Genomic DNA, 125483 nt, shown 5'->3' on the forward strand with positions numbered 1-125483 from the left:
AGTTTCTTTTAACAACCAATGCATGCAAAGACCCAAACCTCGTAACAGTGACCTCATAACAGTGTCCCCAATGGCACTCCTAAACCAAACTGTATGTACATATTCTTTCTAACACAAGCTTTCACTCAAAGTACTGTTTATTGTAGGGCACAAGTTATGTTGTTTTTACATTTTTTTGACAACTGAACTTTGCATGTTATTTAAATCAGGGAAAGAGAAATTTCCCAATGTCCTTGGGTTTTGTAGAGGCAGCAAAAACTATTGTTAAAAGAACTGCTTTTTGCAGGTAAAAGCAGTTCTCTGACGTGTTTTAATAATAATTAAAAAAAAAATTAAAGAAGGATGGTTAGAGACCCAGCAGGACCCATACATAATAGACTTCTGATGTGTGCATTTGTGACCTCCAGGGTTGATTATTGTAATTTATTGTACCTAACAATGCTGCCAGGTTCTTGGGGGAAAAAACAAAACAAAACAAAACAACCTACCAACACAGCTAGTAAAAAAGTAGCAGCTTGTTTCCTCAGCAAAACAGGTCAAAAGGAACCAGTCATCTCAATCCTGTTCTGCCTGTCCAAGCTTCTTGGGGATAGATATTGTTACGTGTCTCTGCCCTCATAATGGAAGATACATCTAAGAAACCTCCTCTCCAACCATAACCACGGACTCTCACAGCAACTCTGTTTCTGTAATAGGTAAATTATGGGCAGTGATGCAGTGAGGTTTGTGGATGTGAAAGACAGCTGCTGTACAACATGGTCTCTCCTGTTTTTTAATATATTAGCATATTTACTACACTGACAACACACACTCTGGAAAAATATAAAGAAATGTAGAAATTATAGTAATGAGTGAGCAATTGCTAATCACACTGAACCTCTTGCTGTAATCAGAGATATGAGTGTAAGAGTTTGTTGCTGGCATTTGCCAGTGACTGCAGTCAAACAATGTTTGCTTTCTGTGCACTTGTGTCCTATAAGAAGGATGTTCTAGTAACAGTAACTGAGTAACAGGGTTGGTATTCAGCGTATGACAGTTTAAGATGGAATTTATTCTTGCAGTTTCTTGAGTGCATAGCAATGAACATCACACATCAGCCTCATGTAAACTAGTGCCATTTAATATATTTTAATACATTTATATACTGCAGGTATAGTGTGTCAATTTTGTCTAGGCAGAATTATTTCACTTCTCATAACCTAATAATGATTTCTGTATTAGCAACTGTATTTTATTAGTGTGAGACATCTTTTTAAGGATCAAGGCCAAAACCAGAATTATTACTTCTTCTTATCAACATTCAGCTTTCACAGGCAATTACAGCCTATGCATATTTTATAACAAGTATTTGGAGCACATGCTAATTATGTAGTACTTGCTCAATGCCTTGAAATATCCAAGAATATGTATGGCAGGATACAGTACTGCGGGATCTTACAGTATGAAAGAACCCCTTTCTCTTTAATAGCTTTCATAAGCCAGCATTTTTTTGCCTGATGACCGTGCTATATCTTTTTTGTTTCAATTATTAAAGATGAAAAAAATATTCCTGCTTGCATTTCTTATCTCTATGATGGCACTGCATCCCTTGTAAAAACAGAACTTCAGCAGAGGAACTGCCGCGTGGAAAGAGACCTGAAATTCCTCCAGTATTCCAAACATATAGCCTACCTCTGTTAAGGACCAGTTTCAGGTATTTCAGTAAAACAAGTAAGAAGTCATAGAAAAAGAAAGTCTTCACCTTGATCTTCAACAGCAAACTAGCAGCCTAGCTTTTGTTTTGTAACATGAATGCTAGTATGTCTTCAAATAGTATGGGCCCATCAAATTTATCCCACTTAATGCTCATTTTCTATATGTATATAAAAGCATATTTTTTCACCAGTGCTCAGAATGAATGCTCTCAAACTCTGAGAACAGAGGTATGTCTACAAGGTGTGCCATGTGAGACACAGTGTCTGAAATAGCTGAGGATCGTGTGGTACCAGCTGCCCTGCCATCTTTCGATTCTGACTCAGATGAGAAAAGAAAAACTAGAGTTGGGTGGCATTATTCTAATCTCCAACTTTGCCTCAGTCAAAGATTTCTCAGTGTCAGGGAGTCCACATCTGCCCCTTTAAGATTTCTTTCCATCTTCTTTGTGCTGTCTCAGCAATGTTCAACAGAAAGAACTGGAGCCAAGAACTTGGATCAAGATGTGTAATCATGTTTTGAATTCTACTACGCTTTTGGCTTTAGTAGTAACTCATGGCTGAGGGTTCCACAGCTTAATCATAGAATTTCATTGTCAGTCATCACAAAGATCAGCAACTTAATGAGATTCTAGCCAAGTCCAGGAAGCATTTAAAAAGTGTCAGTGATTTTTGGGAAGGTTTTATTTAAGAAGTAACAGCTTTTCAAGGAAAGCTTTTCAGAGCTTTCATTTATCTTTATCCAAATTCAGTTTACTGTTCTAATTTCTTCTTATGAATCTCCAGTTTAATATTAATAAAATTAAATGGGGAAACTCAGAATACAAATGAAGATGTTTTTACCATTACCTGGGCACAAAGTGGTGTTTTGCATGTTCTTTCCTGCTGCTTTCAGGGGGGCAGGGATGAAACCCTGAAGCCTCAAAGAGTGACAGCAAAGCTTTCAGGGACTTTAATGGAAGTTTCCCAAGACTTAATTTACATGACAGAGCTGTACATGAGTGACAAAAATGTTAGAGATGGGTAAATGAAGCCATTCATCTTAACACCTATGTGTGTGCAGAAATGCCATAAAACTTCATTTTTTGACATATGGCTTTCAAATTCAGTTACTCCGCAGAAGTTTATGGCAATATATTTCAGCTCATCATGTGTTCTGTAGGAGTTTTCCTACACAGTATTTTAGAACTTTTAATGTTCAGAGTCTCCTATGAAAATGCTTCTTTTAAGACTGAAGTTTACTCTCCTATCAAGGAAAGCAAGAAGTGTAGCAGATAAAATCTCCTAACTTCCTTTTTAACTCCAGAGAAATTTCCAAACACATGGGCGAGAGCTTCAAAATTTAAGCAGAAAATTTGTCTTGTCAGTTAAGTTACAATCTGCTGACTTTAACTTTTAAGGACACATCTTGAAGGAAATCAGTAACAAATACCAAATTATAGTTTTGGTTTCAAACTATAACTTTGTACTTCTTTCATACTGCACAGTGGTGTTATCACTTTATATAGGAGAGAGCTGCTGTATTAAAAAACTTCCAAAGGGCAAAATTTTTGTATTCCCATTATGCTGGTGTTCTCCTGACACATGTGGTTAATTTCACAATGAGATTATAAATTGTGGCTTTTTTTTCTAAATTGTATAGTGGCATATGTGATACAATTGAATCAACTTCCCTGTGAAAGCCAGCCATTGGAATTACAATGTGTTTGTTGCTTGCAGGATTATGCGAATGCAGTCACAGCCATTCTACTTTATCATGACAACACAGAGGTCTGGTGTGGCACACCAACAATATGCTTCAGAAACAACTTTTCTCCTCTGAAGTTCTCACCATGAAAAAGCATATACGTATTTATTAATTCATTTTCAAAGGAGCAGACAGAATCTATCAAAATTAAAGCATAACTTACAGTCTCTTGTGAATAACTGAATAACTTGGTTCAATGTTAGGTCACAGTGGAATATAGACTGTAACAGGAATATATAAAAGCTCTGAAGGGAGCAAAGAGACTGTATTCTGAAATGGTGAACATCGTTGCCAGAGTAACATAAACCTTGTGTGTTTTCACAAGGAAATGAGTCACTTGTTTCTGTTGGCTGGAACTCTGTTTTCTTTTAATTTCATATTTTAGCTGCCTAATATAGTTTGAAAGAACCCTAGGATTGCAGTCTTCAGACTAAGATACCCTGTTAATTAAAGCACAGTAGAAGGATAGCATGCTAATTGCACAGAATCAAGAAAAACCGATAGTAAATAGGACATTCTCACATGTGTGAAGGAAGCCTTTATCCTTTTCTAGGACAGTTCTGTGAACTATTTACATGGTTGTGAAAAGAAGAGTAATTTTCACATGTGTTATGTGTATACCTGTATGTGTACTTAGATCTGTGACTTGTGTTCTTTGTGAAACTAATTTGCCAGTTCCCTCCTTGCAGCTGTGAGTCTCATAGTTAACTTAAGGACATGAGCCCTTGTTGTTATCTATGAACAGACTACATTAATGTTAAAGCTGTTGGGTCAGATACATATGAACAGTGAGGCAAAATTTCCTTTCTTTGGACCAGCAACTCATAACCAGCAAGATTCTTCTCCATTTTAAGTGTTAAGGCAGCACTGAGCATTCTCACAATGTCACCCTTTCGTGCTGAGGCGTCCTCACGAGACTTAAGATCAGCACAGCTCATTCCTAAAACATTTTCTATTTTCTCCTCTTACAGCTCCAAGCTATGGAGATTGTGCCAAGCAAAATAAGTAATACAGACTGTTTGAGCAATTCTCAGCTACAGTGGATTCTCTGAAGGAACATAGCTGGCTGGTACAACGTAGACTACTTTATCCTGCATGTAATTTGGGCAGAAACTCCATATATATCTCTTCACTACTACAGCCTTAAATGGAAGTAGCAGAGAATGGGGGCCAAATATATTCAGCTGAGAATTAAAGTATACATTATGAACTTTTTTGGATGGCATAAATTTTTATGCATAAACGTTGCACACCTGTGCCTGTATATGTGATGGTTGCTACATATGTGCAATTTTAATTCCATGTTGCACATGTGCATGGGTTTAGCAGATAATAATGCGTTTATTGCATCACAAATTCCAGCAGAGCAAATCTCTGTTCCCATTGGTAAAGATTACTCAGAATGCAATGTTTTATGCTTAGATGGAAACACTTGGAGACACTGAAGAGATGCTTAATCTGTCCTATTCCAAACCCAGTATTTCCATGCATATTCCGACTCACCTGAGAATCTCAAACCCAATGTTTATTAATTAAATATTGAGCATATATTTTACAACATAATAAAAACATAAACAAATATTTTTAAATAATTTCAGTAAGGACCAAAGGAGAAATCGAGAAGCTAACTGAAACTTAAAGGTCATTGATTCTGGATGATTGATTCAGGAGAAAAAAAAGTCCTAGCCTAAACTAGGATCTTACATCAACAGTTTAGACATGGGGAGCCTGTTAGAACTTTCTGGGCATGTTCAAAGTGCTCTAAATCCCCAAAAGCACAGCAGATGATATTCAGATATGTATAAGTGTAGCTGACGTAAATTGCTGACTGCATCACTAAAACTCTTGTTAATTCTGAAATGTATTATGCAGAGTAATTAGGGATGAGTTAAAAAGAAAATGCAGAAAAGACAACTTAAAATATTTGGAATATATCAAACTCCTCTCCATTACACTGTTTTCCTCCCCCAAAAAGGTGTATAGAAATTGGTAGAGAAACAAAACAAGGAAATAAACACTTTATGTACAAGTGCTGGAGATTGGCCTTCTCTAACAAAGGGTGACCACTAATGATGTGAATGTTTAAAAGCAACGCTAGCTTGCAGTCTTTGTGAAACATGTAGCTATTAATTCCATTGTGTCTTCCATTCAATGGCTCTGACCTGCCTGATCAGTCGATACAACTAAGCGTTTTGACAGCTGCAGGTGTTATAAAGTTTTTGAGTACCTTAAAAAGAAGATAGCTGTGCTATAAATTTTAACCAGGGTTTTCACTCTTTTATCCTCCCATTCTCTTCTGTTCAGACAGATGGAGGAATATGGAAAGTGCATTGCCATTGTATGTTTACTAATCCTACTAATGAGCATTGTTATGCTGCTATTGGTATATGCCCAACATTTTTTATTCTGTGTCTTCTTGCTACAGGTTTTCACATTTGTAATGAATCTTTTCCCGTTTCTGACAGATACTTCTTCTGTGGCAATCCACAGAAATATGGAATCCATTCTTATAACATGGTCAAATGGTTCCTTTGACCATTTCAAAATAATTGGTCCAGAGGTCTTCATATATCAAGATCAGAATCTTGCATTCAGCAGGGATTCAATGCAGGAGTATTTTGCCAGATGGGTTTTCAGATTTTGAAAACATTGAACAAAAATAAATTAGAATAGTTACCATTATACAGCTACATTTAGGATCAAATACAATTTGGAAGTCTAGTTTTTTGAAGTGAAAACCCTAAAAAAGAGATCTTACAGACCTCCCTTAAAATGTCCAGTGAAGATTGTTTACCTCGGGTCACAGCTGTCCTACCTACATCTATGCAATGTTCCTTATATGTTTACATGAGTGTTGACTCATGAGCACTGAGAAGAGAAATCTGTAAGAAATTATAGCTTATCTCTTTCCACATGGCTTATATCTTTCCCCAGGTACTCATTCTGAGGATCATGAAGATATAAGATTTTTTTCCAGTATTTTTGGTGGGGTTTTGGTTTGGTTTTGTTGGTTTCGTTTTTTGTTTTGGTTTGTGTTTGTTTGTTTTTCTATTTATTAGCTTTTTGTTTTTTATTTAGTAACTGCAGTCCTAAAACAGAAGGATCATTCTAAATAGTATCTATCTGTTGGTTCTCTAGCCATTAGAAAAATAAATTAAGAAATTAGCCAAATATCAGCCCAGTGCTGGTCCCTATACAAAGCATCATGTAATCTGAATGCATTTTAGTAGAACATACTACACTAAAATAATATGAAGTATGTTACAAGCATTTACCTGCATCCAGACATCTATTTAATTAATTATTTTATTATTAATGTCATAATACTTTTACTATTTGATCACAGACTAGCTCTCCCCTTGGTAACTTCATTTTGTTATAGTCTGGCCATGTGCTCTCAGTACAATATTATCTGCTCTAGAAAGCTCATTATGCAAGTGACAGGTAGAATCACAAACAGATACAGAAAAATGTAGCAGGAAGAACTGTAACTGAGATGACAGAGGCTCCAGCACTGTCACTCATAGGTGTTTCTGATGGTGCAGGGCCGGGCTTGGAGCAAGCAGACCCAGAGCATACCGGTTAAGTCACTTTAGAATATTACAGTGCATCAGCTTTGGTTTTGGGAAATAAAATTCAGGTACTCTTGGGTTCTTTCCCATCCTGCTCTCAGTCATATTTTCATGGACCACTTCTTCTGATGTGTGTTGTTACAGTTTTCCTACTATCGGCCTATAAAACTTCAAGCTAGAACTTGATTTTGCAAGCTGGTCCCTAAAAAACATTGCCAGCTTGAAATACTCCACAGAATGAAATTCTAAGTAGCCCTGCAAAAGAAACTGATAAAACCTTGCCAGATTTTAGATACTATTGCCAGTGTCTTCTATTCCTACTAGAAATTTGAGCTTACACTGTGCAATGACTTCTGCATTGAAGTTCTTTAGGGTTTATGCTGAGAATTAGGTTTTATTCTGGTTAGTAGTACAGCTACATCAGACACTGCAATCTTGCAACATCATGCCTTGCCCTCCACAGCTTGTCCTTACTAAAAACCTGAGTAAACTCTCCAAGTACAAATTATTATTTGAATGACCTAAACTAGGAGTTTTCAATGATAAAATGATCCAGCTGACAAATAGCAGGAAAATCCACAACCTTAACTGAAGTAGACTTTAGAAAAATCAAAAAGCCTCTTTAGAGAGTTTCACTTTTTCACAGCAGGAAACTGTTTTCTAGTTTCTAAATCATATTTTTCAAGGACAGATGTGAAAAATAGGTATATACAGCTTCCAGAAGGAGCCTGGATTAAATAAGTTGTCAAAAAACTGATATGAAGAACCACAGTATGTTCCATGTAATCAGTCCTCTGAGAAGAAAAAGTAGTGCTTCCTGTATATCCCCATGTCACTTTTGCATAGAGCTAAGCAATTACTCTTAATCAACTTAAAGGCTAGTATGTGTTTGTAGAATATTTTTATGATGATTAGTCTTTTATGAGAATGAATGATGACTTGAAGGAAATCAAGGATGTGTTAAATTAATAAGGATCTCCCTTCTATGCTGACATACGAATTTTCTTCAATGTTTATAACTGTGCAGTTGGCACATATAATACTTCTGTTTTCTGAGAAAATCTGCAGTTTGATGGCCAAGTGGCAATAAGCAATGTGCATATCTTTCTTTTTTATATCAGTGATAGTTAGATTTCTGTCTTTGTAGTATGGAATGCAATGTAAGAGTAGCTATCAACTGGCATTTGAATATGAAGCCAGTATGAAGTACATGGTTTTAATTTCCACTCAGGATAAGCTACTGGATAAATTGCATCAGCTCTTAAACCAAGCCTGGATTTAGCCTGTTGTTTACATACTTAGGTCTGCAGTATTAATAAAGGGTTCCAGTGAAAATCAGGATGGAATATATATTTATCCTTTTTACTCTGTTGTGTTTTAATTTGGTAGTTTTGAAAAAAGATAAGTTTTCAAAGAAGAAAAGATATTGCTGGAAAATTTTTCAGTAAAATGAACTTATGTGAGGATGAAATGTTTTGTTTTCAGCCCCTGAGAATAGACATGGAGTAAACATGGACAATACTGAGCAAAGCCTGGTCTATGCTTACAGAACTAGGAAGAAGTTTGTTGTCTATCATATGGTAGGCCTTTCACGTAATTACAAGTTAGTCTTTAGTACGATGTCTAAGGCAAAAGAGTGCTGTGAATGAGTTTCCTAAGTCAAGAATTCATGATGTTGCACTCAGTGAAGTAACAAGATGTTGAATTATTTTAAAATAATAGCATTCCATCAGAATTTAATTCCTCATTTATGCACAGTACACTTTGTTTTCATGAAATTACACAAATATCTACTAACTAACCATTACACTTTCCCCACATAACCAGTCTTAAAGAGAAAAGTTTCTCAAGACATACAGAACACTGAAGTCCTTGGCCAAACTTTGATACAGTAAAAATGGATGTAAATCTTAGAGAAGCTGTAACTCTTTCCAAGGCATATTAATTTCATATAATAACATTTATGTTGGCTTATAAGGGTATTTCAAAAGAGGGTATTGAAACGAAAAGAAAAAAACAAATAGAAGGAATTATTTGTGTAGTACATCGTAAGACTTTAATGTTACTGTAGCTTCTATTACATGTAGTTGTAAAGCTAAAGCTAGTTTTTCACCTTCTTTTACACAGCAGTTTGAAGTGCCCTCAGGATTTATGAATCATTCAGGCCTTGAATTTTAATCTTAATTTGGAAATTCTGTGAGTAAGATGAGATGAATTGGATGTTTTACACCTCTCTTGCTGTGCATTTCTTCTTTGCCAAACTTAAGATAATTAAGCCAGCTCAGTCCAGGAAGCAGGATGGCAGGTGGTTCTGTGCCCCCTCTGGTGAGCTGTCCTGCTTTTTAATTGTATCAGTTACGGGAGAGTAGCTGATGCTTCATGCTAATTTTGCTGCCCTGTGTAGATAAACCAGCTTATATTCAGAAAGAATATAGTTGGTTTTTTCGCTTCCTACTTCATTGCATGATGAGGATGAATCTTTTTTGTCTTTCCATGCAGTATAAACGTTAGGTTTCTTTTTTCTAATGTCCTTATCCTTTTCATTTTCAATCTCTGTACAAATTTATGAGATGTTTCAAACCCTGAACTTTTTAACTTTCTGCTGGTCCCTTATACAGAGTCTTTCTACTGCATAAGGGAGAGTTATTGGCTTTTTTTCCTCATGTTGAAGTCCACAATTGTTCATTTCAGGGGTTCTTCATTGGATAATGAAGTATTAACCACTGTCTAAGAGATGGGATAGCTGGAGCACTGGACCATCAGTCTTACTTGGTGTGGCAAACCTCACATTCCACATCTGTATATTTTTCAATGTGGAAATTAATTGTTTGGTACAGTGTTCCTTTCTTATGCATATATTATTGGGTAAAAGGCTGATTTCCACTAACTTGTGGGTATGATGCAAAAGATGTTTTTGCTAATTAGTTCAGCTTATGAAATCGTCATATCATATTTTCAATGTTTGTTCCAGTTCTTGGATGGGACTGGAGTATATGTTTCTAGTCTTCTAGAACAGGACAGACTTGGGAGGTTGTCAGAAATAAAAGAAAGCAAGAACTCCAAGTGAGAACATTCTTTTTGATATAGCTTACTGGTTGGGTAAATTTGCTCAGGAGGGACTGGTTCCACAAAGAGGCTGGGCTTAAATGGGACTCAATATTTACTTTGTGGAGATGTCAAAAAAGCTGAAGAGTAGGTACTGATAGCTCCTACCCTTGCTAAGGCTTTCAGATGGAAATAGTTTTCATAAAGAGGGAAGGTATTCCCTTTTCAAACAGCCTGTAATATGTAGCTTGGCTTTATACCAGAAATTAATTTTTTCTTTTTATACAAAATGTTTTAGAAATAAATGTAAGGCAGCTTCTAATTAGATGTGTCTGAATGTGCTGTATAGTTTTGTGCTATTAGAATGCTTTCTTTTATTTTTCAAGAAGGAAGCACTAATGAAAATAAGCAGCTATAATAGTCCTTGTGTGCTTCGTAATTTCAGGAACAGTCAGAGCAACGCTGCAGTAATTTATACGGAAGTTTGTCAAGAACTACAATTCTTGGGATGCCTGCAGACCAGGCCTGCAAGGGTTTCCTGCAGGGAGGGATATTTTGAGCATTTCCGAGTCCCCGTCTGCCCCTGTGCTGGAGGGAATACAGTCCACTGGAACAAAAAAGCCAAAAGCAAATACCTGTTGCATGTCAGCCTCCAAGTCTTCTCTGCCTTCACTGATGGCATGTTATTTTAACCCAAGACCAATGGCAGTTAATGATAATACTTCTGGCTATGAACCTTGGGAATGAAGGTTCAGAATATAATTTTTACTGAGGCTAGTCTGGATGCTAACCCTGGGCAGCAGAGGAGGGGAGAAAGGAAGGCAAACTGCTGGGAAGACCCCGTACTAGTGTCTACTATCATCCCAAAGGATCACCAGAGTTTTATGAAAGGACTCTTTATTAGTCCTATTAGCAGCAATACAATTTCAGAAGCAAAACATAAGTCAGTGGTGCAATTTCTAACCAAGATTTACACAAGTATAACTATTGATCCCAGGGTACCTTATCTGACTCTGCATCAGCTTAACAGAATTAATTTATTACACTTGTTTTTCATGGAACATATTTCAAATCTTATTTATAGGACACACTGCCTTTTAATTGCTTGTAGTTTTTAGAATACATCTTCTTTTTATACCTGTATAATGTCTCATTGCCAGTGCTATGGACTTCCTTGGGAAAAGCCATATCACAAAAATCAAAGGAGACATTTAATAGCTCTTTTGATATTAGACCCGAAGAGAAATATTTTTTGTTCCCCCAGTATAGCCAGGTTTCTTTAATGGCCTGTCCTCTTTCCAAAAACTGCATTTATGTGAGAGATTATGTCATAAAAAATGTATGCAACAGCTCTGTTCTAGGAATGTGAATTCTAAATAGCAAACTACAGTACCAGAAAGCATTTTCTTAAGAAAACATTTTGTTCATTTCATGCAAGAAGCTTTTACAACTGTTCAGAAAAGAGGTCATCTACCAGGTATTTTTCTCTATCCTTTTCAAGCAACTGTTCAAGAGTAAGTGTAAGTGTTAAACATTGCTGGGTTCCTGCACTTGAAGAGCCCCCTAGGGTTAGATTCTAAAGCCCTTTCATGGCCTTTGTACTCATAAATTAGGGATTTGCTGCATTTTGAAGCATATCAGATCACAGTGAAGGTTTAAATTAGCATTCGCTCCAAGGAGAACACATTCCCGAACCCTTGTTAATGTTCACCTCTTGGGTACATGCAAAGATTGAAATGAGAAGCTTTCTGGACATTGGGCATTTTCCTCCTTTTCTCTACCCCATTTTGCTCCTTCTGAACTGCTAAACAGCTACATAAATGCTGGAGGGAGTCTGCTATATCGCTAAAAAAAAAGTTTTATGTTACTGCAGGTATACCACCTAGGTGTATTTTATCAATTTGTGTAATAACTCGATGGCAACCAACAGCAAAGCTATTCAAGTGTTCAGATCCTGTTCCCAATTACCATTGTAACAATAATCCATCCTAACAACTATTAGCAGAGTCAACGATAGGATGTACCTTTACAACCTGAGACTGAAGAAGTAATAGTTATTTCTGAATCTCCTGCTTTGAAAAATGTAGTAGCCTGGTCTCATTCTTGCAGTTTTCCTTCTGAGGATTTTATTGGTATGCAGTTGCAATAAAGTATGCAGTAGGGTGTATCCAATAAGAATATTTGGGGCTGGAATTTTCAGCGGCTGCACAGTGAGGCACACAGTGTAACACTTAGATTTGTAAATGTTTTCATCCAAACCAAATTTTCAGAATGCAATTGAAGTGACTAACGCAGCTGAGAAGATTTGCCAGCCTATGCATTTATGACTGTACAATTCAGATATTGTTTTGGAAATATTTACATTAGTGGATAAAGTACAACGAGAGTAAGAAGATAAAAGTCTTTGCAGTGCTCTGCAATCTGTGCTCCTCTGAGTACAAGCCCACCCAGACTGCAGCCAGGGGGATGCTGTGTAGGCAACTAACACAAGGTTGAGCTGCAGAGCATTAACCTAGCTGATGCTTTCTCTTCTTTTGGTGGAACGTTCTGTGGTTTTGTGTGTGGATGTCTCTCAAAGGCGGAGAGTAAATCTCTTTCTTCATAATACCTTCTAATTACTCTTCTAGGTCAATGTTTTGAATTTTTGATCTTGGTTAACCTCAGGCTCTAAACACATTCACTCCTACTCATAGGCAAGGAAATTGATAAAAGAGGAATCCATAGCAATATCTGCCTTTTTCCTGGAGGCAGAGGAAGGGCAGGATAGAAACAAGTGGTGTTATCTTACTGGTAAATGCTTCAAGGGGACCCTCTTATTGTGATACAGAGATACACAAGGACCTTAATAGATTGAGTCTTGCAGATACTGATTTCCTGTTTTGTTAATTATATTCCTGTATCTAAATATTAGCAAAGGTTTATTGACTTTTATAGCATGTTTGCTATGGCTCCCTGCAGCTGGAAATTGGAAAAGCCAAATTGTGATATGAAGCAGATTTTCATGTATCTGTCAGTGATTGGGATTTTTTTGCATAGCTCTCAAAAAAGTTGAGGCTTATCCCTTTTAAAACACTGTAAAGCTAAGGGCTTTGGGCATGACTTTCCACCTCCAGAAGTGAAAACTGTTTCTTTTGCCCCAAGATGGTAGAGAAACAGGGAAATTAGAAAATAATTATTCCAAAGTGTGTCACTGAAATAGTAACCTCCATCTGCTGCTCTGAATTTTGTTGTTGCTTTGCTTTCCTCAGTGATAAGTTTCAAATAATCCAACCTGAGTTCTCTGCTGCCGTGAAGCAAACATTACAGGCAGTCCTGATTCATTGTTGTGATAACAGAAAAATCCTATTCCTACTTAAGCTGCTGCAGTGCGGCTTCTTAATGCAGTGTTAGGAAGAAATCTCAAAGCTGATTTTTGTCCATAAAGGAGAGAAATTCCAATTCCTTTTTGCCAAAAAAAAGGTGGAAAGTGCTTCTATATGATGGTTCCTCTTCTAAGGTCTAACTAAGAAAGATGATCATTATTTAGGAAATTGAGCAATTTATAAAACATTGTTGAGAACAGTAATTTGAATGATGGACTGCTTCAAAAGAGATATTGTAACAACAACAAATGGTGAATTAAATAGAAAGTGCTTGAGGGCTGAGAGTTGGAGTTTAATCTTGGAGTATTAATTAAAATTATAAAAGTACGAGGCATTCCTAAGAAACAGCTAAGTCTATTGGAACAGACTAATTCCCATTATAACCCTGCTGAAGACACATGAGTTACACAGAATAAATTTGGCTCACTGAGTAAAATGCTGCATCACTACTATGGGAGACAGGGCTGTACCTATTGCACCAGGTGCAATTAAGGAACTCACAAGATGCCTAGTCTTACCATAATAATGAATTTTCTTTCAACACTTAAAAGGATGGAGATAGGACTGGGTAAAAGGACTTGCTTTTATATGGTATCTTGCTTTTCCATTGCAGCAGGGAAAAAATTGTGTGAAATGGCTGTTTCCTTTTAAGGCAAGTTTTACAGATTATTGGTTCAGATTGTTCATTCTTTATCCAGTCTTTTGAAGATAATTTAAAAAATAATAAATTGTACTCTTTTCATTTTGATTTTGTCATTATTTTTAAAAAACCCACAAATCATCCGCAGAAAGGACTTTGTAATCTTGAACAGCTCAGTGTTGATGCTAACACATCTCCATAGTAATCAGTCTGTCATAATTAACAATCTATTCTTTTTTACTTTTCTCTTACAATTGCCTCAAGATAAGAAGGACAAAGGAGCAGAAGTGTGGAGAGAAGCACAACCAGAATAGTTTATTAGTAGGAAATAGTCTCAGGTAAGGATTTGCATACATTTTTGCAAATCCAAAAATATTTGGCACTGTGCGGTGAATGTGTAAGGAGGAAAAAACTGTGTTCTCTGACTACTATAAAGTTAGGGGGCTAAGCTTCAAACTCTTTCTTGGAAAACTCCTCATAATATCATTCTGTCTCATCACAGGATATTTGCCACTTCATATGTGAAAGTGTGTATTCAATGGTCCCTCCCTCTGGCACATACCCAAAAATTCTATCCAGAGCCCTACTCATGGTTAGTGTAGTGTAAAATGGGTCAATTTAACAGACTTTAATTGGATCAGTTTTCAACCATGAGTAACAAATATGGGTCTCTTCTTTTTTCACTTAACTCTAATTGCTACTTGCCATATAAAACATGCCTGCATCAACTTGAATGCTGAAATACAAAGCTGTTGCTGTAAACTGAGCACCTCATTTTGAAAAGGGAAGTCTAACTGGTTTTTCAGTAGAAAGCATAGAAAAGCATTCAACAGTGAGTTACTTAGCTCATAAAAAGATTAATTTCTACTTACATTGATCTCTATAAAAACAGAATTCTCTTCTCTCAGCTACTTTTTAAAGCCTCTTGTTAATTCAAGCCTACAAAGTCCTTGGTGGTGGGAAGGGGAAATGGCTGGAAGATTGCTGATTATCTGCTTTAGGATGACTCATTCAATATGAGCAACTGTGAATCATGAACAAACTATCTACAGGCAGTATCCATAAGACTTATATCTTCCATGTTACTAGATGTTTCTAATGTTTTGCATTAGTGTTGCTTTCTTCTTAAAAGCTCGAAGGTTTACAATATTGTATTGAAGAATTACAAGTTTAAAACTTGCACAGAAATATTTATAACACTAATTCTCTACCAGTTACCATTGGATGGGCTTTAGCCAATCTTTTGAGATTTTTGTGAATGTAATCTTGAAAGTTTTTAAAATTTTTAAAATTAAAAATATCCCTGGGCAACATACTGTTATTCCCTGTACACATGGGTCATTACAAGATTGAAATTTGCAATGCATCAGCCAGCTACTTCAGCTGGCGTAGGTGGTAGCAGGGTGCTCCAGTAGATGGCAAAGGGACAATGGCAGGGTAGGAGAGTAGCTCAGTAGGATTTATGGATGTTGCTAATAAGAGAGGAATGGTGAGATTTTAAAATGTTCAGGTTCATACTGACTCCAGCATGGAGCATCCAGTAATGGGTAACAGTCAGAACGGAATACATATATGCTTGATTTCTATTGCTATTTCAACCTCTTTGATGTACTTTGACATCCAAGCAATCTACTTAATTTCTCATCCTAGCCTTCATCTTTTCCCTCCAACAGTCCTGTGTTTCCTGATATTGCTTTCTGGCACTAATCCCATCATTTCCTAGCCCTTCTGGTACTGCCTGTATAATTCCAGGCTCTTTTGCCTTACCTCTCCCCTCCTTTTCAGTTTCTTCATTCATATTTTTATTCTGGTTTCTTCACATCTTTCCTTGCTCTGGCTCACCATCTCCTGCCTTCAAGTCTCTTTTTCAGCCTTCACCTGACATTCAGCCTAGCTCACTAGTGATCTCAGTCTACTTCTCCAGTCACTCTTATCTTAATATTCTGACTGTATGTACAGGCTGAGTGGCCTGTAATCTGGCTTGTTACCAAACATGCCCGAGCTGTTCTTTTGCTTTCCTCTTCTCTTTCTTTTGTCATTTTACTTACTGAAACAATCCTATTTTGGTTGGTTCTACCTTGAGGTCATTCTCCCCCAGTCAACCGATTGCCAGGCCTTGTCTATTCTTCTTAACAACTTTTTGTCCCTGGCTCAACCAGTCTTCCTATGTATGAATTTCTATTTCCATTTATTCACCTAGTCTCAGCATCACCAGACTCCTTCCTACAGATTTTCTTCCCCCTTTACCTTCATACGCTGCCTGATATTCTGTCTCCATTTGGATCCTGCAACTTCTTGTCTACATTGTGAATGCCAACAGGACAGTCTCAGAGAAGGTAGCTCACCTCACAAAGATACAATTTCCCAAGGATCCCTCTCCTGCTGTACATGCAGCTCAAGTCATACAATTCTCAGCCCACCCCCTGAATGCACATGAGTTACCTCAAATGAAGAGGACAACCAGGAGCCAGCTCTGTGAATTTCTTGGATGACCTCTTCTCAGACAATCCTGGAGCACATAGGATTAAACTTTGGTGGAAGTGTTTGGAATGCACATGCAATAAACCTGGTATTTGTACTCTGAACGCAGGGCACACAGTAAAAGTGTCAGAATGCTTGATAGCTTGCGTGGGAGTGGCTGCTTTGCACAGGTCCCCGATATCCACAGGAGCTCGCAACACAAAGGTTGCCATAGCACTTCTGAGATACTCTATATTGTTTTAGCTAAATGACTACTTTATCTTAGGGAAACTTTAACTATGGTAAGAAATATAAGTTGAGGTTTCCTTTTATGTACCTCTTTATTTAATTAGTGAAATTATTAATTTTAAATGCCCTCATCTCTGGTTACACAGTAAACACTTTTATTAGTAGAAGTGTGTACAGAACGTGAGAAGCAAAGGAGAACACAGAGCAGACCATTAGGAAAAATAACCTCCAATGACATGCCAGAGAACCTGTGGTCTACTTCTGAAGAAAATTAATTTCCCTTCATAAATTACTAAGGCTTCCTATATTCTGTGTTCTGAACATACATTCCCTGAACATACATTCCCTAGATTAATCCTAAATGCTGTTCATGTATAGCCAAGCACTACATGATAACTAAACATTTTGTTTCTGATAGCGCCCTTTTAATGAGTTGCAGGTGCCACAAACTTCATGTTGCTTTTAGTGCTTTATTGCTTACTAGATGCAGTAAAACAGTTGGCATGCTGTAAATTATCAAGTGATAATTATATTCATGGCCTCAATACAAGAAGAATATCCTCTGTTAAGAACATATTTCTTCCAAAATGTGGTAATGAGATGTGTTGCACCTCCTAAGAAGAGCTTGCAGGGTGACTCTCTATTTAGAATACTGCAATCACAGTTCTATTTTAGGCCGGCATCTCTATGGTCAGAACGGAGAGTGACTCTGTACTCCCAAACGTGTATTTTTCATTCACTATACTCTTTAATTTTTACTCCTCCATTAATAGAAGGTGGTTCTGTGGTTAAAATTGGAAAGATGTGATATTTTTTTAACAGGAAGGTATCAATGCGAATTTTTCATATGATTTGATTTTTAAAGGTTGAGCCGTGAGCTGCAATAACCTGATGGCTTAGCCAGGCTATTCTAGTAGTTTTCCACTGTTCCAAATATCTCCTGTATGCAAAGACTCCATGACAGCCACATCTCAAATGGTAATAATGTCTCTGAATAGCATAGGATGCTTCCTATCTCTAATAAGCTGCTTTAATATACCAGTCATATAATGATGCTCATCAGTACAAATTACTACTGCAAGGTCAATGAATGTTAATATGTTTCCTTCAACAGAACCTTGAAAAATAATATAATCCCCTCCTCCTCTCTAACTAAGATAATTCCAGGCTGAGTACTGTCCTACAGCAAAATAAATTAAGGAATACTGTAGTGTGTGGTTATGCTAACTGTGATTTTATTAAAAAAAAAAATCTCATATTAGAATTCCTCTCAAGTGTTATAATAATTATTAGTTTTTAATGATTTGTATTAATCTGTGAAAATTCTGTGATAACTGTAAACAACTAGAATAATTAGGGAGTAATATTCACAGAAGATTTAATTTAAATAATTTTGGTTTTAATGTTTGGAATCTTCCTCCAGGATGAAAAGCTCTACCTAAGCAAGCAGGCACATAGGTGACATGAAATATTACTCACCATAAGAGAGCTGCAATAAATTCTGGCTCAATCATTAAAGATATTGATGTTTTAATACATTTTATTCTTGTATTTTGGTGAAGCTACTATTTTATTTTTTAAAACAAATTATCTGATTCTTGTTATTTCTTAGGTATTTTTGTTGCTTTTTTAAAAAATATAGATGTACACTGAAACTGAAGGTTAGCCATTCCATATGCAGGCACTAAGTCGTGAAAAATTTAAAGCTGTATTTTGGAGCATCCCTATTTAGGACACTATGTAAAAAATAAGAATAAGTTCCAAACAGGAGCCACAAGATGGTTAATTTTTGTATACGAAATTTTAATTCAATATTGTCACCAAAAGTTGTTTTGCAAAGAAAAAAGGTTTTCTGAATATTCTGTTCTGTTTTCTTTCACAGCTAACTTAGCCACCTGTCATATTTGTAGCAGATAATTAATTTCAGAGCATACAATTAGTCTAGCTAAGAATAGTCTTTGCAGCATACTACCTTCTTATTATTTCTTTATCATGCTTCCCAGCCCATTGACTCATTGCTTCTCAGCTACTACATTTACATTTTACTCTTGGGTGAATCCACAAAATAATAAAATGATAAGATAACAGACTGACACTGCTCATTATGTATTTTAATAACGATAATAAGAGAGATAATCATATCACGCTTATATTTCATGCATACTTCATTGCCTTAAACTCTGGCCCGTACTCACTGATGATTTGGGTTTTTTTTCTTGGTGTTTGCTAGAAGAATTTAATGTTAAAGAAAAAATACATTAAACAGTAATGGACAATTTATTTGAAAATAAACCCAGGATAAATAGCTATTTGAAAAACACTTCTAAAAATAATAACTTTACTTAAAATTATATTTCATCATTAGGATGATAGACAAATTAATAAAAGTCTGGTTTACTTCATAGCATATATTACAGATACAAAGGGACTCTCATGAGAACAAAAATGCATAAACCATAGTGTACTGCTTTTTGCCCAATACATAATTCATACATGCAAATGTTCTGCAGATATTTCACTATAAATATAATTAATTGCTGCAGATTCACAGATGAGGCTGTGTGACTGTGCATGTACACAGTGCCAGCCACACTCATTTATGCTGATTTCAGGCTAGAGACTCCTGTGACAAACATAATAGGTAAAGAGGTGAAAAAATCACCTTTTGGAGACACATATAGTCACATAATACCTATATAGACCATTCCTTACAGAAATGACAGCATCCACTAAGAAAATGATGAAAGTGGCCTGAAGTAAATAAGGAAAGGTCTCTAATACTAATAAATGCATGTTACTATGTAATATTGCATAACATCAGCGTGCTGCAGTTTAAGTTGAATTTATTCCATTGTCACTCAGCAATTATCTCTTTATGCTGCTGCTGTTTATAACCATTGGAAAAACACTGAAAAAGGGGGAAAAAAGTTGTAGTGATGATATTTATTAATAGATTTGTAAGGCAGAAGGTCTGTTGCTTCTCTTATGGAAGTTTTTGTTATCAAAACTACAGAAAAGTTTAATGATAGTCTTGCAAAATGGGGAATTCAGGTTGATAAACATAAACATAAGGGACATTTGGAAAATTCCAAGCAGGGAGGAGCTATTTGGCTTTGGAGGAGGGAAGCTAATACATGAGATAATCTAATAGGCCTTTTCTTCTCTATAATATGTGATTTCATCACTACTAAAACAAAGCAGCTGTCAGCACCAAGTAAAATAAACTATATAGTAAATAGGTTTTACAGTTATTTCATATAAACATTGTAAACAATAACATTTTTGCTAAAAAGTCAGTAAGAGCAGGCACCAAGAAAAAGATTCTTTATTTCTATCTGGATTTTCAAATTCCTATCTAACATTGTGTCAAAAAAAAAAGAAAAAAAAAAGAAAAATTAGGAGATTTCATTTAGTGATTTATTTCCTATGGCATAATCAGGTGTAAGGGATATGCTATGAAATGCATTACAATTCCATCATCAATTTATGTATCTGATTAAACTCTGAACAAGCTGTTGAGTTCATAGTCCTTAAAATCAAAATAAACACCATGATTTTTAAAAGTCTGATCACCAAAGGTTTCTGATGCCTTCGGCAGGAAATCAGTTAATCCCTTTTGAATACTAACGCATTCTCATAAATATTTAGAGATCATATATTACTATCCAGTTTCTAAAAAAACTCTAAATTTATGGCAGTGTCTAAAAATTGATGCCCTAATAGATTCCTAGAGTACCACTTTTTTGAATTTTTATGATTGCTGTTCTCTGTCTTGTCCATTTCTGTGACATAAAATTTACAAGAATTTTCAGATTTATATCTTCACTAGTTTTCTACAGTGTTTGGATAATACCCTTAGCTTTGCTTTCTATACCTTTTCTAATTAACTTAATGGCTATATTTAATTTCTTAAGATTATCTTATTCATTATACTTGTAGATAGGTTTGATAGACCAGTATAAGCTTCAGTTCCTTCTATTTTGGTATGACCCAGTAAATATTTGTTCATCACTCTTTTGATTTTTCATGGTTTATATTTGGTTCAACTTCATTTATATATTCAAGTTTTATATATTCAAGCACTTAGGTTTCTGAATCTTGGGGTTCCAACACATTAGAAAAAATCTGTCACTTCTGAAAATCCAGTTGATTTTCACATCAAATCAAGAGGATACTGGAAAAGGTGAATTTATTATGTTTACATACAAGGGCCTCCATGCCTAATGTGTTGTGCAGAAGAATGTATAAATATTTGTACATAAATGGGAATTCTGATAGATTAGAAAAGCCAAAAAGCAACTGAAGAAGAAAGAGTTACTTTAGTAAAGGTTTTCTTCAAATGCTTATGAGTATCAGTCAACTCTCATTTTGTGGTGTGACTTAGTCATTGCTCATAGCTGTTATTCACCTGGATTATCTTTGATAGGAAGAAAGAAAGCTTCTCATGTGTTTGTTTGCTTTTTGTCTTTTCTCCTTCCTGCTTTTATTTGGCCATTTTTTAAATTCTAAGATTTCGACAATGTCAGTGAAACAAAAGAGAGAAGAAACAAATAAAATTAGGTGAAATTTCTCAGTATGAATGAGAAAATAAATGGCCAACATAAAAAGTTCACAGGTTAAAATTTCCTTTCAGATGTAGTAACTTGCTATTGGCAGATAACGATGATTGACATGAGTTGATATAAGACGAAAGAGGAAGAAAAAGAAAAAATAACTATGTACCCACCCCAACCTAAGTTGGTCACAAATTGTTTTCAGTAATGAATCTGTTTTCTTTCTTCCTACAGAATTTGAAAAATCATTATTTTCTTTAGAGAATTCTCTGAGCATGGAAGTTAAACACTGGAAATGCACTGATTTTTATTGTTTTCTATGCAATATTTGTACTACTTGTGTTGTTTTGCTGGATTGTTTCTCTAGTTTATCAGGCTATTGACGCTGTCTCCATCTTTACCAGCTTAAGCAAAATTTCCCAAAATTAAACAGTATTCAGTGAATCTGCTCTGCTTACACTGATATTTCTGATACTGTATGTTTTAGAAGAAAACTCCTGTTTTTTTGTGAATTTTTACTTAGAGACAAAAAAAAATTAATCATTTCCCCATATACATCATAAATGGTACAAAAAGCATCCAAAACAAATCTCAATTTTTGTTGACAAATGAATGTAAAATTTTTGCCAGGTTCTCTTTTTCAGTCTGATTCCCTGAAAAAAACTGAAAAACAATCTTCAGAATTTTCCATGGAATAAAATCCTACCCATTATTCTTCAACACTCAAAAGCTTATTGCAAGTGAAGATGTGTGGGAACATTTTTTGTCCATCAACATCTCCATTCTTGCTATAAAAAGTTACTTACTATCATTTTTCCTTACAAATTGACATCCCACAGGCTTTTCTTGTATATCCTCTGAAAAGCTACAGTACTTGCTCTTCTACCTCTACCAAGCTCGCAGAATTTGTAGACTAGTATCCTACTCAAAAGGTTTCTTAAGAACTGCTTAATTATTCTCATCTTATTATCTATTTTTTTCAGGTCTCAAAGAAAAAAAAGATCCATCAGAAGTGTAAGTTAGAATGACCTTTCTCTTGAGAAAATGCTAGTGTTAGAAAATAATCATAACTCCACCCTGCCTTTGATTATCATTTATTCTTCTTCAGTCACTGCAGATCTCATTAAGATTCTAAGAGATCACTCATCCTTTATAAACACCATAACTAAGATACTGCAGCTAGGAATCTTAGCAAAGAGTTGAGGAGTGAGTGGACAGAAAGATAGATCTGCTTCTTTTTAAAAATAGATCTTTTTCTAATTTGGGGTTCATCAATTTGCTCTAGCAAAGAGAGTTACTGTAGAGCAACCAACGGAGACATGAAAAATTTTCCTCAGAAGCCACAAGTGCTTGCAGAACCCACAGCAAACACAAGACCAAATAGCAGATTTAGCAAAGATTCACTGATCTAAATCCTATGCAGACAGATGCTAGAACTAACTTGCTCAGAAAGTACAAATTTTTTTCAGTCTAACTTCATTAATTGAGCTTGTTGCTGGACTATGCTGAAGCCCAGCTATTCCACTGAAGTAAAATTAAGTGTGGTAAGTAGCAACAGAGGTTCATTGGTGTAAGATTGCTCTGTAGAAGAGTTGTCTTTGAATATATAAAAAATAATTCATAGTATCCCTTTTAACAAATGAGAATTTATCATGGTCTATATCATAGGTAGATTCAGTACAATCACACTTTTATTGTTCTATAATATACCTGATTTGTCATGGACCCATCACAAATTCAAAGGACAACTGAGGGGATCAGCATTGATCTCATCATTCTTGGTGTTTGGTACCAATGCTGATGAGCAACATTTTCTCTGAAGAGTCCCTACATGCCTTGAGTGTCATCAGGAAACGAAATTCTGAAGTTGCACCTTATGTGCATCCCCTAGTAATTCTTGATGCTGGTGTTGAAATTGGGGAAGATTACTTGAAATTAGGCAGAAAGGCAGAAATCTCACACGTCAAATTCCAAGAGGTTTTGTAAAAATCAGATGAGTAGAAAGAGTAGAAAGAAAGAGACACCAAGCAGTGCCCGCAGGAAGGGAGAGGCTGCATGATGAGCTCAGCAGTGATCAGTCCTGTTTAGCCTGTCACTAGTCAGTCAGCATGCCAATGCTGCCTGGCCAGTAAGCACTTCCTTGACTAGAAACCAGTGGCTGGATATGCTGCCTCTGGCCAAAGCAGCAGATGGAGGCAGAGGAGTGCTGTGGTGATAGTGTCTGAGAATGAGCAGCTGGGAACACAGTAGGAACTGGCTTTATCACAGAACTTGCGCAGCCATAAGGGACATGGGGCTGGGTAGATGGTGATGAGATATTTCCAGTGCTCAAACACACAGGTAATGAAGCATTGGTAGGTGTGCTGTTCATGAATACTTTGAATTTTATTTGGATTTTGTTCAAATACATGTAATAATAAATTACTTTGAATAATTTCTCTGTTTTGTCCTCCTTCTTTCTACCTTATCACTCTCAAATTCTTCCACTCTGCAGAAAGACATAAATTTTGTTGGTTTTCTATTCCATCTATGTAGAGGTCTTTGTGTTGAAGTTGATCTGGACTTCATGGCTTCGATTCTTCCTACATTAATGTATTTACATTTGGATTTCTCCCATATATGAAAGCATGTGTACCTACTTTCATAGTGTGGTGTATAGCTTATTCTGCTCCAGGGCCTTCAGGAAGTGCTTTACAAAGGAAACTGTCACTGCATGGTTTCTGAGTGCTATAAGCTGTTAGTAAAAAGGTAGTGAACCAAGGACAGTTATAACAGGAGAACATGTCTTTTTCAGCTTGAATGAAGAGGCAGAGGAGCTGTAATAGAGTTACACCTTCTGTGTCACTCATTGTCATTTATCTTACGTGTTCTGATGCAGACACACTAGCTTTGAGTTATTCTGGATTTTGCCTTCAATCAAAGCGAAGTCAAGTACTTTTCAGCACTGAACGCTCATATGCTCTTGAAAGAGCCCTCTACAGCTCTGAAAAGAGGTCCACACCACATAACTATGAGGTTTTTCATCATTGAAGAGCTGTTGCAAGCAAAACAGTAAGTAAAGTACCTTAGGTTTTAGCAGAAATTTCTCTTTATCCTTGACAGCATAGATGCCTTGCCCCTGTTCAGAAGGATTCTCGTTGTGGTGGATGAATCACTATACTTAATTCCTATACTTTATCATTGAATTATGCTCAAAATTTTTAGTGGGCTGGTCTGGATAACACTATGGATAATGACTGACATTTCATCCTATTCCCTCTTCACCTGCTTCTACTCCTATGAGGATGCCAGAGAACATTTTTTTGTTGAAAGAAAGTAGACCACAGAGTCAGCATTTCTCCCCTCCATCCATGGACTTCTCTCATGATCAGGTGGAGATATTAATTTTTATCTCTAACAAAATGTGATAAAAGTATTAATTTTAAATTGATGTTAGATGTAATGTATGTAGATTTGGTTTGTCTATTGTTCTCTACTTTTACCTTCCCTGCTTATCTCATCTGTTCTGTGTCTGTGTTAGTTTAGATTGTAACCCTTTTGAAGGCAGAAATAAAGCATCTTATAAAAAATGTCATCAATATGTACTGAATAATAATGATGATGTAGCTGGGAGATCAAGTACTTCCTCATTGTTATCATTCCCTCTGTGTTTCTATTAATGTTTGCCTTGTAATGTACATAATTTCAGGTTTTTTCCACTATGGCCATTTATTTAAGCAAGTTTTCTGCTAAAATATTTACAAGGCAAGTATTTCTCTGCTGTTTAACAGTTTAATGCATGACACTATTGAAATTAAGGGGAAACTACTAATTCAGGATAGACCTGTGTTTGTTTAAATTATTAAAAATCATCATAAGTTTATGCCTTCTTTATATTCAGAGTCTTCCACTTTTTTTTTTCATGTGTTTGCATGAGAATTCTTAGATTTTGCTGGCACTGGAACTGGCAGCACCAGAATACCCCGATAAGGGCGTTTGTGCAGTACTTCCTGTCTTGCCAAAGCCAGGAAGTGCTAACACCCCTGCAGAAATTTCACAAGCTTCATGGTCCAAAGCTGTTCAACAAAGCCACCAGCTTTCTGGATGCTAAATGCTAACTGACATGGAGGTTTTTTTTATATTTGCCTACCATTAGCACTGTACCTAAAATGATGCCAGTTTGTCCTCTTGAACTGTCGGCTGCCCTTGAAGACTATAACCCTTTTTTATTCTTTCAGTGGCATAACCACAGCTCACCAGCTTCCTTGCACTTTTTATCCAGTGTATCCCTATCCATTTCATGGTAAACTATGAAATAAGCATCTCAGGAAGTCACACTTAGTTTAGGCTGAGCTTGCTAACTCTTTATGCTGTGACCAAGGTAGGTCACTGGCAAGCCAGTTAGGATGAGGCACTGTAGAAAATCTTCCATAAGTGTAAAACAGAACTGTCAAACATGATGGTTTGGAAAGGAAAATATTTCTGTGCAACTCTCTTTTCCCTACTTTGTACAAATAATGTGCAACGAACTATGTTCACGTGCTGTGAGTGTACAGCTATTGAGAAAGGGCAAACATCCCAAGGAACCTTTCTTAAGGAAGAAATGGGTTGTGAGAATTCAGAAGTCCGTGGCAAATTACTGTGAACACTAGTGCTGATTATAAATGTTTATCAATAAGACTTATAAGACTCTTATTCTGAAAGAGGTTTCATGGAGTTATAGGCTATGCAAAACGCAGGACGATCCAATATTTTAGAGCACTGGTTTTTACCTTTGCATGTAAGACAAGACTTGATAGCGAGATCATTATACTGTCTATCTGAGAGTACATATTGCAACTTCTTTTTTTAACCCAATAAATTAGTGTTTCATCTCTCCACTTGAGAGAGTCAGGTCCAATTTATGTGTTTGTGAGCATGTTTAAGTGAAAAGGGAAAGAGAACATTCTTAGGTGACAAACTTGCAAGGGAAAACAGTTCTTTCTTTATAAGCTCTGCCCCCATCCCCACCTTTTTCATCTATATCAGAAACCAAACTCTGGAACCAAGAGCAAAAGAGCCTGATGGTATACTCCCTGGAGGAGGGAGTCATTACAACAACACAGGAGACTATAACATCACAGTGAATGACACAGAGGAAAGAAGACAATTTTTTCCATCCTGTGTGAGCTTAGGTGCATAAAGCAAAAGCCTACAGCTTTCTGGGATCCTGTGCTCCATCTTTATGATAGTCAGTATATTCCCAGAGGGATGGAGTCCAAAGTCTATTACATCAGCTTCCTCTTTATGAGTAAGCTCTTTATAAGTTGTCTGCTTAAGCAGATTTTCTTTATGAAAGTGCTATCTTATTCCCTCACTTTTTTCATATATAGCAAGCATCTATATTTTTAAAACCTAAACAACCTTAGCATAGGTGGCCCCATAGGTATCTCTGATCCCTCAGCCATTTAAAGTAACCTAATAGGAATGGAGTCAAAGCAAAGGATCTGAGATGGGGAGACAAACAGTAGACGAAGACAGCAGCATGGACATAGTTGTGGAAGTAAAAGTAACTGGGCAACTATTGCACCCACGAAAAGGACTATTCATAAGAACTGGATCATCAGGCACAAGGCACGGCCAAATGACCAATGTCAAAAGCTGCATAATGCTTACCTTTTAACAATAAAATAAATGTTGCTCATGAGAAGATATGATCCTTCCTAAGCAACGTTCGCAGCTTCCTGAATGTACAAAGGGAAGGAAAAATTGAGACACAAAAATTGACTTCTGGATTTGAACCATGTCATGATCAAATGGCAGACTGAAGAAAGGTCATTATGAAGGTCTTATCTCTGAGCAGCTTTATGAGCAACTGTGAATGAAGCCATGTCTTATCTTTTCCTTTGATAAACTGAAGAGGCTGAGCTCAGACGTGAAGTCAAATATCAGCTTTCTTCATGTAAACACGTAATTCCTTGTAATTTTAACTGCTCTGTTTGGAAAAAGTCTCCTCCCTCTTTTTAGGCCTTTTGATTCCACCATCTTTGACCAGACCCCCTCATTTCACTTGAAGATGTCCATGGTAATTTACGCCAACGAGAATACCCACATACATACGCAAATGTGCTAACATGCTCCCAGTTGAGTCGGTTCATAGACATATTTTTCAAAATGACTGCATTTGCTTTTTTAGGAATGTCTTCTCCTCTAGTATCCTACTGAGAAATTGGTTTAAATCTCTGTCTTAGTATGTCCTGCTAAGAATTTAGTAAAACTGGAAAGAAAGAAAAAATGGTGTTTAGAAATAAAAAAGAAATTGAAAGAACAAAGCAACCTATCCACTGATTTTAGAACCTGTATTTTAATTGGAGATTTTTTATCCTAATTTTTTAATTTTTTGATGGAAGTTTTGACTGGTAACAAGAATCTGTGCATTGTACTAAAAACTTACAACCCTGGTTAAAACCTTGTATAAATATATGAATAGATATATAATGAATTTGCTTAGTTCTGTTAAATACTTATGTAAATATATTATTGACAATTATTAATTTCAGTTATTTTAATTATTCCGTTTTTCAGTTATCTCGGATTAATTTTCTTTCCTTCATGGGTATTTTGAATACTTAATTGAATTCTGAGATAGGGAATATATTCAGGGTTGGTCAGAAAACACACAGTTAATAGTTAAAGAAAATTCTAAAATGTATGATATGCAGCACCAGTGATTAAAACAAATAATATGAAAGAAAAATATGAAAAGGTAGAAGGGATGAATAGAAATCAAATGTGTCAGTTGCTTTTCATCATGGTCTGCTGTCTCTTTAAATACGAAGAAATAAGGAACAAATTTTATTTAGAATGCAAAGATGATGTAATGTCCCTGCCCATGGCAGGGGGTTTGAAATTGGAAGAGGTTTAAGGTCCCTTCCAGCCTGAACCATTCTGTGATTCTGTCATCATGGTGGTATGTGGAAAGACCAAAATCTGGAAGGCCAAAATCTGGAAGGCTTATAGAAAACATAATTTAATGGAGCTGATAATATGTCAGGCAATGTGCAGTGCCGTGAGACCTTCAGGGTGCTCCGTACCTCCAGTGGGACATCCCAGGAGCGAGGAGCACCTGGCACTTTGCTGCACCGAAAGTTTCAGACGTCAGAATTCGAATAAAAACGGTTGAAATTGTGTTTCTCCGAGTATGTCGGTGACGGTATCGCTTGGGAGAGGGCTTTTGCCGTCGACAAGTTCCTGTGTTTCCTACATGGAACAGGCAGGTCCTTCGGCCCTGGATCCCGTCCCGCGCCCGTTCCCGTGGCTGAGCGCCAGGGGGCGCCACCGCGGCGGCTGCGGCCATGGCGGCTGCGGGCTCGTGTCCTGCGGGCCCCGTGTCCTGCCCGTGTCCTGCCCGTGTCCTGCGGGCCCGTGTCCTGCCCGTGTCCTGCCCGTGTCCTGCGGGCCCGTGTCCTGCCCGTGTCCTGCCCGTGTCCTGCCCGTGTCCTGCGGGCCCGGCGCTGTGGCAGGGCCAGGAGCCCCACCAGCGCCACCCGTGAGGCGCAGCCTTGCACCTCCCTCAATGCTTTCCCCAAGCGCACCCGCACATACGGGGAGCCGGGGGTGTCGCTGGCGCTGCGACCCCCAGTCAGGGGTTAGTCCCCACTGTCACACCTGGCCAGAGACAGCTCCTGAGGGAGGCTGTTCTTGAGGCGTCAGGAACTGGTGCTTCCCTGAGCATCCACATTGTCCGCATGTGGCTTTTTCCAAGACACTGCTGCGCCTGCCTGGCAGGGCTGACCTACGCTCAGAACCGTGTGTGACATTCCGAAAATTCTGCACTACGGCCGTTGTCACACATAGTGGTGTTTCCTAGGTTATGTAGGGAGTCCAAGGTTGTAAATGAAGTAGAAATTATAATAAACTAAAACTATAAAACCTTTGTGAATTCCTAACATATTTGATCAGCCAGTATTAAAGCATGAAAATACAAAACTATAAATCCTAAAGATGATGGTAAGGTTTAGCAGACACTTGCTAGTCTCTAAGTCCTCTGAGAAAAAATGATTAACAGTCTTCTTTGCTAGAGATGTGTTGACTACAGCTCAGACTTTGGCTTATTTATTTACAATTTTTAGGTCCCCTAGGAACATATGTTTGGAGGTTTGATATCTTTGTGTCTCCCCTAGTGAAAACAGAAGCAAAAGTGCTTTATAAACACCAAATTATAAAAAAAAAAGAGTCAAAATTCATAAAATGATGCAATAAATACTGCTAGCATCTGACAGAAATATTATCCCACAATCAGTGAGTACTTCCTTAAGTTTCTCAGTGAATTAAAGCCCCAGAGACCAGAGCTGCAAATGCAATATTTTTATTTGGATAACATTCCACCAAAATAAATACAGATTGGTTTATAAAGAGTTGTTGTGAAACACAAGATCTGGAAAGGATTTTAAATGCTAAGCACATTTTGCTGTCTGTCTGAAAGACTTTTCTGATACAACAGTGTTTCTGACAGGCATGAAATCCTAAGAAAGGGAGGAATGATATTAAAATGAGACTGATAGTTTTGGAAACAAGAAAGATACAAAACAGTTAAATCTACATGTGAGAATTCAAAGCTTTTATTGGTGTATTCTCTTATTTACATAAGGAACAACAAAATCATTAAGCTGGTCCTAACCGGAAGAACTAGCCTTGGAAACAGAAAATCCAGAGTTATTTATGGTTTTTTTTCTAATATATATTGTTATTTTATTTCTATTATTGGCAACACAATTTATGTCCTTTATAATCTTATAACAATCACATAGACCCTCCACATCCCAGTTTCATGTCTGTGAACGCACTCAAAAAATGGGTTCAGAAAAGTATTGTGCAGATAAATCAAAAAAACACTGTGACATCACAGTACAGTAGAAGGATGGGATATAAACATCCTAAATGTTTATAATTAAATGAAAAAGGGGTTGTCTTCTCTGTTACACTAGCATGTAAATTGGCATGTCTTGAAACAGCACAAAATGGACCAAGAAGAATCTCAGTTTATCATATTGACGCTTTTCCTCTATTGATTCTCAGAAATAAGAAAAAACTTTTTAATCACCTAAGAAATACACCATAACTGGGACATCTAGCTGGGCCTTGCTCTTAGTTCCACAAATTCCCATCAGCATTACCATTACTCTCTGCCAAACAGAAAAATAAATGAAGTTGCTCAACTTTGCTTTGTCAGTGTTGCATGACTTGAGGACTATTTCAGCAGGGAATGTTGGGGCTTCCACAGCAGGGTTATCAGCTAATATGAATCACCCCATCTGAACTGAGAAGCTGGTATTTCATCTAAACTGAAGAGATGGATTCAAAGCCAAGGAGAGAGCTTCCATTTTTACAGTAGATCAAGGGTGATGACACTTTAATGGTTTTTTGAATTATGCAGTAGAGACAGTCACCTATTGGCTCTGAGGATGTATTGCACTGTGTCAATTTGCATGTACCGGAAGCTGAGTGTCCAGCATTTACAAATAGTTTGTGATAAACATGATAAATTGTGAATGAAGCTCAAATACATGAACTAATTCAAAATGGCAATGTGTTCTGGTCCTTTTGTGACTAAGATGTTTTTTCTGTGTACAGAAAATCAAATAAAAAGAGCATTGATAAGAATATGTTGAGATACATACTTTAAGTGTTTGGTTCACTTGGCAAAGGATTTTTTAAAGTTTATGAAAGTGCCCTATTCTCTAGTTCCATTAAATTACAAACTTAGGACATCAAAAATGTAGAACCTAATATGGTATATTTCATTAAAGGTAAGTTGCCTATGCTCTTGGACTTATTAATGTGCTTTCTTAAGGAAATAAGGCTCGTGTAATTCTTTTGCCTACTCACCTCCTCCTTCAGCTTCCCTTACACCTTCACCCTCCCGATTGTTGAAGCCTTCAGGCAATTTCAATGAAAAGTGATGTTGGAGCAGAGAGGATGGCCCTGAAAGCTGCATGAAAATCAGCAGCTCGGAAAAGGTGAGAAAGTTGGTGTCCTGCTTGAGAGCCCGGCAGGTGAGGTTCAGCCTGGGCCATCTGGCCATCCAGCACTCGAATTACATCAACTAGCTCGTACCTGGGACTGCACAAGGGTGTGAGGCAGCTGAAGGTGTTGCTGTGGGTGATGGAAGCAGTAGGAGGAGTTTGAAACATTTGAAAGACTTATTAGACACTATATAAGCTGTAGAACTTGTCTAAAATAAAATCGTGTTTGTACTGGAAGGTTAACATCTCATGATTTGGAATAGTTTTATTAAAAAAATGGGAAAATTTAGAGGTATTTTAGAATAGAAACCTGAGGGATGTATCCTTCACTTGCTTAAGATGTGCCTAAAGACAGTGAAATATGTCCCGAAAGTCTGTAGAAATAAGATGTTTGTTCTCTAAGTTAATTAAACTTTTAAATTTTTTTTGCATGGCAGGAAAAAAAAAGAGTTTGTTTCAAATTATCTACAAATATTTAAAATCAAAGTTTGAGTTCTATCAGGACCAACCGTGGCTGGTTGGTCAAGACGGCAAAAAGACACCCAAAATTATTCTTATTTTGCTGCAGCCAAAGCAGGCTGTGCTTGGTGTTTGGAAAGAAAAGAAGGAATGACAAATACTGCCCTGAAACTGAGATGAGAAAATTAAAAGGGAATGAAAGAATTGTAGCTGATCAATATTTTATAGAGGTACAATTATTCTGCTCCTTGTTCATCTGCTTGCACAGCGAAGACTGTATTGCTAGAGACACTCCAGGGTAGTTAGGAACTGCATGGGATGGAAGTTTCTGATAAATAATTTATGAATAGAAGTGGGATTCTTAACTATCTCCACCCTAGAGTGAACACGCTCCTATAATACACCTCATTTTTGCCATTAATGAGAAGACTATTTACATAAAATGTACATGTACTAAATAGATCTATAGAACTGGACCAACAAGAGGTGCCTCACAGGTTTCACAACGAATGCTGAAAAAAAACCAATTCCTTTCAGTATGCAATCATCTCTATTAGCTGGGCATCATAGGGTAGAGTAAAGGAGAATATAGAAAACATAGAAAATGAGGTGCTTATGTGGCAAAGAATTCTCCCAGACCTATCTAAACACAAGACAAAGGTTATTGCTGGTAATCAGTGTACCCAAATTCATGGTGATGTGTGTAGCTGCAAACACAAACTGTTTTCTTGAGCAGTCCAGTGGCATTTTTTGTGAATGTCCATTGCCAATAATGGGAGCATTGCCTGGTGCACATGAAACCATGAAAGGGGAAGCCCAAATGCAGAAGCATGCTAAATGCCTGTATGTTAATGCCAGATAAATACTTCAGTTGGACAATCTTAGAATAGTTTATAGCCCTGTAGATTTTACAAAAGTGAATTACAGAGACTGCAGCTGTCAGGAGCAGCTGAGCTGGTGCAGTGCATGGCTCAGCTGTAAGAATAAACAAGGGCACACTACATTCAGCAGTGTTCCAGGGAAATGTTGTTACACCAGGAAAGCCACTGTAAAAATATAGAATTATAGTCACTCTGTTGAAATAAATATTTAAGAATTTACTGAAAGAGTTAATAGCCACTAAAGCCAGAGAGTTGATTTAATTGATGGCAACAATCAAGTGCTTTTCATCTTGGTGGCCCATTAACAATGGCCGTTTATTTAGCCTTTGTGCTTGAGTGTGGCCTAGTGCGACCTGAATTGAAGAGTCTTTCATTTGTGTTGCAAAGCAGTCAAGGCCGTATGCTGGGGCTAAGGGTGGCATTACAACAAGGAGGTTTTGCAAGTAATTGGAACAGTGTGTGTTAGGGGGCGTGGGGAAGAGCAAAGAAGTTACTGGTGGAGTACTTAAACCTAGCTGCATATCTGTAGCTCTAATATGCAGTTTGAGGATGTAAAATAGATCCGTGGCTTGTTAACATTTGTATGTGAATTAGGACGCAGTACTTGGCTTCTCCGCATCCAGAAGTGCTGCACTGCCGCTGCTTCTATTTGTTTTAGTCCTCTTACGTGAATTGCACTAGGCAGATTCCTAGCAAGTGATTTTGGTGCCCTGTGTTGCCTACAGACCAAACGCACAAGGCAGGCAAAGAACTGGGTGAATGTTTGACAGTTTGCAAATGGGAAGTAAGGCACAGGGTAGTTCAGCGACTTGCTCACCCTCTCACCCATATGCTGTGGTACATCTGGTTTTGAAGAAAGATATCCCAAGACACAAGTTAGTATCTTAACAAAAAAAAAAAAAAAGTTGTTCAAATATTCCTGACCGTGTCAAAATAATAACGATTGCAGCATAAACATGTCTGTCTCTTTCAGCTTAACCAGTGCAAAGATCCCAGCTGGTGCAGACTACAGCAGTCCACTAGGTTCCTGAAGTGAGATGGTTTAAATAGATTTCCCTCCTATTCTGCATTGCATTTGACTTTTTCTGCCTCAGGGTAGAACTCTAATGTCTAAGTTAATCTGTAAAGCATAAATGGTCTTTCTCTTCCAACACTCTTAGAGTCAGTGCATAACTAGTGATTGGCCCTAAAATTCCTCTGACATGGCAGCACATAAAGTGCTTCTCAGGCTTTTGCAGCAACAGCCTAACTGTGTTTTCGTAATATTTTAATCACTCCTGACCACAGAGAATATCTATGATAAAGAAGTAATGTAGAAAAAAGTAGCATTTAATAAAGTTCCATCAATAGTCAATGAACTCTGGCCATAAGCAAAATTATGGATTTCTGTTTTCCCTAACATTCACAAAGCCACAGTATCCACATTTGTCCTAGTGCAGTTTGTAGGAAGTCATCTTTTTACTCTGTTGAGTATCTACACGCTTTCAGAACACACTTCAGTGTACGCCTTCCTTTTTCATCCTATACTTCGTGTGGTGCATAAATGGGGGAAGCATTTTTAACCTTGTGAGTATTTAGTTATGATGACAAGAGTTAGTACCACCAGACGGCACAAACAGTTTCAGTTTAAAAGTGTTTATTTGCCCTTGCAATGAACATAGAATAAGCAATTAAAACCAAACCTTTCCATTAGTATGAAAAGTTAAGAAATTAGTCATTTGGTTTAAAGTTTCTTCTGCAATGCCATCCTGTCTGTATTGCACAACTTGCATTCATATTACTAAGTTGGCTGACTAATGAACATATTAAAAAAACAGAAGCAGAGATTGCCTTGAGTGATGCTAAATTTGATTTTTTTGGCCCAAAAATTCTTCACTGATTCCTTCGTAATACAGAAAACATCTTAAATATAATTCTAAAAAATGAAAACAAATTCTGTAACTGAGGCTCATACAAATGATTCCAATAAAATAATTACATTTTCTAACCTCATTTTAATAAAAACTCAGTATTATTTGCAAATTCTCATTAACCATCAGTGGGATCACTACACTGTAAAAGTTTGCAGTATTAAGTTCCAGGCTTATTTTTAAATTCAATGATAAATATTACACTATACATTTTGAACTTCTGTAATGACAGCTTAGCAGATATTCCAACGGAAATAGATCTTTAATCAGAAAATATTCTGGTTGAAAATGGAACCAAATCGGTGTCATCATTATGTTAACAGTGAAACAGGTTTGGTGATGAGATTAAGCTTTAGAGCAAAAGACCTTGTTTGAGAAAGTTCTAAGTCTCTGCAAGGAGAGACTGAGAAGGAACTTGGAGATCAGCTTTAGCTGTTGCAGTTGAAATCAAATACTCTCTTAGCCAGATTTCTTCTTTCATCACTTTCAGGAGCCGTTGTGGCAGAGTGTATTGCTGCTCCTCTTGCTGGCAGCCATCAGCCATTCTCAGTAACTTGACACAACTAAGCTGGAGACTGTTGCAGTTGTAAAGGCTGGAGTGATATAGGCTGCATTTCTCCTTATTTCCTAAAGATTTTTTCTTCTGGATGCTTCTCTCCTTATTCAGGATTACACAATGTACTTGTGACAACCACAGTTGCTGTTTACATGAAGAGGGATTCTAGAAAAACACTCTTCTATTTCCAGATGGCTTCAGTATAATATGTTTTCTTTCAGATCTCATTCTTTCCTTCTCCTCAGGAGAATCCTTACAAAATGCATTCATCATTTACCAGTCTTTATTTCTTCTTCTTGCTTATACTGTTTTTGTCAGAAGGAGACTAAGTGTACTGGCACCCGAAACCTGTCAGCTTATGAGAGGCCAGCACTACATTCTTTGTAGTTCAACCAAGAACTTCAGACCACAATCTGGCAGTTCTCAAAGCAGTCTATAACAGTATCCTCACGTATCTGGGCTGTAGCAACACATTTCCCCATGAAGCTCTGAAACTTCATTTCTGCTATCCTCTGACCATGCGCTACCTTGGAAATATATTACCATATTACCTCACATGGTTTAGAGATAATTGCAGCCTGTATGCTTTTTTCACTGCATAAATGCCACCAAACAGAGGACAGCTGATTTTGACCAAGGCCATTTCAGCTTCCCCAGATACACATTCTTAACCCCCTCAAATACCTGATATTTCTGTTCTGCTCAGCTTTTCTCTAAGTTTAATCTTTGTCCCTCCCACAGAAAATTACCATTGTGGGCACAAAAACGTACCAACTTGCATGCTTTCTGTGTTCATCCTTCTTTTCAAAGTCATTCTAGCCCTGTGTTAACAATAACAACCAAAAAAACCAACCAAAAAAAACCCCACACAAAACAAAAAACAGTCAAACCCCAAAATAAAACCAAAAAAACCACCTAAACCTAACCAAAATTCAAAAGCTCCCATGCCTTTCCTGAAGAAAAAGCCTTTTCCTAAAGATGCAACTAGTTTCTTATGCGTGGACCATAAAGTGCTTACAACTTTCTTCCCTGGAAAAAAAAAACTTTTAAAGCGATCTTAATGGCTGGCCAGGAGAGCTGCAATGTCATTTGCGTAATTGTCCTCTGCTCAGCTGGAATTTGGAAGAATATCTGCAGTTACCTCTCATTGCTCAGGCTGCACTAGGGATTCATGGCTGCACAAAAGCTGCCTTTGCTATCGCTCTGGGATGCTTGCACATCCTTGAGGTTTTTAATCTTTCTTTCCACTATTATCACATTTAGTTTGGCTGATACTAATAGACTCGGGAGTTTTTGTTGACCTTATGTACATGTTTTATTAATCAAACAATGCTGCAAGACAAAAATGATTGTGATTAGTGTGACAAAGAAACGGCATCTGCCTAATGCTCTGACGATCAGTTTATCTTTGGTTGAAAAGAGATGGATTTGTCAGAAGTAAACCAGTGGACTAAGTTGTTTTTTTACAAACAACAGTGGACTATAGTGTGCTGCCAGTCCCCACTTCTAATGTTTGGGAAATTAGCTTTCAGACAGAAAATATTCAAGTGAAAAAATATAACTACTATTGACTAGAACAGGGATGTTTCCTGTTTCAGAATGAAGTGTACTCAGCACCGCTGGCTAAAAAGTACAAATTTAAGAATGTGCAATGGGCCAGACAGAGAATTTGGTCTGGTTTTGTGGTTGCTGCTCTGTAAACCGATTTTAGCACTGCAGTCCCTTTTGCTCCCAGCAGATAAATGGACCCTGTACCGCCAGGCAGAACCGAAGCCAAATTTGGTTTTCCAAAACGTACTCAATTCTCCCTTCCAGCCTGCGTCCTGCACCAGTGCTCGGCAGCGAGATGCACAAAGAGCGAAGGCGATAACAAAGCACAACCCGGCTAATTAGGTCAGAGCCGAGCCGGGCGCGGTGCGGTCACTGCAGTCCTTCTCCTTCTCCAGAACGTGGAAACCCCCCGCTCCGCTCCTGCCGGGCACCGCAGCTCTCGCCGCTGCTGGAGCGGCCCTTGAGCCGAGCAGCAACCCAACCCAGCGCAGCTACCCCGACACCGGGCCGGGGCTGAGGCTCGCCCGGGGCTCCCAGAGGGGCTAAGCGCCTCCCCTCGCCCCCTCTCCCCCCGCCCCTCCGCCAGCCCTGCCCCGCCGCCCGGCACCGCCGCCGCTGCCGCGCCGGCCCCGAGCGCTCCCTGCGCCGCCGCTCCGCTGCCGCTGCTGCTCCTGCTCGGCCCGGCCGGGCGGGGACTTGGCAGGAACTCCCGGGGAGAGAGCGAGAGTGCCTGCCCCCGCCACCGCTCCGCTGTGGCTTTTTGGGTGGAGGAGGAGGAAGGTCTGGGCTCGGCCGAGGAGCAGGAGCCGCCGCCGCCACCGGAGAGGAAGAGGCAGGAGGGAGAGAGAGAGACGGAGAGGCGGCTGGAGCCCCCCAAAGTACCCCCCCATCCCTGCACTGCAGGCTACATTTCCAGCTTCATGGGCAAAGTGTGGAAACAGCAGATGTACCCCCAGTACACCACCTACTACTACCCCCAGTATCTGCAGGCGAAGGTAGGGTCCGGCACGCCGGGCGGCGCGGCGCGTCTGGGGCTGGCCCCGCTCCGGGCGGCCGGCCAGGGCCGAACCCGGGCGGGGGCTCCGCGGCTGGGGAACGGCCCGCGGGAGGCGGTCAGGTTGCACCGGGGGACGGAGACAGGAAAGAGCCGGCAGCCCCTTCCTGCCGCCCGCCGCCGCCCCGGGAAAGCCTCCGGGAGCCCCCGCCGGGCTCCCACCCCTTCCCCTCGCTCCCGACCGTGCCATCTCCGACCTGACTCCTTCCCTCTCGCCTTCCCCCTCCCGCCGGCGGTCCCTCCTCTTCCCCGGGGCTCTCCGCCTGTCTCCTCCTTCCCAACCACGTCCTCGGCTACCCCGCCACAGAGTGGAGCGCTGCGGGCCCCGCTCCCGCTGCCTTCGCCCAGTGCAGCCCCTGGAACGCAGGGAGAGGACCCGAAGTTCAGGCGGCAGGGCCCGGCTGAGTCTGCCATGGCCGTCCTTCAGCCACCCTCGGGTGGGGGTGCTGTGACATCCCGAGGGATGGCAGGGCATGCTTGCTGCTGCGATGGGGATGGCTGTAATTCCAATTAAATACGGGCACTGGGGAAGCTGCTGGACTCGGGTGGATACTCATTGTCTGTGGAGTTGGACCTTTGTGAGCTGCCACCTCGCAGTTTTCGAACTGGATTAAAAAACGCATTAAGGGTCCAGCTCCTGATGGTTAATGTTGTACGCGGGTAGGCGGTGTTTGCAGGAATATTGATGTTAGCAGTTCTTGTGGTGGTGGATCTCCACCTTTTTTTCCTTTCTCCTTCAAGTCTGTAAGGGCAGCCAGCCCCACTGCTCTAGAAGCATCATGCTGCAAACTGGCAGATGCAGAGGTGGTTGCATCAGCTGTCTGGAACATTTAGCATAAGCCTTTCCAACCACCAGTGTCACTCCTCACAAATCAAAACAGACCCATATGAGGCTTCAATGTGTGAACTTTTTTTAGAGGTTATAGCCGTGGTGTGGGGTTTGGTTGTGATTTTTTTTTTCCCCTATTAAAGCATCTTGCCTTTTTGGCAGTGACAGGACAAGAATTCCCTTCCCTTTATCTGCACACTTGATAGGCTCTTCTTTTTATTGTGTTTGTGTTACTATATTGTGAAATGTATTTTTTACTGCTTGGCTGAAAAATAAATTCAGTTTGACGGTCATGAGACGTTTTACAAGGCAGCAATGAGGAGGCTTTGAAATGCGCGTTCACATATACAGAAATTGATAGAAATGTGATGAAGGTCTTTAGGTGATTTGAAATTACTAATTTCTTAAATGTCTAATCAACATCAGGCTAAATAGTACAGACTATAGCCATTTAAAGATTGTACTGCAGAGTAATCACTTCAGTGCTGTTTCCATATATATTTTGAATGCATTTTGAAGAAAGGTAGAATGCCTAAAGGACAGCCTTTTGCATCACTTAGCTTTATAACTATATAAATATTCTCAAATGAAACAAATGTCTTTATTCAGCAGCTTTTACCTTCATGGTTTTGTGTGGCAATAGTAAGTTACGAACCAAGTATATAACGTGGAATATATACAAAGCAATGTCGTTTGGCTGTTTTGACCTGTAAATAATTAAAGAGGGAGATAAACTGTAATAGCTTACAGTAGTTACTAGAGAATGATCCTAGAAATCCATGATCCTATGAGAAAGCATGGTGGACCATCTTTTGAAAATGTTTCCTGTACAGATAATTTAATATTGATTTGTATTACAGTCAATGACATCTTCAAAGCGTCTTGTAGTCTTTGCTATAAAATTATACAGCCTGAAATTACATTGCTCTGTTTCAGCAGAGAGAACACACAGCCATTTGACGTACACACATTAAATGAAATATTTGGGATCCAGTGGAAGTTTCCTGTTTTCATAGATCTTGATTTTATAAAAGAAATAAATGAAAAAAAGGTGTCTTCTTGGTATAGATAAAAGGACCAGTAATTGTAAGTTTTGATATTCAAGTATGCAGAATCCAGTAATACAAGCAATCTTCTCCCTTTGGATCCTCTCTGAACGTGTAGAAATATTAATTTAATTCATAGTTTTCAGCTGTTCTGTTCTTTGAGCCCTAAAACAGCCTCTTGTCCACTGCATGAACTATTTCAGTAATTCTGGAGAAATCTTTGGTTTTTATTAAAGACAAATGATGATAGAATTGAATAGCCTTTGCTGAATGAATGATGGGTAATGGTACGTGATTACACTGGGGGAGGTAGGAGATTTTGAAACCAGAAGTTTTGCTTTTTATTTAAATAACGATGAAAAATCTGCTGACTAATAAACTGCAAATCAATAATTAGGAGGTGACAGGAATTGCTTGAAGATGGAGTTTTTTCTGTGGAGAGCTCAAAAATACTCATTAGAAATTGCGTACATTCCTAATGGTTCTTTAGGTTAAAATGTTGATGTGGTCAACTATTTTAATTGCTACAAATATGTTATAGATTATAAAAACAGATTTGTGTTTGACTGTTATGATCTCACAGTCTTATTTATGAAATATTCAAGCTGGTTCAATGATATATTCTGGGAGGAAATATAAACATTTGCTGTGATTCAGCACCTCCCTCCCCCTAGTCTTAGGGAGCTCAGCATCAAAAGAGATTAGTGAAACCATGGACTTAAATTAAATGAACAAAATTAACATTGGAAGAAGGTGTAAGGCTTTTAATATGAAAATGATTATGGAAATGAAAATAGTTTGAAATGGCTTTAAGTTGAAGCTTGTAAAACCTTCATTTTTGGGACTGCCACAATTTTTACTCTGGCAAATAATATGTTTGACATATCTGTAAAATTTTTGTGTCTTCTAATGAATGTATGTTTTATTACAGTTTTTATATTGCAGCATTGTATGGCTTGCCAGAGAGCATCAAAAATATTTTCCAAGTTTAATGGATGTTTCTAATGGTTTAGGTACTTTTAAAACAATATTTCTGTAACATTTGCTTTTCAAATTTCAACTCAGTTGTATTTCATTTTCGTACTTAATGTTTCACTTGTAATTGAGAGATTCTGTATTTCAACATTTTGGAAAATTATGTTGGTTAAGACTGTATGTGTTTTAGTAATGCTTAAAGGCCTGTCTGCCCAGGAGTAAAACCTGACTGTGCTACGCAGAGTAGTTTAAAGTTTAACAAGACCAAGTACACATAAACAAATACAAATGTATATAGACATCTCTAGGCCACAATTTGCTTTGGTCAAATAAGAAATAAAAGTGAATCCATGCTTTGTTTCCCTTTACCAAAATATCAAATGGAATTCAGGGTCACGATGCACACAACAGTTTACAAATAAATCGTGATAACTAGCTGTTTTACCGTTTTTTCCTTGGAGAATAAAGTGACAATATGACTAGTTTCACTAACAGGCTTCTGTATCATAAAGGAAAGTTCTTTGTATAAGAGAGAGTTAGTAGAAGATGGAAACATTTCCTATGGATAGTGTGGTTTATCTGAAGTGCAAGCTTTTAATAGTCATAGATAATACTTATGTGATACTTGAATTCTATTTATTTTGTATGGTATTAGGTAACAGCAACACAGAAGAAATGAAATCCTGGAATCTTGCTAAATTATCTTAGAGTGGACCTTGAACTTCATAATTTGAGAGCTACAAAACTGGTGCCCTGGCAGCTCTGAGAAAAGCTAATATTTCTAGAAGTTTGTGTAGGTTTGTAGGCAGGACTGTAGATTGATATAAACTGTAGTGAGCAGGCAGATTCTGCCATGTCAAAAACTGGTTTTCAGGGTGTTCAGTGCAAACTTTAAAATGGGAACACTTAATTTTTATCCAGACCTGTTGATGGTAGAGTAAGAACAAAACAGATATGAAACTTTATTATTAGGAGACACTGGATAATCTGCAGTTAAGTGTCAATGTATGAAGTTAATAGACTGATGTAGAACCTTCTGCTTTAGATGCTTCTAAAGCAGAGGAGGTTGGACCTGCTAATTGTTTGCTGCTGATGTATACCTTGGCACTGCATTCTGTACCAAGCACAGGTCTGTCACCCTTTAAAAAGTTTTACTAGCTTATGAGCTGATTTTAATCAGCATAAATGATTACTAATCAGTTTAGTTAGATTTGTTCTGTATGCACTATGACTGCAAAATCTGTACATAGTAAAAGACAAGTTTACAATAAAACAGTGCTTGTGTTTATAAGGTTGGATAGAAATAATTTGCACACTCTGTATTCTTGGAAGTCCTTAATTGTCCATAATTGTGATCTCTCTAGTTCTTGACAGGACTTAGAAATCCATTAAAAAGAAAAAAAACCCACAGATTAGCTGCAAGGAAACTTTTTGTCTCCACACAGTTACCTGATCCTGTTAGCCTCCTCAGCCTCTTGAATGTGTTCTCTCCCATTCCAGCCAGCCTGGGATTTTATTGTGCAACTACCTGAAGAATTCTTTCAAAAAAATGTACTATATTGTGGAAAGAAAAGAATTGTAAAATTTATCCATTTTAAGAAAAACTTGAGAGGCCTGGTGGTAAGGTAATCCCTCCAGCTCTATAAAATGTACATCCCAGCGGATGTAAAATAGGGAGAAATGAAGAGTGTTACCTAGAAAGAGCATTTTCTCTATTTCCGAACATTCCAGTCCAAAACTGGGAGTGTCTGTTTACATCCATCCATCAGACAGACCACTGGTCACAGTGATTGTTCTGTGTAGTTGTTCCAGCTAGCTTGTTTTGTGAGGGACATCTCTATCCTTGTCCCAGTTATAGCTACTTTTAAAGTTTGGTTCAGGTGGCTTGCTATGAACTAGAAATATGCCCTTCAGAAAGTATTTCTAGAAACTCTTGCTAGAATAATTCTTAAATATGCAAAAGCCTTTCTGGAAATGGGTTGAGCAAAGTTCATACAAAGCTCTGCAAATGTCTGTCCTCCTTGTGTGGAATTACTCCAGTTTTGAACTATTCTGTTGCAGAGCTTTCATGAGAATTAATGTCAGATTAGCCACCTGGGCAAATATGCATTAGAAGCAGGATGTAACCAGACATATTGTTAATAGTAGTGACTTCAGGAAGGCTTAAACTGAGATATTCCATCCTGGGAGCACTGCACTGTTTAGTGGTGTCAAGAAGGGTGTATGTTAATGTATCATGTACATTATGGTGGTGTCAAGAAGGATGTATGTTAATGTACAATAATGTGCATTATTGTAACTGTTTAAATAACTCTGATAAAGAAACCTGAAATGTAGAAACACTTCACAACATCATTATCTTGAAGACTGGCTTCATTGAAGTCAACATGAGTTATGCCTTTGTTTTCAGATAAGCAATATGTACTATAATGTTAATTTATGCTTGGATTATGCTGACCATGCTTAATTTGGGGGGATCTGAAATGACGTGGTGGTCATAATCTTCACTTCAGAGGAGCAAAAGTTAGGGAGTGCTTATAGATTGTGTGATCAGGGCTGGAATCAAGGAGAAGTAGCAATGGCATCCATAATGTGCTTATTTTGTATTTTTTTCCTAGGGAGTCTTTTAAAAAGAGTTATAAAAATGCCGCAACTTTCCTCCCTTAATCCAACCTCTGTAGAGAAAGCAATGGTATAAATATACATGCACTAGAGACTGATTTTGCAAATGACAGAGTATCCACCAAATTAATGGTAGAAATTACAGGTTCTTATTAGCTTTGTAATTTCTAGAAGTTTGAGACTAAACTCATCCCTAGAGTTCACTGTGCTTGATGCTTAATTTGATACTGTGTGATTGGCGTCATTTAAGAAATGTCAACAAAATCTTGGTCCCTCTCCTTGATTCTGTAGTAACTTTACTGCAGACATATGAGCAGATCCTGAGTGTGATGGTCTTAAGGGACTGACTGACTTTTACAAAAAAAGTGATAAACCAATATATGACTTGAAATAGACTTGAAACATTTATTCAGTGCTTTTTTTCTTTTGTGTTTGATTGTTAACCCCCCCAGGCTCCCGGTTTGTTCCAAAGCCATGTCTGTGAAGTTTATATCCAATAGGTAGACAACAGCTGCAAAAGCCCAGAATTACACAGTCTGTCTGATTTGTACTAGTGTATTTTCTAGCTTTACCTTCAACACAGGATCCCAAGGCACTCATGAAAGGTGTGCAATAAGTTTGTAGAGGGAGAAGTTAATTTTCTTTGAATAAAATAGTTCTTTAGGTTTGTTTTTTTTTTCAAAACTCAGGTGAAACTCTTTATAATGACTGTAGTTTTTTCTCATTCTTTTAAACCACAGTTGAGCATGATGTTTAGATTCGTAAACTTATTTGTAAAGGGAACCCTATACTTCAAAATACTTGGCTTCTAGTTAGAGTATAAACCTTTAGGTCTCAGTCTCAAGGATGAAATTTCCTGAGAGCAAATTTCTAAGCTTCCACCTAGTGTTGAAGGAACAAAGAAAAGGCAGAGAAAATTATTGACATTTGCTAATGAAGAATAATACAGTGTAGTAAAGCATTGTTTTCTAAACTTATTATTCTATAAAACAATATCTTTAAGAAACATATCTATTGAGGCTATACATCAAAAAAACCAACTTAGACATGGTTTTTCAGCTGCTTTGAAGTCCAAGCAACAGTTTGAGCTATGAATGTTGATAGCAGATGCATCACTCTTACTCAGAAAGGTGCTGCTAATCCTAATGAAGGACACTTGATTGTGGTAGTAGTAAAGAAGTTTGAACAAAGGTGTAGTAATAAATAGGAAATTATAGCTTGGTACAGATACATATTTCAGTTTCAGTCTTCCATAATCAAGAGTGAATAACAGTGGTTTCAAAAATAAATTGTTTTTCATTAAATTATGCTTTTGGTTTGAGAAGTAGTCTCTTGAAGAGATGTGCTTAGATTTAGCTAAAATTATATACTTATTTTCATTGTATTGTATAGACTTTGTGGCCTGTGCAAAGTAGCGATCACAACTATTTCTACTGGATAAACTCCTGCTTTTCTAAAAAAGTGAAAAATATTGGAGAAGCATGCTGATAAAAATCTCTTCTGCCTGAGTTTAATTCATTTCAGTCAAAACAGACACTCAACAGATTCAGGTCATATTTACTGTGGCTAATAGGTGATGATTATTATCTGACTTCCTGCATCTTCTTAGTCTTCTTCAGCTGAATATACCGAGATCTGCATTTAACTGTAATTTCAGTAAATTCTAAGCTGAATTATGTTATCTCAGAATTGAGGAAGACGAGCTTGGACCTGAGTATATCCAGGTACCGTGACTCGCTTGTTTCATGGTGGCTTTTAAGCACTGTGCTCTTGTTCATGGTCTGAGGTCATAAGAGCACATTTAGTCTCAATTGCTCTGACTTGATGAAAACATTTCAAAATATATTTAAGATAAATTTCTGAAATCTCAGCACGCATGTAAGGCCTATGAAAAGTACTTCAAAATCGTTCCAGGTAGATAAGCAGAGCTTACTGATACAAAATGGAACTCAAAATGTTTGACATGACTCTTGTGCATGGAGAGGAAAGTATTGATCTTTTGTAGGGAGATAGAGTCAACGGGCTTCACTTTGTAGATTTTACAACAGGTTAAGAACTGAATTCCCTTGCTTGTCTCTTGGCAACACACACTGACACAATTTCTACAGCAGTTTGTAGGCTGTGGTAGTATCTGTGACCTCTTCTATCCCTCAGGCCATAGCTACATAATCACTTTAATTTTACATAACTATGCGCAGCAGCCAAAAAGGACAATCTTGTCTTCCCCCATTGCTCCCAGCAACCCATTCCTCTCCCTTCCCCTGTGCTGGCACAACCATTCGTATGATCTGTCAGTGAGCTGAATCAAGAAACCAGTCTGGCTGAAAACTAACCCCAAACCCACCACCTGCAATACATTTTTACAGTGGAGCAACTAATGTGATACTTAAGGAGTTTGAGATTTGCATGGCTATAGGTAAAGTTGTCTCTGAGAGAAGTACATCCTCATAGGCCTCGCTTTTGTCCAACAAAGTGGTGTTGTGTAGCTTTTCTGAATAAAAGGTTTTCTGGGGCCTTGGCCCACAGACCTCTTAGGTTAGCAAAATCTGCTGATTTCACATATATGCTGATAACTGTTAACATAATTTTTCTATGACTTTATATTTTCTTTTACTCTTTTAAATTGTGCTAGATGTTGGTTCACTAAGTCTGCGCTAAGGGACAGACCCTTTTGAGTCTGTCTTTCATTCTTAGGACCAATGATTGTGGAAGTAAGTGTGAAATAATTTGCTGAGAGGGCTTAAGTTAGGTATAGGCCTGGGAGGAAAGAAAGAATCAAATGTAAATGGAACTTCCAGAGGCCTTGTAGCATAGTGTTACATCTAACTTTCCATTTTCAGCACAATGCAACATTGATATTTTATTTCATTCTGGGGAAAGAGGGGAAAAGGCTGGCACTTCAAATTAGCAGCAGTTGCAGAATTAAGACAAGGGTGTTAGTGACTCATTTGGAAAAGTACTAGCTAAAACATTCTGTCTCCTAGAAAAAACATTAAAGAAGGGTTTATGATACAAACTTTGAATTTCATTAATAGTGTCAGTGACCCTCTGTTTTCCTCAGGGTGGCTTTCCTGGTTAGTGACCGTTTGCATTTGACAATGGCACATTAAAGCGAGGAGAATAAACAGGGACATTTTGGAGGGGGAAACATCTCTCTTGACAGGGTCAAAGACTTCAAAATGCCTCCTTCTTCTTTTGACCCAGTCAGTTAGCCAAAAATTCAGATTCTTATTGTTTCAGGTAGGTGGAGAAAAGGGCTATACTTAGTAGTTTCTTTGATGCGTCTGAATTATTGACAAAGACTGGTCAAACTCCAGTTTCTTTGAACACAGGGATCCTAATCATAGAAGCAGTTTCTTTGTTCTCAGTCCCAAATTCCTTTCCCCAATTCACTATTCTCACTGTTCAGGCCTTTTACTGGATCGTATACTCATGTTTAGGTTGTACTCTACTCTTTCCATATCCGTATTTCAGTGACTTTTTTTCCTTTTCTGAGAAATATGTATATTTCCCTGTTTTATGCCTGGGTCCTACAAACAGCTTTATTTAGCTTTAAGAAAAAAAGCCTAAGGGAAGATCTAATTGCTCTCTAAATGTATCAAATGAGAATGTATAGGCAAGGTGGAGCCAGCCACTTACTGAAGATACACAGGGATAGGATCACAGGATAATTCAGGTTGGAAGGATCGTCAGGAGCTCTCTAATTCGGTTTTCTGCTCAAATCAGGGTCATCTAGAAGATCAGACCAGGTTGCTTAGGCCATTATTCAGTCTGGCCTTGAAAGTCCCCAAGGATGGAGATGCCCAGCCTCTCTGCAGTGTTCCAATACTAGCTATTCTAATAGTGATTTTTTTTTTCCCTTATGTCCAGTCTGAACCTCTCTTGTTTTGACTTAGACTCATTGACTTATCATCACGCCATGCAGCACTGTAAGAACCTGGCCCCTTCTCCTTGATAACCTCCTCAGAATTTTCCATTCTATAAATGGAAAGCTGCTATTAACTCCCACCAAAGCCTTCGCTTCTCCAGCCTGAACAAACCCAGCTTTTCACAGAGCATGTGATCCAGCCCCCAGCCCCACCCTCCACTGAACTTGCTCTAGCTTATCAGTGTCATTTACTGGGGGCCCAAAGCTGCATGTGGTATTCTAGATGGAGCCCTTCAAATAGGGGGATAGTCACTTCCCTCACCCAAATGCAACCCAGGAGGAACACCTTACTGCCAGAGCATGCTGCTGCCTTATGCTTGGCTTGCTGTCTCCCACAGCACCCAGGTCTGTTCCAGCAGAGCTGCTCCTCATCCTGTCAGTTCTCAGCTGACGTCATTTCAAGGGACTCTTCCTTCACAGGTGCAGCATTCACTGTTCCCTTCTTGTCTACAGAAGTAGTTGTTTTATCATAGGAGGGAATAGGCAATAGGATGCAACACAATGGACACAAGTTGTGACATGAGAAATTTGTAATTAGAAATTAAGAAATTCTTTTTTTTCACCATAAGGCTGGCCAAGAACCTGAACAAATGCTGAGAGATGTTCTGGAATCTCTTGGAGAGGGTAAAAAAACTCAACTGGACAAGGTCCCAAGCAACCTGCTGTACTTGAACCTGCTCTTGGAGGGCAGTTGGACTGGATGACCTCCAGTAATTCTTTCCAGACTAGTGTGTAATTCTGTAAGGTAGGCCCTGGTAACTGTCCATCAGCATAGGAGGCTCTGAAGAAACTGTTACTGCTCCTTTCATGTTCCGTCATTGTAAGCTGTGCTATGGAATTTGGAAAGGAAAGGTATAGAAGGAAATCCCTTTTTCTGTTTAACAGAACATGATTGTATAATGCATGTTATATATGCAAATGATATTTCAATAATCATAAATCATGCAAATTCCCTATCCCATTTTAGCAAATATCTTATTTAAGCTGCTTAAAATTTAAGGCTTTAGGTTTGTCTATTTGTTTGTTTTTCTCCTGGCAGAACATTATAGTGCTACAAAATTATGCTGTAAATTGTGACAGACTTGTAAACGTTCTCATACCAAACCACCTCTTTAGCCTGACATTTCTTGTTCCTGCATCAAATCTGAATGTGTTGATAAGTTTTTGTCTTGAACATGGATTAAAAATGAAATAAAATAATAATTAACTCCAAAATAAATCTTGTTTCTTTCTAAGCAGACATTATTTGGAGGAACAGCAGAGTACTGAGGAAGGCAGTGTTCTGACTTTCTAGGAGAACAAATGGGAAGAATTAGCATGTTCCTCTTGCTTTTCACTGGCAGTTTTGCTATATCTCACATGACTTTTCTTCCAAATTACAGTAAGTTCATCAGCTGCAGAAGCAATGGATACATGAAAGGCTTCCAAACCCACCCACCCAGCTTCTTTAGCCCACTCTGCTTTTATTAGCACTTCTTTCCAGTGTCTTTTATATACTTACTCCCCCAGATTTTCTAAGGATTTTCAATGGCAGGTATAATAATAGGAACTCACATGTTCCCAAATCCTGAAGTTAATCTTAAAGATGCTGCTTCTACTAGATCTTAAAAAAAAATAAAATCACAGCCATGGTTGTCAGCCAGATTGATGATAAGAAAAACATGTAAAACCCACCAAATGTCAGTTCATTTTTACACTGCTAACTGTAATAATCTGATCGTGGTTGTCCATTAATTCTGAAAATCAGGTTTCTTGTTAGGTGCCAGAATATATATTTAGGGACCCAGCACTGGATTAAGTTGGCCTTAAGATGACTTTCATGGCCAGGGAGTTGAAGAGACAGCAGTATTGTCAATCCAAGTTATTATCACAGAAAATAAATTGCCCAACTGAACACATCTTTATTTTCTCCTTTATCCTGGAATGTTTACCTTGGTGGTGACTGGGCTATCTGAATATAAAAAAAAAGTACAGATTTTTACAAAAATATAGAATTGGGGGAAAAAAACAAGATACATTTGTGCACTGAGAATGTTTTTGTTCTTAGGGATTTTAAATGCTATTCTTGGACTTTCGTTTCGTTGAGGGCTTGGGAGTAGGGGGTAGTGTTACCAAGCATCTAACAGTTACATGCTAAATAGCCATGCTGCTTTCTGGGAGAAATAGCAAAATACCATGGTAAAAATGAAAGAAGAATAACAGAAGTTTGCTTTGCCATGTTGCCCCCCAAAGAGTCAGAAAAGCAACTATGCATATTTTATATTTGCTACCTGTTTTCTTGTTTTAAAATTGAAAGTGGAATTCTATGTCAGATGAATAATTGAATAATGAACAAATGAGTTATAGATACCTTTTTTTACTCATATGAAATATAATGGGTCATTTTCCATGCTTACTTACACTCTATTCAGCTCTGTCAAGGTTAGTATAAATGGGTCCTCTTTACTGATATTTATATGAAGTTTAGAAACGTTTATATGCTGAACAACAGAACTCTTGGCATTTCTGTGACACACCTTTTAAGAGTAGAAATTTATCTGAGTGTTGTCTTTCAAAATGTATTCCATCTTTCTCATTGATGGAAATCGTGCTGTTTTTGTCATCCAGGGAGGATGCTGCACATCCCAATGCTCTGGTGGTAATTGTATACACACATTTTTAAAAAGTGTAGGATATATAGTCTAGTTTAGATTTACCTACCAGTTGTTAGAAAATATCCACAGTTGATTCAATTTTCTTGATTGACTAGTTAGTGTTATTCTTTGGTCTTTGAAAGTGTGGTGTCTACTCTGCAAGACAGTCTGTGCTTCAAGTAATTTGGATATTGGGCAATCTAGTGAAGTATGGATGTGTGCGTATTATTTATAAAATATTCTGGCTTGCTGTCTATATAATGAAGGCATTTATGTGTAAAATGGGCCCTAGTTGTGATTTTTTCATAAATTAAGACCTTAGTCCTTCTCTTGACACTGATACTGAGCTCCATGTGTTCTCTAATTTACATGTCCACAGAATTTAGTCTTTGCAGAAAAAATCATGCACCAGAATCTTACTTTTATGTCAAGCAATAATATTATAGTATTAATTTTAGTATTTGTTTCATTATAGCCTCCCATTTTTCAGTTTAAATGATCTGCAAAATCTTCAGACCATACCAGACAGCATATAGCTTTAAAGCAGAATTCTGGAGCCTCTAGATGCCTTGGAAACAGTGGAAAGAAGCCTTGCTGGTATCCAGGGTTGTATATAAGTTAGAGCAACTCTGGCTTGCCTAATTACTGGAGGATGTCAGGAGACTGAGCTGGGATTTCTGGGAGTAGAAAGCTGAGAGCCATGTCTAGAAATGAAAAAACATTTCACAGTTCTAGTGAGAGTCTTTTGATAATTGATACTTATAGGAGTAGCATCTGGAAAAGAGGAAAGTCGTGTCAGGATGCCATTGAGATAGCAACAGAGAAATAATCTGGGTTCTGCAATTTTATATAATATTGGATTCGCCAAAACAGCAGGCACCTTTAGAAGAACTACCTGCTGTTAGTCCTTACTCCCACATTGAGACCCAGAGCACCTGGTCTTGAGAATGGTGGGTTTGAACACAATAGAAATGGTTCCATGGGACTGATCCAGTTTGCTTTCTCTGCCCCTGAGCATTGAGCTTATCTCTGAAAGTAGGTTAAATAGGCTCTTAAAAGCTGGCTATAGACCTGTCTCTTGAGCCTTGTGCTGTCATTTGAGATAGGAAAAGAGGAAAAGGTAACTGAAAAGTACAAAGCCAGATGGAGGGAAAACTAATTTTGAAAGAGGCAAATTGCTGTAGAGAACAGATAAGGAAAAAGAATAAGTGAAAAGAGCAGAGAAGAGCAAAAGCCCAATTCAGTGGAGAGGCTGTGACATGTGTGCCAGAACATGGCACAAGAAGACACCTCCAGCTGCCAGGCCATCCATGGGGAGTTGCATCTCCAACAAAAGGAGATTGAAGGCAGTATTCTGCAAGAACTCAGTTTGGGGACTGCTAAAGTTCAGCAAGAATGAAAGGTTATTTTTACAAAAACAATGGACAGATTTGGGGAACAAACAGGACCTCTGGGAAAGGCCTTGTTTTATACAGATTGTGAGAGGACAAAAGATGCTCGTGGGGCAATTGTGGCAGTCATCTTTGCCTCTTAACTTCTGCAACCCTGTTGTGATAATGTAGATAAAGTTACAGAGGTAAACTCCTCAGAACTGAAGAGTTTGCCATTTCTTTTTACTTCCTGTAGATTGTACATCTGTTTTCTTATTACACTGAAACTAGAGTAAATGCAAGAACTTCCTGAACAGACTCTCAAGTGACGTGGTGATGTTACAATTCTTTCTGGTATTTTATTTTTATGGAATTTTCTTTTCCTGATAGGTGTGGCATGAATCTGAATCGAAGAAAATATACAATATAACAAAGAATAAATGTAGTTAGTATCCACTTAGGAGCCAGAATATCACTATACTATATCACACACTGCTCCTAGCAAAAGTGGCTAAACAGAAAAGAAACCCAGAAGGCACCCATCTCAATATGAAAAATCAAAAGAGTATGCTTGAGAAATAGAACTCAGTTGAAATTATACAGTACATCAGCTAGAATGAAACTTAGAATTTATAGTGACATATTTTCATGTCTTTAAACTTCATCCATAGAAAAATATGCTTTCTTACATTAAAGTTTTCATCATTCATTTGTGCTGTTTGTATTATGCCAGAACCCTTATGTGTCTGGTCATATGTCAGCTCAGAGGCTAAGGTCCATCCTACCAGCCTTGAGTGGATTCTGTGTTTGGACTAGAAATAAGATTCCAGTCCAATTTGGTGAGCAGAGAAGTGGGCTTTAAGGTCACTTTTAGGGAAAAGTAGGACCAAGAGCAGGTTAGAAATGATTAAGTCATCACCACAGAATAGCATTTGCAGTTCCTGTAACTGAGATAGGATGATCTGTATATTTTAATTCATATTTTTTGTGAAATGGCCAGAATCATTCTCAACTGTGCTATGGCCTTTGGAGATGGTGGAGATCGTGATACTCCAAAGGAGTAGCGCAGAGTTTGTATTTTTTTTTTTTTGTCACAGTCTACCTCTGTGGAGCAACACAGCCCAAGAAAGGTCTTCAGTTTTATGGAGAGGGAGTCACAAATAAGTCACAGTGATTTTGCACTTCCAGTATGTTGTCCTGAAGCCATAACTACATCCAAACAAGAGTAGATCCTTTTTATTTTGTTCATATTTAATGTCTCAGTTTTGTAGCTTTTGGTTTGTTTCTTTTTGTTGTTGTTGGGACTTCTTTAATCATGGGTTATATTGGTGATGTTAGCTCTCAAACATTATATAATCCCAGACTTTTGCGCATATAGTTTCATCTTGCATTTCTTTTGTTTGCAGTGATCCTCTGAGAATGGTGTTTGGCATCTAGTTCCTTTTATTCTGACAGCAGGGATCCTTGAGAGGTAACTGCAGTGCAAGCACTGGGCACAATACTACCACAGCAAGCACTGGTGGAAGGCCAGGTATAAGGATTTATTAGGTATTCTGGAATAATTATCCCCAAATAGTTTCAAGTGAGCAGAGCTTTCCTCTTGAAAAAGAGCACCCTCGTCCAAAGCAGCTTAATCCACTTTCAAAGCCAGCTAAGCAAGAAAAGGCATTCTTATTCTGCAAGGTGATTGCCTTGTCATGGCAGTTACTTGGAGATGTTTTTACATTTAAATCTGTTAATGGATGCACGAGGCTTCTGTTCCTGCTTCTTTCCAGGATGAAGCTTTAAGGGTTTGATGATACTGAAGTAAACACATTGGAGTGTTAGAGAGTAAAAGCTGTCAACGGTGCACAATATTGACGCTAACAAGATTTAGAGCTTGTATGCACTTAAAAATATAATGGAATTTATAAGGAAATACTTTTCTGGAATTACTGAGTGTGTTAAATTCCCATATAGATGTTCACATATCTACATGTCCCTATCTGAGGCTATTTCATAGTGGTTCCGGTAATTTTCCAAACATAGACAAGACTTAATTAAGCTGACTCAATGTGCTAAACTCGTGTAATCTAAAACTCTTTTAACTGTATTGTCCTCTAATTAATAATTTTAATAGTTTTAATTATATTACTAAATCCAGTAATAGCAGAAGTAAATAAATGCACAATAAATATTTATTCACTTCACTAAGTGAGCATTTTGCCTGCCTGCAGTATTCAGAACTGGGCTGCAGAGCACGTGTTAGAACACAGATGAGATTTCTCTGCATACTTTTTTCAAAGTCTCCTTTCTTGAGAATTATAAGTACTGAAATTACACAGGTATCTTGGATTTAATTTTAAATTGAAAGGTTTCTAGAATATGCAGTACTGCAAAACACAACTACACGAATGTATCATAATTATATGAACACATTAAATAGTAAGAGTTTTATAGGTAAAAAATTATGTTACACAGAAGAATGAAGTTGCTTAGCTTTATAAAAACCACATTTACAATGATGTATGCATAGACTTAATTTAATTACTTTAAGTGTTGGCATGAGAGACCAATTCAGCTCAGTTGTAGCCCTCCAATTAAAATTGGAGGGGAATAGAGTTAAATAAGTAACGCTGAGTAGAATTTGATGCTAAATACAGAAAAAACTCAGTTGTAGTGTGCAGCATGTTCTACTTTTGTGACTCTTACAGACTTCAAAGAGAATTGTATGTTTGCATCCCAGGGCAGAAATTGGCCATGTGCTTGGAAGCATGAAATCTCTCAAGGTAATACTTCATAACTATGGAATGTATCCCAGGACTGATATGTAGCTAGGAACTGAGAATCAAATTACACTTTAGAAATACTTGAAATTAAATATTTTTCTAGTTAAAGAGAGCACTATGCTGGGTAAGCAATATATGTTTTCTTTCTCTAGAGGTGCATTGGAGCATAAATATATGAAGCATTTAAATATCTGTGTATGTATTTCCTGGTCTTTATTGGATTTTAGTAAAATTTCTTCAGGGAAAAAAAGGGTTTTTTTCTTGACTTCATTTATTAGTGTTTTATGTTTGTATCTACTTTTAATTTCTTTTTACATTATTCTTTTTTTCACTCCACTTAAGTTTGAAATTTCTGATTTTAAGCAATTAATTTCCAAACATACAGACTTGTTTCATCAAGGAAAGGAGCAAATATCACTAAATATTGGCATCTGCACAGAAGCATTCAGTACAGTGCTCTCAGTGGTCTTTTATTAAAAAAAAGCTACCACGAACAAAAAATAAATTGATTATCTTTGTTGTTGGTGCATCGGAGATGGACAATAATTTCCTGACTATTCATTCTCACAGTGGCCCAGACCCTTGCAGGTGCAAACGAGCTGTTTTGTCCTCGAGTGGACATACCTTCTGTAGTATCAACTCCACTCACTTTTCCTGAATCCATTCCCAGTGCAAGCCAAAGCCCCATACTGATCAGGTTCAGTGAGGGGTATTGGACTCCATCTATCTTGTTTTCTTCCTATGATACTACTGCCCATCTAGAACGTTGTTGTGCCAGGGAAGGTGATGATCACGATTTCAGGTAAACAGCTGTCATATTTCGGGAGACCCTTCTCTGTTGACTTTGACTGTTGTAAGGAATTGCTGAGGATCCAGCTAAACCTGCAGAGAGCAAATTTTGTGGGAAACAGAAAAGGATATTTATTTGAAATAAAATAAATAGTAAAGGAAAAGCAGATTTTTGTTCTTTTACTTGATGTTCTGTTCATATGAGCCCTGGTGGTTAGGATTGTCTCTGGAAGCTGGGTTTGTGGCAGACTGGAAGGTACTTGGCAATTGATACGGCTTACTGATTATTACTCTTTATATCCTTTGAGGTACCCTGGATGTCCTCTACACAGATCAGGCATCCATTGAGATAATCCTTTGGTTTAAGATAGATTACTACTTTTTTAAAACTTTGTTGCATTCTGTGAGTTCAATATCCTGTGACTAATGGGTACTATTAGGGAAATCTCAAATGTTAAGGAGATAATGTCAGGCTCATCGGAGACCTGATAAAGAACAAAACAACACATTAATCTCAGTGTTGAAAGACCTATATATACACCTCAGCTGCAACAGAGATGTTATTTTTCACTAATACTTTATTTCTGTCAGTTTTAACAACCTTCAGCTCTACGTCACAATTCTTAAAATGCTTAATCATGGGAATATCATTTGGACCTATTAATGTAGTTAAGAGTATTCACATGGTTAAAACTTTGAAGTTCTATCTGACCCCAGCAGATCAAGTCTGAAGTTTTGCCTATCTTAATATAGCTCTGAATTGTCTAGATTCTGACAAGCACATCAGTAAAAATTAAAATGTGCTGTACTTCACATAAGTTTTTATATGTATATAGTGGGGGATTGAAGAAATACTATACTGGGTTTTGTGTTCTGGTGCAAACTAAAAGCCATTTACAAAAAAGCACATCTTGCAGTACTCATCCCCAGAAAGGGTTTTCACATGAAGACCATGTATTTGTATGAAATCTAATGGCCATTTCTTCAGTGAAATTTCACTGTCCAGCTGAAAATAAAATACAGTAGCACTTATATAAGAGAAACCTAGAACACTGTAAATTATGTCCTTTGAGCAATAAATGAACTTTCTTCCTAAATTGAACTGAAGTTTAGGAATGCAGTGTTCTTTGTCTTATAATTGTCTGCCTACACACACCCAGTCTGCACTTAGAACAACTCACCACTGAAGAAGCACACGTCCTATATTTTTGTTCTCAGATGTGTATTTTTGTAGTGGAAGATGTCTTTACATTAACAAAAATAACTTCATAATGATTATATATTAGAGTTGGTGGTGCCAGTTTCACATTATTATATGCATACATACTTGTTAGAACATGAATAATATTTTCAGAGTAACCATACATTTTGTAGAACTTTTAAATGTTTTTGGCTCCATTAAAATATTCAACAACATATTTGTTGCATATGCACTTTTTTTCTTACTAATCTAGTATTGCCATTTGTTAGGCTGTGATGAATATGTTCTCCAGACAAACTAACAAAAGACAATAGATCAGTTCTCCATCCAGGAAAACAAAATGATGTAAACAGAATATTAGACAAGGGCTCTAGAGGACAACCGTCAATTTGTAAAAGAAAAAGGTCAGCCTGGTATGATATCTCTGATGTACTTCAGAACAGGTAAATATAAAACTATAAAGAAAAGCAACTGTCATTTAAAGCTAAGTGTAAAAAGCACAAGCTTCATTATCGTGCTGATCTGGATGAACCTTAAACAATGTTTACTGTAAGGTTTGGAGAGTTGCCTAGCACTGGAGTATACACAATTAAACAACATAGCTGAACTTTTCTTTCATGTCAGCATACTGCTAAAAAGACCTTCATTGTACTCATATGATAATCATTCTTGGAACTTACAACATAAACAGGAGGAGAGAACACTGACTTGTAATTCTATCCCATGGTAGCTGAGTGCATCGAGGGGCATGACTGCATTTTCACCTGTACAGCTTAAGAAGTAAATTAGATATACAAAATAATGGTAAGGGCATAGCAAAACCTGAACTCAGCTCTGACATGTGAATGTGTACTTGAATTTGGGAGTTGCAAGTAAGGACTAATAGTTATTTAACATATTGCAAAATTAATTTTGATTGGTTTTTTGCAGCCTCATTTCTGTGACTAATCAGCATCTATATACTTATCCTTGCTTTGGTATAGTAGCCCACAAAAGGCAAACACAAATTACTGAAGGAATAAAGGAAAGTTAAAGCAACAAACCAGTTGATAGACTTTGAAAGTGGATAATCTGAATTGTAACGGCCATTTGGCATGTCATTAGTCCCAGTAATACTTGTGTTTCACATTATAACACTAGGAGTTTCCAGAATTGCCAATATGATTTTATATTTTTTCTAGTTATTTTTAATTTCTATTTTAAAAGAAATTATTTTGGATACCACTTTTGCATGGGTATACATCATAATAGTTCTTGTAGTGTTTGTAACTAATGTTATTTCATTAACTGGCCACCCTCAGTTCCTATTAAGCTGTTAATATTTATGTAGAGACTCTATACGAATGAACATTTTAATGAAAAGCTGTTAATATTAATGGCTGTTTGTAAAAATGGAAGTTAATGTAGGATATGAATTTAAATGTGTAGTATATGACTTGTTTAATATTACAACAATTAATGAGATTGTGTGCAGTTGATGACACAGCAGAAAGATGGACACTAATTAAATGGTATATGAAAAATGTTCTGAACTTTCATCAGCATCCAGAAGAGAAGAACAGTTCAAAGCTTATGAACAAATAACAAACACAAATCACAGAATGGGTCAGGTTGGAAGGGACCACGCATCTGGCCCGACCTCCCTGCTCAAGCAGGGTCATCCAAGAGCATGTGGCATAAGATTGTGTCCAGACAGTTCTTGAGTATCTTCAGTGAGGGAGACTCACAACTTCCTTTCAGATACTTATACACATTGACGAGGTCACCTCTCAGTTGTCTCTTCTTGAGTTTCAACAAGCCCAGCTCTCTCAGCCTTTTCTCGTAAGAGAGATGCTCCAGTCCTGTAATAATCTTTATAGCCCTCTAGTGGACCTGCTCCAGGAGCTCCACATATCTCTTGCACTGAGGAGCCCAGAACTGGACAGAGCCTTCCAGGTGAGGCCTTACTAGGGCTGAATAGAGGGACAGGATCACCTCCCTTGACCTGCTGGCAATGCTTTTCCTAATACACCCCAGGATACCATTGGCCTTCTTGGCCACACGGACACACTGCTGACCCATAGACAGCTTGTTGTCCACCAGGACCCCGAGGTCCTTCTCCACACAACTGCTTTCCAGCAGGTCAGCCCCCAGCCTGTGCACGGGGTTATTCCTCCACAGGTGAAGGAGCCTGCATTTGTTTCAAATAGACAACGTTTTCTTTCAAATATTCTTTTTCTTAATCAGGACCTCTTGACCTTTGCTTTCTGTAGGAATAGTACTAATCCTGTGACGTTCAGATAATCACAACGCTCACTCATCAAACATGAAAACAGATTTTTGTAGTATTTGTAGACTTGAAATTAAAATGTTTACCTGTACAGTCTTTTCACTTTCACTGAGCCATTTCTACTGCTTATAGACCAAAAATTATTCACACTTTTGTCAGAAATTGCAGTTTATTACAGTTATGATAGAGTAATTATATTCTACTCTATGCTAGAGCTGATAATAAGAGGAAAAATAATAATTTTATGTTGTCAAGACCCTCAGTCCCTCAGTGGTGAATAATTTTTTCAGTTTTAAAAAAAAGCATCTCATTTGTGTGGACAGATACTCAGCTGGAGATCAGTGATATGCCATTATTATTGCTTTAAAATTTCAGAATTTAGGAGTAGTGCATGGACTCTTGTGCAAGTAGTAGATAAACAATTTCATTAGCAATCCTATGGCATGTTTGCTAACAGCATTAGAAAGTGCTTCTTGAAGGAGCCCCATCAAGAGGTTTTTTTTGTCTGTGAATATACAGGAAATTTATTACCTTTGAAATATATTTTCTGAAAATACTGTCCTTTGAATTAGGCCTTTCTGCCAGATGCAATTGATATTATATTGCCAACTGCTGCCAATTGAAATTATATTGCCAACCTTTCCCTCATATTTTTAATACAAGAAAATTCTTTCAATATCTAATGAGTTCTTGCTTTTTAAATTAGATGGGGTTTGTATATCCTAGGAATTTAAAGAAAGGTCCTGGATTGCAAAGTCCAATGAATATTTTGGTGCTCTAGGATGGATAGTCACTGGTAGACCAAGAGCGGAATTCACCATTTGCTAAATGCACCTGGTACACAGCTTTGTGCCTGTAGGCTGGAAAGAAGCACCTGTGGGGACACCCTGGGTTTAGATGGTGACTGGTATTTAGGTGTGCAAGAACTGTAGTCTGAGCAGAGTAAAAGGAAATGCTAAACCTAAAGGCACATGGCTGCTGCACATCAGTAAAGTGAAATCTGTGTCCATTCTGGACTGGAGAGGTTTCCCTGTTACCTTCAGTGGGGAAATTACTTTGTTGCTATCTATGGGTAACTTCACACGTATTTCCACCGATTTGAATGGGCTTACGCCCAGTGAAGGGAGAGAGAAACTCTAAAAGCCATTACATTTAGTTCACTTTCAATTGCAACTGCCACGTTTTCTTTAACACTAAGAATATTGTGCTACGTTGCATGTCCTGTGGCTGTAAAGAATTCTATCTTAATAAAATTTTGATGTTTGCTGATATAAATCTACCTCCTCACTGGCAGCACAGTTTTCTTCTAGTAATACCTAATGACCTGCATTTGTAGCAACTCCCTCTGTGTACTGGTGCCAGCCATCCTGGTGCAGATACAGGTTTGTCACTGCTTCCATGATAAATTTGTATTAACTAGGTTTCGAGCTAGAGCATATTCCATTTGTTATGTTAACTCGTAAACTGGGACTTTGCTCAAAATGAATTTATAGAAAACAATTTGTACAAAATATGTTTCTCTGATTTTTTTTTATTGTAAAAAGAAGCTACCATTTTATTTGAGTGTTACTTATCTTTCAACAGTGACTTAAATTAGCTTTTCAAAGTAAATGAGAGGATGTTACCTGATATTTCAAAATGTGGGCCAAATGTCTTTATGCTATAATGATAATATGGCTAGATTAATTTTCTAAGGCATTCACTCAAACATTAGTGAAGTAAGTGCTGAAACAATAATCAAAATGTAAAATTAAATAAAATACATCTTCTGGTAGATATTTTCTGGTATATGTGTGGATCTAACTCATGTTGTTTTAAGGTGCTACAGAATGATGAGGTCCTGTTTATGTACCAAAATAGGCCTAAAATGATACATGAGAAATGCCCAAGGATTGCATTAGTTTCCTGCCCAGATCCATGAACCAGTTTCCCAACTGTTGTGATTATCTCAGTAGACCTGAAACATCCAATGCTATACAATCACATCAAGCTCACTTCAAGCTCACTTCAGCTATGCAAATCATTATTTCAGTGGAATTAATAGTCCTGTGTTGTACTCCAGAAATTCAATGATATATGTTCACTCAATCTTACTCATTGTTTCCAGGGAAAACTAAAATGCATTTGTAGAACTTTCTGTCCAACACACCCAGACATGCAGGTTTAATTTTGTGCAAGTATTCTTTATTTGCATAGTTCCTAACCACTGATGTGCTTGGTGTTAGATAAATGAGGAATCCAGATGCAAATCATACAATAGTCTTCCCTTCTAGTCATCCTCATAAAATCTTGATGCTTAACCTATAAATTGTTTGAATAGTTTTGGGTTTTCTTTTCAGATAAATTTTAAGTACAAATTGCCAGAATGTCGCTGTCATAAAGTCTTACTGAAATTTACTGAATTTCCATTTCTTCATCAATTCTTTCAGGAAGTTGTTGTTGTTTATTTTTTCATGGCACAAAAAAGCATGACAAAAAAGGCATGAGCCAGTTCAACTAGTAGACATAAAAAACCCCAACCAATCCACTATAACCCATTGAGCTAATTTTGGTATTAAAAATTGATATCTACAGACTCCATGCTTCTGTTTTTAACTTCTGCACAAGAACGAAAATGGTTGTGGCGTGCATATGAAGCAACATGAATTTGCAGTCAGAAAAAAGAGCTATTAACAATAAACCTCCATGGATGCAGTCCTGAAGGACTTTCTTTCCAAATGTGTCTCGTTGTAAAGCACTGGGATTACTCATAGTAGTAAGGATTTGTTCTGGGACTTTTTACAGGGTTGCCACCCAACCATTTTGTGGCTCCCAAGATATGCAGACCTTTTATAAAACACAGAGGAGCCAAAGAGCAAAGGGAAAGTACTTCTTTATATGTAGCATTGCCCCTTCAGAGACACCAGGATGTGCAGGCCTTATGGTGTCATCACATTTTAAGCAGAACTCTCCAGTGCTTTCACAAGCAAGTTGTACTTGAGAATTGATGGCAAGAATATGACCCCAGTGTGCTGTGTGCTTGCAGGCTGAGCGGTGGTGGGAGGCCAGCTGTGGAATGTGGGAAAGCGGCTGAACTGCTGAAGTCATGCAGGGAATGTTAAATGTGTCTCCAGCTGGCAGGGAGCTGTGGCTTAAACACAAGCTCCAGGTCCTGGGTATTGCTGAGCGTTCCCAGCACCCTCAGCTCCTGCTGCCCTCAGCATGGTGCTGATACAAGTCACAAATGGATCGAGAAGAAAATGAAATGCTTGTCGACTTTTAGGGGAGTTTTAATGGTAAATGAAGTCAGGCAGTGAAGGCTTAAACTTTCTTACTATGAACTAAGTGTTATGGTAGCCCAGTCAGTGAGAAGTATGGTCCAGAAAAGTTAATGCTGCAAAGAAAAAGGGTTCTCATATTTTTCTTTCTTATATCCTTGGGGTACGGTCCTCTTAGAGAAAATACAATTAATCCTTCTTTAACAACCCTCTAAATTAGGGGGGTGTTCTCCCACAGCTTAGCCAACACATTTAGTTTCATGGTAAAAGCACCAGAGGCAGGGACTGACACCTACCTGGTGTGGCAAAAGGAAGAGGGGGAATCAGTGATGCAGCTCTTCTTCTGGGTGGGCAATTAGAATTTCCTCATGTCTCCAGTGTTCCTCGAATAGCAGAGCAACTGCTGCAAATACCCCTAAGGGATACCCGCACGCATTTTCACATGATTTTTTTATCATGCTGATATCACTTTCTCTCAGCCCAGAGTCAAAGGGAAACCATGCTGGAGCAAATTCTGCTGAGGTGCCAGCGAGGTGACTGCTGGTCCAAGGGTTGCATTACACTGCATTACACTGCAGTGTAATTCCAGGTCTATAGGAAGAAGATATACCCTATCTGTAGATATACCGTATGTTGTCTAAAGGTATACAGAGTGACAGTATGAAGTAAAGCTGAGAGGTGGCAACCTTATTACGAATAACATAGAAGTTCAGAGAGTACCGTCTCTTAAATATGATTAAATCAACAGTAGCAAATGGCTTATTACAAACAGCAGCATTTTACTGCCAAACCATGTAAGTCCCTAGCAACAGTCCTCATCTGGAAACTCCTTGCTGCCTTCCTAACGTTAATTTTCGTAATGAGATTACAGTTTCAAATCATCAAGAGAAAGCACTGATGGGCTGTTTTTCAGCTTTAGCTTAGCTAAAGGTTCCACCCAAGTAACTCTGGTCATAAGACATTTTCTTCTGTTAGAGTCATAAGTCGGGATGTGTCACAAATGCCATTAACATTGAAACAGACATGGGCTGAGCCTCTGTATTTTTAATCCTGACCACAAACCTCTTGACTCTGGATCAGTAACAGAATGTAGAAACACGAGAAAAATGCATTCTTAAACTTTTCCTATGCAAGCAATAATTTAAAAGGGTGTAGAAGTTACCTCTGGTGAATCTTGCACAGATGTCAAACATTACTTTCCCCAGCTAACCACACTTGCCTAGCCTGTCCCTACTCACACACCTTCTCAGCAAAGGCAGCAAGGGGACACCTGCCCATGCCTCTGCTGTTCCTTTGCAGAGTTGCGCTACCACTCAAGTTTGCTTTGCTTGATCATACAGCATCATCAGCACTGCTTCTTGGAGGAAGATGTCCCACCTTGGTAACTACAGGAGGCTACCTGGGAGCAGAGAAGAAAGTTTGCTGTAGGTAGAAGGTGAGAAAGGAATATATCTGGGACAGACATGAAGCTTCATTGAAGAGAATATAGTTGGGAAAAGGGGTGAGGACATGGCAGCCAAGGGAATACAGAAGAGCAGCTACAGAAAGAGTACTTTGCAAGCACATGAAAGCTCACCTTCCAGCCTCCTTCTCAGTCTATCCTACATGAATAAAATTCTTCTCATAGTCACGAGGTGGAGTGCCTGGAAAGTAACTGTAGTGGTGCAGGAGTGTGGGGAGATGTGGGGGGAAAGGGGTGCTGAGCTACCACATGCTGTACTTGGAGCAGCTGAGGCCCAAGCATTCCCTTCTGCTCACTCTGCCATTTTTGGCAGAAGAGCAAAAAGGACACCTGGAGGCAGCAATACCTCAAATTACTAGAGGCAGGCTTGCAAATGTTCATCTGCCAAAGCCTAACTTGTAGTAAGAACATTCACTGCTCTCCAGTAGTCAACAAACAAAGTCATTGCTGTATGGTATCAATAGAAGCAGCTGGTGGAAGTAGTGGGTCTAAAGGAGATGAACAGGAGACAAACATTAAGTGCTCATAATTTGTGCTCCAAGGTCTGCAGCTCAGTTCAGATCAGTATCCTATAATACAGAAGATGCATTGTAAAACTAAAGCTGTGTTTTCAGATGTATTCTTTTGTAGCAGTACCAACTTTAAGCATCCCTCTTTGTCTCCAGCCATTCTTTCTCCCCACATTACCCCATCAACAATGCCAGCATAGCTGTTAGTAGGGCCATACAATGAAATAGATCTGGGAACGGGTCCAGGTTAAAAATAAACAGCAAAAATGAATACCAGGAACAAGCAGGATAAGGGGGGAAATGTTTATGCTAGCACTGTTGCTGAAAGAAATATAAGAACTTTTGCACTAGTGAATTCTCATTCACTGCTGGGAGAAAACGACCGATGATGCGCAAAGTAAAACATGAGATATATGTCCTGGCAGTCTGGGAAAAGCAATCACAATTGTTATTTACCTTTATATCTTACAAAAGGGATTATATTAATGTGAGCTACTATTAATTTATTACATAAATGTTATTGCCATGTAGAACATGGTCTAGTCAGGCCCTTCTGTAATCTGTAAGTAAAAAATGGGTTTCAGAAGTTAAATATTAAAAATTGCTTTTGTGCTACAGTGGAGGAAAAAGCGATTATGGGACTCAAACTAAAATTAGAGAGTTTCTGAGAAAATCCTGTGCTACAGTATTATGGTATTTCAATACTAGAATTTGTAGTCTTCAGTATAAAACAGGCCATGATAAAAGTCTAATGAAATGTATAAAAAAATGGATATTTATTTTAATCATTACAAATTGAATGAGGAAATTAATGTCAAAGTATGGCAATAGGGGGACAATGAGCTACATTTTCTGTGTAAACATTAATGACCACTGTTGTGGTCATTAAGAATAAGAAAATAATCCAATCAGTCAGTCTGTTCTTACTGATGAAATCACCATACCACAGGACATGAAATAAGTCTATAAGGTAAAAGTGGAATGAGAAAAGCATGTTATATTTGGGAAGAAATCAGATTTGCAAAGGCTAACACAATCTATCTGATGTTTTTGTAAATGAGTCTTTTGATTCATGTAAATAGGGCACAGCACACTGTAGTTCATATATGCAGTTAGTTAAAAACAAACAAGCAAATCACAGCAGCGAATGACCGGGTGTACAGATGCTGAGATACCAGCATTCCCCAGGTACACAGTGAATCAAGGTCCCACAGGCAGAGGTCTTTTCACACCCAGAGAGCTTTGCCAACCTCTTCTAACATCCCAACACCTTGAAGAAATCTATTTTGCCTTAAAGCATGGATCTGTTAATTAGTTTCAAACACAGCCATATCTTATCTGTCTGGGGTTTATGCTTTATAAAGTTTGGGGGACTATCATTTGTCTGGTAAGACAAGAGCTATCTGAGGAAATTATTTTTTGAGTTCCTTAAATTTGAAAACTGGGAGTGGAAAGCAATGCATTTTGTAGTCCACCTGCAATGGAAAATTTTTAATCCACCTGAAATGGATCATTTTTAGATTTCAGTGAAACAAGAGTTTGAGAGCACTCTGCTTCAGCCTGAGTTAAGTGTTTCTTTGCCCCAGTTAATTTTCAAGATTTTTGAAGCTCACTTAAAAGGAAGTAAAGATCATTTTGAAATGTTATATTTAATCATTTAATAAGAAAAAGATCAGAATGAAATAAAGGAGTGTACTGGCATGTTGTCAATAACTGTTGTGAAGTTTGTTGTTGTTGCTGCATGGTGCTTATCCCTGATTCTGATGGAGAGATTAGTTCAGATTTGTTGTATTTTGTCTCTGGACACTCCTTGTGTATCCATGTTCCAGATCAAATGCCTCCTTGTATATTCAAAACTCCGTCCTTATTTGCATGCCTTGATTTATGGAAGATAGAGGTGTATCTTTTATCTTTCTGGCTAATAAAAGGGTTGATTGGACTCATCGCTCTAAGACAAATAATTTTTAATCAAGTGCTGCCTCTGTGGCCTGCTCTCATTACTTTTGCTTTTCATAGATTTTCAAGTAACTTCAGCAAAAGTGATATGGTTTCTGAGAGTTCAGTTTTCACTTATTTTACATCTGGCAAATTGTCGTTTATAACGTTCGAGATTTTAGAATGTAGTTAATTTATAAAGGCATGAATGATGTTGAAGTGACTTTATTCCAGCTGATTTAAAAATTACTTATTTCTCCCAAACATACCTAATTTCCAAGCTGATATTACTGTCTAAAGTCGTAGTAGCTAGTAGAAAGGGAACAAAGTTGTCAGTGTTCAATGGCTGTTTGTTGGTGATGTGAAATGAGATGCTGGTCTCGGCCTGTGTTTGTTGTACTTACAGAGGCCACTGTCTCAGTTGTCACCCTTCCGTTAACGCTCAGCAGAGAGTTAAAAAAAAGAACTGCATAATTGTTCTTTTTGAAGCCAGACCTCCAAAAGCAGTTTTGAAGTAAATCCACAGGGAAGTTGGGGAAGCTTCCTCTCCCACTGCCCACATTGTACCTCTTTTGTGGAAAATGTGATCTTGTCATTTCCAGAGCTACTAAACCAGCTTTGAGGTTGAGAAGGAAGAGATTTGAAGTTTAACTTCAAGATGAATTTAAGTTTTAACTTTGTTTTTTAGCAGTTAAGGACTTGCTTAAATTTGGATTAAGGCATTAATCTCAAACCTTTTGAGATTTAATGTGAAAATAATGCAATGCTGGCTGAGGCACAATAACTGAGGGCCCAGGCCAGATGCAGAACACCTCTTCTGTAATCGTCTTGCCACCAGTCCCTAAGATTTCAAAGGCAATAAGTCAGATCATGTTCAGTGAAAAAAAAAAAAAAAGAAAAATTGTGTCATCAGGCAGGTTCTAAGGTCACAAAGAGGTTGGGAATAACAGTAGCAGACTTTTTCAATACTACTTGTGCCCTAGAATGATCCACTACAGTTAACTTGGGAGCTGTTATTTATTCCCTATTTAGTCAAGGAAGTTTAAGACTAAATTACATTTATATTCTGGCCCTTGTCAGTGAGGTCGAACATGGCACAGATGAGCAAAAGATTTTATTGTTAAGGTATTAAGACACTGAGTACTCAACTTGATGCTGTGTTAATGAACAGGCTTTTAAAAACCAATGCACAAATGGAGAAAAGTCTTTAAAGCTTGCTGTCTTCTGTTCACTCATGAGGATAGCTCCCTAAAATGGTTACAGATGTTCCACCATCTGTATATGAAGAATTTAGTAATAGTAGTAAACAATAATAATATATATGAATAGTAATAATAGTGTTGAGAAGCTTCATTATTTGTGGAGTTCTTCAAGAATGAAAAATGTTAAATAAATCTAATTAGCAATAAAAGTTTGTGCATGTAATAAAAAAATCTGCCAAACAACTTAGTCTGGAAAACAATTATCCAAAATTTAGCCTCTTTAGTCCATCTTTTGTGGAAAGAAGAAACCCATGATTGTTATTATGTACACTGTGAAAACTGAGTAAGAATTAATGGATATTTTATAATGCAATGACAACATATCATGTTCGTTAGTATGTAGTTATGGAACTATGATCCCATATGTGACTGTAATATATTTTAATTTTTTAAAACATTCATGTACTTGTATATTTGAATGCTGCACACAAGCACAACTTCTGTAAAGCACAACTTCTAGTTGCATGGTGAGATCTGACATTTCAAATACTCAGAAAACAAAGTGCTGTCTGACAGAGCTTACAACAGGCTTGCAGAACTTTGTACTTGAAAATAATGAATTCAGGAAATACCTTGTGCCTGACCCCAGCAACAATTTCTTCCTCCCTAAGAGTGATCTGTGCTCTGTGCTCCACAGTATTGGCAAACACTTAGGCTTAGGGCAGGGGGGGCATGGAAAAAGAATCTATAGCTAATGCGAATGTCCCCTTTTTGTATGGATCCATATGACCATTTTTGCCTACACAAGGCAAAGTTCTTCTGTCAGGAAAGCTCTGCATTCTACAACTGAAGGCACCATTTTCTTCTCGAAGAATAGGCTAATACATCCTAAAGCTGCGTAGGATAGCAGCCATGACAGGATAACATTTTAAATCCAATCTATCTCTGCTGTTCACCCACCATTTTCATATCATTATTATGCATTATTTCCATAATTCTCCTCCTCTATGACCTGAGTTCTGTGCTTTATTACTGAGCAAGGAATCTATACTTAAATCAAGAGAGTCAGCATTATTTTATGTTGTGAACTTATCTATGAAGTTGTTTGTTTTATCTCTAGGATTGGTTATATCTATTGATATACCTCTGACAGAAAAAAAGAAAAGAATACATGAACATGTGTTAAAGAAACCCCAATGATTTGTGTTGATGGACACCTCTTCCCCCTCCTTGTGAGGGCTGAACCAAGTATACAAGAAAACAAAGAATGTCCTTATTATTGCCAGCTGATGATTGCGATTTTTCTGTGTGTTCCTAACCAGGAGAGCCAGACGCTGTGACTCTTTATTGCCTTGCCCTCAAGAAAGTATTTATAGCAAAACAAAGTGGGCATAACGTGTCTGTTACCCAGAACCTTCAAATAAATCTAAATCAAATCTTCAGTAGCCTTCTAACTCTAGACTAAATGACTTCTAAGAGCATGGCGAATTCATGAGTCAGGTCCCACATCTCCCCCATCGCAGACTACCTGCTTGTCATCCACTTTCCAGTAATAGATAGCTTTGGTAGTCTGAAAATAATTGGGACAAAAGGTTGTTCCAATAATAAGCAAGACAGTAGGAAGTCTAGCAGCAGGGCCACCTCCTAGAACACTGCAATTCCTAAATTGTCCCTTTAGTTAAAACGCTTTTGTACCTTCAAAGAAATAAATCCTGACTCTGCATCTGAAGAGTGATACTGCAACTGTGTAATTCCCTATTACAGGTTAAGAAAGTTCTAATTTGCTTTCCTGATGCAAAGTTGGCCTGTCAACACAATGTCTGTTTCTCTTGTCTAAACTAAAAATTCAGATTGGTCCAGCAGTATATATAATTCTTTTTTGTTAATCAGATGCTTAGATCAAATCTAGTCCCCATTATGAATTTTTTTAGGCTACAATAGCAGAGCTTTCTCTCTGGTGACTGCCTCCATATTTTCATTTTCCATATTTCATATAGCCATTATCTATTTCATATTTGCAGTAGTCTGCCAGATCACTTCAGCAAAGTAGATGGAAAAATGTCACTTTCCCCTGTGTGCCTCTCACAGTTTCTGTTCTCTCTTGTTATTTTTCCCAGTCATAATCAGCAGCAGTTAAACATGGATAACAGATTAGTAGTATTTATATTTGCTTGTGTATTAGCCCTATATTTTTTTAGATTCTTCTGTTTACTCTTAGGTTATATTTAATTATCCAAATTTATCAGCATATCAAAGTAGAACAGTAATCAGTGTGAAGGGAACGGTACTGGCTCCGGTTCTCAACTCAGCACTGCAATGTAAGGAACTTTTCCCTGTCCCACTTGAATGTATCGTTCGTCTCCCATGTTGACTACAGAGGTTTTATGACACTACAGTAAAGATTAGGTGACAGTAATGAGTTGGAGTGCTGTGCATTGTGCCATAATCACCAGAATAGTATGGACCTGCTTTGTAGTGTTTATACCTGTTTTATCCACTGTTTCGATGTTCTTCAGTGATATTGATATTCAGACCTGAGGTCAAAAAAATAATTGAAACATTATTCCACCTAGTGGCTTTTTTGACCCTGCATAAACCAGTGCTTGTCAAACAAATATTGATTGCATGTTTCAGTAATATTTTATTTAGATGTTATTTCTTCATAGTAAATGTTCTTCTGAAGTACTGTAAATATTCTATTCTCTCTTCTATGTTATGAGGAGATCAAAAGCATTACTAGATTGAGAAGAAGACTGAATTGGATCTCCCAAGTACTGTATGACTCAACTACTTTAAAAAAGATTGGCATAAACATCAAGATTCCAAACAGGTAACATGAAACACAGATAAAACTATCAGATAGTATACTATTTGGGTCATGCTACAAGTGTAGAAGCAGCACTGCTTTAAAGTCAATATTAATAACCAATATTGGATCAAATAAAAGGTCAAAGTACAGCAAATCTTATTTAAATTCCAAGGGTAAAAAAATGTTGCTAGAAGTTTATGCAATAATAGGTTTTTTATAAATGTTCAAATATGAATGGAAAACTAACAGTAGATAAAGAGCAACTGTAGCTTTAATATCATAGTATTAATGCCTCCTTTTTCATTGATAGGTTCAAAATAGCTTTAAAGTATGATCCCGGGATTATCAGTGTATTTCACTGCAGAGAGGAATTCGCAGTGGAGGAATCATGCAGTGGTAGAAGCAGAACAGAACATATATAGCTCTCTTGCATCCTATTGTGATATGTTAAACACTAGACCCCTTTACCTTGAGTGCCCTCTTTTGCTAGGGGGCCCAAAAGCACAAACTTTAAACTATTTCTGTTTCCATCTCCCTTTTACATTGGCTTTGGAAACCTGGATATTTGTACTGTAGTCCTTTTGTTGGAAGAAAATGAGTTCAAAATTAGTGAACAGTTTAGAATCTGAGGAGTAGTAAGTTGTGATTATGTGGTAACTGATACACAATTAAATGATAAAGGGTATTCCAAAATTAGCATTCTGTTACTAAAGTTTTTAGCAAATTGGTAATAATATGGATTTCAGTGGATACAATAAAAGCATGTATTGTCAAAATTGATATGAATAGACACCAGTCTGTTGTCACAAATAGGGCCTTTTACTGCTCAAATCTATGTCTCAAGCTTTTATGCAAAGTGGTTTTCTCTTCCTTTCTTTCCTTTCTTGTAGCAACTGTATTTCCTAAGGAGAAATGTTGAATGGGCAAAGCAGAAACTTCTAGTTATGCTGTTAGTTCATTTGATAAAGGAAAAACACATCTCTTCTGCACAAACCGCACTTTGTGAAGGGGCTGTAGAACATTTTGGATGGATGGAAATAAACTGAAAAATACATCCCAGGACTGTACCCAGTTCTATAGCTTTTTTAGCTGATGTCCTGGTCCAAGAGCTGCCTCATTTCTGCAAATTGGGTGGAACCCTAGAGGCGTGGTGTGGAGAAGCATGAAGAGACCCCTCCAGTTTGGTGCATCTAGAGCTAACTCTGCCCCCACTGGATTCACAAGCAAAACATCTGATGGTTTTAGCAAAACCAGAATTTATTCCGTATTCCAGCACATCTGCCAGGGAAGCCTTGCTAGGGTAGGGTTTATGATCCGCATTCCACTTGCGTGCATGCAAGTCGATCTTCCTTTCAGACTGAGCATGTGAATATAGACAATATTTTAGGGGCAGTTTTGACTTCTACGCTAATTTTTAGTGCATTATGAACTGGTGAGTTTATATAAATACTGCGTAACAGTGATAGCCTCAAAACTTCAAGGTTCCTTTATATACTGCGATGAGTCAGTGAGGCTGTTGGCAACGGAGCGGCCGCTCTGCAGCACTGGAGGCTGTGGGCGGGCGGTGGAGTGTTCTAAATACATCACATACAAACTTTCCGAATAAGTAAAAATGTAATTTCCCTAATTGTATATACTTTTATTCTTCCTATCTCGGGGAGTTTCGGGCTCCCTCTAGCGGGTAATTTTAGCGTGAGGAGCGTTTCTCACGGGCTTGTGCGCGGTGAGTTTTACAGCGGAGAAACAAGATGGCTGCGAGAGCCTCCAGAGTTAAAACTCCTCCCGCGTTTGGCGCTGGGCGGCTGCAATGAAGTCAAGGGGAAAGTTAAGGAGAAAGTTAACACCCGCTCTGCCCGAACGCCGAGGCTCTGGCAGGGCTCGTTCCTTAGGAGCTGCCTTTGCTTCAAGCCAGCACTTGAGAGGGCACTGCCGGGCTGCGCCCGCGTCCGAGCCGGGCGGGTTTGCCGCTGCGTCCCGCGGGCGGACCAGCCGCCCCACTTCCCGCTTTCCACTCCCCGCTCCCTCACGCCCCGGGCCCCGTGGAACCCAGGGGTGTTTCCCCACTGTGGTCGGAAGCGCCGGACACGGACGATAAGGAGGTGGCCCGGGCCCGAGCCCGTCCTGTCCGGCGGTGCCGCGCCCCGCGCTCGCCCGCCCGCGGAGAGTGGCTGAGGCCGCCTATTAACGACAGATTGTAAAAGTCTTAAGTCGTATTATGATGAAACTCATTTGTTATTAAAATGGAGAGCGTTTTAGGGACCTCGCCTACTCTTGATTGCTTCAGAGAGCACGTTTAGTTGTAGAAAAGACAGTAATTGGTTTCGCTTTCCGCCACCCCCCGTTTTTTAGTCTGTTTCACTTCCTGGTTCTCTTCTCAAAGCAGGAGAGTAGGGATAAAAGTGGATTGTTACCGGGTATTCCTACTAGTGTTAAATTTTAGTTTCCTTAGTAATATTTTTTAAGGTTCGGATTTTTTTTTCTGAGACTATTTTAATACTGTTTTTAATTATGCGTTTGGGGCTTATTTGACCAGACAGTGCCCTGCTAAAGCTCGCATTGCACGGAGAGTGTGTGCTTGTCATCCGNTGTAAAACACCCAAGGAGTTCCTGCAAGGAGAAATGGACGTCTGGGCTGCTGAATGCTGAATCCTGCAGTTATCTTAGCTGCAAAAGTAATTAAATTTGATTATTTTTCTTCTCATTATACCGGCACAAAATAAGAGTGGGAAAATATTACTGAAACAATTAAAACTGGCAGTGAAAAATAAGAGGTTTTTTTCTTTCCCATACCTCCAGCATAGTTACATTTATAACTGAGTATGTGTCTCTTGTGGTCTCGATTACATCCTGTGTTTTTAGCTGGCAGCGTTTCCTTCGCAGAGGCCCTGTTCTGTATGCCAGCATACATGTCTGTGTATATTAAAAGAACAGAATCAAGATGAAATAGTAAATGAAACTGCATCCCCCACCCCCCCTCAAAAAAAAAACAAAGTGGAGTTTTGATACTAATGCTTGGCACAAAATAAGAAGAGGTATATCTACCACTATGTTTCCTTTTGTAAAAGCAATGAGTCTGCTAGCTTTGTGTTGTCAAAGAAGATTGAGCAATTTGTTTAAGTCATCAAATGTGTTAAACAGACCTCTCTCCGTTCTTTAATATTTAAATATTTGAAGACTGTATTTCTTCAGTAACATTTTCTGGAAATGGAGCTTGGCTGCGAATCCTCACCTACAGAAACATCTTTTTTTTTAGTTTGCATAGAAACATTTTTGGAACAGTGAGCTCTGCTAACAGCTGTATTCAATCTTGAGTAAAATCACTTCCTGAAAAAAGTGAAATTAAACTTAATATACAAGCTTGCTTGGAATATAATACCATGGAGTTAGGGAACTTTGTGATTATGAAACCAAATCCATTCACCCTGCTGAGGTAATTTCTTGTAAATTGTACACTATGGAAATCTTTAATCAATGTCAATGTTTTTAAAGCTAGAATTCATATGATTCAAATGTGCTTTTTATTTCCCCTCACACAGAGAGTTTGGTGGGTTTGGTATTTAAAAAAAAAAAGAATTTTCTGTATGGTTGTGTGAGGTGGGAGAGGAGTTAGAACACATAGAATGGCACTCTTACCTGGCTCAAGTGTTTGGCATCATAAGTCAGGTCATGAAAATCATGTGACTAATTAAAAAAAAGACAAGCATTTAAAAGCTATGTTTGATTTTGTAGAAAGAAAAATTGATTAGAAAATCAGACCGTTCTTCAGTTTAACACCGCAGTCTTACGCAGAAGGGGTGGGAGGTGTTCTGTATTTTTCAAGAATTTAAGACAAAATATGAGATTCTGTGTATATTTATGCTGCAATCCGAAGTTAGAATCTGAGCTCACCTGCGTACTGGTAAGCGTCACTGCCGTGGTTATAGACTGAAACCATGGAATAATGCTCAGCTCACAGCCAGACTTACGCCACTGAAGCTGAAACCCACCTTGCGGAGACTACACTGACCAGGGTTCAGGAGCTTCAAAAGGCAAAACAGAACCAAAAGCATCCATGAACTGAAGTGGTATGTTAGAATTGTTGATGTAAGTCTGTTGTTCATCTGACTTCATGATACAAGGCCTTAAAACAAGACCTAAAGAACAAGACACCAAACCCAACATTCTCAGTTGTATTTAATTTTATTTAGAGGAACAGAATATTTGAATCCCTGTAGAGGCTGAGCGGCTGAGTCAGTTATTGGGGCACTCCAATAAAGCCCTACCTTAACTGGTATCTAGTTCTGTGGGTACCTAAGGATCTAAATCTACTCTGCGTGTATTTCTGCATTCAGTAGCTTGGAAGCAGAATTTAAGAGTAAAGATTCAAATGTGGTTTTCTTATATTTGGGATGAGTGCCATAGCCACAGGTTAGAGTCTTCTTCCTTATTAGCATGTCATTATTTTACATAAAACTGTGACCATGTTGATACCAGGAATTGAAACACATCCATGCCTGAATGCTCTAAACAACAGGCACTAGGGTGGGGTGCGAGTGCTGGCTCCAAGTTGAATTTGGGGCTCCTGTTTTTCCACCTAGATGTTCCAAATGTGTGTTTCTTTTGCAGCTCCTCGCATGTATGGCTTTCTTCTGAAGCATATGTGGTTTCTCTTCCCTTTCCCTTTACTCATGGCATGAGTAACCTAAGGGCCTACCTTGGAGCAGGAAATTCCAGAAGGGGGAAGGCCACCTACTATGTGCTACAATAGCCAAGTGACTGACAAGCTGCCATTTAACTTCTCATGCTGTCAGCTTTAAAGAAAAACTCTCCTTTCAGCAGAGTTTTGCTTTAAAATCAAATCTCATTTTCTGATTTACCAGGAGACAACAGGAAAAAAACGTAATCTGAAATATTGTAGAATACTCAAAATTCTAAGAAAAATAAAATTTTGTATGAGCTCTGACCTTTTTACTCTATTTAGCTAACAGAACATGCAAAATTTCTCCTATGTGTCTTATTGTTGATTCTGAAAAGTAAAAAAGGTAAATGTTTTAACTCTTAACCAACATGCTTATGTGCACAACATTTCCCTAATGATAAATCCAGTTTTTAGTAATATTTACTATTTTTATGATTCGTCAGTCTAGAGAACTTTCACAGCAAGTTAATTATCTAGTGTGAAGTGGTATATGCATTTTTCTTTATTGTTGGATTATCTGACTTTTTCTGTGAATAATATAGGTGTAAATTGCAGTACAAGTACTTTTGTACAAAAATACCCATTGAAATTTTTCTTTCAATGCAAATAAAAATAACTGCTTTCATCCCAGCTGCGTTTGGTTATGGCACTTAGGGAAGCAGAGTATATCTGAGGGCTTTGGCTGCTTTATGGTTGGAACACCATATTTGTGTTGGCTTACTTATGAAATGTGGCTTGTATGCTCATCTGCTGGATGATAGAACCCTCTTGGGAACAAAAGTCTTTTTTTTCTTAGCATGATTCCTCTGTTTTATCCAAATTCATGTAACTAAAATTAAAATTCGGACCACCCCGACCAGTTTTTTTTTCGTTTTGCCGCTGACAAAAGAACTGAGCATTTTTTCCATTCCTAGTCCAAATTGTTAAGATCCCCCGAGGACCTTTGTTTACAGTGTCTTCTCATTCTTTTTTTCCTTGACATTTTCCCCTCCCTCCAGCAGTGAGATACTAATTAAAGAGAGGACACAGTGACCCTGGGTTGTTTAGAAGTCACAGGGGAGTGGTGGTGGCACAATGACAAAACCATCCCTGCAGGAAGTAATCAGGCTGGAGACCCAGCACAATACTTACTTCCATCACCTGAAAAACCCTTTAAATTTGGAGATCCAGCCCAGAAGCAGATTCATTTTCCCTTTAATAAAGTATCTTCATTACAAACAAAGCCTCTACATCTCTGTGTGTCAGTCTGTTTAACAGGGTTATTATACAAGTACTGGCTTTTCTTAAATGATTACTGAAAAATATTTCTCTTAACAGTTTGTAAAGTGAAAGCAATATTCATAATAGCATGTTAGCAAACATGATTGCATTTATCTTTAATTTCAAGGAAAAAGTAGTTGGTTATCATTATATAATCCGGAAGGATTATGGTCTTATCTAGCATATAGGAATTTTGAAATTTTATGATAGCTATTATTACTTAATGACTAGCTCATTGAGATTTGTGGTGCTTTACAAGCACCTAGCAACAGAGAAATCCAGGATTCATTCCAAATTAGATTTTGTAAACTGGACCAAAAAGTCACTTTGGGTTTACACCTGTGAAAATAACATTTCTGTTTGTCCAGAACTCTCCACTGCAGGGCATTTCCAGCATAAGTTGAAGGCTGGGTCCTGCAGTGTGCACTGGGGTGCTGCCTGCTCCTGTGCAGCATTCTGCTGGCAAAGCCAGGGAGACTCTGTTGGTATGTTAGTGTAGCCAATTAGATAAATCAGCAGGCTCTAGCCCTAGCACTCAATCTTCAGCGTTATCTATACAGTTTTATCTTGTACCATAGAAGAATCCAACCGATTTCAGTAGCTCTCCACTTGGGCTGGCCTGCGTAAATCAGATTGCAGCATTGAAGCTAGCAACATGATACCTATCATTCCTTTTGAATATGGGGGGGGGGGAAGAAATCCCACTGTCTGGGAGCTGGATCAGACTGCAGACAACATGCACTTTAAAATGCATAATTAAGGGATTTTTTGATTTTTATCTTTATAGATTTTTTTTTTTTTTTAGCAGTAAAGAATAAAATTAGCTAGGAGAAACATTTAGAAGAGTACTATTTGAGGTAGAGAAGAGAACACCATTGTGTCTTATTCCACAACTTGAATGAGTCAGTGTCTTAAAAGTAATCTCTTAACTAAGGTTTTGTCTGTTCGGTTTTTTTAACTAAAAATTCTTGAAGGCATGGTGATACTGGAAAAATTGTAAGTTTTAGTGTGCCCATTTCACTGAATATCCATCTCTGCAACAAGATTTACACTTTAACAATTAAACATTGTCTCTTCAGCCCAATTTAAAGTTGGAAGTGTAACTCTAGTATGGTAAACATGGATCCATTGGATCAGTCGGTTCCTTTTGCTTTCAGGTTAAGGGCTGTAAAACATGTAAGAAAAAAAAAAGTCAGCATATGTGTACTTTCAATTATTTTGTAAAATCTTTGACTATACCAGTCAAAATTATCTTGATCAAATGTAAGGATTTATGTAAGATTATTTATATTCTAGATAGCAGGCACCAGAATTTTGATAGCATTTGTACTGTTTGGATTTTTTTCATTCTTATTTTTTAATGACCTACTTATCCCTCAAAAACTAAGGCATCTGTTTATATTGGCTAGTGGCCTTGCATCTTCAGGAAGGCACTATGCCCCATCACACTAAACTGTTCTGGAAAACAGATTATATCCTTCCCTGCAGTGACTCTGTGACCCTTCACACCTACCCAGAGTGTGAACTGTCTCTGTAACTAGAGACCCACAACGTTACTACTGTCTGGGCAACAGAAGAGAGCTAATAGTATCGAATACTATCAAAACCTAATACCGTGGCCAGATCTGTGCCCTGTGGGACTGTTTGGCTGTACATACATGGCCCAGGGGTCAGGTACAAGCACCCAGGAGCTGCATTGCTGCTGCTGAGGCAGTGCACAGTGCAGGACTTATGACTGTAGAAGCAGAGCAGTACCTGGAGCCCACCTGGAACTTCTTGCAGCTTCCTGCATCAGTGCCCTTTTCTTTCTGCTTGTGATGCAGGCAGTGCATCACAGCTCTGGAGCTGGGCAGGATTTCTGGCATTACTAAAGGAACAGACTTACTGTCACTGATGCAGCAAACACTGCCCTAGGTAGAGCAGTGGTGGACTGGCATCCTCCCAGGTGTTGGCTTTTTGGGTGTTTGGACCATTTTTGGGAGGCAAAGATAGGCGTGAATGCAGTGACTGTCCAAAGGAAAGAGCCTGCTTAAAATGAGAACACAGACCTTTTGGGTACCACTAGGGACTGTGAGGTTGGAATAGAAAGTAGCTGAAAGGGACTAAAAAATGCCTCCATCTGGGTAGTCTTCAAGTTCAGAGCAGTACAGATGTTTGAGGTTATGATGAGGCATACCTGTTGCTGGACTAAAATTGTCACTTTCAAAAACTTGGAAAAAAGATGACATACAGTTTTGTTTGTAAATAATTTTTACCAAGGAGAGTCCACTAGTGCCAAGTTTTCACTGCATTGCATCGTGCAGCTTTGAATAAGCACAGAGTTTCCTTGACCTTGATTTAGTATCTCAGGGAATCACAGCATCATTGATTCCAAGAAAAAAGTGTCAGCCAGTGTTCTTATTGCACTACCCACTTGAGTGGATTGTTATTGTTCAGATTCCTTTCTGGTTTTGTAATGGCTGCATTTCACATTAAAGTTCAATGGTTTAATTAAGGAAATGACTGAATAGGAAGTTACTGTAACCATGATTTCAGCTATTGAAGAAAGATTTGCCCTACACGTGAGGAAATTTGTGAACCTAAGGTTTTTGTTAAATGTGCAACATCTCTGCTTTGTTTTTTAAACCACTGATATCCAGATGAATAAATCACATCCTTTTCCATCTCTTTGTGGAGCTCTATTAGTTTGTTTCCAAGCACATAGTATATTGCAGTGTCTTTCCCTAAATTATGGTTTTAAACAGATTATTTCTTTTGCAAGTTTAATTGAGATCTGAAGACAAAATTAAGGACAGTCTGTGTTTGTAAATGTCTCTTGAAATTAAAACATTTTATGTGCTGCTATGTAAAACCCTGAGTAGCTTCTTGCTTTCAGTTTTGGGGCTGGTCAGGGCTCTGCAGTCAGACTGCATCTTGATATTGCTGTTCCCTCGGCAATTGGGTGGGATTTAGAAGTTCTGCCTCCGTTCCCAGGTCTAGCCAAGCCTGTTATGTATTACAGCTGCTCTCTACATCAGAACACTAGGAAAAAAATATATACGTATATCTGTAGACTTAAACTGTATCAGTTTTCTTTTCCACTTCATAGCACACCCGCATAAACAGTAGATTCAGGCCAGCTAAGGAGTGTGGTAATGTCTGCTTTGAAGGGTGGAATAAGTGTCTGGGATGGATGTGGAGAGGGAATGCTATGGCGGGGAGAGACATCTCTTAAATCAGATCTGATACCAAAGAAGTAGCAAAGTCTCTGCGTGGAAAAGGAGCTCACATCTACTCAAGTAGTCCCAAGTCCCCACTCTGCCAAATGGTGTGTTTATTAGTTTGATCAGCTACCGAATAATTACAGTGGTACAGTAAATAGCATTAAGTACTATCTGTCATCTGAAGCCTGGAGTTTCTCAGCTTGAAAAGGCAGGGCTTCCCCCCACCCCTCCCAGTATGTTTACTTTATAGTTTACAATTCATGAAAGGAGCAAGGAGCAGTCTAGTAGTCCAGCACAAACTAAGATCCGTAGGTAGGTATCATAAAATAATTTCTATAGTAGGGTGAACTGCCTGCAGGCAATCGACAGTCAGTCAAGAATTAGCTGGTGGATAATGAGAGGCACATTGCTTGGCTGTTTTAGCATTTTAACAGAGGAGTTCTAGCACAGTTTTGATTCAACTCTTAGATTTTATCAGCCAAACACAACAGAAAATAAGTAATTAGACAATTTTAAGCATTTAAACCAACTGTAGCTGAGGAATCTAAAACATAGAGTATAAGGGAATGTACTATTTTAAATGGAAATGCTATGGTAATACATTCTAGAATTAACCTTTTAGTTAATTTAAAACTGCCTTTGTTTTGTTAAAAAATTAAATGTTGTCTACATTGGTGACATTTCAAAGACTGATTTTTTTAGGGGAAATAAACAGATTTTTTCTGTATTCTAAAATGACATTAGTAAAAACTACAGCAAGGAAGCTCAACATGAGTTACTTGTTTTGTGTGATTCTGCTTAAGTTGACTTGTGACCAGATATTACATATTTTTATACGAAATACGTATTTTATTGTTTAATTTTTTAATGAAGATGCAAATTGGACTTTATTTTGCAGTTTAAGTCATTTATATCTCAAAGACTTGACTTCTCCTATTTTTCTCTTCCCTTCTGTGAGAATGAAGAAAGAACAATTTGGTGAAATGTGCTGGTGAAGCCAATGTATAGCCCACTGAATATAGTCACCAAGGGATTAATGCAACTCTCTCTCTTTTTTTTCACTCTGGCCTAGTTCCTGCAAAATCATGTGCCTACATGATTTACTCCTGTGAACCATCATATTGTATGTCGTCACTAGGAAGCAGAAGTTTATTCTTTCTCAAGTTACTGAATACTGAATTAGATTTAAGAAAGCCAAAGACCTGGTAGTGTCAAAAAAAGTTAGTAGTTAGCTCCTTGCTGGTGTCAGGAGCAGTTGAAATTAGTATTAAAACATAAGGGTTTTTCTTTACTCATACCTCTTGTCAGTACACTTGTAGTTGATTTAAGAACACTCCTTTTTCTCCGGGTAATGTCACTTGACTGCATACATGTAAGTGCAGAAGTTAATGATATGCTTACACAGTCTGAGGCACTGTTGGGAACAACCCCTCTGTGGAATGAAGTAGCAACTTTAGTGGAAATATAATGAACAAGGGGATTAAAGTGGAAGCATTTAGGCATAGATTTTTAACTTTCTTTTCATGTGTTTTAAATGATGTCTGTAATTCTGATAAAAATTCTTCTTGAGTTGTGAAACAGTGGGCTCTACTCAGAAAACAGTCTGAAATTTCTTGGATGCAAAATGTATTTTTTCGCTTAGTGTAGAATGTGATTTATATAACATCTCAGCTGACGTGATCTGACATGTTTTTATGAATTCCTTTGCAAGGCAAAAGTGCCTCTAGTTGCAATTTATAGTAATGAGACTGTCTGCTGTAAAGTAACTGATTACAATGATGGTATAAGAAGTAAGCATGTTTGCCTTTCCAAGCCATTACCCTTTCCTTGCTTCTGGAGTAGCTAACCCTGTGTTCTGCAGCACTGGTATCCATAGGTGTCCAAAAGCATTCTCTTTGTCCAAACACAATTTTGTGTACTTTACCAAATATAGTTGGATGGTATTTTGGACTGGAGTTCAGCTAATTTGGTTAAATCCTGGATCTGACAGGTAAATTTTGAAAAATACAACATACAAACAAATATTCACGTGAAAACTTTTCCATGATCTTTCAAATAATGAAGGGTGTATTGTGTCTTAGAGTCAAAATATGAAAATGCCCAGTTGTCTCCATTATGTACTTCTGGATTACATTAGGGGACAACTGGACCAGGTCCTGAAGTGGACAGTTGTTTACTTGGTAGTTTTGATGGATGAGTAGCAAAAACCTGAGATGCCTGCATGGGCACATGTTCACATAAATTCATGTTAAAATACTATTGCGAAAATCATCCAAATTTGCTTCCTACTAGAAGAAGATCATCTATTTCCTCTTAGTAGGTAGTCATAGAAAGTTCCCATAGTCATTTCCTGAAATAATTTTTGTCTCATTCAGCAAACACAGCTGGGAGTTTTGCTCTTCTCAGAAATGTGTAGCAAGTTGTACTTACAAGCATGGAAACATTGTGAAGATCTGGTCCCTGGGGAGCTTAGTGCAAAATTCTTTTTGAAGATCCCAGAACGGAGAAAATTCTCTCTATGCAGAGCTTCTGACAGAAGCTGCAATAGTGGAAGATAGGGGAAGGAGTTGCCAAGGCACTGAAGAACTTCAAAGAACACTGGAGCGAGGGGCAAAAGTTCAGCCTAATTCTTGTGTTATCTGAACTCACTCACCCAACTCTGTTGCAGTACATCTGCATAAAATGGCTGGGGTCTGGCTTTAACAATAACCTCACTTTTCTGGAATATGACTGGAAATGCATTGTTAAAAAATTGATTGCCGGTCAAAATGTTTTGGGTAAAGTTCGTCAAGGGAGCCCCTAGACTGAAAGAAGCCACCCAGCCTCCTCCCATGGGAGACACACCTTCCCCACCTTGCCTTCTCCCAGCTGTGTGCTCCTATCACTTAACTTGTGATGATCTTGTTAGACATCTTGGTGACCAAGCTCAATTCCTTACAGTGGCAGAAAGAAAAGCTGCTGGGTTATTGATTTGAATCAGCAAGCAAAAGAAACATAGGACTAAGCTTGAAATCATGAAGCTCAGAGCAGGAAGGGGGAAAGGAGCAGAAGCTTTCCTCTTTTTCAGCATCCCTCAGCATTAAATGTTTTGAGGAATAAACTCAGTAATCACAAAAGCACAGTGTAAGTGCTTTCATTCTGGGTAAAATCTGGGGTCTGCTGGTAAAACTCCTATTGATCAGACCGGGGTTTAATTCCAGGTTTTATCTTTGATTTACGTGCGTTGATATTGGTGAACAAACTGGTTGTGCAGTATCTGATAGATACTTTGAATCCGACTCAAGACAATGTGTTGAAAACAACTCTAAGAATCTATTTACTTAAATAAATGTAAAACTTAATTATGATGCAATGAAATATTTTCCCACCATGATTTGTGCTGCTGCCAGCCCATGACACTTAGTATGGAACATTAGTAAATCACTCTGTGAGTTACTCCCTGAAATAAATTGTCCTAGCCATCTTGATTAATTTGCTGATTACTGAACATAAATATTCAGATCATATCTGAATTTGAAATTGCAGGAACTGAAATATTGGCAGTGAAAACACAGACTTGGGGTAACAATGCAGTTGGTTGCTAGTTGAGCTCAGAGTGGAAGTGGCAAAAAAGCCCTGTTTGCAGCTGATGTGTGTCAGAAGTGGCTTTGGTGTTCAGCTCCTGCTTTTTACCTATCTGTGGTGCATCAGCCACATACTGTACCTTCAGGTGTAGGATCCTGTAGCCCTTCAGGGGAGGGCTGCATCAGCAGGAGTTACACCCTTCTCTTACCTCAGAGAGTGGGCTCTGCCAGTTACTGAGGCATGACCTTCCACTGCTGATGCTGAGTGCCTTGCTGGTGGAGGTCTTTGCCATGCCCATGGGCTAGATGACCTTTATGAGTGCCGAATTTATGTGGGAGCAAGAATTTTCTTATTCTGAAGATATATCTGTTGATCATTTTGTTCTGTGTTATACTGATGTTGAAGAGATGCTGCAAATGTAGCAAGTACGCAATTTCAAAACTCAGAGGGGCAGATTGTGTATTTCTAGGGGGAAAATACAGTTTACAGCTTCTTTGGCAGGCATCCATGATGAAAATACAGTTTACAGGCATCCATGATGCCTGTCAGAGATGTAAGCTGTACCAGGTACTTCAGGAACAATTATATCAAGGTTTATGTGGATACTTTTATTTTAAAGATATTGAAAATGAGATAAGATTCAGATTCATTATTGAATGTTTGCTTAACTTCTGACACATGATCTTGTTTCTTCACTTTGTACTCTAAATTAGGTCATTAAAATCAGATTGTGTGTTATAAACAAGCGTCTTTCTGTTTATATGTGATTATAAAACAAACTTGGAGGGTAAAGACTGTAATTTTGAAACAGATAATATTTATATGCCCTTTTGAAATCTATATGGAAATTAGTTTCTCACACTCCAACCAAGATGATGTAAATGGACCCCAGAGAGCTGGTACAGTGTTGTCCGTGTACTCAGGGGAGTTGGAACAGTGTAAAGACATTTGGAGGTCAGAAATGAGGTTAATTGACAGGGGAGTGTGTGAGGACAAGAAAAATTTGCACAGTGCATGTCAGTGGGTAGAGCTGTCAGTTCTTCACTTGACTACTAGTATTTGCCAAACAAACATGACAAGACTTCATTCCAGGGAAAGGGAAAAAAAAACAAGAAGAGTCATCTTAGGACAACAACATTGTTTGGAAAGAGTGGTGTTTTGTGGATTTGTTCCAAGATACCCACATGTATACACCTACTGTACACAATTTCTAGTCTTGGCTTGTCGCTTCTGCCAGTGTGACTGCTGTCTGCAGCAGAGGTTTGCAGAGCAGTACCTGCTTTGGCTTTTCCTCAAGTATTCTTCAAGCCTATAGTTTGAGTGTGCAAGCCTGATTTAGCACTAGTGACAATAACTCCATCTTTTTTGATGTAGCGTATCATAAGTGATTTTCTGTCTTCCTCTTTTTCCATCAAGAGACATTTTTGATTTAGTGTATGTTGTGATTCCAGCCTGCTCCTCATGGCATTAGTACAAAATTTGCTTATAATGCAAATAGTGCATATTTCAGTCAAGGCTTCAAAGTATATGTTCCATTTTATAGACGTGTAAAGACCAGATAAGAGTGTGGGGTTTTTTTTCTATAACAGCAGAGCACTGAAAAATCTGAAGCTTTCATGGGCTTGGATACCAAGAAAACAACATGCAAAAGAACAAGATTTATGTCTGGCTGATTTTTGGTCAGACCTTCCACTCTAACTATTGTGCAGTGATTTATTTTTTCATTATTGTTAACTGTTCTCAATCTTTAAACGTATTTTAATTGTAGGAGTCTTTTAATTTCTTTTTTTTCTTATTTCTAAAATTCTTATAAAATAGTAACCATTCAAGCCTGATTCACGTGATGAATAATTTCATCCAAGAAAACCCAGCACATTAAAATTGAACATTTTTTGATTATTTCAATATTGTGGCTGGAAAGAACCTCTTTTCTGTTTAAAAATCAGCAGATATAACCCTACTTTAGAAACCCAGTAACTGAAGTTTTAGAAAAAATGTTTTTGTATTTCCAGATTTTACTTTACCTGTTATTATTTGTATTAAAATGTAAATATGTAAAAAAATATAAAAATAAAATAGCTGCATAGAATAATTGTTTGCTAGAAAATACCTCGCAAATATTTTTTCTTTCTTCTTCTATTGTTCCATAAACTTATTCTGCACAAAATGTAAAAATACACCGTCAAGAAAGCATGTCAAAAGAGTGAGCTCTTCTTCGTAGTCTCACTTAAAAAATAAATATGGTTTAATATAATGTTGAACTACTTCCTACATAGTTAATAACAAAGCAGAAAAAGCAATATGCTTTGTCATTTTGGACAGACTTTATTATTTTATTCTGCAATAAATTTGGCAACTGTTTACACGCTTTGACTGCTTTATAGTTTCAAAAAAGTGTCTGGCAACATTATCAAGCTAATGGCAGAATTGAGATCTTGAGGAGTCATTTCAGTCCATTCCACAAATGAGGATTGGATTTTGTCCTGTGTTTTTATTACGATTATGAGCAGCCTCCTTAAATTTCTGTTACATAGTAATCCTTTACAGTAAATATGTTTCATACTTGTGCTTCCCAGAATATACAAGGTATGTTTAGGAAGGGGATTTGTTACACAGTGAAAATGCTTCTATAAGAAAGTATCTTGTTGTGGCTTTCAAATAATAAATAATGCATTCCATAATATAAAATGCTGGCATGGCATTAACAAGAGATTGTGTTGCTCTCTATGTTCATATTCTTAACACTACTCATCAGTGAAGGAATGACAATAATTACTTATAATTGTGCAATTTATATTAAGTGTCTTTCCAAGAACATTAAGGAAGCATGGAAGGAATGAACTGCAAAGCTAAAATGAATGGGAGGAGTCAAAGCGTGTCATTGGAGGCGCAACCCCAGTGGCCGCAGCAGAAGCATTCTGTGAGCACTGCAGGGAGCAGAGAGCTGCTCTTTTTTTTCAAAGAGAGCTGTTGTATTTAAAGGAAAAAAACTGCAGTAGAGGTGATGGGAAAATCAGAGACAGGTTGGAGGATTCCCAGAGAGAATGAGCTGATGAGTTCAAATAAAAAAAAATATGTTACAGTGATTGTGCACAGGTATTCTATAATGAGTGATAACATGGTGGTTTTGTTTTTCGTTTTTTTTTTTTTCAATATTCTAATGTAGAGTTTAAGTAATTTGATACTTCAGTACCAGTGTTTAAAATGGTACAGCTGGAAAAGATTATTTGTCTTCCCCTTTTGGTTGTGATCATCATGGAGAGTCATTTCTTATTGTTGAATATATTCATGCGATTATTTTGAAGACTGCATTCTTAAACAACAGCTTCTCATTGTGTATGCAATACCTCACTCTTAGCAGATCATATACTTCTGCAGAAATCATTGTTTCTTAGTACTTTTGTTTTTCAAATAAAAAAGAAAATTTACAGAAGATTTTATATAGAAAGTGTTTGGCATGTTCACGGCATTACTATGTCCCATTTCTACCCACCTTTCCTCCTCATCCTGACTTAGAAAGATACAGATTTTTTTTTTCATTGCCTGTGTACTTGGAATACTTAAATAATAATAAAAACCATTAACTATGAGATTGCTTATCTCTAAAGGAGCTTCCCATGTAATAAAGTTTACTCTTTTCCTTTGGCTGTTAGAAATGCTTTCATGCTTTCAGAATCAATGAATTTAAGCTTAAAATTAAAAGTCTGCTTCTGTATGATGCTCAGCCTCCCATACTCCTTTGTTAACACTTTACAGGAAACGCTTAGTATCTCCCAAAGTTCAGCCCTGCACGCAGTTTCTTTGGCTTGCATAGGGTATTTAAAAGTATTTTTGAATAGTTGTGGCTCAGCTTCCTGCCTACTCTGGTTTCTATCTTTCTCCATGTGACTGGGTGTGATGAGAGGATGGATGCTCAAGGAAGTGAGCACTGTGGTGAAAGCCCCCAGGTTTTCTAGGTCTCCTCAAGGTGGGTCAATGAGGTGCCCACAGCCACTTTTCTACTAGTGGGTCTTCAGAAGGCCCTGAAGTGGACAGGAGAGCAGAGTTGTAAGGAAATTCAGAAGATTCAGTCTGGACTCACAGGGTTTTGCAATAAACTGTAAGTTTCCCTTTTAAAGCAGATCCAGTGCTGAGGGACCATCTGTCCTACAGAGGCACTGAATGCCCTAAGGGGAAATAGCTACTTTGTTTGAATTTTGAGATAAGTAAGAGAAGCCATGAATTTGATTTAGAACAGAAATGGTAAAGTAGCAGCTTAAATGTGTAGAACTGTTTTTAAAATAATGCTTCATTTTGCCAGCCTACTATTTGTTAAGATTGATAAACATTACTGGAAAGATTCTTGAGTACTTTCAGTTGTCTCCAGGTTTTCAGACAAATTCTTTCTTTCTGTATTTAGCTAATCTCTCTGCAAACCTAAATTTCTGAACTGTACATTAAAAAAACCAAAAGAAACTAACTAAACAGAATATGTAATTGCAACATTGTAGTTCAAAAATGCACAGAGCTGCTCACAAGTTTTCCTTTTTTTTCCTGAACAAGCAACTCTGGGTAATTTAAAGAAGCTCTGAATGATTTATAGAGGCACTCTTAGACCCCCTGGTCACCTTTTTCCCTTAGGATCAAAATGAATTGCTCATTTATAATTGCAAACAGCAAGATGCCTGGCTACCTGCAAGTCTGTTCACACCTGTTGTACACAGGCAATAACAAAGTCCTTGAAAATTGATTTAAATAGGTGTCTCAGTTTTGGGATTGCTAAGTGAGTAAGACTGAGACTGTTCTTTGCAAACAAGACATGCTTTTTGCATCCCAGAAAATATGTAGGGGAATTGTTATCAGTACTTGAACTGATACATCACTGCACAAGTACTGAAAAGTCCCGGCAATTATCTCGAGCTTTATCACCTTAATCTCAAATACAGGGTTGTACACAGAAATCATTTTGCCTATATTCTGGAATAAGAATAAAGCAGCTTTCTCGTATGAGCATAGGTTCAGATCGGAAGGGACTCTCTAGTCTAACCTCCAGCCCAAAGCAGCATCAGCAAAAAGATCAAGTAGGGTTGCTTAGGGCTATCTGTGTGCGGCCTGGTCTGGAAAATGTTTAAGGATAGAGAGTGTACAGCCTCTCAGAGCAATGTCTGGCTGTCCTGATGTCCAGTCAGAAATGCTCTTGTTTCAATTTAGGTCTGCTGTCCCCTTCTCTCCAGACACATTGCTGTAAGGAGTCTGGCTCTATATTCTTGATAACTTCATCATAGCTATTGGAAGGCAGCTATTTCCCTGTTTGAGACAAAAATGGAGACAGATTACTCAAGCCTTTTAGGAAGAACAGAAAATGTTGATAGGCATATTAACACTTAGGAAAGGACATCAAGTTTTCTTCACAGAAAATTCTGTAATGATTCTTTCTTTAACAAAAATAAATATTCAGATACCGTTTGATTGTGATCTAGTAGATATTTACATGATTATATTTGTTGATGTGTGTTTTCCTAATATGTTAGGAAAGAAAGTACTGGTAACCAAGAGAAATGTGCCACATGCTGAATCTAAGAGAAGGAAATCCACGACCAATTCATGGAAAGCCGTGGGACATGTGACAGCAGAGAGGGCAAGACAGCAGCATTTCAGATACTGCTTTGGAATATTCTTGAGAGCCTTCCCTGGTATGACAGTGACTGAGAATAGGCCCAATTGAGTATATAGTGTTTACATCCCTCCAGCCTCTTCCCTGGGGGATGGGGCAGGAAGAGGAGAGGGAAGGAAGCAAGGGATGATGGATGGGTTTTGAAAAGCTTTTCCCGGTGAGGGGAAGGTGTGGTCACTGTACGCATCTCCAGCTAACAAAGCCCTCCCGTAGCTGGAGCAGATGTAAGCTTTGTCTCCCCTTTGGGGTGACTGCAACACTGCCCAGAACAATATTGTTCTTATTTTTTGTTTAGGAATAGAGATTTTAGCAGGGGAAGTAGCCTGTCACCGTTACAGTTTGTACTGCTTTAAGACGGCGCTTCAGCACTGAGTCTGACTATGACATCTGCGACCAAGGGGCTGTAATAAGACCAGAGCACAGATTGCCTACTGTGTGTGGTACATCTTGGGAAGGCATGAGCATACAGCTACATTTCTGTCAAATTAAGCTACAGGTACATGAACATATTAAGCAAATATAATCTGATATTGCTGCCAAAACAAGCACTCATATCCGTCCTCTCGCCCCTGCCTATTTTTGCTTACATGCTACCTCCTCCATTACACTGGCACAAGCAGCAGCACAGCCACATGCTGAACCAGAAAAGGAAATGATGTGGAAGAAAATTAACCTGATCAGAGAAAAAAAAAGGTTTCACCCAGAATCGGTTGCTGAACTGTTGCTTTTTGAGCAGTGATGCCAACTGATGTTGTTGTAAAGCAGGCATGAAGCCTTAACCAGACTAGGGAGTGTGAATTTATCTTAGCATTAAGTCCATGTGGTAGCTTTATGCCAGCAGTGGGAATACAAATGTTCCATGACCCAGCATGAAGTTAGGGTAGTACAGACAGACGGTACCTGATCTGACATAAAGTCTGCTGGTACAAACTTATTCCATCAAACATTTTCAAGTGCCGGTGATCCCCACGTCCCTTCAGTGCTTTTCATCCAGTACTAGCAACCCTTAAACTTGTATTATCAAATCAAGGCCAAACTGAATGAGATCCATTTTAGGACTTGAAAGCGGGAAAAAAAGGAAAGTTATGCAGAATGTAGTTCTGCCAAGTGGCGATGCTTTCTTACTGTAAGCTGTACTCAGATGGGCTCTGATTTGTGGTGGCAATATATTAGGATACCAAAATACTTAGAGATTATTTCTAGGGAAGTGAATAACTGAAGATTGTGGCTTTTGTAAGTACCAGTGTTGTCAGATGTTGTTCAGCCTTTCAGTAATGAACTACCTGGCAATTTTCTGTTTCTTTGCAGCTGTTTCCCCTGGTCATGTTGCAGTGTGTGCAATCGGGGCCACAGTAGTATCAGAAAGAGGAAGAGAAACCAAAAGGTGCCTGATGATGCATGTTCATGATAGAAGGTCTTCTGCAGTGTCAATGATCAGAGAGTCAGTGGCCTGACAGAGCTGTAGCTCTGGACTTTCTTAGAAATTAGATTACCAACATCACTAGGTAGTGTAAATGTAGTAATCTAAACAGTGCAGAGTACTAGTGAGTGAAGTTGGAAACTCCTTCTCTCTGTGTCCCAGTCTCGCTGCCTAAGAACTGTAACGTTTCCTAGGCCCAAATTTTGAGAAGAAACTAAGAATTTCCTCCTGCTTCCCAAATGCTGCCTTGAGGCACTGGAGAGGGCTGTGACCGGATGTTCCTTCCCCCTCCCCATCCCTAGTCAAGAAAAACTTGAGAGTTAAAGCCTGCAGTATTTATCGCCCTCGGAGCCGTCAGGCCCGCGGTTCGGGGGGTACACAACACCCGGCTCTCCCCGCACCAGCCGGGGCTCTGCGGGGCGTCCCGCGGCACCTCGGGGGTCGGGACCCCGCCGGGCGCGCCCCGCGGCGGAATGCGCGGCACGCGGGCCCGCCGCCCCCCCGCGCTCCGCTCAGGCGCGACCATTGCGCGGCACGGGGGGGTTTGGGGAGGGGGGCGCGCCCTCCGCCTCGTTCCGCGCCTCCCCTGGCGCCGCGCCCCGCTCCGCGTACCCCGGCCCCGCGGAGGACGGGGCGGGGCGCGGGCACCGCGCCCGCTGCGCGCACCCACGGCGGCCCCGGCGGGCGCCCGCGCGCTCCCTCCCGCGTTCGGGGCGGTGGTTGAGGCCGGCGGGAGGTGGGGCCGACGGGGCCGGGCCGGGCCGGGCCGGGCAGGGCTGGGCTGGGCTGGGCTGGGGCAGCCGGCGGCGGTCAGCGGGGCCCGTGGATGGCAGGCGGGGCGGCTGCCGGGGGGTAGGGTCGGCGCGGAGCGGGGCCGGGCGGGGCGCGGGCCGAGCGCGGGGAGCGAGGAGCCGCAGCCGGCGGAGAAGGCACGGAGGCGGAGAGCGCCCTGCAGCCCCGCCGCGCCGCAGCCCGGCGGCCGCCAAAGTTGCTCCCCATCCCGAGGGGGAGCGGGGGATCAGGCGGGGCGATGATCTTCCCCAGCAGCAACAGCAGCGCGGCGGGCGGCAGCCGGACCCCGTATCGGAAGCAGGTAAGGGAGGCGTGTGTCTGGGTTTGTAGCTCCCCCACCTCCGCGTTCCCCCCGCAGCCCCGAGGTGCTGGGGGAGGAGTGGGGAGAGGGGTGGCGACTGGCGTGAGTTGCAGCTCTCAGCCTTTTCGCTTCTCGATTTACAAAAAGCAACTCTTTTCTCCTCCTTATATATTTTTTTTCACCCCCTCTCACAAGCCGCGCCGTGACCTTGCCGAGTGCCCGGGCGGCCGCCGCCGGGTCACCTTAGCGGGCGGCGCGGGGCGTGCGGGGCGGTGCGGGGCGGCCGCGGCCCCGCTGGGCTCGGCAACAGGTTAGAAAGGACCCGGTGTCGCAACAGCGAAACTTTAAGCTGGTTGTTTTTCGCTCGGCGTGAAGTGAAATGAGTGAAGGGGTCTGGGCGCGTTCTTTCTTTCAAACAACCCTCCAGAAAACCACCGCCGCCGCTCCTCGGGCGCGCCTCTGCTCCCCCCGGGTAGGGCACCCGGGGACCCTGTGACATTTTATGGGAAGAGGAATCGCTCTGATAAAGCTCGGAGCACTCGCATCTATGGAGCAGTACTGAAAGAGGTATTTCTTTGTTTGTTTGTTTAGTCGCTGGAAATAAAATATTTGAAATAGTTGGGTTACAACCTTGCTGGGCCGTTTCTCTTTGGCTGCGCTTTTTACACAGACAAACACACACGCAGTGTTGGTATTAATGTTACATTATTTCCTGCTTAGCGTGTTATTTTTTCATTGACTCTTTGATTAAAAAAAATAAAAAAAAAAATCTTACTTTTTAAGTTAGTGGGAAAGCGGTGCTGTATGTCTGTGCCAGAGGGTATATGGAGTAGAGGTCACTGACAAGCTCCCAGCTTGACAAAGCATACCAAAAATACTATGGCAGGCTTCTTTCCAGGTGAGGAAAAATCCTTCCGTGTCTGCTGCTCTTAGTAGTTAAAACAAGTAATTTGACAGATTCAGTCAGCAATACTGGGGAAGTTTGCCCAATTTTGTTTGGGGTTGGGATACATTAAGGGCAGAAATAGCAAATCAGATATCACTGCTGCGCATGGTGAAGGGTTTCATATAAATAATGAGGAAATGGGCTTGGAAATTTTGAATTCTTGGTGTGTTGTTGGGACGGCACATGATCTGTGTGGCAGTGAAAGTTAGACTCATATTTTCTTGAAGCTTAAACAAAAATTGTCGTTTCCTTTCTACTCCCCGTTATTTTATAGAAATAGCTTTTCAATAAGAATCACTGGTGTGTTATCTCAGCAGTGCTCTGCAGATGCTGACCAGCAGTGCATGGAGTTATCTTTGTATCTTGTACTCGAAGTGTTCAAGTCCATACATAACAAAACATGATTATTGTGTGTGCTGGTTTTGGTTTGTTGTTAATAAATGTCCTAGATACGCCCATGCTGATGATCTTGTCTGCTGCTGCTGCTCCTGCAAACTTTATAAATGAAGCTAATTTTTCAGATGCTATTTTGTGCTCTCCCTGCAAGGACCATTAGTCGATGAAGGCTCCTTAAGTGGCTATGCAGTGTGTTGGGCACTGGGCAGGGTGTTGGCAGGAGTGGAGGGCAGTGGGGCCAGGCCTCGTGCTGGCAGGGCTGTGTTTTGTGTGCGGATGTGAGTTTGCATGCTGGTCTGGAGCAGGCTGATAAGATGCTCTTCTTTTCACAGTGCACTCCTTAGATTCAAAGAGCTAAAAGGGCCGACTGAATCAGGAAAACAAACAGACCCTTTTTTCCCAATAGGCAGAGAAAGAAATGAATGCAGGGGTATTATGTGGGCTTAAGACCCTGGGTACCAAAGGTTTCTTTTGTTAGTGTGTAGCTATTCTCTGCTCAAACACTTCCTACATAAGGAGCTGGGTCTGTGCCTTTCTCCAGCTAAGTACATGGAAAACTCCTATTAACTTCATTCATGTAGACTAATGTCATTTAAAGATTGGCTTTTTGATCTCCCTTTCACTCAGACTTCACCTGCAGGGGTGAGCTGATGTCAAACAGTGCTGAAGAGTGTTGCAAGCCAAATTTTTCAACTCCTGATAGTTAGAAAAGTTCAAATTAAGTGTCTGTGTTCTCTGTGTAACCCATATTGAGACAATTGCATTGTAGTTGTGCTTTAGCCTGAGACACTAGGTACTGTTAGTGTAGGAAAAGTTGTCCGCTGGATTTCTTATGCTAACAGCATGCAGTATATGAAGCCGAAACAATTTTAACTTAAAAGTGAATTTAAAGTCTTTTGAGTTGCTTGTATGTCTCTATTGGTATTGTAATATATATATATGATATCAGAATAATATAAGAACACTTCATATTTAGCACTGTTCTGTTTAATTTTTAAGAGTCTATAGAAGATTCTGGTGAAAAGATGAGTGATTAATTGATAAAATGCAAGGTGACACTATCTTGATTTATTTTTAAGGCAATGTAATGTAATGTGGATTTCTACCTTAATTTAAAATATTGACAAAATACCATATAGCTACAGTAGGTCCAGAGTTTTACCCATACTCTTTTTATTTTCCCAAATAAGTATGTTTTGTTTTATAAACAAATCTGTGCTTATAGTATTACACTTGTTACCTGCTATGTCTACACTGTTGTAACTCAGGCATGTAGGAGCCAGTTGACATTCTCAGTTTCAGGTCAGATTTGATTGGATAGTGCCTAGTCATCTTCCCTCTTTTAGAGTACTCGTAAGAGTACTAAAATATGGTCTCTGAAGTTGTGTTTTCAAAAGGATTTCCTGTGCTACAGGCAGACAGGCATGTTAAAAATATTCCTACCAGGCTTAAAAGTTAGACACTGCTTAAATGAGTGGCAGCTCATCTGAGAATTGACTTGAAATGCAGATGCAGGCCTAGTTAAAAAATGAAAGCCACACAGTATCTGCAGTAATAACCTATCACAGCACTCACGACTATACATCCTGTCTGAAAAAGGTGGGTGTAAGGTAATATTTTTACTAACAAGGTTACTTGAGCTATGCAAAGAATGCACGTCTGCATCCGTAATGTGAAGGAAACAAAATGACATACAATATCCTACTTAATACAGGCTTTTTTTAGCTCTTGGTTTGTTGAGGACAAGATGATTCTCTGTCCCTCCTCCCTCTTTTATTATTCTCATGTAAATCAGGAGGCGCTCCTCTGGAGTAAATATTTCTCTACTCTGTAAAATTATCATAAATGGAAAATTAGACTTTCTCCTGCCATCTGCTCCTTGAATCTACAGAGCTACTGCAGCTATTTGATTAGGGCCTTTAAATCGCTTAGTGCAGAAAGGTTTCTCTGCTCTCAGGTTTCTTGGAGAGGAAGCCAGAAGCAGCTCTGGAGGCCTGGGATGGAGTCACGTATGGGGTCCTGCCACCACAGCTGGGGTGCTCAGCCCAGTGTCTGTGCCTTTTAACAGCTTTGCCCAGAAACAGTGGTTCTTGTTACATTTTGATGACCATAATGTTTATCTCACCAGGATAAGGAGATTTACATAGTTTGCTGCTTTCCAGAAGATTAACTGGGCGTAGCTGCACGTGAGGAATTTAACACGGATTTGATGTTTGGCCTGTGTAAGGAGAGACAGACAAAGGTTTTGATCAGTCTTTTCCTGCAGCTCTGTTAACATCAAGTGTCATGTCGCAGGTTGGGTTTTATTAAAAGTTGAAGGTTAAGGTGGTTTCTAGTGATGGTTAAATGAAGAAAACTTTTACCAGTCTCAGGCTAAAAATGTAGATTAGCCTTTCACTCTGTCTATAGGTTTAACCTATCAAGAAGCTACACCTGTAATTCTCCTTTATTATTTCTCCGTTGACACTGTGTGTGGTGTCTGTGTGTGTGGGAAGAGCCTCATTAAACTTACAAGAGCCGGGCATGGTCATAACTCAAAACATGCAGCTCCATGGAGCAGTGTTTGCCCAGAACGATTTGACGTGACACCTCCTGTGCGTATGGATGGTGCTGGGGGTAGGAGGGAGAGCTGAGAAGCCTAGGATTGACTGGTATCTTTGGTTACACAAATAAATGGAATTAGTGTATTTTTGTTTCTTTGTTTCAGAACTCTTGTAATTTTGTATCACTGGCTTGCTGTGACAGACTTTATTTCCCTTTACATTGTATACAATGTTAAAGGGTCTACCTGGGTTTCACAACTGGTACTATAAAGTACCAGCTATTTTAATTTTTTAAGTGCATCTATAAGATTGTTTGTGAAGTTCTGCTTTATTCTCAAGGGAGCAAAACTACTCAGTCAGTGGGTTTCTATACTTGTAACAAAATGTGAATGAAAGAAATAAAAGGAAGCACCTTATCTTGTCAGGCATGATGTTATAGATTATGAAAAGTGATATGATTGTCTTATCTTTAGCAATTTGAAGGTTTTGTTTAGTATTTCTAACAGGGTGAACAATATATTTTTATCGCTTTGTAAGTGTTATTGTTCAAAGTATGTGTCTTTGCCATTAAAATTCATATGGAAGGGAAGATAGAAGTCTGTGTCTTGAACATCTGCTGTTTTGTTTTGGGTTCATTTTTTTCCCCTGAAACTTCCAACTGTTAAAAAAAATTGCTTGAGTTAACACATTTCTGAAGGGTTAGATCCTTTAAACTAGGACTGCTGGCAGGGAGGAGAGGGGAAGGAAGGAAGGGAGGGGGAAATCCTTTCCTGAGAGCTTGAGATGGCTCCTAAAACATCCGCACAGTGCTGCAACCAAGTAAATAAAAATAATGATCATTTGACATTATAACTGTTTTGGTCTGTTCCCCCCCTTTTTTTAAAGTCGTGATTAAAATTGACCTTTGCTTGTTGCACGAGATGGTGAGTAACAAAAGAAGTCAGTGGAGAATAGGAACCTTTTTTACTGGCTTTCCCTCATGGATCTGTTTCCAGCTTCTTATGAATGCTTTTCTCTTACTCAACATCCAACTGTTTTAAAAACATCTTCCTTGCTGGACAGCGTGAAGGCTTATAAATCTGTAGTACTAACGAAGAGCGCATAGAGATGTTTTGATCCTGGATGAAGTACGTTGGTCAGAAATTTTCTAAAGCCAACAGAAGCACATTTAAAAGTTCTCAAACCTTGTTGAAGTAATAGTGAGTTATTTTGCGTATGTTTCAGAATTGTGGTGTACTGTGGTAATTATAACAACCCTGCAGAAGTCACTGTATTTGCAGCTTCCTGATGCAACAGGAAAGGGAAGGGATGAGTTAGAAATAGAGGAGAAACGTAGAGGGGAATTAGATAAGCACAAGCCTGCTAACCTAGCAACTTGGAAACGTACACACAATAAAAAAAATGTGCTATAAGGGCTGGTTACTGTGATTAGCACAGCTTTAGCTCTGTTTTCCTCAAGAGACTGCAGTTAAGGCAGTGTAGCTGCAGCTGTGTATTGACACACAAAGTAATTTTAAGCTGCAGTTGAAGTAATTGAATGCTGGTGAGGGATTGCTTTAAACAGATTCAAGATGAACTAGGTTCATGTCTTTTGAGTTAGTTTATTTCTAGCAGTTTAAATTTAGTAACTTTTATTACCGTTTGTATAAATTGATATTTAACAATACAACTTTATACCAATTTGAAGACCTAACCTGTGCATTTAGATGCACTGGCTTAAAAAATACCTGGCAAATATTTTGAAGTTTTATAAGCTCTTCAAAACAGAAATACAGTTGCAATGCTTCAAAAATGTCTTTTTTGGAATTTGTGATATAGTATAAAGATATATCAGCTTCATGGTCGATTGTAAAATAAAAGCTGATCATTACAGATATGTACAAATATATAATAGTATAATATATAATAATACCTTTTTGTTCATGTGTCCTCATAAAAGCTGTGTTGTTTGCTTACCTATAATTGTTTAGGAAATCACTGCTGTGTGTCTTATTTTTTTTAAGTATTCTACTCTAGAAAAATAATGTGACAGAGAGGGGGTGTTTAGAATTTACTTATTCAGTTGATAGAACTTTGTGAGGTTCAGTGGAAACAAATAGCATGTTGTTCTGGGGAGCCTCATTTGGGCTTCATTTTCCTTGGATGAAGAACAGCAGAAACACCAGGGCAAGGTGAATATCAATCTTAGTCTAGCTTAAGCCTTGCCTGCTTCTGAAATTACATACTTCTTTACAGCAGCTAAATATACGTAACTTTTTATTTCATCATTGATTTTTGACAGTGGCACTTTCACACTCTATTCTGGTTCATTTTTTTCTGTTTCTCTGCTTAGATGAGAAAGGAATTTATTTCTTTCCATACCATCTATTGTTTTCTGTTCATTTATATCTGAGTCTCCTCTACCATATGGTGCTTTGCTTCAAGAAAGTGGAAACATGACTCCTTAGGTTAACTGCAGCTCATATATTCTGTCATTTGGGTACTACAGCGTAACAATGTTAGAATTCAGTCCTTTGGGATATTCGAGGTATGTGTGTGGCACTTCCATTTTTAGTGTGCTCGAGTGAAATCTCAGGGTTCAGGGGTGAGTTTGGATGAGCTACAGGGAGGTTTTCTCAGCATTGTTAGTCACTGCAGGCCACTTTTCATGCCTATGGTGTTACCAGCTCCCAGGAAGGCTGCTGCAACTTAATGGAGGAGTATCCAGTTATCTTTGACAATCCAAAGCAGTGTTCATAGACGTTTGACTCCTTTGAGGTGATTCACAATCCTGTTTTAAGATTTACCTGACCCACAGAAACTTTATCAGATTGTGCCACTGCAACAATCTGAAATCACTCAAAACACCAGGCAGGTAAGGGTAAAATCAAATGCAGATCCTTGTTTACAAATCTCCAAACAAGAATATGTAATTCTTAGAACCAAGGAATGGAAAAAAACCCAAACAAAATAGTGGTACAAGACCTGAAGGTTTCCTTTACCTTGTGTGCAGCTCTGTGGTGCATGACCTCCAGTCTTCCCAGGGGGACTCTGGTTATTGTCCAATGCTGTTGCCTCGAGTCATGTTCAGAGAAGAGACTCTGATTTAAGGCTCTGTATTTCCTTTCATACTCAACCCACTCAAAGATAAGGGGCAGAGGTTTCATTTTATTTTTTTAAGTAGGTGATGCCTCTTTCACTCAGCGTTCTTTCACCAGACCATAGGTTGTTTTGACCTGCTTTGGAAGTAATGATGTCTCTTGGGCCTTGCCACGTACAATGCTGCCTGCCCAGGCTTTGGAGTTCTCTTCAGCTAAGCACTAAAGAGCTGGTTGGTGTGTTGCAGAGGAGATTTCATGCTATGAAATGATGAATGAATTTCAAGTCTTGTGGTGTTTTTCTTTCTTTTCTACCTATATGTATAATTTGCTAATAATGCTTTAAACAGAGGTGCAATAGATTTTTCGGTGGGCTACTATGGGATTGGAGGAGACTCTGTCACTCCAGCCTCTGCAGATGACTGGCAGCTGTGTGTCGTCTGTGTGCCCACCTTTGAGCATGGCCATGGTGACCCATTTGGAACTGTTTGTATTGCTACAGGCATGTGTGTGTTGTTCTGGCTTAGCTTAGCTAATCATTTAGCTAAGGTTTTAAATAACCTATTACAACATGAAACTCTTTGAAGTATGTAATGTAGAAATAACATACAGTACAACTTTGTGTTAACTTGGCCCGCTGCAGCGTGCTGTGGGAGTGGACAGACAGAGTGGGTGTGCCACACATCTATGAACACATGGCATGGCCAGGAACGTGCCTCCTGCCAGCCCTGGATAAACCTGGGCTTTTGCAGAGCTGGGCACACAGTTCCACTGATTTCTGTCCAGTATGAAAGCAACCATCAGCAGGACAAGATCCTTTGAAGTGTTTAGTGGTCTGTCTTCCAGAGTTCAAGAAGAGTTCTGAAAATATGAGTCTGAATTTTAAGACTCTTGCTTATGCCAGTGCATATTTACATACCCAGTGGTGCCACTGCATGGGGTGAGACTGCTGACATAAATAAGTGCTTATTGAGACAGAGAACCAGAAGACTTCTGAATTTCCCCCATGAGAAACCCAAGTTGAATAGGGGTTGGGCTTAAACTTATATTCAGCAGAATCAAATAGTATTTCAATTGCTTTAATATTATTCCACCTAATCTATTTGGCTTGTCTGATCCTAATTATGATAGTACTTGTGCTTATTTGAAAGTACTCTGTATAATTTGGAAAAAACATTTGAGTTAGGCTACTAACCTTTGAAACAGGGACATTTTTTGGCTTTTGTTCAGCATTCCATATCTCTGAATGCTACTTGTGAGAAAGACTTATCAAAACTGGGTTTTAGAGAAAGTATTTCTACAGTGTTTAGCTTAAACAAAAATATGAATAATAATGCTTCCAATACACATGTATATGGGTAAATATTCCAGAATTAGGGACAGTTTTTGAAATGAGAAAACCGGAAGAATCCTATAGTACTGAGGAGCTATAGAGTATGTTTGAAGGCTTCAGTAACTTTAATGGTGAAGAATACCAAGATGTAATTCACTGTATAGGATTTCAGTTGGTTAAAGGTGCTAGTTAAACTTGGTGTTGCACACTGCAACACCAGTAGAAGAATGCAGGGGCTTTTTCGTTGTTTGAAGTGCCCTAAGAGCTGCCTCCATTCCCCGTTACAATATTCTACAATCCTTTTGAGGCTAATGCAAGATGGCAATAGTTAAGGAAGTCATTGTTTCAGCATTATGTCAATATTTTAATTGCTGTAGTGACAAAATCATGTTAACTTTGGAACCAGACTTTGTCAGATTGCCAGCAAACATAGAACTGTCAGGTGTGGAGTGTCGTGGTCTCGGAAGTCACTAAGGGCTAAAGACTGGCTTAGTCATTAGAAAAGACACTCTGGCTTTTCATGTAACCATTCTTTATGTATTCTGATAAGTTGTTGGGAGTTCCCTGCTCTGAAGGTCCTGACCATTTCGTACTTTCTGGTTTAATGTTTCTGTTGCGACTTAATTATTGTTGGTTTACTATTATTTATATATGGTTCTGTATTCCAATATATAAGATGACGGAAAGAAACATCTAGCCCATCTGTGTGTTTTATGTTTCTATCAAAAGACCTTATTTTGGTGTGACATTTCTCAGTCAACTGTCTTTCAAAATGACTGAATCCATCTCCACCTTCTTCATTCCCTGAAATAAGTTCTATGTTGAGTCATTGTCCTGGGTGATAATAAAAGTCCCAGGTCAGCCACACCTATAGAGTTTATTCACAGGGATTAAGATGGTGACCTGAAGTTGAAATTGTCCTATCACCGATATTTTGGATAATCTGAGGTAAACTGTTAACGTTTGACTCTTGTCAAAAGTACTTGTTAGTAGTAGTTTCCTACCTCTCATAGATTTTGTACAGAAAGGTACTAACATCTGCAAATGATTCAGATACTACATCAATTAGAACTAAATATCTTGAAAAAAATATACACACATGTACACATACATATATAGATGTATGTGTTTAAGTCTGTCCTCTGAAGCTCCGGGTAGAGCAAATTATTCAGAATGATAAACTCTGTGTTCAAATTCTGCCTGTCACTTACTGTATAAGTAGTTTCTTTGCAATCTATGGGAATGTTCATGTGAATACTATTATTGATATTTCCAGATTATCAACAATGGCAGAGTTCATTTTGGCAAGAAACTGGACTGGTAAAACTATCTAGAACTCTAGTTTTAGAAAGGAGTAGATGTTGTTTTCCTGTTAGCATTAGTTAAGCTTATTTCTAAGCAGATGTTTGTTGTGCAAAAAGGCAGAGTCAACCATGAAAATATTACTGAAAACAGGAATAACTCCCTGAAGTTCAATGGCTTAGAATTTGCAGAATTTTAATCAAGATAGCCTTAGTGGTTTTATGGCCTTATCTTTCCTATGAAATTAATTTCCTTAGGGTTTGGGGTTTTTTCCTTTTTTTTTTTTTTTTTTGTTCCACTGAGAAGTCTTATTCTAGTATTCTGTTGTCCCATTTTAACTTTGAAATTGCATAACTTCAAAATTAAAATATTTGGTTTATTTTTTGTTTTAAGGAAATGCAATACATGGTCTTTCAACTTAATTTTATTGTGGCTGTTGTAGCAAACTAACGATGGTTTACAAGATTATTAGTGTTAAACATCCAACTGTTGGACAGATTGATAAACTTCAAAGGTAGAATTTCTTCTAAGAAAAGTGCAGATGAATATTCTTATTAAAAATGTGTTTTCTTGAAATTGGACTGTATAGGACAAACCTGAAAGCAGTTGCTTAGCATTGTGTTTGTGCAGTAAGAAGAGGCAAAGTGATTAATTCATCTTAAAATGTTAGCAATTATCTGGGCAGATTCTCTTTCACTTCAGTGTTTTAAAGTTAATTATCAATTCCAAGTGTACTTATTAAAAGTATTTTCCTTCATCTATAACTTTCTGATGTGTTCAGAAATATGATTCCTCAGCTGAATTCTTGTACTAAGAACAAGAACATGACTAATAAAGTTGTGGATGAGCTGAGCTCTGTGCCCAAATGAGCTGGTTTATTCCTGGCTGGTGTTTGACACAGTGTTTGTCATCTCTAGCCACACATAGCACCAGACGTGGTTAAAGTGACTTGACCATCCAGAGGTGGAGGCTGTCTCACACAGGTGCTGCAGTTGTATGTGCCAGCTGTGCTGATGCGTGGCCTGCTGACCACACGGGCTGCTAAATACATTGGTGACTGTAGCTGTAAGCACTACTTGTGTCACCTCTGATTTTAGCTATAACCACTTATACTCCTGAGTTAAACTATTATCTGTGCTGCCAGGGCCAGTTCTTCTTGGCAGTTAATTTCTAATATATTTAAAATGTTGTATTAGCAGTACATCTGGAAGCTTTCCTAGGTGTTACTTAATTCTTTTATTTTTTCATTTCAGAATTGACAGTGATTCATTGTGGAGTCAGACATTTACCCCAGCAGCTATTTGGATGCATCAAGGAATGGCATCCTGCATTTGCTCAGCATGCAGCTGCTAAATCTTTGTAGGTGAACTTCAGAACTAAGTTTTTGGATGTAAAAGGAATCGTTCATTATCATGCACTCTGAAGTCTCCAACATTTTAATTTTAGAATAAGTCATGTGGCTTGAGATTCAGACATCTGAATGATATTCTTAACCACTTAAAACTACTTTTCTCAGAATTCAGAATCTGTTAGAGTTAAAAAGTAGCTGCATGAGTTAAAACAGCAGTTCACAAAAAAAATGTTTATCTCTTGGTTCAAACCAAGAGTGAAGTTTCAAATTAGAAGGCAATATGTGAGGAAAATTGATGAGGGCTAAGGAAGTGAGTTAGAACAGCTCTTCTGCTTGAATGATTCAAATATAAATTACAGCTATCAAAAAGAACAGGAAATGATAAGTAAAAGTCTTAACATGGGGGATTTTTCTAATTGCATGCACAAGGATTTTGGACAAGATCATAATTTGTAAAGAGAAAATAGGATGTTTTCAGCAGTCAGAAAGTATTGGATCTAATAAGTGATAAGTGTCTACCAAAACATCATCCTTTAAAGAATGAGAAAAGACTGACTTAGGTTTGTTTCAGATAAGGTTATAACGAAAATCTGACCCTAAGGCCAGAGCAGCATTGCTGCATATGATGTCAGGATTTTACTGACTTACAGGAGACAGGTTTGTGCATGCTGTTTATTGCCTTACTTTTAAGGCTCATTTACAGACAGAGGTACCACGTGTGTTTGCTACAGTTGCTTTATTTTGTGTATGAAAAACCAATGTTGGTTTAATTCCTGGTTGTTTGACAGCCTAATAGTGTTTTGTTACCACTTTCGTGAGTCAGCACCATTGGTAAAAGAAGCAGTCTGAACTTCCTTTTTCTTTTTTTTTTTCTCTTTGTTCTTTTCATTAGCAAGGGGGAGACACCAGGAGGGAGAAAGACCAGCTGTGGGGTCAAGGCTGCTGCTTTTTGGCAGTAATGTCTGCTCAAGTTATTCCTTGAACTGCCATCTTGGTTTGTGGGTCCGCAGTTGCCTGCATCACACTTTGTTCTTCTCAGCCAAATTGTGGTAAAGGTTGGCTTGAAAGCAGAGCTGCCAGCAAGACCAGCAAAGTCATCTTTGTTCTTTATTTGGTATTGAACCAAAGCTAGTTTATCAGACCAGCAGATCTAACCACCAGTGCTAAAGCTTTTTGACTTCCTTATACCACCCTTTTCACTATCTGTACCTCTTTGATCTCAGAAAATGCTGTTTCTATGTCACAACTTCTATCAGGAGTTGACTTTCCATGTAAAAACACGCTATCAGTAATGTTGGAAAGATTTCAGCTTTCTGTGCTGTTCTTAGTTGACCTGATGCTATGCTGAGGCCATCAAAGGTCAGTGCAAGCAAATCATTCCAAACGTGCAGCTAGACGTCTACTGGGGAGCTCCATCTAAAGTTATCTGCCTTTGGAAATCTTGCTCTCATTTTTATGGATGAATCTTTGGTTTTAATCTTGCCTACCTTTGACACTTCAAGGATTTCATCCTACTGAAGGAAAACCAGTTTCCTTATTTGTAAGGAGAAGCAGACTGCTATTTATAAAAGTAGGCTCACGTGCTGCATTTTGCTATGCTGATTTTAGCAAACTCCTTGCCGTGTTTTATCAAGTCCCCAGATTTGTTGTGTTCGCAGTATTGTAGTGAATTGCCTTAATGTATGACACAACTCCTTCTCTTCTGTACACCCTTAATCCTTTGTACTTAGGAAAATTTACATTTTTAATAATTTTGCATAAAGATAATTAGATTTACTAATTGGTTAGATTCTCTTACTACTGCTACTTTTAATTTAAATGTATTGTATTCCTATTTGTTATGGCTTAAAAGTCAAGAGTTCACCCACAGATTGTCTTCAATTGGTGTTCAGGAACTTTGTGCTTTAAACAGACCTGAAGTCAAGCTCTCTGAGCCATGGATGTAGACGTGCTGCCCAAAGTGGCTTTCATTAAACAATAGAATGGTTTTGCTAGAAATAACCTGGATCTGTTAAGACTGATGCTGAGCAAATGCTAACAAGCCTGCTTGATCCAAGCTGAATGGGATTAAATAGTATTTGTACTACACTAAGAATTGTGTTCTAGGGTATCCTAGTCCCAGTTTTCCGAAATGATGCTGATGATTGCTCCATTAAGCCTTCTGGTAATGAAACAATGGACTGGTGTATTACTGTAACATCTGAAACTCTCCTTAAAGAAATAATGTTCCTTTTTTATTCTTGTGCATAAAAATTGTCTACTTGAGGAGAGAAAAAGGTGTTGGAGGACATAATCACTCAGTACTGTGAGATGCAAAAGATGTACTGACAGGAAATGTGAGAGGAAAATGCTTCTCTCTAACTTCTAGGCAGCTAAACCAAGCTACAATTGCAGATTAGGATTTTGGAGATATCTAGAAACAAAAATTATTACTTTCTTGTCTTTTCCAGGAGAAAACTGTCCAAATATCAACATTTTCCTACTACTCTTCGTATCACATGGTTTCAACATAGCAGGTCATAAAGGCTTGTGGAAGAAAAAAATAAAAAGTGTGTGACACTGTCTTAGTTCTCAGTGTTCAAACAGCCTGTAGGTTAATTCAGGATTTGAATAGATGGGTTACACAGATCTAAAGTAATATAGATAAAACTGCTTTATGTGCATATACTTGCACAAAGACACTTTCAAGAGCAAAGGGGCAAGATGATAACAAATGAGAGAAACTATGAATATTTCTTGCTGCTCATCAAGCTACACTCTCTGCTGCTAGTATTTCCTGATCAACTGGGGGCATCTGGAGTTGTCTGTACCATCTTAGCAGCATTTTCTGTAGTAATGGCAGCCACGAGATAAGTGTTGTTTGATATCTGTCTGAACCATTCATTGGCTGTGGATGAGCTTGTTTCCTTTTTTCCCAGGAGTTAAACACAGCTGCTTTTGTCATGCTAAACTGATTGTAATTTGTGCTGTGGTGCCTGTGCATGGGTAAATGTCTGTGTGCTATATAGGAAAAAGTTTTGCAAATTGTTCTGGGCATGATGGACCACTCCTTTTTTCCTGAAGAGCATAGGGTATCCTGTGTGTGAACATCATACATCTGTAGAAAGTGGACCTTTAATGTCAACTGTGCTGAATATGCTGTAGTAAACATTTGACCAAAAATGTTGGATATGGTGGGCTTTAAGTATGGCTGTCTAATGGTGCAAGATCATCTGTGAGAAATGGTGAAAGTAACATGATGTCCACTGGCCCTAAACATTTAGAAACAGTTGTCATTGGTGCTAGAGTCAGGTCTGCCTTTACACAGCTTTTTCTCAGTTCTTGCCTTAAATCACTTTTGCTGGGTATAAGGCAAACTTAAAGCATTGCAGTATTCATCGCCTTCCTGTCTGTCCTCAATGCATGTAACTGCACTGAAATTTGAAGTTGAATTAATGAAAATCATTGGTAAGTCCTACTGCTGCGTCACACCCTCACTGCGAGCGGTGCAGCCAGGCGCCTGTACCAAGGTTGGCATGGGGTTTGCTACACTCCGCTCCCGAATGGGAAAAGATGTGGGAGGCAAACGTCTTAAAAGCAATGCAGTTCAACTCCAGTTCTTTCCTAATGAGATTTCAGCTTCTAAGTTTTATTCCAGGAAGCCATGTAGAGTCTTGAGAGTAATTTAGAAGACTTTGGAAATGTCATTTGCAGTGTTATACATGCTACCCACAGTCTCGTTAAAATCCAAAGAAAGTTGGTATACATGTTGCAGCATGCAAACCAAGCAGAGTTTGCTCCCTGATACTCTGTAGAAAAGCCCTATGTTGAAAAGTTTTGCCAACATTATACACTTTTGTCTCCTGGTCTATCAATTCTATACAATGTTGAAATGTATAAAACTTGTGGACAGATGTTTCAGCTTGTCTAAATGAATATAGCACCACTGGGTGAGAGTGGAACTAGGCTGATATGTGCAAGTGCAGAAAACTGACACCTCCTTACATAAGGAGTCTGATGGTTTTAAAACTTTCTACTGATCTTGCTCTTGTTCTAAAACTGACTACTTCTGTTCAGTTTGGTGTTTTTGCTATGGAGGAGAATCACATTTATGGAGGTATGGTCACCCTGCAATACAAGGTGAAATACAAGATCAGTGTCAGACCGTGTGTGTGTGTGTGTGTGTGTGTGTGTGTGTATGTATGTATATATGCATATATAATAATCTGTGTTTATATGTATATAATGAATACACACACAACTTGCAGCAACGTTGTCTGAACTGTGGATTCCTCGAATGTCAAAATACCATGGCAAATTTAATACGAACTCTTAGTTGAAATTTAGTTGATAGTCACTTCAACCTTTGCTGAAATAGTCATACAAGTATCTTGTGCTCCCTATTTTGTGACTGTAGTGTGTAGAAGGCAGTGGGGTATGAAATTCTGAAGTTGTATTTAACACTGTTAGTGTTTCTTGAATTAGGTATGTGCTTTCGTAGTTCTAACCTGAGACTTGCTTTAACCCTTTACCAGCAATGTTGTATATGTCCTCTTTCAATGTGTTGATTGTAATGAGTTGTATCTTCTGCATTTTATCATACTGCAGAATATTAAAAACTTTTTTTTCAAGGGCACTTCTTTAAATTTCTGAAGTGAGTAGCAAAAAGATGAATGGAATTTTCAGCCCAGCACAGATCACGCTGACCTCACTTCTATGGCAAATAATATGAAGGACTATGGAAATAATTACAGTGGATTGACTAGGAAGGACAGTGATGTTCGGAGTATGCTTTTCTGTTGTTCAGCTCATGGAGGAGTCATTCATTCCCATGGAAAGTGATGTAAGATGGAACTGTTCTCACTGAAATTGATTCAACTGCAACTTGACACAGGCACATAACAAGCTGTTGAGCAACAGAATTGGACCTTCTTGATATCAGAATTGCAATTACCTTTGTGGTGCACTTGGGCAGTATATCTACAGTGTCTTCTTGTTTGCTGATACCTCTACATTAGTTAGGCCTGGAGACACAGAAATGCATTAGACACTTAGAAAATGTAAAACATTTGCAAACTGAGTAGGAGGGATAAAATATCTAAAGTGATCTCTACTGTGAAGCATAAATTGTGCAGATCAAAGAAGCCTGTTCATGGGGTCATCTAGCTTCAGTCTTGACGATGAAGTCTTACAAAACTGGCTTTTTCTACACTTTTATTTTTCTGACATGCTGCCTTTCCCAAACTGGAGATGCTGGCGGTAGTGAAGAGGGTGTGGTCTGTCAGAGAGAGAATAAGATTGAGGAATGTAGAAGAAAGGGCCAGAGCCAGCTGCCTGAACTGTTCTCTCAGTGTTGTCACAGAATGTGGCAGGAGAAGCAGGAATAGACTGGGCTACCTATTAAATACTGGTGTAACAGAAAAATGGCCTTGCCAGAAAGAGTGTACATTCTCTTCTTTAAAATAGAAAGAGGGGTTCACAGTAACAATGCTGCTGCTACGCTGGGTGCAGTATGCTGCCCGTAAGGAATCAGCAGTCATAGACAAAGGGATTTTGATAGGAACTGACTCCCTCATGCATGGTCGGGCACAAGTTCTTCAATTTATTTAACTTGAATATAAACATAAAATGACATAGCAGATCCCATGTCAGCCAAAAGAGCCATCTGTGGTCTAACCCTGTGACAAACAGTATAGCAATAATTCCAATGCCACCAACAGCGCGGAGTTTGCCAGAAAAACAGATGCTTCTTTTGACATGCATCTTCAATGTGGTGCTGTTTCTGTCCTATAATTGCTGTCTATGGAGTGAGGGTGGATAGGAATAGCCAGATGAGCAGAATAATGACATTGTAGTTTTTGGGGAAAAAGCCAAGAGTTTGGAATATAATAAAAAGGAAATAAAAAAAATAATAAAGCTGAAATAAAAACCTGCAGAATTCTCCTGTGTGCATCATGAAGCCTGTGACACTTTTTAAGTAAGAGACAATACTTGCAAGACTATATCAGAAATCTAAGATCTAATGCAATATGAAATAAGAGTAAATATAATAAGAGTAATTAATACTTTAGAAACTTCTGTGTAGAGTTTTTAACTTTTCAAAGGAAACATTTCCTTCTCTATTATTTTAAAGAACTAAAGATTAGCCAAGCATACCTTTTTTTTTTTTTCTTGTGTTGTACTACCAGTCTTTTTAATACAGATATTCAAGCATTTCTCTGAATAAGCCAAGGTAAGTATCTGTAGTGTGCTGGTTTTTAACTCATCAACAGCAGCTTTATGAGATATAGAGATTTAGCTGGACTAACCACTAATGGATGACATCCTTAATAGTTAAAAGATGGCATATTTACTACTTTATGAAATTAAAAATGTAACTACCTACACCCATAAAAAATATGCATTTTAACATCACAAATAGAAGTTCTTGAAAGCAGAAATTTTCAGTCACACTGAATATTGTCTGTGGCACCATATGTCGGCACTGGAGGTAAAGGTTCACAACAGGTAATGACAAAAAAAAGTTGAACAAATGACAGCAGAGCTGGAGATCAGCATTTTTCTCATGAAAGAGTTTGTCCTCTGAACAGAAGTAACTGCCCTGTGTGATGCAGGAACATCTTGCTGCCAGAGCTTAGTCTTGTGGGATTTACTTAGAGAAATGGTTACCTGGTGTCTCGTATTTTCCTAGAAGGGAGCCAAAAAGTATGCAGGATGAAGCCATGTCTCTCATTTTCCATACATTTAAGTCCCATTTCTTCCCATTACACTATAAATGCAGTAAGAGGATAATATGTATTATTTTTCTCAGATCTTAGTACTCTTTTTTCCAGGCTTCATGAATAAGAAAAAAATTAAGCGCCATTTTTCCTTTACTTTTTTTTATTATGGGAAATGACTAATTGTTTTTAGTTTTATTTTTCTAAAGAAAAAAAATTATAGGAACTTTCTGTTATCCTAATCAGAGCAGTATCTTTGAGATATTAGTGCACCTTCTGGTCTTCAGTCAGGTTTAGGGTAACTTCACTTCTTAAGAGGGGATAAAAACACAAAGGTTCAGAAGCATGGTGAATTTGAGGACCGAAGAGAAGGAGTAAGCAATAGGATCAATAATGCCTTTCAGTGTGCCTTTTGCTCTTATTCCTTCCCTCCCCCGTCAAGGCACACTGAGAATCTAATGAGTTTATTAGCTTGTGCTCCACTCCAGTCCACACTTCTGCTACAGAGTGCCTTAGAAATGGTCTAGGAATATTTCCTTTTTTTCTGATGGAAATATCATGTGGGATGATGTCAGAAGTCTCAGTCATAATCTCTAGATATTTACTGCTTCTACCTTATTCGCTAAGCTGGCTGCACTGGCAGTGAAAAAAAATTAGACTTTTTTATGTGATCTGTTTCTGACAGATCTATTCTGTCTGCTTTTTTTTGGTCATTTTTTCTCTGTTTCTAGATTCTCATGAGATGATTGTTCAATAATTTGTTGCAGAATATTTCGGGGAATTGAAGTTGGGCTGATTGCTGTGAAATTCCCTGAGTCTTCCTCTTACCCTTTAAAAAAAATAAAAATTGCAAGACATTTGATGGCTGACAGAGAAGAGAAACCCTTCTTGGGAATTCTGTGTGTGCCAGCTGCAGTTTGACTGGACAGTTTTTTAACATGCTGGGAATTTGACAACTTCCATGAAGTAATACAATTACCTGAATAATCTTTGATTTTTCATGTGTTTTGGGCTGACATATGGAGAGTTTTTAAATGGAGATAGTGAGTAGGAGTTTTCTGTTTAATAGACGCTAAAGCAGAATCCTGTATACAGTAAGAAGCGACCACTATGAACCTCTTAATGCTGTGAGCACTAAAATAGTCATCTGTCTGAAAATGCAAATGCTACAGTTCTCCACTTTTCCCCTTAAGCCTCATGGCTGCTGCCTTCAAGACTATAAGAAACTGTCCGCTGGTTTCATGGAGTCTACTGAAAATATGGCCTATGCCGCTATTTAGGACCTTCCTGCTAGCATATGACCCAGCGTGGTCCATCTCCCATCACACAACCTGGGACATAAAAAGGTTATGGAATAATTTTTGACTTAGACTCCGTAAGTACTGTCTTTTGAGCTGCCATTGAAGTGCTTGTGAGCTGTGTGTGATTTGCCAGCTCTAATCTGACCGTCTGTGGTCTAGTCCTAACTATTGCATGACACAGGAGTTTCTATGTTAATTGCTGTTTCAGGTGAAGCATTTCCCCTACCAACAATATCTTGAATGTTTCCTGTTGTGGAAAACATTGTAAGATTTTATACTCTGCTATTAACATATATCAACAGATGTGTAATGCAAGGGAGGAATTTTGTTATTATTTGTATTCAGTGTCGTGTTGGTCTTGCTACCTTTCAGGGGCTGGCATAAACCATTAGTATACAAGTTAAGACTCTCTGAAAATAGATGTGTTTTCTTTTATTTGTAATTTGAATCCTCAGGCTGGAACAAAAACTTTGACAGTCTAAATATTCAGTACTCTTTGCTTTCTGGATCCTGAGCAAAAGCCTTGGCTGGTTTCACTGAAGGAAATAGGCCTGTGTGTTTACTAGAGTCAAGAAGGAAGTTGGCAGTGAATTCTTTTGTGTCTATTGCTTCATGAAGGGCTAACCACAAAAACATGTACATGCTTTTTTGTCTGTCTGGTAGATCTTAGTGCCATGTTGTCTTTCTTCAGATATTTCAGCATCTTTACTTTCTTTTTAGATTCTTTTAATGTGGACTAGCTGTTGTATTGCTGCAACTTGTTCAAATTTCAGAAACTAGAACTCAAATATTTTACTTTAGATGTGTCTATAATTCAGTCATGACTAGGGCATGGGACCAATGTATTGTTTCAGGGGATTGTCCAGGAAATCCAGGTATAAAACTGAGAGGGAAGAGCGATGCTGGGATTCACGATGAACAGCTAGAAGGGAAAAGGATTCATAACTTATGCAAAGTAATAGGATGTAGCCCAGTTCAGCACTCCCCTTGCTCTCCTTTGTGATACCTTTTGTGCTTTGGTGTGGCTAGTTTTGTGTATCCAGCACCTTTTATTTGTCTTTGGACTGGGGGAATTGATAAGTGGCGCGACTTGAAAATCCCTGACAGGGGATAAAGTCGATAGAGTAGGTGAGTTCCTGGGAACTTTTGACTCTAGAAGAGCTACCTGAACCAGAAGAAGCTTCTTGCATTTGGTGCTTGCTCTGTTGTTACCACCTCTTCAGCCATCTCCAAATTAGAAAGGTATTTTATTTTAGTAATAATAATGAAAAAAACCCCACACCCTATTCTTGGAGAAAAAAATTTGTTCAGAAGCATCAGTGTGGGTTTTGTTGTATACTTCAATGTGGCCAGGATTATGCTCATACTTTTTCAAGTGTCTTCATGAAAAGGAAATAGATTTTGAGCTTTGTTTCATTACTAACAGAAGATTGCTGTTGCATTAAGCTTTAATATGTGTCATTTAAATAACATTGGTTCCATTTTCTTTAAAAAAATGAAAACGTGACATTTTGTAACAAACTGGGAAGGTTTACTTCTGTACTTTCTGTTGTTAGTAATTGTTGTTTTCTGGTGAGAACAGGTTTAGTCCTGCTACTTTACTGTAGAATCTGAGGAAAGGAAGCAAAATAGCTCAGTGGGGAGACAACTTGGGTTATAGTCAGAATAATCTAGAGGTGAAATTGTTGGGAACATTGGAGCCATGACTAAGGGCTTATGCTAGATTTTGTCTTGTTTCATTACTGACAGAGCCACTCTTCATGTTCTTTTAAAAAGTAAGCTGAGAGAAGCATCTATTCGTTCATGCATTTCTGTATTTCAAGGAAGGGCTTCTTAAGTGGCTCAAAAAAAGGACATTGACAGCTTTCTTGTATTTAGTCAGAAACATTTCTCATCTTTAATGGCAAGTTGGTTCAAATTAGTTGAAACACAATGGGTTTGTGAAGAAAGAGAATGTTAACTAAAAAAAAAGAGTGAAAATAACTTCCTCTAAATTTTATTTTCATAGAATCATGGTGATATCCAGCTATAGGTTTTATTTTCTTTTGTTTCCTTTTAGTATGGAGAGGACCATATTTAGAAAAGTAGTTTTCATAGGACTTGGCTGTAACACACAGGCAAGTAAAAGGGCATAACCCTCTATTTTTATCTTGCGAAGCTCCTCTTAAAACTTATGTGTTAAGGAATAAAATTCAAAGTGAGGCGGCTTCCCTGTTCAGTGTGATTTATTTTTTAACTTCAGTACTTAATTTTCAACCTATTTATTGCAGTCCATCATTATTGTAATTACAGCTGTAGTATTTTGGGTATAGTTCTTTCATGCCAAGATATGGAATGTTTAGACAACTTCTTTTTTGAGAAATCAGGGCTGTATCTCCAGGTGTTCCTGGGCTGTCTGTGATGTTTTGTAACAGAAAGAGTCTCTACAATGCCAGCCTCCACCTACAGGGTCCTCCATCTTCCAGAACCTAATTGCTTCTGCTTCTTGTGGCTGGAGCAGTAACACCCATCATCACCATCTAAAGGAAGATAGAATAGGCTTGGATCCTGGGTATGCAGATATCTCTGTATGATCACAGAACACAATATCCATGGTTTCAGTCTTGTGCAGTAAACCAGCCCTTGCTGGAATAGTCCTACTGACTCTTACAGTGTCACTGGGAGATCATATTCTTTACCCATACAAAGAGAAGTTAAGGTTGGTGTTTTAAAGGTGAAAAGGGGGGCAGGTCTCAGGGTTTTTCTTGCCTGGGGAGTTTTTCAACAAGAGTCTGGAGCTCCTGAGGTATTCTTTATACTGGTATCATCCTGAAAATGCTTAGAAAGCATCTAACTTACTGAATCTTCCTGTGACAAGTGCTGACAGACTGAAGAACAGCAGTTGGAGAACCTACCCTAAGGCAGGAGATGTGAATGCAGCAGCAGCAGCAATTTCGGTTTCTACTGGTTGACTCTTGTCCATTGAGAATTAGACTTGGAGAGGCCTCCAGAAATTCAGTTTTCCTTGCCATTACATTTCAGGCATGATGAGGAAAACCATGAAATAAAATAGTGCAAGACACTCAGAATGGCATCTCTGCTGCAACCGTCGGTTTGCTGGCTTAGACTCGGTGATCAAGGTTTAGTGTCTCCTTATCTAAAAAAAGGTGATAAAGCAACTGTATTCATCAGTGAACAGTCATTTCTGTTAAACACTTGAAGTTTTCTTTCTGCTAGGGACGTGATGTAGTTCCAAACAATTTTCGTTTTCCTAAGCTGTGCACGAAATGTGTCAGTGTCTTGCTTCACGAGGTATGGCATCTTTTGTTCTCCTGAGCCCTTGCTTTCATTGTACAGGTAAAGCTCTGTGTTAGGTAATTAATAAATAAATAAAACAACCCCCAATTTAATTTAAAAAAAGTCCAGATTTGTGTAATTTAATACTTTTTTATCACTGTTGAACACATTCATGAAAAAATGTATGGTAATTTTTATGTCACTGCCAGTTACTGAAGGTTCTGTTTCAAAATACTATTTAGGGAAATCAGGGAGGTTAGGCTAAGCCAGGCAGGATAAGCAGGTAGTTGTAGCTTAGTCACCTGAAAAAAGCTAGGAAAACCCTAGCGACAAGATTTTAATATTACGAGATGATGGCTAAATCTGGTAGGTAATGTATGCCGCAATTTATGGTTTGAATTTAGAGCAGATTTGCAAGAACTAACTCTGTTGTTAAAAGTCACGGTACTTTTCCCATCAGGAATTTTAGCTGAGTGAAGACACTCATAATTAAATGCCAGCATGCTCTATATGCCTGCTCTTCATACACAGTCTCTAACATGAAATTAGAGACTTAAATGGATTGCTACTATAATGATCATGCTCTGTTTTGGGACAGTTGTTATCCAAGTTATCTTCTGCTTGTTGAAATTTCCTTGGACTTCTGTAGTCTGAAGGCAGCAACGGTCAGTATCTCTCAACCCCCAGGTCAAAGGAATTTCTTGGGGTTATTCCGTTTTGGTTTGGTGTCTTTTTTTTCCTGTTGACAGCAAAGAGACTCTTCTCCTCTTTGGCAGACAAAATTCTGCTCTGACTCATTTCCAGTCCTTAAGCATAGAGTGGTTTATAAGAAAGACGGGAATGGTTCATATGAGTATATTCTCCAGTCGCTTTTCAGTACTGGCAATTAGTCCCATTTGAGTTTTATATTGAAAAGAAACCTCGGACAGACAATTCTTCTTATTTTAAGGCACTTTGTGGGGACTGTTCAAACAGTGAGCTTTTTGTTTTTCTAACAAGTACCTGTGGTTTTCCCACTGCTGCAGTGGTGCTGTGGGGAGGACTGGAGGGAAGGTCCTTCAGAGATCAGGCAAGGGTGTTGGAAGCTCCTCACAGCTGGCTCCAGAATGGGATAGAGTGATCATACAGCAGAGAGCAGATGGTATAATTATTCTGTCACTGGCCTTTTTTGCTTAGATGTTTGTTGAAGGTGACAGAAAGGAAACTGCTGTGTAGAAAGAAGGATCTCTAATTACCTTTGGGAGTGAAAACGAAGGAGGAAATGGCAAACCAGTGTGACAATGGTATTTCTTGTGAACAGGAATATTGTCACAAGAAATAATGGTCTCTTGCTTATATTTATTTCTCCTATCCTTGTGTTCAGTGTTTTAATTTAAGATGCAATGATTTAAAAGAAAAATTAATGAATGTGTTTTTGTTTATGTTACAATATTGCAAATTGTTGTGAGATCCATATGACAAAAACTTAAGAACAGCTTTTGATGTGGATTTGCAGCAGACACTACAGTTTATAAAACAAAACTTTTCAAATTTGATTTCAGCTTTTAGGCAAAGTTTTCAGTTAATGTTTGTGAAAGCTGTTTCTTAACAAATAGCCCCAAACTTTGGCCAGGTCTCCACTGCAGAACGTCTTGCCAGCGAGCACTGTATCAGCCAGGGATGTGGAAAAAAGTCGTACATCCTCACTGACATCAATATGCTGGCAAAAGCCCAGGTGTGGATGCAGCTGTGCCGGCAGAAGAGAGCTTTTATCAGCTTAGCTGGTGTTGTTTGGAGAGGTGATGCAACTACGCCAGCAGAAAAACTCTTCTCTTGGCGTGCGCTGTCAGCGTAGGAGGCTCCACTGTGACTGTGCTGCCAACCAGCCCTTTGCAGCAATAGCAACTGGAAAAATAAGCCCCTTTGAACAACAGAGGGACCTCTATAATTTAGTTTTTACAAGTAGTCATCGATGAAGAACAGAGCGGAAAGAATGATTCAGGTTTTAAAATTAAGTTTTAATGTAAAAAACATGTTTAAGTTGTATGGCTTTAAGCTGTCACTGGCCCTTTAATGGCTGTCTGTCTGTCATTGGGTTGCAGGCTTTGAGAGCTGCAGTATGCCCAGCATCTGTGTTTTGTAAAGCCTTTAAGGCTTGTAAAGGTATGAGTCTCTGTGGAAGCAGTGAAAAATCTTCTGTCTGTAAACTTAGGAAGACAACTGTGGTCCCATTTACATTCTCATCATGTTTGGATGTGACCACTAGCACTAGAACGTCTTCATGTTTAAATAAAAGCTTAAATTTCTCAGAACGGAGTGTTTATGTGTTACAGACAGACAGAGTTAGGATTCCTACTCTCTCTACACACAGACACACATTTTCCTCTCCTGCCCTTGGCCAACTGGTGACAAGATTTTACAAAACTCCAGTTCTTCATAACATAGAAAAACAAAGATTTTAAGAGAAAAACATTGTAAGAAGTAAAAACAAAACCAAACCAAAGCTACTGAAAAACTTAACTGAGGCTCTTAGCCTTCAGTTGTAATTACCAGTTTAGATGAAGATGGGTACATGTGTGTGGAGTTATATGCCAGCTGTACATGTGTGCTCGAGGCAAGTGTACATTTCGAAATCGTGAACAGAGTAGTTGTGCGTTTGATCACTGTTTGCATTTTGAGAACTCCACTGAAGGCTTTTGAAAAGAATATCATTGTACCAGACTGAGTTTGTTCTGTTTGTTGTGAAAATGTTTTGAAACTAATTGCTCTGTCGTTTTGCACTGCTTGTAACCCCAAAAGTAGTTGCCTTGTGTTAGTGGAAGCAGAGTGGTCTGACAGTCTGACTTGTGCTGCTATAGTTAAAATATGTCAATGTTTCCATTGCAATCTTGGAAGAGAGCATTTAATCTTTTCCCCTGGAAGAAATTCTAGATCAGTGCTTCAATTCCAAATATAAATATTTTGGAAGAGATTTGATGTTTCTAAAAATCTTTATTAAAACCAAATAAAATACAAAAATCTCTAACCTTATGGCAATGAAATATTGATATTCAGTTTTGAAATATTGCATGATTACGGAGTGTATTTAATTCTTTTTGGTAATTTTCAGTTCAATTAAATTAGGGAACAACAGTGTTACTACTTATTAATGTTGATTTTATAGCAAGTTTTGCAGTTGGCTGTTCCAGGCCATTATAGCTGCATAATAAACTTTGCAATATGCCAAATTGGAAGATTTTTGAAACCTTCCTAGGGAAACAAAAAAAGAAACACATAATTATCATAAAATATCTGATATAAGGCATGCCTTTGTACTTTTTTCCCCCCTCACAATTTCATTCCAGTTTCCTGAAGTTATGTCCAAAATAGTTTCACTTTTCTTTTTAAGGGTGTAGTTTCATGGGTGCTTTAAGCAGAGGTGAACTCTAATGCTTTCCTCTCTCTCTTTACATTCCTGTTCCCTGCCTTGTGACAGCCAAAGCTTTTGTATAGCACAAAGCCACATGTGGTGTACCAGATCAGGGAAGATAATTTTTTGGTTCGGTCTGTGGCTGTACAATTGTTTGTACTAATCCAAAGAAGAGGGTGGCACCAGGGCAGGAACAAGTGAGCCTATGCTGACATCTCGCTATATATTACACTTTAAATTTTCCCCCTCTACCATGCCTTTCCTCTGCAGTTCACAGGGCAGTTCTGTCTATGAGTTTCTTGAGCCATGGAAGCTCAAGCTTTTGCAGGAAAGGGGCCACATGCAGCCAGTTCAGCAGTGAAAACCATCTAGTCACAAGACGTTTACTGGCAACGGTAGTTCTCTTAGTGTTTTGTTAAAGTATTCCTCTCTTACAACACCACAGACCTGTTCATAGTACTTTCTATACAGTATCTTGCTATACTGTTGTTAATGCAAATGATTGCTCTACTGCAGATTTTCTCTAGGATGTTTTTATGTTCCGTTAGGGTCATAAGATTTTAAGAGCAATAGTATTAGATACCTTGAGGACTAGGTAGAAGTACTTATGTGCTTTTCTCCTTTTGAAACTTGAATTTTTTTAACATTATATAGAATATTTTTCTTGACAGTCTTGAAGTAATCCACAAATGTGGAGAATTGGTGGCAGTATGAAAGTTCTGCTGAGGCACTCAATTTAAAGTCTGGTCCTTAAGCTATCTGTGCTTAAGCTATCTGTACTTAAGGACTATATCTTAAAAAAAAAAACAAAACAAAACAGTATTGTGTGAAGTACTAAAAACCAGAAGAGATAGAAAAGAGGCTTCTAATTATTTTTGTATTTTTGGATAGATTAAGGAAAGAGCGTGGTCTTTGTGTCTGCCACAATTTGACATGCGAAACAATCATAGTGATATAAACTTTATACCTGCTGGAACCGAGAGGAACAATATCTCCTCTTTCATTTTCACATCAGATAACACAATAAAGAGTGATAAAATCCTATGAGTAATATTCAGTGGAGGTTATGTATAATTTGACCCTGTGTCATGCAGTAAGCATGCATTAAATAGTGGTTGGGTATATTAGAATGTGCCTGTGAATCCTGTCCCAAATGTGGTGTGAAAGCAGTTGTCTTTAAAATCCATGAGTAATTACAAACAGATTTAACACAGAGCTCCAAATGGTAAACAGGCTACTGTAGACTGAGCTGATGTGATGTGCATGCTGTGATTGCTATCTATAGTTTACTCTAACACGCTTTTTCCTTTGCAGCAGTCCATTGTACCAGCCCACCCAATGGCTCCTCCTAGTCCCAGCACCACCAGCAGTAATAACAACAGTAGTAGCAGCAGCAACTCAGGATGGGATCAATTAAGTAAAACTAACCTTTACATCAGAGCACTGCCTCCAAACACCACTGACCAGGACCTGGTAAAATTATGCCAACCGTAAGTACTATGTTTAAATGTAAATTATAATGTCATACCTTAAAAGCCTATAGTAGGTATACAAAACAAGTGTTTGGATTATGAGGGAAGAAAAACAGATTCATGAACAACCAACCTCGTGCTATGGTATGCTGGCAAGTTTCAACTTCCTTGGCAATCACAAGGAAAAGATTGTTTGGCACTTTGGAAAAGCAAAGAAAGTAGAAATACAGCGGTGAACTGAATCAAACCATTACTTTCACAAAAACTGTGATTACTGATATTGCTGCCTGATGCTGTTGAAATGAGAGATAAATTAAAATTAATATCTAGACATGAAACTTGCTTTTAAGAACCTGCAGAGAGGTTTTTCTCTATTCACTGCTAAGATAAATCTGTTGATATAAACTCCTCAAGTAATTGTTCTGCATCACTGTAAATTACAGTGTGCATTTGAAGGCTTATCCTAGTTTCAGACTAATTTTTGGCTGTACATTACTGTACAATTATTTTTATGATTTTTTGATCCATGTAAGAATCCTCCCTAGTGGCTGGAATTCTGGGTAGACTTGGCCTGGCATAAGGTTTTCAGGCAATGTTGTTAACATGAGATTTTTTTGCTTGTGTGAGTTACTGGTTTTATTTTTTAATTTTTACAGCAGCACATGCCTCTTAGTTACTTTCAAATGTGGGTCATACGTCAAGAGACTGTGCAGTTACATTGTTTATAAACTGTTTAAAATTGCCTTTCATAAATGTTTTACTGAACTTTTAAAATTCTTAGTACTTCTGAAATTCATAGTGCACTTTCTGGATTATTTTGAAATCAGAAGTAATTAGCTAAGTTTTCAATACTGTATGTAAGAAAACATCAAATTCTATCTTGAATGAGTGGACTATCATTAAAATTTTATATAACGCTACTATCTGAGATTCTTAAAATAATTATGTTCCATTTATTATGTTCCATTTAGCAGATAAATAACTAGCAACATACAAGCATACATCTCGAAGAGCACAACACAACTAAGAAAAATTGCTAGGAACGCCTAGTAAATCTTTGATTTCAGCTTATATGGAGTACCTTTGTTTTTTAATATTGCAAAATATCTGATACCTAATTTATATAGAAGAATTTTAGTTGCAAATGCATGTTTTACAGAAGTGGATTTTTCCTTCCCGTTTTTGTCATTTGAACTGATGAAGTAACCTTGGCCTGTGCACTCATGTTATGTTAGGACAGAGCTGGGAGGTTATTTTGCACTGGAGCCGCCCAGTAACTACTATTTGTGCAGTGGTTACTATAGCTCCTTAATCTTTCTGAAGACATTTTTGTTTCCACAGTCTCAGATATCATCAATGTATGAACAGCCTAGAAAAAAGTACGTTCAATACTTTGCTGTAACTGGTCCTCTTCTTCTTGGATAGCCAAAGATTATAATTTTGTTGTTGCTATTCAACATATAATTGTAGTTGGAATAGCGTGAATTGTATTAATAAAGAACAGACAAGAACTGCAGCCATGAAACTGTTAATTCTGATGTAAACTTAGTCTTGGAAGGTTATGGCATTTGTTCCTGTGAGATATTTCTCTCCTAAGAATCTTGAGAGGAAGGGAAACCCTGTCTCAAAATTCTCCATTTCTGATGAGGAACTGAGTGAGATGTCCAGAAATTTTAGTGGTGGCCAACACAGTCCCTTAGCACCTAACTTGATGCGGCAGTAAGATAGAAGTGACAGCACCCTGTTCACAGAAGCTCAGTAATCCACTTTTGTAGATCATGGAAAGTTTCAGATGCTAACTGTTCCCTTCCTACAAATCGGCCTAAACTTTTAGGACATAGAGGGCAAGATATTCTTAAAAGTGAACCTGCCATGTTCATTGTTTAAGCTGAGACAATACAAAATAAATAGAGAATAAAATCTTGGGCACGCTAAAATCAGTAAAGAAACTGGTGTTTACTCCAGGTCTCTGAAATATTTTCATTAGCTGTTTCCAAATGCCTAATATTTTACTGGGAGGCTTCAGAGTAATATTAGCTTCTTTTCCCCATATAGAGTGGATCTTGCCCATATAGAGGGTGTCTGCTGGAGTGCTTGATGCTAAGAATGGATAGAAAGGCTGCTCTGCATGTTGTAGAAATGATCTTGCTAGCTGGCAAAAAGCAGCTTTCAGTGGAGGTACAGAAAAAGGTCACTGGCTTGTTTTGTATCTTTTGACCAATGTCAGACAAGGCAGAGAAACACCTGTGGGTTGAGGAAATAATGGTTGAAAAACATCATTGTTACTGCAAATACCAGAAACATCTCATCTGCAGAGATTTTTCCCTCTGATCATCCTGGACTTGTATCATATACAAAAAGTTATTTTCAGGGATGGTTATTGTAGAGAAATATTGCTTTTGATAGAATCCATTAGAATACAAGGTAGAATAATCTACAGAATTCTTTTGGGGGGGATCATATTATACTGTGACTTTTATTTGCTTTAGTCAATATTTGCTTTAGTTCTTGCTCATGACAGCTAGCAGTGCTAATTTTGGCTATGTTTTAATTTTGTTTAATTATTTTTAGTGAATCACTAGAGAAACCTCTTATCAAGTTATGGAAGTGTTGGGCATGCTCTCCTGTTGTAGCACAGCTGTGCAGTATTTATGAACACAGTTAGCAAATGTTCATCAGCTTTGTGGAAAAGTATTTTCCTGGCAAGAGCACAGTTTGTCAGTATATGTCTCTACAAATCTGTCTCCACCTTCATCTGATTGGTTCTTTCTGTTTTTCTATTAGCTGAAGCTTTTTTCCTCTTTTCCAAGATGAAAAGAGCAGATTATGTTTTTGTTGTGAGGGCTTACTTTGAAGCATAACTATTTTTCAGACAATATTATTGGGTTTTGTGTGGGAAATGAAGCTGCCATGTTTCTGAACAGTCCACTCAAACCTAAGCCTGCTACTCCAGTTCTGTGTTGGGAAAACAAATTTCTTCATATCAGTTGTGCCAGAGGCAGAAGTGTGGGGAATAGTAAAGTAGGTATTATGTTTGTCATAAGGATGTCGTAACAGTCAACCCAGAACCAGAGGAGTGTTGGGGGGACACAAGGTGAGTCAGTCCTGGCCAAAAGAGCTTTCCATCAGGTATGTAGGAGTAGGCAAAGCAATTGATGTAATGGCCCACAGACAATGTCTTTTCTGTGGGAGGCCAGGCAAAAGCGATCAGCTAAATAGAGGGACAAGAGCAAAGGAAAGGAGCCAATGAGCATGGTTTGGGGAAGCCTGTAGGAAGCTGCCTGACTGCTGTGTGGTTTCTTTTCACAACTATATAGTGCCATTGCATGAAATCTGCTGCACTGACCAAGCCTCTGTCATGAAGAGCTGGTTTGACAGGATTGTTGAAGCAGGGGTAGTCTCAGCCATGCGTAATTGTTCTCACTTCTCCTAGTGTGGCTGTCAATACCTTATATGCTTCCTTCAGCTGTTGTGTTGGGTTTATGAATATATTATTTAGACTTTAATTGTACTTTCTTATTTTATGATTCTTGAATAGTAATTTCTTTTAACTCATTTAATATCTGCATCTGAAGATACAAGAATAAATCCATTCCAGTTATTCACTGAAATTGTTGAGCCTGCTTATCTGATTAGGGACTTAACACGATTGAGTCTTAGCAGATTCAGTCAGGAGTTTGTAACTTGCTTTGGCATGTTTTCTAGGTGCTTTCCAGACCCTCACTAAGCACTGTGCTTTGCTGAGGATGACCTTTATGCTGAAGCCACATGGTTCCAAAGCCCTGTGATTTACTTGCTAGCGTGCAGCATGGCATCTCTGTAATGCTGAATTTCTTCAGAGACCTCCTTTTGTGACATTTACATCATTAAATGAGGATGATGCAGCAGACCCTTCATCCTCCTGACAGTCCCCAGTCCCAGGGTGAGATTTCAAGCTTTGAGCCTTAACCCAGGTCTCCTTTATTCAGTTCAGCATCAATTGCCACACCAGCCCACCCTTTCATATTCTCCCTTCCTGGCTGTTTGCTCATACTGTGCTGCTTGTATCAAGCTGTTTGTAATCTATATGATATTTTTTAAATTGCTTTTTGCTCTGGACAGTTTCACTTAGTTGGTCTTCTCCCTTAAATTATCACTGTATTATTATTGGCCTCATAAGCCACCAGCGCTATCTCGTATTGGCCTCATAAGCCACCAGCGTGCCTGTAACAAATGTGGATAGAGCCTTCCCAAATCTTCACTCACGAAGCCTAGCCATGATGATTATAATGTGCATTTTTAGTGGGATTACAACCAGAAAAGCAGCTGCTTGTAAGGTAAAAAAATATAGAATTACCATGACAGACAATTGTTCTGTGCCAGGATGATCGGAAGCTTGCAGTGGCTGCCTTTGCATTGTGAAATTATGTCCTGTTTAGAGAGTATTTTAAGGGTTCTTTTCTAAATATTCAGCATTATGAACACAGGCATAGCTAAAACAACTGCCAGGCTAATGGTTTTCTTGAAACACTTGAGCCAGACGTGCTATACAGCTTTGTTTCCACAGCAGAATAACTTTTGTTTTTTGAAGTTACATACTCTGTTTCCCTGTTTTGAGGCACAATAACCTAAAAATTGTTTCAATTCCCTGCTCTTAATAAAACACATATTTTCATTAAGTCAAGTGACGTTCATTAGCATATTAATGTTTCCATGTTCTTTGCTTGCTGTGTAATTGTGACCTCTCCCCATGTTGCCATTTCCCATCTCCTTCAAAAGCACTCAGGTCTGAAAAGTGGTGAACTGCAGCTCAAACATTTACTGTAGCAGGGAGTTAGCAGTGCTGCTGTCACTTAAGAGCAAGAAACTTGCTAATTTTACTCTGCGTATCTCATTAGAAAAAAAGACATGTCTGGACTTCAGGAAGTGCTCTGACCATCTCTTGCATTTAACTCTTTGGGAGATTGGTCTGGGCAGGTCACTGCTGCTTAGTTCTGCCTTGTGGAAATGTCTGTAGCACATGAATACAACCCCTATGGATAGATGGTGTTGTTAGGGAAAAGTTGAATTGAAAGTTTCAGAGCTCCAATTTGTTTTAAAGTGGTTTTTCTCTTCTTTCGTTTCTCCTTTATTCTCCATTTTCTTGCATTTTTATTTCATGATTTGTCAGCTGCAGTGAAATATTGCATTCATTATTATGTGGAATATGATTTCATGTCATATAATTAAATGTGATGCATCAGTGTCTCGGAAACTGTTCTCTTTGAGAACAGTATTAATACTGATTATTTTGGAGCAAGAGCCTATCTATCGTTCTTACTTTTTTAGGGTAGAAAAAAGCCCTCTGCAAATTTCTTCTTTTAGAGTGTTATGTATGCATTTTTTAAAATAGTAGTATTGCATGCATCTGAATAAATAACACCATGTTTACAGAATGTTGTTTGGCTGTAGGAGGAGATAGATTCTTTAGTAATTGAATAGCATGTGATTTGTAGTGTTCAGTTCTGTATGTTACCAGCATCATATTTTTCTTTATTTCCTGTTGAAGGACTGTGGCATAGTTTGGGGTTTGTATTATCTGCAGTAGATTTTCCTTAACCTGAGTTTTCACTCAGTTTTGCTCTTCAGAGCAAACATACCACCAAGAATGGTGAAGGTGTGCTCCCTAGATGTATTCACTGATTGTGTCAGTGCTGTTGCCTGTGCAGGCACACAGTGACATGGGACACAGTGCAGCAGTGCAGAGAAACACCCACACCCACCCAGGACCAGAATTTAGTTCTGCCCAGCTGATGTACCCTGTTTCTCAGATAGACAAACTGTCAGAGTAGGAGTTACATGCCACTGTGGTATGTAAACCAGCTCTGCTAGCTTCTGTCTTAGCTGACGATCTTTTAAGAGGTAGCTGTCAAATAGAGGTATTTCCACAGCTGAAAAGAAATTTTATTCATTTTTGTATGTTCCTTTTGCCAGACGAACTGGAGAGATGTAGGCCTGATATGGAGGATGAAATGCTCCTTTTCTTTAGGGTTTGACTTCCACAGTCAGTGGCAAGGCATTTACATGGTATGCCATGGGAATTGTGATTGGCCTGGAGACATAGTGTTTGGTTTAAATAGTCATTTCCTTTATTGTTTAGCAGCTCCTTTTGGCAGTCTTGTTATGAAGGGTCTGACCTGGCAGGGTGCAAAGGAAGACTCTCTCTCTTCCTCTCAGTATTGGTACTTTAATTAATCAGAAATAAAAGTCAGACAGTTTTACCCTCATGATCAAATGAAATCCACACTGAAATCCTCTCTGAGAAGTTCAGGGCAGTTTTTTTATAATAATGCCTTCTTGTAGAATGCCGTTAGGGACCCATAGGTATTTTTGGGGAAATTGTAATTGAAAGAAAAGTTAAAAAGTTGTCTTCTAGAGTCCTATCCTTCAGATGCAGATAGGCTCTTGAGACTTCTTGAATTTAAAACAAATATAGTTTTAATTTTCTCTTTCCATTTTGTGATTAGGCAAAGATTGAAGTTTTTCAAAATCAGTATTTCATTTAGCCTAACAGCAGTCAGCAGTTCCCCTCAGCACATTGTTTAAAAAACAAGCAATCCAGATACAGATGCATGAAGGAACTCTGTGTTTGCCTTGTGCTCGCAGATGCAGAGATCCAGTGATTGCACAAGCTCCATCTCCCCTGGGAGTTGAGAGTTTTGTTGCAGTGTGGGGCCAGAGGAATGGTGATCCCATGGAATTTCCTTGAGGAAGTGGGGGCGAGGGAGGAGAAGAGAGTGGAAGGAATGTTTCAGCCGCAGCTGCTTGTAAAAGAAGCACTAGAAAAACAGATTGGTAAAAGTTACCACCATTGAAGATCTCTCTTTGGAAAACAAAAAGCTGATTTGGTAACATGGAGCCTCCAAAATATGTGAGCATTTGCAAGCCTGCAGGTATTTGTTGTATGGAGATGTAACCACAGAGCTGCAGAAAAGAAATGTCCAGTGGCAGCTGTTGGAATGCCTTTGATCAGGGTCCCAGTCCCCAGTTTCCCCAATGGCAGGGACCTGACACAGATGTGAAGTGATAGCAGCAGTAATTCATTGGAATAACCAGTAATTCCAGAACATTTTGAAGGGGATTGTTTAATTCCAGTGGACTACTAAAAATGTTAACAAGTACTAATCAGGCTTTTTAGTGGGTTCCATAATGCCAAAAAATGCCCCTTCTGTCACAGACGGCTTAGGCAGGTGCTTCAGTCATAAACTAGTTCAGAATTGACTCAGCTTAGAGACCAAGTTGGTTTCTGCCCCAGCACGCTTACACTAAACTTACCCTTTTTTTCAGAAAGCCTTTCAGTGTAGAAAGCAGGATCAGTATTTGCAAGCAGATTCTTATATCCAATGTCTAATATCTCGTGTCGTTTCACGTAACTCACAGAAATCTTGTGAAGTCTTGAATTTGTTTGCTAGAGGTTCATTCTGCTTTGCTCTGATTTCTGTAATGTTAGCTCCTTGAAATGAAAAACTGAGCCATCTGATGTTGACGCATTATAAGGCCAGTCATTTTTTTTGGTAATGTTTCAGCCTTTTTTTGCCTGCATTATTGCAATGCTACGTTTAAGGTTGACAAGGAACACCTCCACATACTATGCAACCCAGATAATAAATATTTATATTTTACCTGCAGAACAAAAGCAGTAGCAAATATAGGTGAACAAGTTAATTCAGATCCTGCTACCTCTACTTAAACTTGTAAATGAGGAAATAGAGAGAAAAAACAGTGTTTATCTTTAGAAAACTCCACAAAATGTTAAGCCTTGATCCTCAGTTGTTTTCCCACAACCCCTAAAATTTTACCCAGTTTTGGCATTCAAAAAATGTCAACTGCCTCAGTTTAGTTTGAGCAGTGCCTTACTCAAGGCTCAGACTAACTCTGTAGAAAATTAAATTACTAAAGTATTGCTGAGAGAAGAATTAACATTTCATCATTTAAATATCTGATCTTTGCAGATAGATGTGCAATACCTGTGAAAAAAAGTCAAATTTTAATTTGAATGTTGATAATGTTATGATACATGGACATAGAGCAAAAAACACAAATGAAAACTCAAAAAAAAAAGACTTTGATTTGAGGTCTGTTTTGACACTGTTACTTGTAATAACCCATGAGAATAGAGTTAATCGTTAACAGAATAATTTTCAGTGGAAGAAATATGCTCTGATTTGTACTCCTATCTTGCCCCTTACGTTTC

General features: G+C 38.5%; 1 protein-coding gene across 1 annotated transcript; it reads left to right on the forward strand.

Moving 5' to 3' along the window:
* The first annotated feature begins 28632 nt into the window (after positions 1 to 28632).
* On the forward strand, positions 28633 to 121056 carry RBMS1 (RNA binding motif single stranded interacting protein 1). The gene is made up of 4 exons (XM_017838415.1): positions 28633 to 28826; positions 37246 to 37654; positions 117114 to 117289; positions 120977 to 121056. Exons 1-4 carry the CDS (start codon positions 28633 to 28635, stop codon positions 120996 to 120998), a joined length of 801 nt encoding a protein of 266 aa, XP_017693904.1. The 3' UTR covers positions 120999 to 121056.
* The last annotated feature ends 4427 nt before the right edge of the window (positions 121057 to 125483 follow it).

This window comes from Lepidothrix coronata, unplaced genomic scaffold (assembly GCF_001604755.1).
Source record: "Lepidothrix coronata isolate B3197 unplaced genomic scaffold, Lepidothrix_coronata-1.0 Scaffold338, whole genome shotgun sequence".
Lineage (NCBI taxonomy): Eukaryota > Metazoa > Chordata > Aves > Passeriformes > Pipridae > Lepidothrix > Lepidothrix coronata.

Coding starts and splice junctions, on each gene's coding strand:
- RBMS1 (XM_017838415.1), top strand. CDS start 28,633: ATGGCGGCTGCGGGCTCGTGTCCTGCGGGCCCCGTGTCCTGCCCGTGT. Junction 37,655..117,113: donor CCCAGTATCTGCAGGCGAAG/GTAGGGTCCGGC, acceptor TTTCCTTTGCAG/CAGTCCATTGTACCAGCCCA. Junction 117,290..120,976: donor CTGGTAAAATTATGCCAACC/GTAAGTACTATG, acceptor CATGTTTTCTAG/GTGCTTTCCAGACCCTCACT.